The sequence below is a fragment of the Micromys minutus genome (assembly GCF_963924665.1).
Source record: "Micromys minutus genome assembly, chromosome: 5".
NCBI classification, from domain to species: domain Eukaryota; kingdom Metazoa; phylum Chordata; class Mammalia; order Rodentia; family Muridae; genus Micromys; species Micromys minutus.
Window position 1 is genome coordinate 64,298,928 of NC_137974.1, and position 144,179 is coordinate 64,443,106.

The following is a 144,179-nucleotide window of genomic DNA, read 5'->3' on the forward strand; positions in this document are numbered from 1 at the left end:
GAGGAGGCATGGGTAAAAAGAGGGTCAGGGCTGACCATTTGGTATTAAATAACAAACTGACATCCTCTTCTCAGGGAAGACCACATCTCCAGCCTTCAGCATTCCTTAGTTGCCTACAGAGGAGAGACCTCATGAGTGTAGCTCTGCTCACTTAACATGACTCTTGGAGGTGTTCTTGATTGGCGCCTGAAAGCACATACATAGAAGCAATATTATATAGACTGAGCAGGTTATACTTATGTATTTCAGAATCAACATACATAATGCATGTTACAATGATTAATGAAATAAGAAACCAGGAATTTCAAAATAAGAGAGGTGCAGTGCATGGGAGGAATTGGTGGATTGAAAGAAAAGGGTGAAATGATATAATTTTACTTAAAATATTTTTAAAATACTCAAGAAGATAAATGGAATTTATATTTTATTAAAAATCAGAGAAATATACTATGCACATATTATATAATTGCGTGAAATGGCTTATGAAACCTGTATATATTTTAAAAATATGAAGAAGTAAAAAAACTGGATGCTGTCATTTACATTTTTAATTCCAGCCCTCATGTCTGTAAAGTGCTTCAATGGATTTTGGTCAGGATTATATTGCATTGATTTTGATTTTTTACCTCCCCCTCCTCCTGTTGTTACCAACTCCTTCCTTACTTTCTCTGACTTCAATTCTCCACTTACTCTGTAATTCATTTGGATAGTTTCTATGTTGGTGTCTTTGATTTCACTAATCCTTCCTTCCTTCCATCCTTCCTTCCTTCTTTTTTTCCTTTTTTCCTTCCTTCCTTCCTTCCTTCCTTCCTTCCTTCCTTTCTTTCTTTCTTTCCTCCTTTCTTCCTTCATTTTTTTTTTACTTTTCTTTTATCTGCATTTATTTTATGTTGAATTTATTCTCTTACCACGAGTTTTTGTTTCTTCAGATTTTTCTGGGACATCTTCTTCTTCTGTGCACCCTCCTCTTCTGCCTTTGGGACAATCTGTTCTTTCTCAGTGAGGATCCTCTTAGTGTGGTAGGGGGAGCTTATGAGTGGATTAATCCGGGCATGAGTTCTGTAGGTTGCTTGGTGCATTTTAAGTGCTTTATTCACCTGGATATATTCATTGGATATATTCAGTGACTAAAGAATCTCCACTAAACCCTTAAGTTTAGCACTAATATCTGCATTTATAAGCATGTAAAGCAAAACCTCAGCATTCTTTCTTGGCCACTGTCCCTATGTCCAGCCCCACTGTTTGGCCTGGGAGCATCTACAAAGTCCACCATTAAACCACTTTCCAGCGGTTTACATTGCTTCTTTAAATGATATCCTTCAGAGATGTGGTGGCTTTGTGGACATGCATATTCTTGATGGCCTGGGCAGTTTCTCAGTTGTTCTTAAAGTGAAAGCAAAAGTTTGAGCCTCTCAATTTGCATAATTTTGTGCGGTTTCTTGGGTTGAGAGAGTAGGGAACCATCTCCACAGGTCACCTCTGCTGCTTACAGGAAACACACTAATTCTTCCTCCTACAGTCTCTAAACACACATTAGTTCCAACAAGTATAATTTTCTTTTAACTCAGCATAGATTGCATCGCCATTATTTATTATATATGTGTACAATACAGGCATATATGTATATATTGCATATATTATGTAATATATTATGTAATATGCATATTCACCTCAAGTCTTTAAAAGACATAAACCATATATTTTTATAAAGATGTAGATTATAGAGATGTAATGCAATATATTTTGATATTCACCTTTAAAAGAACTTTTTTCCTACTTTTCTTTTCAAGTCTTTTTTTTTTTTTGTGTTGAAAACAGAAAGCAGGTCTTTATGTACTCTACAACTGAGCTACATCCCAAACAGCTTTTAACCTTTTGTTTTTTGTTTTGTTTTGTTTTTGTTTTTGTTTTTTAATTCTTTTACTTTTGATAAGACAGGGTATTGTTAGGTTAACCAGGCTGGCCTTGATCTTGTGATCCTGCCTCAGCCCGGGGCATCGCTGGGATCACAGATCTATGCTACTAGGCCTGCACGTGCATCAGTCTTGTCTGAGTTCTCATGTTACATTTTTTCTTAATTTTGTATCTATATATTTATTTACTGTGTGTGTCTGCAGGAATGCTTTTTTGTGTGGATTTATGTATGTGCATATGGTTGCTATGGTGCACATGTGGAGATCAGTGAGTTTTGGCTCCTCCTGTGCAGGTTCCAGAGTTGGCATTCAGGGTATTAGCATTGCGGCTGTCAGCCAGGGCAGCAGGCACCTTTACTTTCTGGTCCACCTCTCCATCTCTTTGCATTGGGATTTGCATTATCGTCCTCCTGTCAGTGGGTTGAGAACAGGGCAGACAGCAAATCTTGCATCGCTGGTTACTGGGTAGCTTTCTATTTTTACAAATATTCCTGAGGGTTTTAAGGGTTCAGCTAAGTTCCTGGAAAGGCTTTTGGTCATTTCATGCCTTGCTTTAGCCATTTCCTGAATGAGATTGAAGGAGCGCTTACTTCAAGGTTAATCATTCTCTGCTCCAGCATACTTGAATGCCCTGGAATCCCAAGCCTTGTGAGGTAACCTTCTTACCCTTCCACGGGTCTCAATCCTGCTTCCTCTTAGCACGTTTTGAGTTTCCTGTGCTCCTCTCTGCTAGTTGAATCTTGGAGAGACTCCTCTGCAGCCCTGGATTCTCTATGTACAATTTTCTTTCTTTTAAAGACCCTGTTGTGCGTATTCAGCGTGCTTCCGTGCTCTCCTTCTCTCTGCTCAGCCTGACTTGGGAAAATGCACACAGCTCTCCCTGGACTGCTCTCTGGAACTGGAATCTAGACCCCCAAGGAAGGGAGGATGATTGTTCTTAGTCATTTGTTTCTTGCTTTCTTTGGATTTTTGTTAATCATTGGTAGATGCTTATGGCTTTGAAAACCTTCCTCCGTATGTCTTGAAACCCTTATTTTCCTGATTTTCTGTGTTTTAGGAATTTCAGGCAGGAGAGTGGATATTTCTCCCACTCCTTCACGAAGGCTATCAGCAGAATCTTAAGTGCAAGTTCAAATGTGCTTTTGTTTCTCTTTTTTGGTATAGTTGCTATGCTGTCTAGGATGGCCTTGAACACTCCACCTCCCTGTTTAGACCTCTGATGTGCTGAAATTATAGACCTGAACCTTCACAGCCAGACAGCCACTATTATTTTGAATTTCTCAGATGGATAGGAATGATGAGGCCTTTGGAGCTGCTAGAACCTAATTGCATAATCAGCAAAATAGGAAGATGACACAAAAGTGAGGTAACATTAGTGGTGTATCTAGGATGGTGTTGGGCAGGTAGATGTTGTATAATATATGTTCCTTTGGTTATCTTTCACTTTCTTCCTTGTTCATCAGAGATGTATATAAATTATTTATAGATTGGTTCTCCATTCAACAGGCTTTAAATGTAATTAACTGTGATTTCCACAGTGGAAGATTAGATGTCCGTACTGTTGTTAAAAGCTACCAAACCTCTTCTAATTGTCCTAGGTAAATTACTTTGTCTACTACTATTGGTAAAACTCATCTGGATGGGTCCAGGAACTGCTGAGCTTCCCGCTGTCAATGTGATCAACAGAGCAAGAGTAAAAGCTCATTGATCAGTATCTGTTCTCCCCTTTCTTTCTATGCAGAGAGATAGTTTGCAAGTATTTGAGAATCATTTCATCCCACGTGACTTAAACACCATGTGCAAAAATTGATGTTCTGTAAAAACTCAGGTCTAGTTCATCTATACCATTTCACTTAAATACCACTGTATTTCTCTTTGAAGAGAGACATGTAGGCAAAATTAGCATTCAAGCATAATCCTTGCATGCACCATAAGGCTCTGAATCTAAATTTATACAAACACACAGCTGCGTGTTTAATTTTTAATTATATTGTATGATTTTTTTGAAAATTTGTTATTTAGCAATGTAATATTGGATAAATAGGATGTATGGTATAAGGTCAGTTTTAACTACAGACTAATAAATCTTACTTTTGGTTAGGTACCGTGGCTGCTGGATTTTCTTCTGAGTATTATTGAAAGTCAATTTTAGATACCATAATTGAATCTGTTATCTTCACTCTCCCAATTTATCCTGGATAACTTTAGCATATTAATATTTCTTAATCATTAACTTTGTGATATTATTATTCTTCTAAAAAACTGGAGTTCTGAGTTAAAGAAGGAATGATCTAAGGTAAAGACAGAGAATACCTTAATATTTGTTGATTAATTTGTGCTCTACCTACAAATTTGCTTATTAATATCACTCTGAAAGATTAATCAATGCTTGAAAGGGAATATTTTAACCCTGTCTAAATGCATGTTTTTATTATTGTGAATAAATGAAAATTTGAGATTAACTATGCAAATAAAGCTTCATATTTTACTTTAACAACCTTGTAATCTGTCATCTGTAGCTTGATAGGCTACATGAATTCTCTGTTGCATTTTGCTAGTGCAGAGCTGCAGCTTAAACCACTTGACCTTCACTGGTCATTCAGGTTTTGTCACAAAATCAGGCAAAAATATAGAAAACTTGGATGATAGAGCCAAAGCACATTCTTTGATACTCTCTAAAGAACTTGATTTATATTTGTAACATATTCTAGGGTTGTTGATTGAAATCTGTGCACTCTGATGTATGTAACAGCTTCTTCCTATCTAGATCCATGCTTAGATGCTCACACATGTGTTAACATATCCAATTAAAAGGATGTTGTATTGTGTTCAGTCATGAGTGTATATGGAAAAATAGATGTCCATTTGAATCTCAGGGGAGAATTTTTATCAAAAATTATCACACACTTCCAAAATCTAGAGTTAGTCAAAGGAAACAATCCTGTAAAATATATTTGGGCAGTTATATAATTCTACATCACAACCCGATACTGATGAAAGGTCTACCCTAGTGAGACAGGTGCAAAGCTTCATGTTAATCACAGAACATTCTTCTTATCTGCCCTACTTCAATCCAGAGTCAGATAAAATGAATCTAAGTATAGGATTAATTCTTAAGACTCTTTCAAATGGCCACAGTGCCTGTCGCAGTTATCCTTGGGAAAGGCTGCTCATGCACACTAGTAAGAAGTTCCATTATGTCTGTGGGCCTTCTTCTCTCAGGGGGGTGGAAGACACTTCTTGAAGTGAAGTAGAAACAAAGACCAGGCTTTTTGAATGGAGTCTAAAACAGTTAAGTTTCAAAATTGTTAACAGAGTCTGATATTCAGCCTAAATTTTGCACCTTTACCTGAATTTGTAGTAAAAATTGTATAAAGGCTTGTGACTCTTTTATGTTTGGGGAAAATGAAGGGAGATGGGCCCCTTAAGTTTTCCCATTGTTTACTTTGCATAATTATTAAGGCTGCATGTTTATCATTAACATAGCCACTTAGGACTACTCCATTTCAATCTTTATCTATTAGAAATGAAGACAGAACAGTTTTTAACCCCCTGATGTAAATGAGAAATGATAGCATTAATGTCCTCTAGCACAATAACTGCTTGTTGTGATGATTTAGTTGAACTCACTGGGACAGATATAATGGCTAAGTGGAGCTGTGTCTACTGAATGGCAGATGCAGATCATTTGGAGAAAAAGCTATAATAGTGCCCAGCACAGCTCTCTTGATTTTTATTATCCACAATAAAATATGTCATTAAAGAGGTCCACGACTTGCTTTTTTATGAAGTTACCCAATCAACTGGACCAAGATTTGTAGAATACAGATGTGCTCTCTCTCTCTCTCTCTCTCTCTCTCTCTCTCTCTCTCTCTCTCTCTCTCTCTCTCCCTCTCTCTCTCCCTTCCTCCTTCCCTCCCTGCCTCTATCCCTCCCCTTCTCTCTTTCTTTCCCTCTCCCTCTCCCTCCCTCCCTCCCTCTCTCTCTCTCTCTCTCTCTCTCTCTCTCTCTCTCTCTCTCTCTCTCATCTTTCTGTATCTCCTCCCTTTTTCTTCCTTTGTTCTTTATCTCTTCCTCCTTTTCCCACTCGAATACTTCCATTTCTGGTTCTTGGGAAACTATTGGATTCACAACATAATATAAAATATCTAAACAGTGTCCAATTAGGAAGGAGCTATGAAAGGTAGAAGAGAATGTAGGAGAGGCTAATCAGAGCATTAGATATATTTAATCATAATCAGTAATGGTAATTTACTTCAATGAGGTCTAAGTACTTGGCACAGATCAAGAAAGCATAATGCAGAACAAAGATAGACTTCAAACAAGTTTAAAAGGGATAGACAAGGAATCACATTTCTTCTGTGAAAAAATAAATTAAAATCGGATATTTTACTTGTGCTCTACCTAAACATGGTCGGAGTTTTTTATGTAAATATCCATGGCACCCACTCATGGCTGTTTCTGTGCCATCTGGACACAGACATGTGGTGGTGCATAAGGGCTCAGAGACAAAGAATGAACTTCTGGTTTATAATAAGTATGTGCATTGACCTCTTAGCTGTGCTGTGATTATTTCTGCTGCCATTGTACACTTAGTATATATGTATGTATGCATGGCATACATGATGCATGCATGCATGAATGTACATATGCATGCATTTATTTGAGTTTGATAGCAATTGCATGCTGCATGCTGTGTGTAGGTCAAAGGATATCTTGTAGGAGTCAGTTCTCACACCCTACCCTGTAGGCTCCAGAAATTGAGCAAAAGTTTCTAGGTCTGACACTGAATGCCTTTACCTGCTGACTAATCTTTCAGGATCTACTGCTACACATTTTAAGTTTCATTTTTATTTGTGTATATGTGTGTCAGTGTAGGTAGGTGCATGTAAGTAAGGTGCCCACCCTGAAGCTAAGCTTACTTGTGGTTGTGAGCTGTCTGTTATGAGTGCTAGGAACTGATCTTTGGTCCTCTGAAATAGCAGCCAGTGCTCACACCTGCTGAGCCATCTCTTTAGCCCTCTGCTGCTAACATACCTTGATAGAATTTACAGTCGGTAGGGGTAGGAACAACTAGAGAGAAGATTTTAACAATGTATGAAAAGTACTTTATAATAATAATAAGTATATATAATATATCTTCAGAGTTATAATTTGTTACAACATTGTGAGTATATGTATTTGTGTATATGAATATATGTGCATGTGTGTATATTCATGCCTGTGTATGTGCATATATGTTTGTATATGTATGTGTCTATATGTTTGTGTGTGCATGTAAGTGTATGTGTATATGTGTATGTGACTGTATATGCATCCATGAGACTGCATATGTGTGTGTGAGAGACATTTACTTATTTTCATTGCTCAGTAGTGTTCCACTGAATCTGCATTTCATTTGATGCATCAGTTCCTAACTTCAGGGTATAAAAATTGTTTTGTTTGTTTACATGGTCTAAATAAAGCTGTGATATACATGCAAAATCATAAATAGTTGATAAGCTACAGAGAAAGGTCATATAGAAGGTCAGATTAAAAATGTAACATTCACACAACAACCTCAAAGAATTTGGAGAGATGCACCGAGTCAAGAACTGAGTCCAGTTCCTTGAAAATACAGAGTTGTGTTTACTAGGTAAGTGGCTAGAAGAACTTGACTTCCGGCAAGTCATGAGAAAAACAGATTGGAGAAGGCGTGCTTACTTTCATCAACTGAACTGATAAACTCAAGCCTGGTTAGAGTGATGTAGCCACTCCAAAGGATTGTTGGTTCATACAAGTTTTAAAAAAGAGAATGATACCTTTTTATTTAAAATCCTTCTATATACAAGCAATTTCTGAGACCATGCTGATGGATTTTTCAAAAAGGGCATCCAGCAAAAGCATACCATGTGTCATACAGGAAAAAAGTGGGGGGGGGCATGACATGCCCAGGTACTTTAAGTGACAGTGTTACATCTTGTCATCAGAAGCTCGTTGCTCTGGCAACTGAGCAAGGGCAGATGTGTGAGAATTTGCCAGTACAAGACTTTGCAAATATGTATCATTTACATAATTTTCTCACTGTACCAGGTGTGGTAGCTCAGCTCAGTTACAGCAGCACTTAGAAAGTAGAAGCAGAAGGATCAGGAGTCAGCATGATAAAGCTGGCTGGAGGCCAGACTGGACTACATGAGACCCTGTCTCAAAACAAGTCAAGAAAATAGCACTCTCTACTGTCTGAGTGTTTTGACACATATGAAACTTGCTATGTTTTAGGTAGGTTTAGGGAGATGCTCACGGTAAACTGACACTAACAATCTAGGCATCAAAAGATTTTTAGGATTATTGCACATGTAAAGATAGAATTATTTTTATCTTGTCTGGGGACGTACTTCGGTAGTTGAACACTTGCCTGGTATTTGATTAATTTTGCAGGTTTTTCCTATTTAAGAATTTCCTTTAAGACAGAAGGAATATCTTAGGAAAATGTGTTGTTACTACAGAAATTTCATACTTACATTTGTGAGCTGTACTGTAAAATATGTATTCTTTACAAATGCAGAAGTACACACAACATTTACATTTCCTATCTCACAGAACGAAACTAAAAAAAGCATGTAACTTTGCCTGTATTCTTAGTCAATATCAGTCTAAATAAGATGGAAACTTCTACAAAAAATACATTTTATTTATTAACGTGGTACAGTGCTGTCATGGGAATAGCATTATATACAATAAATGGGTAATATTTCTGATGTTCTGAAAAACTTTATTCTCCAGATGAATTTTTTTCTATATCATTTTGATATGACATGATTAGCTATTTTTATTCCTTCAAGCAATGTGGATGGCTTCACTAAGTCACTAAGTATCCTGGCTATCCTGGGGGTTACTATGCAGACCAGGCTGGCCTCTAAATCACAGAGATCTACCCACCTTCCTTTGCCTCTTGAGTGCTGAGAGTAAAGGCATGCCTTCGTAAATTTATGTCAACCAGTTGTTGCCAGGATTTTAAGTTGGGATTACCATGTAGCGGTCTCATGGAGAGACTCCAGAAGGTCTATACCCAAGATATTGTAGAATATATTTCTGTGTATGCATGTGCACATTTATTCATTTCTATAGAAACAAGGCTAACTCTCATCATTTCACAGGTATCTGGCTTGAAGGAGTCACTAGCAATGAGCAGAAAGCTTGACTCAGTGCTGGGTATCAAAGTCATATACTGGGAAAGTTGTGGTTGGCATGTCTCATTCATACCAGCAATCTTGAGATCTTTTAAAGATTAACCACTTTAAGGATATCATATATAGTAGAACATTTTCAAAGGAAAATTGTGATGTGACATTTTCTTCGGACTAGTGAAGTCACTTACGGACCCAATTCAAAGCTAAAGGTGGCTGGAAGATGAGGCAGCCTGTCTCCATTGAGCGTTCTACCAACCTGAATGTAGGCATTGTCTGGAGGCTTGGTGTGTAAACCTTTTAAAACCTTTTCTAAGACACCAACCTTCACTGGGGTATAAAGAGGTGCATCTAGTCAGCAGAAGACACAGAACATTCTGTTGCAAATGACAGTGAGCCCAGAATAGCTGTTGTGCAAAGGACACAGGGAAAGGCTTTACTTTTAGAGCTTTAAAGTTTCCCAAGGAGGGCTGGGGAGGAGGTTCAGCTGTTAAGAGCATTGGTTGCTCTTTCAGAGATCCTAAGTTCAAGTCCCAGCAACCAAACAAAACATCAAAAAACCTCTTTTGATGTGTTTGAAGACAGCAACAGTGTACTCATATTCATTTAAAAAAATTCCCAAGGAGGTCTATATAAGAGATTTGATGAGATGGAAGGGAGCAGGGAATCGATGTGGCTACATTAGAACCTCAAAATATAAAGGAAATATATTTTTTACATTATTTTATTGGATATTCTCTCCATTTACATTTCAAATGTTAACCCCTGCACCATGCTCCTATTCCCTACCTGCCCCCTACCAAGGTGCACCCTCTTTGAATCACCCTCTCCACCTCTGTGCCTTGGCATTCCCTACACTGAAAAAAATGTGCCTTCACTGGACTGAAGTTCGCTTCTCCCATTGTTTCTAGACAAAGTTATCCTCTGACACATATGCAAGGAACCATAGGTCTCTCCATGTATGCCCAATGGTTGGTGTTTTAGACCATAGGAGTTCTGGAGGGTTTGGTTGGTTGATAATGTTGTTTGTCCTATCAGGTTGCAATTTTTTTCAGCTTCTTCAGTCCTTTCTCTAGCACCTTTATTGCAGTCCCCGTGTTCAGTCTGATGGTTAGCTGCAAGCATCCTCAGCTGTATCTGTATGATTCTGGCAGAGTCACTGAGGAGGCATCCATATCTGGTTCCTGCCAGTAAGCACTTCTTGGCATTAGCAATGGTGCTTGAGTTTGGTGGCTGCATATGGGGTGTATCCACACGTGAGGCAGTCTCTGACTGATCTTCTCTTAAATCCCTGCTCCTCTATTTGTCCTTGTATTTCCTCCCATGAGTGATTTGTTCTACTTCTAAGAAGGACTGAGGCATCCACATTCTGGCCTTCCTTCTTTTTGAGCTTCATAACGTCTGTGAATTCTTTCTTGGGTATATCAATCTATTCTTATCTCCTTGTACAAAGCTCGAGTGCAAGTGGATCAAAGACCTCCACATAAAAACAGGTACACTGAAACTATAGAAGAGAAAGTTGGGAAGAGCTTAGAACATAAAGGAAATATTTTAAAACATTTATTTTACTTTCGTGATAAACTGGTAGACATCAGAATAAAATATAGAAAGAAAGACTAAAAATTTAACAATAATAAAAAAACCAGGGAGAGTATTAAATGACAGGGCAAAGAAAGGTGTAGAAAGAATTTTCAATCTTGATAAACCTGTATAAAAGACATACCATCCAGATATTTTATTTACAAGCCATATGCCTAGATTGGGCAAATCTAGGGATATACTAACTTATTCCCCAGCTATACATCTCTTGTTGCTTGCTGTTTCTCCTGGCCATATGGTTCAGGCCCAAGACAGCTTTCTTCTCTTTTGTCTTCCTTCTCTTACTCTCTCTTTATCTGCAACCCTCCTATCAAACCTCCAGTCCCACCTTTTATTCTGCACTGCCCAATCATATAGGCTTAGCCTTTAAAAAGTTCTAATTCAATTTCATTATCTTTACTTATTCACTTTACATCCCACTCACTGCCCCATACTGACCCCCCCAATCCTTCCCTAATTTCCCCTTCTCCTCTGTTCAGGCAGGGAGCCCTGTGTTATCCCCTCACCCTGGCACTTCAAGTCTCTGCAGGGCTAGGCACTTCCTCTCCCACTGAGGCTAGACAATGCATCTCAGCTAGAAGAACATGTTCCACATACAGGCAACAGCTTTTGGGAAAGCTCCAGTTTCAGTTGTTCTGGACCCATATGAAGGCCAAGCTGCACATCTGCTAGATATGGGCAAGGAGGTCTAGGTCCCGCCCATGTATGTTCTTTAATTGGTAGTTCAGACTCTGAGAGTGCCAAAGGTCTAGTTGACTCTGTTGGTCTTCTTAGGCCTTTTATTGACCAGTTAAACTGGGGGATAGGGTCACGTGACATCACTTGATTATGTGAAGACCTGCTTGTTAGGGGCAACTACATCTTGGAGAACTAGTTTTTAGCATTAAAATACAAGTAGCATCAGACAAAGGTACTACAGGAAGATACTGTCACTGATGCCTGGAGAAAATGAAGCAGCATTTTCTTATCTTTCTTCTTTGGAAGGAGATGTGGAATGCAAATGTGGGAATCCCTTTAGAGGCTAATTGAATATCTTTGGCGGATTTATGGCTTTCAGCAAGGGCTCACCCTTTATATTGCTGCCCAGATGTAAGTGTGGGGAGGAAACAGTAACAGCTGGCTTAAACCACATGCCATAATGAAAATATTTTATAACCTGTTCATAAAGATTATGTAAAAGCAATTAGAAGCTTGACCAGCAATAGCTACAAAGAAAGAGTTTCTCTTCATGAAAACATTCTGGGGCTGAGTAGATGCTAAAGATGATAGGTTCTCTAAAATAAACCCAATAATTGGAGGGAAAGAAAAATCTACAAAAGGAGGAAGTATAGAGAGAAGTGTTTTTGAGTCAGGGTTTTATTGTGTTGCTTTAGCTGCTCTAGAAATAGCTTTGTAGAGCAGGTAGGTCTCCAACTCACAGAAATCTTCCTGCTTCTGCCTAAGGAGTGTTGGACCACAAGACACATCATATGTAAAAACAATTACTTTAATATTTTTAACATAATTCAACAAAGATGTATCAGCTATCAAGAAGTTTCTGTATCTGTGTCTTCATAATATAGCCATGGCACTGAGAACAAATATTCCAATGGTATAAGTTGCAGTGTGTTACAGAGCAATGTACTGGAAACTTTGCTTAGGATTGTAGGAGACAAGGTGATGAAGCTTTAGTCTAAAGAATATAGGCGATTCCAAAGAAGGAAATCAAGGAATGTGTACAATTAGTGTTCCCATATACAAGGATATATCAATTGACACAAGGGACAATCAGCAGTCAAAAAAGGAATTCCTATCTGCCCAAAGGGAGTGAGGCAATGCATTATAGACACGAGGTGTGGTTTAATTAAGAAGAAAAAGAAAGAACCCCCTCATGCTTGCTTATCTTGGTGATTATCATTCTGCTTGCATTTATGGTTTACTCTTCTCTCTCCAATCTGAACAAGCTATGGATTCTAATGTTCTCTTCTTATCTGAGCTTGTGTGGTGCAGGGATCAAACCTGGGTCTCATGTATGGAAGGGGAGTGCTGTATCACTGGGAAATATCTGCAGCTCAATATTACTCATTTCTCAGATGGAAATTAAAATGAAGCAAACCACCAGAAACAAAAGAGCAGACTCATGCTCAGAAGAACCACAACCTTGTTTCAGGTTCATATATTTCTTAAGTAGGAAGGATGTTCTGACTTCTAAGATTTTCTTCACTATTTCTCCTAACTCTTTTTTTTACAGTTTTTATTGGTTATTTTACTTATTTACATTTTAAATGTTATCATGCTTTTTGGTTTTCCCTCTAAAACTCCATATCCCACCTTTACCCTCTGTTTTATGAAGGTTCTCCCCTACCCACTCACCCACTCCTGTCTCATGGCTCTAATATTCTCCTATGGTGGGTCATCAGGCCTTCACAGGACCATGTGCTTCCCATTGATGCCACACAAGGCCATCCTCTGCTACATATATAGCTAGAGCCATGGGTTCTTCCATGTATATTTCACCAAACTCTTTTATTGTCTTTTTTACTTAAAACATAAAGTTGAGACTATTGGTTATATCAAAGCTCCTGTTTTCCAATAGCCAAACTCACAATGGCTAATGTAAGTGAGGAAGTAATCCCAAAGTGATAGACTATAAAATGTTACACAGCTAAATTCAAATTGACATGAAATGGGAGCATGTCTGTAAAGTCCGTTACTAATAAACAAATTAAGCTTGCAATCAAAACACCAGAATAAAATAATTGACATCCTTAGTGCATATCTTAAGAGTCAGGAGTTCATATTTAAACACTGTCTTAGTTTGGGTTTTCCTACTGCGAGGAGGCATCATGACCAAGGCAAGTTCTATAAAGGACAACGTTTAATTGGAGGTGGCTCACAGTTTCAGAGGTTTAGTCCATTATCATCATGGCGGGAAACATAGCAGTGGTCAGGGATACATATAGTGCCAGGGCTGGGTGTTCTTCATGTTAACCCCTGGGCAGCAGAAGGAGACTGTGTGCCATCATGGGAGTAGCATGAGAACATTAGAACTCAGAACCTGTGTCTAGAGGGACACACTTTCCTGAACAAGGCCACACCTCTTCCAAAAGGCCACACCTCCTAATTGTGCCACTCCCTATGAGCCAAGCATTCAACACATGAGTCTATGGGGCTATACTTATGTAGGCCAATACAAACAGTGTCCATCCAGGCAGAGTATGAATCCCTGTCATTGTGCTCATTCAGTAGACACACCACGCTAGCCACCTGTCTGCACAGCTTTGCACACGATGCTACTGACACTGACACAATGATCCTGAGGAGCTTGTCCTCTCCTGCTCTGAATCCTCATTATCTTGGTGCCGTTATGGTCAGAATGAGCTCCACGTGCGATTTTTCCTTTTATCTCTCTGTCTTCTGAACCGAAGATACGATGGGTGTGTCTGGAGGCAAGGTGGTGAATCATGTACCATGACAAATTATGACAAGGAATCAGGAAGAGCAAAGGTTTGGTTTCTACCCTGGTGGGAGATTCAAAAGTGGAGAAATGTCTCCTGTCTGGAGGATAGCCAAAAGTTCTTACATAGGTAAGTTATCCGTGCACATTCCTGCTCCCCTTAACTAGACTCTGATATCATAAAATATTCTTTATCTGTGCAATCTCCCAAATGCCCTTTGCCTCCTTGTTTTGGGAAGGTGACCTTCTTACTATCTCGGTTTGAACGTTTTGCCACCAGTGACCCAGCTAGTACAAATATATTACTAAATTAATTTAGTGGAAACACTAAAACATTCATGGTCTTAAAATTTTAACAGAAGCCTGCATTTTCTCCATTAAAAATTTTAATCGGGTAGGATGTCTTTAATCAAAAGACAAGTCAAGTAGGTCACACAAAAGACGGAATAATGGCATTGTAACTGTATAAATCTGACTTTTGGCTGTACTTTATAGGCCTGAAAAAAATCAAAAGCAGTAAAAACTTATATTATTTTTGTCAGTAGTCCTTTTTATAAAATGTGAAAACAATCTCTCTAACTAAGAAGGAAGCAACATACTGAGCTTCAAGCCTCAGTCACAGGAAGTTCATTTTTTTCCCCTTGGCTTACAGCCCAATGCCATCAGAGCTAATTAAAAACAGAGCCACGCTGGTATGGGGTTCAGTGTTCGGGTTTTACAATAACAGAGTCACAAAGCAGGGGGATGTCTAATGAGAATAGTTTCTGAGTTTGTTTTGTAGCATTGGGCAACTATGTCAATTACTGGAACTGCAGCTCAGGGCCAGCACCCATGCTGGGATGCGAGAGTGTCTTATTGCCTTACAGATTGCTTCCACTTTGATGCATGTGACATGCATGTCACTTGTGCTACTCCTGTGTCTGGCTGCAGATGATATCAGAGGAGGCTGATGATACCTTGTTCCTCGTGTCTAAGGCCAGATCAAATGTTCCCAGGCCCAGATTTCAACAGAATCATTAGCTATGATCCAGTTAAAAAAATTGGAGCATATGTTCTGATTAGGAAAGGATTGGAGATGAAGGCACTGACTTTTGTAGTCATAGGTATGAGCTGTGGTGGGTAAAGGAGAGATATGAGAGAAGAAAGTCAAACGTTCACTAAGGGAAAGAGTATGGTTACATATTCCTTTGCATTTACTGTTGTATCATTAATGAAAACAAGATTATTTTTGTGGTCTATTTCTTCGTTTGCCCCTGCTTAAAGGTGAGAAAAAAAAATTTCACACCTCTTATGGTAAAAGAATCTCAACTTTGTATTTGTATAGTTAATGATCATTGTACTTGTTACTTAATACAATGTCTTGGCAGAGCTGATAGAATATAAATACTGGAAGGGTTTCACCTCTGTAAGATCTTTTCAAGGTTACCAGTTTGATTTTGCATTGGGATGAAGCTTTTCTTCTAATTTATGCAAAGCACACTGGAGCAACATTACAGTGCCAGGCATGAGTATTATTAAATACACTGCAATTGTGAAGGTGTCACAAAGTTATGCTTAGTTACATTTCAGTTTCACACATATGCCTCCTATTATAGGGACATAAATGCCAGTGAGTAGAGAAGTTATAGCGGCAGATATATGGAGACATTAGTTAATTATCTCATATCTCACATATCATATATTAAGCAGTAGTGTATCCCATCTATTAGTGGCTTAGGAAGCATACATCTAGATATATGTATTATTCCTTTGTGTTTCTTAAAAGTCCTTAACAGAAGATCCTACAGCAGCTTACCTCTTCCAGGTTGACAATATTTACAAACATAATTTGAAATAGCCAATGTTATAAATATTAATCATTAATCCCTAGAGTGGCATAAAATATGAAGAATTTTAAAGAAAACCTATTATAATGTGAAGCATAAAATACACATTTGTAAATTTTTTTCACTTTGTTCATTTTATGGATTTTGATCAATGCTAGTATTGGATTTTCTATGTTACTCTGGGTATGTGAACATTTTGTCCACCACAGAGATAATTTACCAGGAGGGTTATATGCATTAAAACCTGACCATCTTCAATTATTGAAGGTGTCCAACCCCAGCAGCAAGTTCCAACTTGCAAACAGTGGCAGAGCTCATAATCTGATGACTTTGAGCAGTAGATCAAGAAAGCTACTATGTATCTGTGCTCCCATGTGCCCTCATTTCCAGAGGCTCAGAAAGTAAAACAGGACAGAAGACCACAGGAGTCTGCCTGGAGTACGACAGCATCAGCACCCAGGGGATGTCAGGCAGAACACTTGGTAAAGCTATGGCTGAGAGAGTGATACATATTAAAAAGGGGGCTTGGATCAGAGAAAGGAGCAGACAGAGCAGAAGGGAAGGAGGAAACTTTGGCAAGCAGTGATTTCATGAAGTTGAACTCTCACTCTGAGACTAGAATGACTATGACAGATCCGTGTCCTCCGAGATTCTGTTTCAATAGATGCCCCAAATCTGTTTGCAGATTAGTAATGAAAAGAGGGAACTGTTTGCAATATAGGTCCCAAACAAGTGAGGCATGAGAAGATGCTGGTCATGTGGTAAAGTTGTCTCCTTAAGCCTCCCACCAATATTACTTCAAAAAACAACCAGAGAACAGTATGTGTACTAGAAAATATGTGTAGATGTGAACTCAAGGCTTCACATCTATAGACTTGACCAAGCAGGATGAGATTTATGAAACAGTGCAGAGATAGCTTCTGATGTGTGTCAGGAGAATGAATGTGTTGGTTTTGGTGACCCCTTTCCACTGACCACAGATCTCTGTGAATACTAGGGAGTTGCTTAATGCGGTGCTTCATGCTAAAAGGACATTTATAACTTTTTGTTTCCTTTTTCAAAATTTTGAAGTGTTGGGGAATCACACCTAGAGATTGATCATTCTTGACAAACACTCTAACATGGAGTCATATCTCCAGCTTTTCATACAATGAGATGGGGCCTTACTGTGTTACTATGACTTGCCTAAAAGGTACTATGAAGGCCAGGCTTGTTTCCTACTTTTGAGATGCTTCCCTTTGACTTCTGAGTGTTGACATTACAGCTATATGCTATTATACTTGGAGTGCACATCATTAAAAAAAACTCCAACTTACATAAGTAATAAATTTCTTTACAGGTAGGAATGGTGTTTTGATATTCTTGTCTATTAAACATTCCCAGTTGGGCAGTGGTATTGCCCTTGGTGCCAAATCAAAAGATTCTGTGTTTTAAGTATGTGGGGATCCTCTTGAGTTTACTGATTATTTTGTTTAGGGACATTTACGAAGTTCTCACTTTATACGTATCATTCAGTACCTAGTTGTCACAAAAAGAGAAGACAAAATTTTCTACCCAAGGAACTTCAGTGTGGTAGAGGAGTTAAGGCATGTGAGGAAGATGTACAGCGAGAAAGCAACTGAGAGAAGTTGTATGGAGTTTATAAAATGATGATATTGAACATTTAACTTTATTCTAAACCAGGCAGTCCCCATGGCTCTGAGATAGTTGGACAAAGCATATATGAATAAGACATTGATTTTTTTCTAAAATAGGAGATTTTTTTTGCTATAAAAGACTTTGTTGGAGTTTTTTTATAATTTGTTCATATATTATTTCCATGAAAACTTGCTAATGTTGGCACATGGGCATGGGAGGTGTGAATAATTTTGCAACTAGATGGACAAAGTAAAGTGCTGCGGTCACCATGGCAGTTCTGTTCTCCTAAAACAGAAACACAGAAGTGAGCACATCAAGGTAGCTGTTCTGTGAAATTTGAGGTCTAGTTCTTGATACAACCATTCCAGCACCAGCTCCACAAATCCTTTCCTTGAATATGAAGCCTAAAATTATGTAAGGTAGTTGACTGTGATCCTGTAAACTATCTGACTGACCTTTCTATATTCTCTATATGTTTATTTTAAAGGCCGAATCTAATAAATGAATCTCCCTGTCCTGACTTGAACTGTTGTGTAAGGGGTTTTAATTGTATCTAGTATTATGATAATAAGGACCACCAAATTCCTCTTCATATTATTTAGGATAAACACAGCTTAAATAGGTGGACAGTGTGAAGTGTAGTAACTATAGTAGTGAGGCCCTAGGTTCCATCCCTGGATCACCTACCTCCCATAAAATACTAATACTTAAAAGACCTGAAAGTTAAATACATTATACCAGAAGAGTTGTGCTCATGAGTGCTCATGACCTGAATAGCTCAGAATAAAACACACATAGGCACAATAAAAAGAACAGAGGCACTAGCTGATTTACTGGGGTTCAGCTGGGATTCCTTTCAGTTCCTGGATAGTCAGGCTTAGTAAGAAAGTTATGGAGCTGAAGAAATGGCTCAACAGTTAAGAACACTTTGATGATTCTACCAAATATCTGAGTTTGTTTTCCAGCAACCAAATGGCTGACCCTAGTTCCAGAGGATCTGAATCATTCATTCTTTGATCTCGGTGGGCTTCAGAAACTCATATCATGCACATATGTACACACAGTCAAAACACTCACACACACACACACACACACACACACACACACACACATATGAATCTAGAAAAAAATTAAAAAGATGTTTCTTGTGTGTGTCATGAGAAGCAGCATAGCTGTTTGAGAATAGAGTCTTCCAATTTCTCAAAAGGTTAAGCACAGAATTAGCTTATGACTCAGCAGGTTTATTCATAGGCACATATATCCAAGAGAAATAAAATACACATCTAACACAAGACTTTAACGTTCATGATAGTACCCATAAGAGCTCTGAAATAGAAATAGCACAGATTCCTACTGAACAATGAATGGATAAGCAAAATACAGAATGCCCATAAAATGGAACATCCTTTGGTAATTTACAAGGATGTCCCACAAACGCAAGCTATGTACCTTAGAAACATTAGGCTGAGCTAAAGGAAGTGTACTGAAAAGTTTCAAAGTACTGAATGTTGCATGATTCTGTTTTTATGATGTTTGCAGCTAGAGAGATTTATAAATACAAAAAGTAGAACAATAACATTCTAGAGTTGGTGGAGGGCTCTGTATGGAGAAATTAGAAGGTGAGAGCTGTCGGATACCATCTTTTTCCTGACCACAAAATCTATCTTAAAATTCATTGTGGTGATGGCTGTAAAATTGTGATTATTTTAAATGCAACTGAATTGTGTAATTTGAATGGATTAAAAGTATAGTTTGTAAATTATATCTTAGGCTATTTTATTTAAATAAAGAAATGTTGCCTGGATCCACAGCCGTAGTATATAAAATCAAATGACTTTATATTATCAGCTTTAAAACCCTCAGTTGTGTCATGCTAACTGATCTTTGCTTTTTTTCTAAAATAAAGATTTAGTGTGTCTTATATTTCATTTTATAAGACAGGATATAGGAGCTAGGGGAGCAATCTGATTATCATGTATAACACACCAGGGACGGTTTGGGTCACTATTATGTCAAAGAGCCCCTCCCCCTTTTCCAGTGGGGTTGAAAACTGAATAAAGTCAATCATAAGAGAACCATATTCATTTTTAGAAAGATTTGTAAAAGCAAAGGTTATTGGCAATAATATATATAGGACTTGTAAATGTTATATATACTTCATGAATTAGGTCTGAAAGTTCTGGGCTCTTGTCGTGTGGTACTTCACTTAAACACTGTTCTTACAGCACGAGGCCTCTCAAATTTTTAAAGAAACATTTAAATGTTGGTTTCAGCAGTGAAGACTGTACTTAGAACATGAGATGTGGTTGGCCAGGCACTCTGCTTCATTGAATACAAAACTAGAGAACTCAACCCTGGTCTTCTGCTCTCATTATTTTAAAGTTCTACTTGGCTGATTTGAACAAATAAGTAATCTTTCCTTTCCTGTGCCCATTTTATTAACTACAGAGTAAAATGTCTGTAATGGGAAAAGACCATAAAATTCCTCATATTTTAAAACGCTTGTATCCAATTTCAATGTTTATAAAACCAAAACTTTTATATACCAATACTACTAATTAGAAATATGCTCCTTAGCTTATATGCACCCAATAATGTGTATTTAAATATTAAGGCTATATTTTCTTTTCGGAAATATGCATGTTTGAAATCATCAAGTGGCTCTCATGAAAGATGCTTAACAACCAGCTTACCTGAAAAAGGAATTTGAGCTGTTATTCTGATTATACTTGATTTTGAGCTATTTCAGAGATGGATCAAGTGTCAATATGTAACGTGGCTTTGGAGAGCATGCAGGAATCAGTTACACACCAGTGCTACTGCCCACGGTGGGGCTGCACACACATGGCTGTAGGCACACACTCACACAAACCCTCTCTTACAACTTATGTAACTCTGCAGGGGAAATGATACATTCAACTTATTTTCCTTCATACAGGGAGATACTTAACAATTTGAATAAATTGGAGGCTTGCCTTTCTAAAATATTGTATCAAGTCTCTTCTTATGAAGAGAAGTATACCTTAGGAAATGTAATTTTCTTGATTATTAAAAATAATTTGCCAGAATCGTACAGTAGGACTAAGATTTTTCTTCCAGTTCAATCATTAAGAAGGTGTGTGTGTGTGTGTGTGTGTGTGTGTGTGTGTGTGTGTATGTGTGTGTGTGTGTGTGGTGTTAATTGAGACCTTAATTATTCATTATTATTTTAATATTATTTATCGTCATCATTTCTCAGTTCACTTTACTACCAATTACCGAGTTGCATATGAAAAATCCTAGAGCTCCTTCTGTTTGTAACCAGGTGCATTTTAGGGAAGAGCTGACCTATATTAACCTTCTAGTTTCTGTTGAACATGGGTCTTGCTTTTTTTAGCTCTATTTTCCTTAGCTGTTTGTGATGCTACACTATTTTTTCTCTAATTCTGGAATTATTTCAGGTGCCTTGTTTTATTTGAGATTATATAACCTAGTCTGATTCTCCTGCCTTATTTCAATGGTCATTAAGATGATGGGTATGTGTTATATGCCTCATCATAATTTTGTTCTTGGTAATCAAATTTCTGTTCCCTATCTTGAGTTTTCCACTTCGAATATTCCATAGACTTAGGGCACTCAAGGTGTAGGAATGGTACATAAGCCAAGAGCATGGACACTGTTGTCTGTGGGGCTGGCTGTCCAAGGAACAAAATATTGTGTCAGTTCATGTCATGAAATGTTCCTTGCACTAACAAGGCTTGTAAAATGATTAAGGTGAACCCTGTAAAAGAGGGGGAGGGAAGACTGTAGGAGACAATATGGTCATGGGTACCACAAGAAAACAGGTCAAGTGACCTGAGCTCATAGGGGCTCACAGAGACTGAATTGACAATCAAGGAACCTGCGTGAGTCTGACCTCGGACCCTCTGCACATATGTTATCGGCGCACAGTGGGAGCAGGGATTGATGCTTTTGCTTGATTTTGGAACCCTTGTTCTTCTATTGGGATGCCTCATTCTGCCTTAATATGAGGGGATGGGTCTAGTCTTATTGTAAGTTGGCATGCAACTTTTGGTTGATATCCATGGGAAGCCTGTCATTTTCTGAAGGCAAATGGAAAAAGAGTGGAAGTTGTGGGTGTATGAGTGGGGAAAGTGTAGTGTATTGCAGTGCGTGCCACAGCATGCCCCTCTGTCCACATATCTTCAGTTGCAAATGTTCATTGCAATGAGTCATTGGTCTGGCTTGAGGCCTATGGCTTCTGCCACATCATCAATATTAGATCCTCATTGGGACTCTTCCTTGTTATTCTGTAGCTTCAGTTCTGTAGGACCAGCTCTTTTATGAGCTCCAAGAGTTCACAGATGATGTACATTTTGTACATGGCTAACTCAAAAGTCATGGATCTAGGCCTGGGTGAGAGTCAGTCTGCCAGCTTTCTCTTACACGCACCACCAGGGCGATCTATCCAGCACTGCTCTGGTTAGGTCACCCAATGCTACCAGTAGCAGGAAGCACAGTAGTCATCTCTTCTGCCCTCATGTCCTCAGGGCCAGCTCACCGGCACTTATGACTCCAGAACCAGCCTTTGGATCCACTGTGCTGCTCAGTGGAGGCGCAGGGTCCGTTCTTCTAAGTGCTGTAGCCTGTGAGGGGGTAGGCCATCTCTCTGGCTCTCACACTCTTGGGGCTGTCTCATTTGTACCTTTGTCATCACTGCCACCTTTACTGTGTTGCCTTCCTAAGAGCAGAGATTTAAGGCTGTTACATAGAAAAAAAATGTGATCGAAATTTTCTTTTCAAATTGTTCCATATTTAAAGCACAAGGATGATTGAAAATCAGACTTCCTGTCTTTTAGGTGCATTTAAAGATTTGCAATCTGTTGCTATCTAAAAGTTTACTAAATGGCTCTTAGTGCCTATGGTGAAGAAAGTTCATTCCCAAGGTCTTTACAATAAACGCAAAAACTACAAAATGTTACATACCATTCTTTATGAAATAAATTTGTCTTTATATTCTTTGTGAATTTCACATCATGCACCCCAATCCCACTCACCCCCCTGTCCCTCCCTATTGACCTGCAATCCCCCTAAAGAAAACAGAAAATTCAAAGCAAAGAAAGTAACACACAAATCATCTCAGTGTGGAAGCTGCAGTGTGTCCCACAGGTTACTCCTTTTCCTAAACAGCTTTACTGGCAAATGTACACTGCAGTGCGTCATTGGTCTAGTTCTGGCTTCTGCTACACCATCAGTACTTGATCCTCACTAGGACTTCTCTTGGATATCCTGTTGTTGTCCTGTGTCACGGAGATCCTGCAGCTTTGGTTCTGCAGGACTGGCCCCTTCACATGCTCCAGCAGTTCATATATGGGGTAGATGCTGGGTGAGCTAACTCAAATCCCTGAATCTGGGCCTGGGCAATAGCTGTCTTGGTCAGCCTGCAAGCTCTCTTAATGCTTACGCCACCAGGGCAAGCTCTCCAGCACTGCCTAGGTGAGGGGCATGGCCAGCTCTTTCATATTCATGTTGCTGAGGCTAGCTCTCCCACACCCATACCACCAGAGCAAGCTTTCCAGCACTGCGCAGGAGAGGGGTGGGGGCTGCTCACCCTAGTGAACAACCCTCGTACATCAACATGGTCACAGGCAGCTGCCCAGACTGGGAATATCCACATGACCTTTGGTGGCAACACAGGCCACAGAACTAGACACTTGATGCTGCCGAGTGTGGCAGTACAGGCTTAGACATCACCACAGCTTCAGATGGCTACACAGCCCTCTTTGGACAGGATGTTTCTCACATGCAGCATGTTTATGGTTCTGACTCTCTTCACAGAGCATTCATGCACACACCAATCAGCTTCTCTTTCTCATCTCCTCAGCTCGTACTTGTTCATCAGTGGGGCACCTGCTCACTTGAATCTCGTGGGAAGGCCAAATGATTTCATTATAATCATCTTTCAAGGTGCGGAATTTCAATGTGGTCTTTTCTGTACCCACTTCCCCTTTCTGTGTATGATGGTTTGTATATGCTTGGCCCAGGGTGTGGGCCATAGAAGACCTAATACCAATACTCTCCAACCTATTCCACAGAATAGAAACAGGGGGAATACTAACCACCTCACCCTGTTTCTATGAAGGTGCTTCCGCACCTCACCACCTTAGCATCTCCCTACACTGGGGCATCGAACCTCTGCAGGATCAAGGACCTCCCCTCCCAATGATGCCAGATAAGATAATCCTCTGCTAGATATGCAGCCGGAGCCATGGGTTCATCCATGTGTACTCTTGGTTGGTGGTTTAGTCCCTGGGAGCTCTGGGGGGTCTGGTTGATTGATGTTGTTCTTTCTATGGGGTTGCAATCCCCTTCAACTCCTCCAGTTCCTGACTCCTCCATTGGGGTCCCCATGCTCAGTCTGATGGTTGGCTGCAAACACCTGCATCTATATTGGTCAGGCTCTGGCAGAGCCAATTTGCAATATTATGGTGTTCTAATATAGCTTCCATAGAAATTCCTGAATATTATTATAACTCTAGAAGCTAATCATAGTTATAGTCACAATAATCAGAAAATTAGTTGTAATTCAATCCAATGCGTTTAGGTTAGTTATACATCTTTTCCTATGTGTCATGATCTTACTATTAATGGCCTTTTCCACAATCTAAGTCTCTGTCCAGGTCCTCAAGCAGATTTTGTTGTTATGGGTCTTTTGATCTGTGGTGGTTTTCAAGTCATCCCTTGTCTCTTATGACTTAGAAATAGCTAGTTATTTATTAGAGTGTCTTTTAGTGTAGGTTGCTTGACATCATAGTTATACTGAATTTTACCTACTTTTGGAATGAGTACCAGACAGATGATGTAGTATCCTCATCCACTAACTGCAGGAATGGTATGAAGTCTCTGTATATCCTGAGGCTGTCCTTTATTCCCTTTTTAGGCCATTGTCTCCCAGGGTTACCCACTAAAAAGTTACTAAGTTTCCTTTAATCATCATCTGGTATCTTTGCTGGAGCTATTTTGAGTTTACCATGAGCTTTAGCAAAATGGCTCAGGAAAAATAAACAATAGATAGACAGACAGACAGACAGACAGACAGATAGATAGATAGGGAGATGATCTATTTAGGAGTCTCAAAACTGCGTGTCCTAGAGCTGAAGGGATGTATACATTTCAGCCCGAGTCCTTTTGAACATGCATTAACTTTTCCAAGGCAGTGTAGAGACTATGAGTTGAACTGTGTTCTGTGGAATTCTGAACTAGCTAACAGCTACAGTCACATTTGTAAGACCCAAGTGCAGCTTTCAGGGCCTCTTGCCCCACCTCTAGAATAGTCCATAACCCACAATGTGAGGATATGGACACTGTGTGCCTCCGGTGGTTATTTCCCAGTTTGTGGAGGAGAAGCCACACTGTGCCTACCCTGGGCTCCTACTCTAATAACAGTTTCAGCTACCTCCACAGATGCCCGTGTAAATCATCTTTAGTAGAACAATAAGAATCTAGGGAAAACCCCTCCTAGGGAAAAAAGTGCCATTTCATTAAGAGAAGAAGAAAAAACAATTCTTCAAATCTGGTTCATCTCACAGTCTAAATGCAAGTTCTTAATTAACAGCCAACAGAGATTTCTAAAGTTGGAGAAAAACTGGAGCAACAACTTTTAAAATTATCCCCTGGGCTTTTTGTTCCCCTTCTTCATCTCTTAAAGGGGGAAAAAAAGAGCTAATAACCATTCAGTGGCAAATTGCTGTTCCTTCAGAACAAGGAAGTGGATGAGAATGAAAAAGTGGCATCCCAGGGGAACCAGAGTCATCGTAATTAGACGGGACGCCACAGCGAGAGGCAGCAAAAATTACTGAAATGGATGAATGAGGAATTGTCCTACTAGAAGATACTCTGTTACAATTTCTGTGTTTCTGGAGGAAGAAAGAATGATCAGGCCTTAGACTTTTGTGTCTTCCTTCCTTCCTTCCTTTCTTATTAATCATTTCATTTGTTTGTATTTCAAATGATATCCCTTTTCTCAGTGGTTTCCTCTCCACAACCCCCTGATCTCACTCTCCCTTTCCTCCCTTTTTGCCTCTATGAGGGTGCTCCTCCACTCATTCACCCACTCCTGCCTCACAGCTCTAGTTGTTCCTAAGCTGGGGCATCAAGCTTCCTTCCCGTCCCATTGATGTCAGATAAGACCATCCTCTGTAAGATACCTATCTGGAGTCATGGCTCCCTCCATGTGTACTCTTTGGTTGGTGGTTTAGTCCCTGGGAGCTCTGGGTGGTTCAGTTAGTTAATGTCGTTCTTCTTAGGGGGTTACAATCGACTTCAGCTCCCCCAGTGTTTTTCACAGCTTCCAAACCAGTGCTGAACTTGAATGAGAAGTGGGTGTGTGTTAGGTTATCAGGCTGAGAGGTCCACAGCTTAGCCCTAATGTCTGGAAAAAGATGGTTTGAACCCATTGGTACTGAATGGTAGTAGCTGTCTAGAGGCTCTCTACATCACCACCATTGAGATTCAGGTCTGGTTACATACTGGGTACAGGGCTTGTGTACATTGTGTTATAGTACCCTTGGCCTCTCTGTCAGAAAAATAATAACCCCACACTCCTGACCATTTAATATGTCTCCAGATGTTCAATGTTCCATGGAAGACAAAATCAATTCCAGTTAAGTGCTGTTCTTTATCTTAAGGTTATAGTAAATAAGGCTGCAGAGTTTAGAAAATGATCCAGAAGATACAAGCCCTGGTTTCGAATAATGTTAAAGATAGAATGCTCTCATTTGCATTGTTGACTATAGGGACAATAATAAAATGTAAAGACAAGTGAGACTCATGGGGACTAAGGTTTTAATGGCTTCTTTGCAGTAGCTAAGCAACTTAGAGACAGCCATCACCTTTAACAATGAGAAGACTGTTCTAGAAGAACTGCTCAGGGATGAAGCAGTAGGAAAAGGGGAGATTAGGTTTCAACTCTTTCTGAGAAGTATCAGCAGAAGTCTGGGGCAGTACTGAATTGGAAATCTTTTTCCCTAATTTACATATTGCTTTTATTTTAGCAATACAGAAGGGAAATGAATAAAAACAATTATTCTCAAAGACATTCAGTCTGGTCTTGACTTGTTAAGAACGATAAAAGTCAGCAGTTAGAAGCATTTAATACAGCCGAACAAAGCATAGAGTCTCAAACGGCTTCATCTGGTGTATTTTCTCTCAGTGGCACATAAAAGGGAACACTATAATTAGGACATGATTCTGCTCAAGCTGGCCAATAAAAACTCTAAAAAAAATGATTGCCCCTTTAGATAGCAACGCAGAGAACAAAAGAGTCATACAGACGTTATTATCTGAGTATTAATATTACTATATAAGATTCTCTACTTCTTTTCTACATTATAAACCAAAGGGAAACATTGAACTAGTCACACAATTTCCTAGGGATATTTTACCACTCATTCAAAGTTCACTGGCCTATTTATTTGGAAATTCAAAACTCAGATTTTCAATTAATCAATACATATTTATTAACCCTCAAGCAGTTTTGGCAGTCCTTCTAGATTGCACAGATCTTGTTGACAGACATTAGTTTCCTCTATTAGTTCAAGAACATCAAAGTAGATTGAGCATAAAGGTCCTTTGACTCTTGGTGTACATTATAATTTTGTAAGATCCTATATGCACAAGCTGCCCTGAAAGAGATATGAAACTTTGCACTTCTTAGTTACAAGGTACTGCTGAGGTTGCTAGTCCAAGGGCCATAATTTGTGTATCCGGAATCTAAATGACAGGCTGCAGATACCTGACATGAAATAAGCTGAGCTCATCATGTTAAGTGGAAGAAGCCAGACTCACAAAGACAAAAAGCCTCATGCTTCCAATCATATGTGGAATCTTGGTGTGGTGGTGAAGAGGACATGCAAAAAGAGGGGGACCATCACAGATGCACAACATGAAAGGAAGATGATGGGTAAGAAAGATAATAGAGTGGAGAATAGGATCACAAGTTATTTGCAGATTATGGAAGTGTCATTTTTAAAACTCAGCTTTACAAAGAACATACATGAATTGTCATTAAGCCAAACTCTAATTACTGAGTTCACCCTGTGCTCTCTTATGATCCTCTCTTCTCTTTGGTATAGCTGTCACTGAAGATGCTTATCCACTTTGTGCTTAAACACATCAAACATGATGTGTTATCCCCTTACAAGTACACAGGTGTCTATCTGCATTGCTACACAGATACATTGAAAAGTACCCACTATGTGTCCCTGAGCTGGTTATGATTTTTTAAAACAACTTAACACAAGTGGGAGTCATTTTGGAAGAGGGAACTTTAGTTGAAAGAACGCTTCCATCAGCTTAACCTGCAGGCAAATGTGTGGAAGCATGTTCTTTATAAATGATTGATTTAGTGTGGCCAGTATCAGTTCCTTGGGCAGTGGGTCCTGGGTTTTACTGAGCAATCCATGGAGAGCAAGCCAAATAAGCAGTATTCTTCCATGATATCTGCTTCATTCACTTCTTGCAGATTCCTGCCTTGAATTTCTGCCCTGATTGACTTCACGGTGGATTATAAACTGCAAAGTGAAATATGTAATTTCCTTCACTAATTTATTTTTTGACATGGTGTTTATTATATAAATGGAAATGCTAACTAAAACAGCTCCCATGAAAACTGTTTTGAAAACCACTTGAAACACGGTATCTGCTGATTGCCTAGGTTTTTGATAGTATCTCTGCCCCTTTCCCCTTTCTATTTAGTTCTTATGAGTATTAAAGACTTCTCAGATTGGGTTCTTGGGTGCAACCCTGCACCATCCACTTAATCCCTCAAAGACACTCCTCAGTAACTGGAAGCAGCATCAGAAAGCAAATATTAGGAGACTAGTGTCCTATTTCAGGTAAATGTGTAGAGGTTTTTGTTCAGATTTTCTGGTGCTGATTGTATAAATGGGCTCAACTAAAAGCTAAGTGTTTAGAAGTAGGGTAGGCTAGTAAATCTATTCTGCTGTGATAGATGGTCAATGGTCCAGTTGGTTACCACTAGTAACATATCCATTTTGGGAACTTGGAATACAGCATTAAGACCAAAGACCAAAGACCTTATCTCTCTCTTCTCTCTTTGACTGTCTATCTGTTTCTGTCACTTTGTCCCTATCTTCTTTCTCCTTCTCTCTATCTTTTCTCCTTGATCTCACTGTGTAATCCAGGCTGGCATCAAACTCACAGTCTAGCTACTACAGTGTTTTGGAATTAACTTTTGAATGTTGATTATATTTGAATAAAATTTAAAATTGAATGTCACATGTAGTTACTGGTCATCTTATTTCAAAGATACAGAAACAGAAAGGGAAGTTGATGTATTCAGTCCATACAAGACTGTGTTTAACATTGTATTTGCATCCAAAAGGGATCTAAGTTGAGCAAGGGGGGATGCTTTTTTTTACTCCATTCAGGTTTTTACTTGTTATAAATTAAAAGCCTATCTAATATACAGATTTATATTTCTTTTAGGGATAAGAAGATAGGTCAGTGGTTAAAGCTGTTGACATAATAGTCTAAAAACTAGCATTTGACCCATATTACCCACATAAATGTCAGGTAGGTTGGCAGCAATACTAGAATGTAAGCCTTGAAAGGAGGAGAAAAAGGATCCCCAGAGCCAGATGGTTGATAAAACTCACCATATCAATAATCTCTGGGTTTTACTGAGAGAGCCTTAAATAATAAGATGGAAAACTGACAGAGGATGATTCCTGATATAAACCTTAGGACTCCACACGCACACATACACAGGTGCATAGACAATTTGCATATGTATGCAGAAAACTACACACAAACAGAGGCACACACATGGAGGCACATGTACATGCACATACAGGTGTACATACTTAGATGCATGTACCCATGTGCATACCACAAATATAAACACAGAACAAAATTTATTTATTATCTTTCATAAAAAATTAATGACAATTATGGAAAAATATAGAAAATACTGCTATATAAGATAGAGAACAAAGATACATGCACCACAGTGTTCATTGCAGCTCTATTTATAATAGCCAGAAGCTGGAAAGAACCCAGATGTCCTTCAGTAGATGAATGGATACAAAAATTGTGGTATATTTACACAATGGAGTACTACTCAGCTATCAGAAACAATGACTTAACCAAATTCTTAAGAAAATGGTTGCATCTAGAGAATATCAACCTGAGTGAGATAATCCAGTCACAAAAGAACAGACATAATATGCAGTCACTGAAAATGGGATACTAACCCCAGAGGCTCGGACTGCCCCAGAAACAACTCACAGACTGTGTGAAGTTCAAGGAAAAAAAAAAACATTAGGCTCAATCCTTACACACTAAGAAAACGTTGACTAATTCCGGGTTACATCCTGTTTTGCATGTACTTTTTGCTCATTGTAACTAGTAAGATCTTAATGCAGAGTATCAAACCTTAAAAAAATGCCTAAGAAAAAAGAGGCTGTATTGCTATTCTGTTGGGCAATAGTATGGGTACAAAAATAATATAAAGTTAGAAATTGGAAAAAAAATAGAGGAAATTGCTTATAGTGTTTTAAAATTAATTTTATGTTTGTATGTATATAGTGTGTGTTTCCATGCGTGTGCATTCATTTGTCTGTTTAAATGCAGGTCTATACTCTTGATTTTCATCTTGCTTGAGACAGGGTATCTTTGTTGTTTTTCTGATGCACATACCAGTCTAGCTAGAGCATTAGTTTTCACAGTGCTTGCTCTGTGCATCCATTACTTTGCTTGGACTCTAGAAATTGGAATTATTTTCTTCTTACACTTGCAAAGCAAATACATTTACCTGCTGATGTAAAATAACCTTATTATATAAGCATAACCACAATAGATACCTATTGAGAATTTAGGTGAATAGCACTTTCAATTTCTGTATGTATGCATGAATGCATACTTGTGATGGTTATCTACAAATGTACACACAGATCAACAAATCAACATTATGTAAAAGATGCATTTAATTTACACACCAGGCTCACGGGGAGGAGTCATGGCAATTTTGTGTTGGAAGATATGAAAATATGCAGTGAGAGGATGAGAAACACTTGCTTTGCTAAGTGACCAAACTATGAAACTTGTTTGTAGGCATCAAAGAAATGAAGACTGAATGACTGATCTAAACTCATGGGTTAACAGACGGACCCTGATATAGGAGCGCTGGATGAGCACTTATCCATCTGAGTTGCTGTCAGTATCACAGCCAAATAACAGATGGAAATGGTGGGAGAAAGTAGACCCAGAGAACTCCAAGATGAAGTTTGTCTTCATCATGTAGCGTTAAGTACTAAACAAGATGTTCCCTAGTAAGCAGAGCTGTTTTCCTAAACACACTTATGTTACTGCGTAAGCAACCCCTGCCTTTGTTAGGGCTCACAAAAGGAAAAAAAAATAGTGCTCCCTCAGCAATCAAGATGACAACATGGGGGAGGTTGGATGGAGAGGAAAAGTTTGCAAACTGTGCTAAGAGCTGAAATTGAATCTTGCAGATGTGATGAAATGTAAGTCATCTTAAACTGCAAGACGACTTTCTATTGGGTGTCAGCAGGAGGAAGCAAAAAAGCCTCGAGAGGTCACAAGATAATCTAGAGTCCCTCAGAAAAGGTCTGACAACGGAAGCCCCTAACTGTAGCTCTGTTTCCACTGTGCTGAGGGCTTAATCAGTCTCAAAGCACTATCATAATAACACCAAGAAATACTGCTTTTATTCTTTTCTGGCAGCATCTCAGAGTCACTTTGAATGACAAGTGCAAAGTTTATGAACTTGTGCAAGACAAACTCAGGCTTCTCTTGTGTTTCTTGAAAGCTTTTGATTGTCCTGCTTGCCATCCGAGGCTGAAGTGCAAACATGGAAACAAGGAGCCACTGATCCATTCATGAATTACCAACAGATTCTTCCTTCTTGAGATATTTGCCCTTCTCTTGACTAGTTCCCTGCTTATTTAAACTTCTGACTCCTGTGGCATTCTCTGTATAGTATTTTTCTGGTGTTTGGTCATTTCTTGTGGACCAGCAGACTTGCTATACACTGAGGCTCTAGGGTCATTCTTCTGAGTCACTTACCAAATCCTTTATTTCATTCAGTGATTTCTAAGGGGTTCTTTGTAAGTCTAAGTAGTTCTGTGTAACCTCTTGTCTGTGATAATTGTTATCTATTAAGAGGTTAGTTACCATGCTAGCTTCAACCTCTTAGGCATTGTGAGCCTGAATGGAACTGAAATAATCCTTGCAAAGTACTTTTTCACAGTGATCAGCACAGAAGTTCTCCCAAAGTATCTTAGCAAAGACAATGCTTAAGACTCTCAAGTATGAACTGTACATGACAGCACTTCATGGTAGGGTTAGCTTCTTGAGGGAAATGTGTTCTACTCAAGGATGAGGACTTCATCCTTAAGGTTTTGGTATACAACTAGGGGCTAGGCAACATGTAGGTATTCAGAGTTAAGATTCAGGGGCTGGTGAGATGTCTCAGTAGGAAAGAGTACTTGCCATATAAGCTTGATCAACTGAATTCAATTGTGAGTTATATTTCTTGAACCCTCAATGAAAGAAGAGAACTAACACTGTCTTAGGGTTTTCACTGTTGTGAGGAGACACCATGAGCGTGTCAACTCACAAAAGGACACATATGGTATGTACTCACTGATGAGGAGATATTAGTCAGAGATCTTGGAGTATCCAAGAAACAATTTGCAGAACTTATGAAGCTAAAAATGTAAGAAGACCAAAATGTGGATGCTTTAGCCTGTTTTAGAAAAGAAAATAAATACTAAAGGAAGGAAATACAGGGACGAATAGTGGAGCAGGAACTGAAGAAAAGATCTTCCAGACACTGCCTCACCTGTGAATCCATCATATATGCAGCCACTAAACCCAGGTACTACTGCCGATGCCTGATATGGATGCCTCCTCAGAGTCTGTGCCAGAGCCATACTGATACATATGAGGATGATTGCAGCTAACTATTGGAATGAGCATAGGGACTCCAATGGAGAAAAGACTTAAGGAGCTTAAGAGGTTTGCAGCCCCATGGGAAGAACAGCAGTATCAAGCAACCAAACACCCCAGAGCTTCCAGGGACCAAAGCACCAACCAATGAGTACACATGGAGAGACCTAGGGCTCCAGCTACATATGTAGCAGAGGATGGCATTGTCTGGCATCAATGGGAGGAGAGGCCTTTGGCTCAGTGAAGGCTTGTTTTTCCAGTGTAGGGGAATGCCAAGGCACTAGGTGGGAGCAGTTGGTTGGCAGTGGGAGCATCTTCATGGAAGCAAGGAGAATGGGTAAGGGGGATTGTAGAGAGGGAGGGAAAGGGGATAACATTGGAAATGAAAATATAGAGAATTGCCTATGAAATGACACAAATAAGAGATTAATTTTGGCCAAAGCCTGGGGCATGTCTATTATATCCATATACATGTACACAGTTACATTCACGTATATGTATACATACATGTACACATGCACATATACATATACATGTAGGCTCGACTACAACTCAGCAAAAAACACTTAAAGCTAAGTACTTCAGTGAGTGTTTATTCTTCACCTGTGCATGACTTAACTGGGGTGTCATGTATCTAAGGTCGGCTTGCTCTTTGCTGTGGGAATGTAGAAATAGCTATGTCTAAAATGATTGACAGCAGCCTGCAAGAGGCAGCTTATGCTCTAATGACAGTGATGTGGACCTCAGATTTGCTCTTTCTCACTGGGTGGATTAGGGAGAGAATTCAGATCAGCAATAAAGGCACGCAGTTCTGCATGAGGTACTTTTGGCTCACTTCTGAGGCCACAGTTCCAATGATCTTCTTAGCTTGCCTCATGCTATTTTAAAAATGAACTTTTTGCCGGCTTCATGGGATTTTGCTGCTCAAGAAAACCTTTTTACTAATTCATTTCATGGCTCGGCCTCATCAGTGGGCAGTGGTTTATTTAACAGCTTAGCTTCCAAGGTGCAGTGGTCTTACTTCAAATTCCTTTTACATTAACTTCCTAGAAATTGTTGCTTTGGTTAAGTGAGAGTTTTCTTCTTAGAAGTTCACTAGAAGCAGAGCTTAGGTGGAAATATAAATAGCCAGATAATACATTCAAAGAAAGCTCAAAGGTTGAAGCAGAATTTTCTTAAATAATATCACCGTGTTAGATTTGACTCCATAAGTATTTGAAAATGCATTGCACAAGAGGAATTGGAGAATGGAAGTCATTTTCACACATCCTTATAGAGGTTTATGCCTTTGAAGTATCTCTCATAGGACTTGGATGTATTATAAAATAATATTTATTTGTGTATACTACAAATAAACATCTTAGTGTTCTTCAATTTACCAATGCAATCACATTTTTCACATATTCTCTGTTTTAGTTTTGATTCATTTCACTTTAATTTATTAACAAATCTGCAGGTCACTGTTCTAAACGTAGGCAGGAGAGTTCTGTATTTGTAGACTCCCTGTGATCCTTTTTTTTTTCCTTTCTAGAACCTTCTTTTCAGTAAGATAGCACAAACATGTCTCTTTTTGCAAGTAGTCTGACCTCATTCTATGGTTTTGATGAGTTAAATCAAATTGGATACCATATGTTATGTAATTTTATGACTTTATAGGGTCTTGCAGTTAAGACATTGCCTAGAGTCTCAGATAGATTTTGGACTTTTGACAGTATTGAGTCTTTTTTTTTTTTTTTTTTAAACAACATTATTTTACAAAACAAAGATAAATGTACAGAGCTTAAACATTTTTTTTGCTTAAAATTATACATTTTTGTCAGTACGTATTTTTCAGATTTTAACATAATTTTTACATAAAACTATATGAATATATTTTTTAGTCAGTACTTGATTTTTTTCAAAGTTTGATAGTATGCCTTGAAAACTTAATAGTTACAATGAGCATAAAGTACATGTAAAATAATGTGTAATATGGAAATAGTTAAAGTTTTCTTGTTTTGTAAATATTTTTTTTTGTTTTGTTTTTTTTATTTCTTGGACTTCATACAGTCTGTGAGTTGTTTCTGAGGGAGTGCAAGCCGCTGGGGTTAGCATCCCACTATCAGTGACTGCATATTATGTCTGTTCTTTTGTGACTGGGTTATCTCACTCAGGATGATATTCTCTAGATGCAACCATTTTCTTAAGAATTTGGTTAAGTCATTGTTTCTGATGGCTGAGTAGTATTCCATTGTGTATATGTACCACAATTTTTGTATCCATTCATCTTCTAAAGGACATCTGGGTTCTTTCCAGCTTCTGGGTATTATAAATAGAGCTGCTATGAACATTGTGGTGCATATATCTTTGTTGTGTACTAAGGTGTCTCTGGGGTATATGCCCAGAAGTGGAATAGCTGGGTCTTCAGGTAGTACTATATCCAATTTTCTGAGGTATCGCCAAACAGATTTCCAGAGTGGTTGTATTAGCTTGCATCCCCACCAACAGAGGAGAAGTGTTCCTCTTTCTCCGCAGCCTCGCCAGCATCTGCTGTCATCTGAGTTTTGGATCTTGGCCAATCTGACTGGTGTGAGGTGGAATCTCAGGGTTGTTTTGATTTGCATTTCCCTGATGGCTAAGGATGTGGAGCACTTCCTCAGATGTTTCACGGCCATTCCGTGTTCCTCAACTGAAAACATTTTGTTTAGCTCTGTACCCCATTTTTTAATAGGGTTATTTGATTCTCTGGTGTCTAGCTTTTTGAGTTCCTTGTATACCTTGGATATTAGGCCTCTATCTGATGTGGTGTTGGTAAAGATCTTTTCCCATTCTGTTGGTTGCCGTTTTGTTTTCTTGACAATGTCCTTAGCCTTACAGAAACTTTGCAATCTCATTAAGTCCCATTTGTTAATCTTTGACCTGAGAGCTTGAGCCATTGGTGTTTTGTTCAGGAAATTTTCTCCTGTGCCTATGTGTTCTAAGGTTTTCCCTACTTTCTCATCTAATAGTTTCAGTGTATCTGGTTTAATGTGGAGATCTTTGATCCACTTGCACTTGAGCTTTGTACAAGGAGATAAGAAAGGGTCTATTTTCTTTCTTTTGCATGCTGAGTGCCAGTTGGACCAGCACCATTTGTTTAATGGGCTGTCCTTTTTCCATTGAATGTTTACTGCTCCTTTGTCAAAAATCAGGTGACCATATACATGAGGGCTCATTTCTGGATCTTCTATTCTATTCCATTGCTCCACATGCCTATTTCTGTACCAGTACCATGCAGTTTTCAGCACAATTGCCTTGTAATATAGCTTGAGGTCAGGGATAGTAATTCCCGCAGATGTTTTTTTGTTGTTGAGGATGGATTTTGCTATTTTAGGTCTTTTGTTATTCCATATGAAATTGCACATTGATCTTTCCAATTCCATGAAAAGCTGGGTTGGAATTTTGATGGGGATTGCATTGAATCTGTAGATTGCTTTTGGTAGGATGGCCATTTTTAAGATGTTGATTTTTCCAATCCATGAGCATGGGAGATCTTTCCATTTTCTGAGATCCTTCTCAATTTTTTTCTTTAGAGGTTTGAAGTTCTTGTCATACAGGTCCTTCACTTGCTTAGTTAGAGTTACACCAAGGTATTTCATAGTTTTTGTGACGATTGTGAAGGGTACCTTGTCCCTAATTTCTTTCTCCACATGTTTGTCCTTTGAGTACAGGAAGGCTACTGATTTGTTTGAGTTAATTTTGTATCCAGCCACTTTGCTGAACTTGTTTATAAGCTGTAGGAGTTCTCTGGTGGAATTTTTGTGGTCACTCAAGTACACTATAATGTCATCGGCAAAGAGTGATGTTTTTATCTCTTCCTTTCCGATTTGTATCCCCTTGATCTCCTTTTGCTGTCTAATTGCTCCAGCCAGGACTTCCAGTACTATGTTGAATAGGTAGGGGGAGAGTGGGCAGCCTTGTCGAGTCCCTGATTTTAGTGGGATTGCTTCAAGTTTCCTGCCATTAAGTTTGATGTCAGCTGTTGGTTTGCTGTATATTGCTTTTATTATGTTTAAGTATGGACCTTGGATTCCTGTTCTTTCCAGGACTTTTAACATGAAGGAGTGTTGGATTTTGTCAAATGCTTTCTCAGCGCCTAGTGAGATGACCATGTGATTTTGATCTTTGAGTTTGTTTATATGGTGGATTACGTTGATGGATTTCCTTATGTTAAATCATCCCTGCATCCCAGGGATGAAGCCTACTTGGTCATGATGAATGATGGTTTTGATGTGTTCTTGGATTCGGTTTGCAAGGATTTTGTTGAGTATTTTTGCATCAATGTTCATAATTGAGATTGGTCTGAAGTTCTCTTTCCTTGTAGGGTCTTTGTGTGGTTTAGGTACGAGGGTTATTGTAGCCTCAAAAAATGAGTTGGGTAATATTCCATTTGCTTCTATCTTTTGGAATAGTTTGGAGAGTATTGGTGTTATATCCCCAATAAATATCTGATAAAATTCTGCACTGAACCCGTCTGGACCTGGGCTTTTTTTGGTAGGGAGGCTTTTGATGACTTCTTCTATTTCTTTAGGTGTTATAGGGTTATTTAGATGGTTTACTTGGTCCTGGTTTAACTTTGGGATCTAGTATCTGTCTAGGAATTCATCCATTTCCTCCAGATTTTTCAATTTTGTGGAGTATAAGTTTTGGAGGAGGATCTGATGATTTCTCAAATTTCCTCAGTTACAGTTGTTATGTTGCCACTTTCCTTTCTGATTTTGTTAATTTTGATACTCTCTTTTTGCCCTCTAGTTAGTCTGGCTAGGGGTTTATCAATCTTGTTGATTTTCTCAAAGAACCGACTCTTGGTTTTGTTGATTTTTCCAATGGTTCTTTTTGTTTCTATTTGGTCTATTTCTGCCCTAATTTTGATTATTTCTTGCCATCTACTCTTTTTGGGTATATTTTGCTTCCTTTTTTTCTAGGGCTTTTAGCTGTGCTGTCAGGTTGCTGATGTAGGCTCTCTCCAGTTTCTTTTTGGAAGCACTTAGGGCTATGAGTTTTCCTCTCAATACTGCTTTCATTGCATCCCATAGGTTTGGGTATGTTGTGTTTTCGTTTTCATTAAATTCTAGATAATCCTTAATTTCTTTCTTTATTTCTTCTTTGACCCTGCTATCATTTAACAGAGCGTTGTTTAGTTTCCATGTGTATGTGGGTTTTTTGTTGTCTTTGTTGTTGTTAAAGACCAATCGTAGACCATGGTGATCTGAGAGGATGCATGGGAGTATTTCCATCTTCTTATATCGATGAAGGCTCGTTCTGTGTCCAATTATCTGGTCAATTTTCGAGAAGGTACCATGGGGTGGTGAGAAGAAGGTGTATTCTTTTACTTTGGGATAATATGTTCTGTATATATCTATTAATTTTATTTGGTTCAAAGTCTCTGCTAGTTTTGCCGTGTCCTTGTTCACTTTCTGTTTCCATGATCTGTTCATTGGTGAGAGTGGGGTATTAAAGTCTCCCACTATTATTGTGTGGGGTGAGATGTATTTTTTGAGCTTTAGTAGGGTTTCTTTTATGAATGTGGGTGCTTTTTTATTTGGAGCATATATGTTAAGGATTGAGAGTTCCTACTGACAGATTTCTCCGGTAATGAATAAAAAGTGTCCTTCCTTATATTTTTTGATAATTTTTGGTTGGAAATTTACTTTATTCGATATTAGAATAGCCACTCCAGCTTGCTTCTTGGAGCTGTTTGCTTGGAAGTTTTTTTCCCACCCTTTTACTCTGAGATAGTGTCTGTCTCTGTCTCTGAGATGAGTTTCCTGTATGCAGCAAAAGTCTGGATTTTGTTTATGTATCCAGTCTGATAGTCTATGTCTCTTTATTGGGGAGTTGAGACCATTTATGTTAATAGATATCAAGGAATAGTTGTTTCTGTTTCCTGCCATTATTGCTTTTTTGGGTTGAGTTGTGTCTGTGTTTTTTTCTTCTTTTAGTTTTCTTGTTTAGGAGTTTTCTTGTTTGTACTAGGCTGTATTTTCCCTCATTGTATTGGGTTTTTCACCTATAATTCATTGTAGTGCTGGGTTTGTGGTCAGATATTGTGTGAATTTTGATTTGTCTTGAAATATCTTCGTCTCTCTATCGATTGTGATTGATAGTTTTGCTGGGTATAGCAGCTTGGGCTGGCACTTGTGCTCTCTTAAGGAGTGCATGATGTCTGTCCAGGCTCTTCTAGCTTTCATAGTCTCTGTTGAGAAATCGGGTGTGATTCTGATTGGTCTGCCTTTATATGTTACCTGACCTTTTTTCCTTACTGCTTTTAGTATTCTTTTTTTGCTTTGGGCTCTTGATGTTTTTCCTATTATGTGTTGGGAGGTATTTCTTTTCTGGTCCAACCTATTTGGAGTTCTGAAGGCTTCTTTTATGCTCGTGGTCATCTCATTCTTGAGGGTAGGGAAGTTTTCTTCTATGATTTTGTTGAAGATATTTACTGTGCCTCTTAGTTGATACTCTTCTCCCTCTTCTATTCCTATTATCCTTAGGTTCGGTCTTCTCATTATGTCTTGGATTTCCTGGACATTTTGGGTTAGGAGCTTTTTGTTTTTTGCATCTTCTCTGGCTGTTTTGTCTATGTTTGCAATGTTGTCTTCTGCCCCCGAGATTCTCTCTTCGATCTCTTGTAATCTATTGGAAATGCTTGCTTCTGTGACTCCTGATTTCTTTTTTTGGTGTTCTGACTCTAAGGTTATCTCTTTTAGTGTTTTCTTTATTGTGTCAATTTCTATTTTAATTTCCCTCTTCCATTCTTTTATTTCTTTGGTTGTTTTCCTCTAGTTCTTTGAGTGTTTTTCTTGTTTCTTCTTTAAAAGCTTCTGAATCTTTTTGCTTTTCCTCCCTTTCTTGTTTAAGTATCTCTATCAGCATCTTGAGGTATGATTTCACGTCTGTGTTTTCTTTTTTTGGAGTGTTTGGAATTCTGATGTTTGCAGTTATGGGAGAGCTGGGTTCTGGTGTTGCTAGATTGTCTTGGTTTCCTTGGGATATACTCTTTCTCTTTCCTCTTGCCATTTTGTTGTCCGTGATATGTTCTTGCCTTTTCCTTGTATCTGGTCTGTGTCCCTGGATCTCTACTGGTCCAGGTGTCAGATGGGCCGAGCCCTGTTCTATGCCTCAGAGTCGTCGGGTGGGAACAGAATTTTTAAAGTTCTGTTTCTGGTCGCTGGATCGGGCAAGGCAGGGCAGGTCAAGGCAAGGGGTGAACTTTCCGTGTGCACTCTGCAGAGATCTCTCTGCTCCCCTGCAGCCTATGTCTCCCACTCACCAGTTGTTCTGACAGTATTGATTCTTAAAGCCTATGTAGTCTTTGGAAGTTGAACTGAGTGCATTTTGAGTCATGAGATGGTTTTGAGCCCATGGAAGCCAGGGTGGGCATGTGGTTTGAATGTAATATATTCTCCGAGGTGCATAAGTTTGAATCCTGTGTCTCCAGTTGATAATAGTTTAGAAGGTTGTGGAAACATTAAGATATATCACTGTGATCAAGAACATAATCACTGGGGCATTGTGGGAAGACTTGACATTTTCTAACATGTTCTTACTACTACTTACTCTCTGTTTCTTAACTTTTTGTTCAGTGTGACCAGGAAGCATCCTGTCTCTTTCACTATACCTTTACCTGATGAGCCACCCAATGCTACACTCCTCTGTTTTCTTTAAAGCCCACAAAAGAACAGATACCTGGTGAGTGAGCCTTAGTTCTCTGCCTGTCCCAACCACCCCAATACTGAGCTCATATCATAGAGCCTGGCTTTTTACACGGATGCTGGGAATTGAACTCAGGTCCCCCTGCTTGCTATTCAAGCACTTGAACTATCTCCTCGCCAGCATCTGCTGTCACCTGAGTTTTTGATCTTGGCCAATCTGACTGGTGTGAGGTGGAATCTCAGGGTTGTTTTGATTTGCATTTCCCTGCTGTTCTCCCTTCTAAGAAGAAATGAGGCATCCGTATTTTGGCCCTCCTTCTTTTTGAGCTTCATAATACTTGTGAATTGTTTATTGGGTATTCACAGCTTTCTGGGGGTACTGTCTGCTTATCAGTGAGTGCATACCCTGTGTTCTTTTGTGACTGGGTTACCTCACTCAGGATGATAGTCTAAAGTTCCATCCATCTGCCTATGAATTTCATAAAGTCATTGTTTTTCGCAGCTGTGTAGTACTCCATTGTGTAAATGTTCCACAGCTTCTGTATCCATTCCTCTGTTGAAAAACATCTGGGTTTTTTTCCAGCTTCTGGCTATTATAAATAAGGCTGCTATAAACATGATGGAGCATGTTTCCTTGTTTATGTTAGAGCATCTTTGGGGTGTATGCCCAGGAGTGAAATAGCTGGGTTTTCAGGTAGTACTATGTCCAATTTTCTGAGGAACCACCAGACTGATTTCCAGAGTGGTTGTACCAGCTTACAACTCCACCAACAGTGGAGAAGTGTTCCTCTTTCTCCACATCTTTGCCAGCATCTGCTATCACCTGAGTTTTTGATCTTAGACATTCTGACAGGTGTGAGGTGGAATCTCAGGGTTGTCTTGATTTACATTTCCCTGATGACTAGGGATGTTGAGTGTTTCTTTAGGTGCTTCTCAGTTATTTGATATTCCTCAGCTGACAATTTTTTTTTAGCTCTGTATCCCATTTTTAATAGGATTATTTGATTCTCTAGAACTCTAGTTCCCTGAGTTCTTTGTATATATTGGATACTAGCCCTCTATCAAATGTAGGATTGGTAAAGATCCTTTCCCCATCTGTTGGCTGCCATTTTGTCTTCTTAACAGTGTCCTTATCCTTACAGAAGCTTTGCAATTTCATGAGTTTCCCTTTGTTGATTTTTCATCCTAGAGCATAAGCCATTGGTGGAGAAAAGAATTTCCAGTTTGCCCCTAAACCAACACTCACATAACTTTAGTATCATCCACATGACAGCACAGAGTGGCATTTTTTTTGAATGATGCATTTTTATTGACAGTCTCAACTCTCCTATATTTTTTCTTTTTATGAACTTATTTCCCTTCTTTATCTTTATACAGATCTTTACATTCAGCTTCCACATTGCTATTCAAAAGAAAAAAAAGAAACAAAAGGATGTTCTTCTTGCTGTCATGATCAGAGCTGTGAATATTGGGTGTCCTTTGTTCTCCCCTTTTTGGGAGGATCCCCGATTCCTGGCTACATGCGTACTGTTCCTATTATTAGCTCTAATATTTTTGGTTTTTTGACAGTATGGGAAATACATGTCCTTGAAATTCATTGAGTCCAACAGATATTTGTTAATTTCCTCACTGGGCTCTAGACTCCAGGCTGTTTTTTTCAGCTACCTCTTGCCATGACACAGACTTGCACAGGTAATACCATAATTTTTTTTTTTTTTACTGTCTAAGTTGCTATGGGCACTTGGTCCACATATTTAAATGCTTGTCTGACTGCACATTGACAGTGCTTTAGTGCCATAGGTCCCATAGTAGGGATCACTTAGGACAAACTACACCAAGGTACCTCAGGAACCACTGTAGTGGGGATAAGAAGGACATGCACAGGACCCTTGCCCTGCCTCCAATGTGTGTTTCTCACACAGCACAAGATGCACTGACAGGACTGGTTTTAAAGGATTATTTTTTATGATTTTTTAAAATTTTTATTACTGATGATATGAGTTTCAAAGGAGTTGACATTGTGAGGAAGCCTTGGCTAGGAAGCCTCTGTGTTCTATGCCTTCCTATTGGCTGTCTTGCCTATGCTTATCTGTAAGATTAAAAATGTCCTAAGCAATTCATTCAGGAGAGTGATGTAAGATAGAGTAATAAAACATAGAAAACCGAGAAGAATGAACAAACATCTCTGTACCTGAACATGTGTGGGCAAAAACATTAGCCATCACAAACTCAAAGGGCAGGGTAGTGTGACAGTGTTAGTGTTGACTTAAAACAAATGCACACTGATTTCTGGTGGTGAATCAGCAATGGATATGAAGCTAATGGATCTTAAATAGACAGGTAATTGTTTTAAAACAAGCAAGACAAACATTTGCAATCATCATACTTGCCATTCTATTTTGTGTTTCAAAGTAATTTCAAGGCACACTGTGTCTCCCATATATGTAGAGTGCCATTTAAGTGTGTTAATAGAGGTTTGTCAAGTGATTCTGTGAGCCCATAAAATTTTCTATTCCCCACTAGAAAGTCTAAGGGAAAGAAAAAGGTATCTAAATTGTGGCTGGTTTTGACTTGTGTGGTTCACTTATGAGTATATTTAAGATACCTCAGATAGCCTCTTTTTGACAAGTTGTTTCATAAATGTATAGGAAAAGTAGAGAAAGCAGAGCTCAGTGGTACCCAACTCATCCTGCTTTTAACACTGTCTTTGCTTTCTTCTGAGTTCTCAGAAGAAAGTTTCTGCTCAGAAACTATTTCTGAAATGAATTATTCTTTTAATGCCAATTTAGAACACTTGACCACTGTGTTCCATTCTGAGATGAAGGTTCTGTAAATCAATCTTTAGAAACATTTTTTGGCCAACGTTCTAATCAGAGACTCATCTGCTCCTACTGATACTGTGGCCATATTCTTCTATGTGTGTGTCCCCTTCATGAATGTGCAACTGGCCATTGCCACGTTCCCTTTTCTACTCTCTTCAGTCTGCATTAGCAAGGAAAATAGAATGTTTGCCTCATCTTTGCTCTCTAAATCTTCCCAGTAAAATGTTTTTTTATAATGTGTGTCTGTATGAGTATGTGTGGGCATTAGGAAAAAAGAGTGAGGGGAAGATGGAGAGGGAGAGGAAGGGAAGGATAGAGGACAGAACGACAGAAGTCCGAGGGAGAGAAAGGCAGGGAGGAAGGTAGAGGGAGGGAGGAAGGGAGAAAGAGAAAGAAAGGGAGAGAGAGGGAGGGAGGAAGGTAGAGGGATGGAGGAAGGAAGAAAGAGAAAGAAAGGGAGAGAGAGGGAGGGAGGAAGGGAAGGAGGGAGAAAAGGAAAGAGAGGGAGGGATGTTGGGAAGGTGGGATGGAGGGAGGGAGGGAGGGAGAGAGAATGTGGAGGCCAGAGGATATCTGCTTCCATTACTTTTGGCTTTTCTGCCATGAGACAGGGTCTCTCTTTTGAACTGGGAGTTCACCATTTCACCATATTGTCTGTCCAGCCAGTGTGTTCCCAGGATTTAGTTGTCTTTCTGACATGTGTCTTGGATATACTCAGTTGTATCCAAGTCGTCCTTTTATCTTTATTTTCAGACAGGGTCTAGCCAAGTTGACCAGGCTGGCCTTAGACTTATAATTCTCCTGCCTTAACTTTTCTGAGTAGATAGGATTATTTCCGACTCTTACCACCAGTTTGGGTAAACTCAATAACTTTCTATTTATCATGCAATTTATTTCCAAGAACACAAGGGCAGTATCGAATCTGAATACGTTTCTTAAGATTGCATAGCTAGTATATTTCAGATTCAAAAAAAAAAAAAAAAAAAAAAAAGAAAAGAAAAAAACCTCTACTCATATAATCTCATGCTTTCTATGTGCTGATTTGGAGTTTGGAATATATATATCATACAGAGTGATCAGGGCAGTGAAGCCCTCTGAGACTGACAGATCGTCAGATATTTATTCAGGTATGTAGTAGTCTTTTTACAATTCAACAACCCATTAATTCTGCAACGTGAGAACAAACCTGCTCCGTGTGCTGCCTGACAATTACTCTTTCCGCTTGTGATCACTGGACAATGAAGGGACCTTGCTCTGGTGGGCTCTTCATCCTTGTTCCTGCCCACTTTCCCCTAAGAATGGATTGTTTCTCATGTACTCCAGGCTGCTCAGTCAACCAGGTCACTATCCTGAGTACTAAGGACACTGGGAGGAGGAGTCGGGTTTGCACGGATAGAGTGACAGGCAGATGCTAAGCTGATGTGACACAGCTGCTTCTGCTGAGCCAGGAAAAGCAGGTCAAGGTTGTTAGGAGAAAGTGTGGAACTTGTCTGTTGCTGGAAGCAAAAATATCCCCATGTATGCCTCGCTTTCCTGGCATCTCCTTTCAGATACCTTCTAATCCTCTTTTATGTCCTTGTTTTCTTACCTTTTAGATTTCTAAACAAAAAGACACAAGCACAATACCCAGACTTCTCTAATTGAAGGACATCTACACTTGATGCTTTTGTTTCTCTAACAGTTAACTTATGACTTAAGCTTCAGAGGGGCCTCACGCTTTGAAGAGCAGACTGCAAGAAGAACAATGTCCGGTTGTCATTTATTTCATTGATTTTTTTCTTATTTATTTCTAAGACACGATTTTGCTTCTGAAATATGCCAAATATTTTGCACTAATGCATCAGATATTCTTGGCACATTAGCATACATGCCACATAACCAGGGCGTCTGGTTTCTGGTTTCCATTTTTCATTGAATTGAGTTTATTGGTAGCTAAATTTGATTTTTCATCCAGAAGAACCTGTTTACCCCGAGGTCTTTTTTAAAGCTATTTCTATATAATCTCAAGCTTAGAATGATTTAATTAGGTGAGACTGACATGTAAAATAAAACAACCTTAAAGACAAAGGCATTTTAAAATAGTCATCTGTAGACCAAGAACACATAAAATCCACCAGGAGATCACAAAGGCATCCTGCAGAACACCCGCTGGTAAATGTTGCCGTGTTTCTGTCTTCTCTGATTGGTTCAAGTACTGCCCATAAAGACCATCATCTTTCCATCATTTCTCATGTCTTCCCCACCCCTTGACCCAGTTTCACATTTTGCCTAGAAATCTTCAGGTTCAACAAAAAACTTGGAGATTTTTGGGCACATATTTTTTTTTTTTTTAAATACAGAGACTGCCCCACCTAGGGATCCAGCCCACATACAATCACCAAATCCAGACAATATTGAAGATGCCAAGAAGTGCATGACGAGAGGAGCCTGATATAACTGTCTCCTGAGAGGCTCTGCCAGAGCCTGGCAAATACAGAGGCAAACACTCTCAACCAACCGTTAGACTGAAAACGGGGTCCCCAATAAAGAAGTTAGAAAAAGGACTGAAGGAGCTGAAGGGGTTTTCAACTCCATAGGAAGAATCATTATCAACCAATCAGACTCCCCAGAGCTCTTAGAGACTAAGCTACCAATCAAAGCGTACACACCCATGGCTCCAGCCACATATGTTGCAAAGGATGGCTTTATCAGGCATCAGTGAGAGGAGACACCCTTGGTCCTGTGAAGTCCCAGTGTAGAGGACTGCCGGGACAGGGAGGCAGGAGGAAATTGGTGAGTGCGTGGAGGAGCACTCTTATGGAGGTAGCAGGAAGGGGGATAGGATAGGGTGAATCCAGAGGGGAAACTGGGAAAGAGGATAATGTAAGTAAAGAAAATGTCTAATAATAATGATAATGATAATGATAATGATAATGATGATGATAATAATAATAATAATAATAATAATAATAATGATAATAATAAACAAAATAAAAACACCCCTTTTCTTTACAGTTCTCCAGACAGGTCATGTGAAATATGCCAAGACCACTAAGCTTAGTTCATATTGATCTATGTCCCTGAGATATGTAATTTATGACAATTGCTCACTTCCCTGAGGTTCAGTTCATTGACTGAGTAGGAGGCAGGAATGAGATGGAAACCCAGTAGGCCCCTAGCACAGTGTCCCTGCAAACTATAAAGTGTGTCTTATATGATTGTTTCCATTTCACCAAGCCAGCTGGTTTCCCACTATGGACGTCAGATGTCAGAACATGGGAATGTTTGGGGGGAGGTATTGTTTCACTGTAAAAATTCATAAGAAGGCTGGAGTTCAATGCACCCATTGGTGTTATTTATTCAGAGTCAGGCACTGTGTCTGGAAAGGAAACTATGTGCTTCCTTTTGTCTTAATCTCAGCCTTACACTGTGCATGCGCCTGTGCGTTGGAGCACAGGTGCGGTGCCTGTCACAGCTGTGGCACATACCTAGAGGTCAGAAAACAACTCTAGGTCTAAGTCCTAACCACGCCTCCTATCACCCACATATTTTTGAGAAAGGGTTTCTCTTTCGTTTGCCATTTAGACTTCAAACTCTAAGGGGTTCTGCTGTCTCAGGGAAGGAGTCCCAGAATCACATATGGAAACTAGCATCTCCAGGGGTTAACTTGTGTTCTGATGATTCAAATTTAGGTCTCTACTTTTGCCATTCAAGTGCTTTATTGGCAAACTGTCTTCTCTCCTCCCATAATTTTTTTAAACTTTCTGTGAAACTGCATTCCAGAGGCTTCAAGTACCTGTAGTAGATCTTCCAGATGCCTCCGTATTCTTTCTTCTCTATCCCAGGTCTTAAGTGTAGTAATTAAGTGTCCAAGCAACCTAGAGAAGTGTGGAAAAGTGGCTTTCTTTCCTGACCCTTCCACCAAGTCAGATTAAGGATCATTGCTTGTGCCTTGCTTCTTGGGGACACCCTTTTCTTCCAGGCTGTCCTAATGTTCTTGGCTCTCCCCATATAAAGCTCTGTATGGAGGATAGAGTCAGTTTCCCCCTGCAGCTCTAACTTCTACCTTCCCGGGGTCAAATGGGGTAGCACTGGCTTCCGTTGGTCCAACTGGCTCCAACACTTTTCTGGGTTACATTTGTCATGGGAACACACTCTCTAGTGAGATATCTAATGTACTATTACCAGTCTTGACCAGATGTAGCAGGAGACTAGTTTTTCCCAGGATATTTTAGTGCCTCCAGTTCTGGTCCTGACTGGAATTGAGCTGGGAAATACCCTCCAAATAAGCACTGAGAATCTGGCTTAGGAAAAAAAAAAAGGCAACTTTAGTGTTAAATACATCACAAGATAAATGTGATGGAAAGTGAACTCATGTGTCTATAGTTGAGAATTAATATTTTCATCCCCCAAACTATCACCTTGGAGAGAAGGATGGTGTTGAATAGATGGATCAACTCAATGTCTGATGCCCCATTTCTCAGAGATGTGGGGGAGGCAGGGCAAGCTCAGCTGTATTGTAGCTGTACTAATGTTGTAGCTCAGCAATTTGGAGTTAATTGTTAATCAAGCCAGACATTATCTGCAATGCAATTCTGAGAGGTGGAAAAACAACCACAACAAAAATAACCCAGGATCTTATTACTCTTGTCAGCTAAACACTTTAAAAGATTCTTGGAAAACTAGTCACAAGGACGGCGGAGACAGGGCTGTTGTAAGAAGCCAGAATGCCTCTATGTTTGTTTCTAATTTTACATCATTTTTTTTTTTTAAATCTATGAACCAAAATCAGTTGGAAAGGATCTGCTATCCAAGGAAAATTGCAGAGGCTGGCTTCCAGCAGCACCCTCTCTGTGACACTCATTTTGCTATTAAGAGAAGCCACTTAACAAACCAATTGTCAACAGGGGGAGATGAAAATACAATAGTTAATCAGGTTTTACAAGGTCACACATCTAATTCAAATTGTAAAAGGACCCCATTAGTGCCTCTCTCCCTTGTTCTTGACTTAGCCTTTCTGCAAATAGAGGGCTCACTACTTTGGAGCCCCCCTACAAGATAGCAACCAGTTAATAAAGACTGAAAGTACTGTTTCTCCTTACTAGGGCCCCCCTTTGAAGCCTATTAACACCCTTTTTTAATAGTGAGCAAAGCAAGTAGCCAACTCCCGGCATGTGTTGGCACTTTCGAAAGGTCATTAATGCTCCATATTTCAAAGCATAACAAACCCAGGAAGGCCCAGGAGGAGCTCAGTGGGGTAACAGCAGAGTGAGCAGTCGATAGAGTTTCTTGCTTCTCCTTCTTGTTGCATGATAGCTCTGTGTGGGAAGGGAAATCTAGGGCATTTTTCTTTATGGTTTTGCACAGATTTTTAGGGTTCGAATAATTTCCAAGTAAAACTTAAAAATTTAGCTTAAAAATTGTTTGATAGCATATTTGTGCCAGAGGAGTGCAGGATTATATGGTTCTGACCCTTTATCTGTCCCCACTCATCAGAATAGATTATGTACATATGCATGTATATACATATACATACACACATACATACATATGCACATACACATACACACATACATACACACATATACATATACACACATATACATATACACACATATATATACACATACATATATACATATACACACATATATGTACACACATTACATATTTGCACGCATATATACACATACACATACACAAATATAAACATATAAATCATATACATATGTATATATCATGTATATACATGTACACACAACCATGTACCTTCATTTTTCTTTTGGGATTTCTTTCTACAGAAACAATTTTGTTATCTATAAGTGATGTTTTATTTCTTCCTTATTTTCATCACAATAAAAATACATAATATTTTGATTCATTTATCCCCTGACTCCTGCCTCTACTTCTACTCTGTGCCTGCATGTGAATGGGTGCAGGATCACCTATTAGAGCATGGGTAGCAACCTAAGTAAACTAACTTTCCCTCCCCCAGCAACCATTAATTGTCAATAAGTCCTCAGCTAGGAATGGGACTTCATAAACCAACCCAGTGCTGAGATCTTGGTGGCTTTGTCCTGTTCTTGTAGTCATCTACTCTCTCTGGCTCTTATACTATTTCTATTCATTTTTCTCATTGATCTCTGAGCCTTTAGAGGAGGCCTGTGATATACATTTCCAAGTCAGAGCTGAGTACTGCATGATTCTTCTCTGTACATTGGTCAGTTGTGGGTCTCTGTATTAATCTTCATCCATTGAAAAAACAAAACAAAACAAAACAACAAAAATATGAATGAATAAACCCCTAAATGTCTCTGATTATGTCTGAAAGATGCATGAATCTATGGGATAAAGATAAGAGCTGTGGGGGTAGTTTAATAACCATGGTAGACACTGAAGAGGTGGCTCATGGTTAATAGCACTGACTGCTCTTCCAGAGGTTCTGAGTTCAATTCCCGCAACCACATGGTGGCTCACAGCCATCTGTAATGGGATTTGATACCCTTTTCTGGTGTATCTGAAGAGAGTAACAGCGTACTCACCTACATTAAATAAAGAAATAACAAAGATTTTGAGAGAGAGAGAGAGAGAGAGAGAGAGAGAGAGAGAGAGAGAGAGAGAGAGAGAGAGAGAGAGAGAATAACAGTATTAGGATTTCCCATGGGGAACACAAACATTTTTGTTACTACTAATGCTCTGTTGTTAATTATTGTTAATTATTTCACAAAATACCACATTTTAATAGGAACAAGTGACAGACAAAGCAGAGGACTCATTTTATGTTAACTTTTCAAACTCAGAGCCTTTATGTTCGCATGAGTGATTATGCATGTAAGTTCATGTATGTATAGGCATGTTTGTGTGCATGTGGATGCCAAACATAAGCATAAAAAATATTTCTCAATTGTGCTCCATTTTATTTTTTGAGACAAGGTCTCACAGAACCTTGACCTTGCTGAGTCAGCTTAACCAGTTAGTCCCTACGCTCCAGGCATCCTCCTGTCTTTGCCTCTCCAACACTGCATTTAGAGGTTTGCAGTACTGTCCTGGGCTATTGTGGGGGTGATGAGATTGAACTCAGGCTCTCACAGTTCCACAGCTAAGACCGTTCCCCCTGACTCATCTCCTTAGCTCCTCTTGTTTAAAAAACTAAGTGACCTAATAAATTGTTTCCGGAGAGTTATCGCTGTGTCACAACTTGCACTGGGAAATCTATTGGTTATATTTTCTTAAATTATTTGCCACCATTCATCACAAGAATAAAACTGAAAACTTGGCTTTTTCATTTCAGAGAAACTTTAATCCAGCAACAAGGCTGCTCTGGCAAGGGATCACATCTGAAGACTTTCTAGGTGTGCACAATCTGGCTGAAATGACACACCTTGAATATTGGTGGCTGGGATATAACTTGATCCCAAACAAAGAAGGTAAAATTAGTGTGTAGAAGGAAGCAGCTATGTTTGAAAGTGCTGTCTAATTGAGGAAGGGCAGGGCAGTTGTGTTCAGGTAAGGGAGTGTAGTTTAGTTGAGTTGGAAGTCAGTATAGAGAATGCAGTTTATTCCTGAGTTCATGCGGTTCAGTACAGGTCAGCAGAAGCAATTGAAGCCAGAGAATAAGGAGACACAGTATTAGAAAGACTAGCCCAAGTCAATTTGAGGCCACAGAGATCAATTCAGTGAGAAGCCGAGAGAAGGCAGACTGAGTCAGTCAGCTTGGAGAAGAGTTTGAGTTAGACCAGGTGAGTCAAACCAGACACACAGACTCTAGAAAGAACTAGAAAAGTTGAGTTAATTCAGCAGCAATTCTCTGATAATATAATTGCATCAGTTGGATAAAAGCTACTTTTACACTCCATACTTAAATTTGATTTACATGAGTCTGCAGAGATGGGAAGATAATTAGCTTCTTGAATTGTTAAAGATAGGTGGCACACCTTTCTTTTTAAAAACCAGTTTGCATTAATGGTACAAAATAATGGGGTTCATTGTGAAACTATGTATTTATATCAGGAGGTTGACCATATTCAATTCCTACTCCTACTTCTTGTCCCCCCTCTACTCTCACATGTCCCCTTCCACTTCTCTAACATTCTCTGTCCTATTTGGATGACTTGTAAATCTTGGAGATTCTGGGGCTGGTGAAATATCGTAGTGGGTGCAGGTGCTTGCTACTGAGTGTGAGGATTGGTCTCTGGTCTGGAACCCCTATGCTGAAGGAGAGAGCTGACTCCTACAAGACGTCCACAAGTGCTGTGATTGTGCCTGTTCAGCATTCACAAGTCCCTAAAGACCACCGAGGAGCTGATTCCGATGCGATCACACTAGGGTCTCTTTGTTACTACCAAGAGTGAGGGCCACACTGCCATCTCTGTTGCAGCAGAACTGGAGGGTGAATCCCTGAGCTCTCAGTGGGACAAAATTTTATAGAAAATGTCCAGCAAGCAAGCGAGGTTTCTAGCCTAACACACATATGTTTGGGGGGAGCGGACTATTAAGGAATGTTGTTGCCCTTTAATATAATTGGCTGGTGCTGGAAGCCAAACCATAAAGTTAACTTCTGTTTTTTTTTCTGATTGGTGGTTGTTAGGAAGTGAAGTGGCAGGGGTGGGCTTGTAACCTAGAGGCACAGTTTTTTGGGGGCAGTAACCTGGGAACTGGCGCTAGGTGCCAGCTTGTTAGTTAACTCGAGTTCATCCTTAAGCCAGATTCTCTAAGATGGAGTCTGAACCCAAGGTCTGTGAAGTGCATGACTTAGAAACATAGACACATGAAAAATTGAATGCAAGAATGCATCTGTGTATGAGTCACACACACACACACACACACACACACACACACACACACACATACACACACACACACACACACTCACACACACTGCTCTATTATCTGGGATATGTCAGCAGTGCCTTCTATGTTCTCATATTTGAGTTTTTTATCCCAATTCAACCATGGGAGTAAAAATTATAATGTACGGTTCTTACCATATATAATTGTTGACAGTTATAGGAATACACTGATCCCCCTTCTATAATATGATCTTGCCAGAGAACTAGAGAAGCAAATAAAGAAATCTACCTGTGTGGTGTTGAATGAATGTAGACGAGTGAGGGTGAGTCTTACTTCAATATGTCTACTGAAGTTAGAGGAGATCCTTAGCAATCAGCCCTCATGTCCCTTCTTGCATAGAGACAGAGTCTTTGGTTACTGTTCATGTTGTATGTGGCTGACTAGCTTGAGGAGGTTCTGTGAGGTCACTGTGATTAAAGATGTATGACCCCACACAGGGCACCAAGAGCCTTTTGAGGAACTGCATTCAGATCTCATGCTTACCAGTCAAGCATCTGTTACTTACTGAGCCACGTTCCCAACTCCAGGCAACATTCCCTGGGATAAGCAGGCTACATGGTCGAGGTTTTGTGGTTGTTGCTTGAGTCTTTGCAGCACTGAAGACTGGACCCAGGACTCATGCAAAGGTTAGTGACCTATTACTGAGGTGGCTACAGCCCTAATGCATTTCACTTCTTTTCAATTCTGTTTTGAAAATATGACTTTATGACGTACTATTATGGGTTCTGAGGAAACAATAGTGAAACAAGTAGGCAAAATCTATTTTTGTCATCATATCTTTGTAAGTGTGGGCTGTGTGTATTAGGGAGGGGGAGGGGATGTCAATGATTTTGTAGTTAATGCTATGTTATCATATTTTTATGAAGCATTGGAGTTGAACATGAAATGAGGAGTGAGGTAGGCCTTTTTATTGAATTAAATCTAAATGCCAAATGTGGATCAGCGTTCCGAGCACTGCTTATGAATAAACCTCAGCTCTCTAACACTCACAGGTACCTATTTTAAGAGATTCTTTATATGCTTCTGTTCACTTTTTCAATTTCTATTCACCATGATGTCTCTATTGTTTCTGTAGCAGCAGTCCACTATCTTAGTCAAAGCAGCATTTTGTCTGTGGGTGCAGCTCAGTGGTAGAGCAGACTGTTCACAGGCATGCATTCTTGCCTTGTGTCTGTGGGTGCAGGTCAGTGGTAGAGCAGACTGTTCACAGGCATGCATTCTTGCCTTGTGCTGTTTAACACGGCATGCATGTTCTGAAGCTGCAGTGTCTAAATGGTCTTGGTATGAAGGAAATCATGTATAGCTTTGCTTGGTGTCTGTAAGTACACATCAGTGTTCCTCTTGAGTTCAAGCTGATAGCTTTATTCTCAAACAGGCTTCCTTTCTTTACTTGGCTTTTTTGTCTTTCTAATGTGACTGAGAAGCAACCTGAGATCTTATCATGGGTAAAATGAGGAGCTACAGTTCCAGACACGAGAGCAGTCAGAGCTTCTGGAAGATATACTAGACAGCAAAGCACAAACTGCTGATCTAAAACTCATGAGTAAGAGAAAGATGAGAGGGCTGACCAGGGTATACATGACTTTTATCTGAGTGTTTCTTGGCTCAAGTACAATGAAAGCACAAAGGGAGCCTCAATTTTAGTATATATATATATATATATATATATATATATATATATATATATATATATGTTTTTATATTTTATATATGATATTTATGTGAGATATATTAAAAATTATATATATATATATATGTAAAGCACACACACACACATATATGCATACTTAAAGGGAGTGGCAAGTCAGAGTTGATAAACTGAAAAGTGTATCTCTGCATAAGACAGTTAATTAGTTCAGGGGCAAGGCACGGAAGACCAGGTATCTAAGCATATGTGTGTCAGGTGCATACGTTTAGGAGACCTTCACACAGACTATAGAGCAAATGTACAGACTTTATCCCTATTATTGGTCTTTCTGCCATATCCCAAGGGAACTGAAATGGTTTAAAGTGTGATGGCTACAGTGGGACCTGACATGGGCTCACAGGTTATGGTCAGTGAGGCACATAGCCTGAGAAAGTCCAATGGCCAGGATTAGAATCCTGGGCTAAGGGAACATTGAAAAGTGTAGGTGACAATGCAAAGGCTTTGTGAGGAAAGATTATTTATTGAAAGGCAGTGGAAAAATGGCCCCGAAAAACACAATTTTATATTGACCTCCGTAGTCTTTGTCTTAGTCAGGGTTTCTATTCCTGCACAAAACATTATGACCAAGAAGCAAGTTGGCAGAGGAAAGGGTTTATTCAGCTTACACTTCCACATTGCTGTTTATCACCAGAGGAAGTCAGGACTGGAACTCAAGCAGGTCAGGAAGCAGGATCTGGTGCAGAGGCCATGGAGGGATGTCACTTACTGGCTTGCTTCCCATGGCTTGTTCTACTTGCTTTCTTATAAAACCCAGGTTTACCAGCCCAGGGATGGCACCGCCCACAATGTGCTGAGCCCTCCCGCCTTGATCAATAGTTGAGAAAATGCCTTACAGCTGGATCTCATGGAGATATTTACCCAACAGAGGCTCCTTTCTGTGTAATAACTCCAGATTGTGTCAAGTTGACCCAAATCTAGCCAGTACAGTATTTCGGGTGAGCTGACCTTCAGATCTTTTGGACCACCTACAGACAAATATGGCTTTCACAAGTTGGAGTCTCAGCTTCATGCATTTCATGACTGAGACCTATTTGTTCTTTTTGGATTAAGATCCCTTCCTTGTTAGTGGAAGAGTGCGTTGCTTTGCTATTACACGCCCCCTAGTATCCTGCTGTCTGGCCATGAAAGAGTAATCAGCCAACTGGACAGGGAGGGGCTGCCATGGTGTGCTCTTACTGAACCTTGTCCCTGGCACAAAAAGTGAAGTGAAGCGACATTAAATGGACCGGTGATCTGAACTCGCCTGATAAGCCACCAGGAAATAATTCTTGGCCATGACATTTAAAGAAAAAGAGGGTGAAAAAGATGATTCTTCAAGAGAGCTTCAATAAAGAGAACATATTCAGAAGTTTGTCAAAACATGTAATTATACTGGGGCATAACTATTTGAAAAACCTTTGTAAGGAACATATTCAAATCAGAATTTCTAAGTCCACAGAGAAGTCAGTGTCTGAAAGGGTTAATGGTTCCAGACCTTCATGGACATTGATGAAGTATGACCTTTGAGACAATTAGTTGCAGAGGAGAGTGGAGAGGGTTAGTTCCTTGGTAGAGGGGAAGAGCTGACTCAGGTCAAGGCTTCCACTCAATTTCACTCTCCAATAGCTCAGCTACAGGGTACCTCATAGCCCTGCATGGCACTTAGTAGGTGCCCAACCTTCCAAACTTTTTCTAATGCCCTGGCTCAACCACAGTAGATTATTTTCTTTCTGTGACTTTCTCACAATGTTAAATATAGTATAAATTCTAGTGTCCTGAGGAAACAGAGAAAACCATTCACATGATGTACTCACACTGTTCCCTAGCCCATTCTTTTCTCTCATGTTTCCCTTCCGCCCCATTGCATCCCAGATGTGATGGTTATCTTTTGTATCTGGAGTCACCTAGGAGATGAACCTCTGGACACACTTTTGAGGGACTGTCTAGTTTATGTTAATTGAGGTGGTGTGGTAGTTTGAATATGGTTGGCTCAGGGAGTGGCACTATTAGGAGGTGTGGCCTTGTTTAAGTAGGTGAGATCTTGTTGGAGAAAGTGTGTCACTTTAGGGGTGGGCTTTGAGATCCTGCCCTGAAGACATTCTTCTCCTGGTTGCCCTCAGAACAGAATGTAGACTTAGTTCTTCCAGTGCCATGCCTGCCTGTATGCTGCCGTACTTTTTGCCATGATGATAATGGACTGAATCTCAGAATCTGTAAGCCAGCCCCAATTAAAAGTCTTTATAAGAGTTGGTTATAGTGTCTCTTCACAGCAACTAAGACAGTTGGGAAGACATAGCCTATTGTAAGTGAGTTCATTCCATTGGCTGAGGTCCCAGACTGAATGAAAGGAAGGAAGAGAGCTAGTACAAGTGTTCATCACCTTCTGCTTACTAACAACAAATGAAACTTGATGTGTTGTCTGAAGCTCCTGCCTCCTGAACTTCCTGGCCACCATGAATTGTACTCTGAAACAGAGTCAAAGAAAACTGTTCCTTATGTAGTAGATTTTGCTGCATTATTTTATGCCAGCAACAAGACTAGTGACTAAGAAACCTAACAATTATCCTTTCTCTTATCATATTTTATAGGTTTTGTCACCCCCTCTCTTAAAGCCTCTTTGTTCCTGTATCATGGTTTCTGCCAACACACACACACACACACACACACACACACACACACATATATATATATATATATATATATATATATAGACACACATATATATACATATACATATGTGTGTGTGTGTGTGTGTGTGTGTGTGTATAAACTTATGATCTAGAAATCCACATATGAAAGTTGTCTTTGGAGCCTAGGATAATTTACCTAATGTAATATTTAGTTTAAATTGGGAGGGGATTGTGAGATACCTAATTAAATAAAAAATGAAGTAGCTACATTGTTCCCACTTATGCACCCAGTGTAGTTGTCCTGTCAGGAGGGCTTATTGGCTTAAGAGTGATGCATGAGACATTTTAAAGAAGAAAGGCCACTAGCCTAGGAGGGGACTTCCCATGTTAGAAACCTTGAGATATTGTTTAAGCTTTGGACATTATCATTTCCCATTGTATAAAAAAGAAGGTGAGGCTGAGAATTCTTGTGTAACTGCCTAAGCCACACACTAAGTAAGGGGCAGAACCAGGGTTGACATGAGTTAACTGATGTGAACACACACTGCTACTGTTCTCCTGCCTTCCCTCCAACCCTGAATTCTCATGTGCTCACATATGTAGGTGGCATCCTCCGTATATGTATTGGCAAACAGCATACTCATTTCTAGGTCATGAAGTTAGAGCAGAATTGCTGCTTCCTCCAATGGTCCCAGGAGGGGACTGCTAGCTCTATTCTTGATGGCCTCTCTGAACTTGCTACAATTTCTCAATAAGTTGTTGAGATTGGGAGTGTTCTGTTGAATGAGTATTTTGAACTTTGCTAGCAAAATAAAAGCTAATTTTAAATTTCCAAGACAAAATAGAATAAATAAATGACTATTCTAGAAATATACCAGACTCACCCAGTCTGGATAATGACGGCATCGTTATTATCCTTGCAATCAGCAGAGGGAAGAAGGCGTTTTTTCCCTAGCAGCCTATGGCATGTTCTAGGGATGTGCAAGAATTGTATGAGTGTTATTTCAGTAGCTGTTGGGGACAGGGAAAATGTGACTTCATTTCTGGCAGCAGGACCCAAGAGGCTTGTCTATAATCACATTAATTGAGAGCTTAGTCTACAACATCAGGGCATTTTTAGTGGGAAAACTGAAGTGCTGGTGTTTTATGGAGCCACAGGGTCAGCTACTTGCACTACTGGAGGTATCTGTTCATAAGTAACTTTCTCAACTTACTTAATAGTGACATCAAAAAGCATTTGTATCCAAATCACAACTTATAACTGTATTCCAACAGTGACATCACCACATACCTGTTACTTCTTGCTTGTTATTTAAGGTCTAAATATGGGAACAAATTCAGAAAAATGTCTGGTGATGGATGAAATTATTTTAAAGAAAAATTCTATACAGTCAATAACTGTATTCATCTCCAAAGTTAAATTTATATCAGTTTGTGAATATTGCTCATTGTAGATATTAAAAGATGGTCCTATCTTTTGTTTCCTGGTGCTTCTTGATAAATCAGGGTCCTGAAAGTTATTTATTGTTATTATTTTGAAGTTATGCCTCTGAACGTGTGTATGTGTGTGCACATGTGAAGTGTGAATGTTTGTATGCAAGCTGTGTGTGTGTGTGTAGTGTGTGTGTTTGTATTCATGTGTGGGTGTGTGTACAAGAGAGCAAGTGCCCAAGGAAGCCTGAAGTGTTTCCTATCCTAGGAGTTAGAGTTAAGGTGGTCATGAGTTGCCCTATGTGGGTGCTAGGAACCTCTAGTCTCTGAAAGAACAGGGTGTTCTTTTAAGCACTGAACTTTTCTCTAGCCCTGCATCAGGGTCTTATTTGAGGCACCTACAGTCTTTCCAGTACATTAACCATGCCACACATCAGCTGTCAGCATCATTTTTCCCCCTTTTCCTCACACTTTTAGTTACTGGGTGTGGAATGAAGCCTTCTGTTCTGTGTTAGCATTTTGCAGCATCTTGCACACCCGTTGAATGGTATCAGTTCCTTTATTCTGCTGGAAAAAGTTGCTGTTGTAATTCAGAAGCTTTGCTTTATGGGATGTCTTCACTGCTGTCAACCTCTGATTTATTTTTATTGGACTTTGAGACTTTCCCAGAGATTGTTAATAGCTCCAGGCTCTTTCTTGGATTTCACACTTTGTTGGAGTGTATCTTCAAATTACTTCCTCGAAAAAGGTATGCAGGAGGTAAACTTTCTGTGCACTTTTGTATAAACGATGTCTTTATTTTCTTACAATATTTGATTGATGCTTTGAAGAAATTTAGAAGTGTAAAAACTTCCTAAAACACTGAAAAGCTTCTCTCTGCATACCTTCTAGCCTATGACACATCTTTTTTTTTCCCTACGAAGTTTTGCAAATAACATTCATCCATGAGATATGTATGAAAGTCAATTTAGAAAATAAAATATTCATTCGTCTTCATGACTAATTTCATTTAAACTTTTTTTTGGGGGGTCAGCATTTAAGTCTTGTGAATGAATGAAGGGGAATGAAACTTACATTCTCTACTTCTCTGAAGCAAACAAACAAACAACAAAAAAACAACCTTAAAGACCATTGCTTTTATCTACTGAAATGTGCATATGTGGAAGTGTAAAAGTAATTATACCATGTGCATGCTGCATTTGTAAGAATAGTTATAAATCAGAGCTGTACAGGTATAAATAACCAAGGCCTCAGGAATATTTCTGAAGAATGGCAATGGGCAATCACTTGGTTAGAACTGAGGAGATGACAGTTGTAGTCACCTACATTTCATCCTAGCAGTTTGATAGCACACGGGCACGCATTTTCTCTGCTATCTATGGATTGGTTACCTCTCTATTGTTGCGATAAAACACCATGACCAAGGCAACTTACAGAGGAGTTTATTTTGGCTTATGGTTTCTGAAGGATAAGAATGGGTTGGGAGGCAAGACAGATTGCCACAGACATTGTGGTAGCAGCAGGAAGCTAAGAACCTTTCTCTACAAACACAAGCAGAAAGCAGAGAGATCAAACTGAACCTGACTCAAGGACTCAAACTCTCAAATTTTGCCTCCAAAGAAGCATTCACTCCAACAAGGCCACGTCTCCTCCATCTCCCCAAACAGATTGCCACCAGCTTGATACTAACTATTCAAATAATGGAGCCTGTGGGAACTCTTCACATTCTAACTACTACAATACATAGACACATGTTTCTAAGTTTGAGCCTCCATATTTGTCCTTTCAGACCTATTTTTCTATTTCTTAAATCTCAGGACAGGATGCTTGGATTATAGGGTAATGCAAATTTGGAGAGTTGCCTCTTATGGTCAAAGTTGGGGATGATGGGGCAACCAGGCTTTCTAAGTCATTTTAGTAGTAGAAACAACTGAACTTTTTTTCAAGCAGATTGTAGGCTTTTATTTTTTTTCTTCCCTTTTTTTTCTTAATCCATAGTTTCTCAGGAAAAAGAAATTCTTTAAAACTTTGGTTTTATTCTGTAGTCATTAAAGATGGCCATGCAAATATTTGAAACCAGCATTCCGTTAACTAGATGCTCCATTCCTTTTAACTTTTTTTCTTTGAAGTAGTTTGGCTGTGAGACCATGTAGGTGTGTGACCTGGGCTTGGACTTAGATTACCATGGGAAAAAGACTGTTTTCTCAGGATAACTTACGAGTTATTTAGTTTTTTGTTGTTGTTTTTTCACTTTGTCTCACAACCATAAAGGTCCCTATTTTGATTAAGATAACTTGTTATCCTATTTAAATTGCCTGAGATATCTAAATTCTCCACTATGATCTATCTATGAAGTGCTAAGAAATGAGGCTTTGGGTATGGGTAAGAGATGCACATTGAGAAAAGAGACTTGGGCATGCATAGAGAGATTTGAGAAGTATGAAACTCAAAAAAGGTTGTAAGGTAACATTGCCCTCTCCCCAGGCTAGGCACCGGGACAGAAGCTGTTGTACTTTCAAAAGCTGCAGAATGCTTATGTCCCTGGGATTGGTTTATGAATGCTTCTAATTCTACAGTGAAAGAGCAACAACAAACTTTCCTCAGAATTTACTCCCATTGGATTTGAGGGCCTATAAGCTCAGAATACCCTAGTCTCCTAGGTCAGTACAATTTAACTATGCCCATGCCGAGATTTCTCTCCATAGCTTCTTTGTAGCTGAAGCCATATTCACTGACCTGTGCATTCCAATTTCCCTGTGAGAAAGATAATGTGAAAAGGAAGTGCCTGGGGGTGGGGGGGTGGGAGAATGGTGCTTTTGGATTTTTTAGGTATCAGTTTGAGTTAGAGACTATGTCTTAGGAATACTTGCTGTAGGATTTTTAAAAATTAAAACTAAAGATGAGGATTTTGAATGTATTTATATCATTAGAAAGAGTATATTTGGAATTTAGACCACTTAATTTTATCTGATAGAATAGAAAAATGTGTTGTCACATATAACCAAAGAAATAATTAAATTGTATGCTTCTTCTGTGGTCAGGTATTATTTTCTATTAGATTAATAATTTGTATCTTACTGTGAGAAAATAGAAATATCCAAATTTTATTTGTCAAAAATAGTTTAGGGCTTTTACATATGGAGAGACAAGTTTAGATAAATTAAGATTGAAAACAGAAATGGAATTTGCTGGATGTGTTTTGACGGAGTAGTCATTGGTGAACTTCAATGCACTTTCTCACCTTATTTTTTATTGTAAGCAAAGTGACAGCAAGACAATTTTAAATATTCTGCTCTGTAATGGTCACGAAAATGGACTTTCAGTGAGCTGAAGTAATTTGGTCATGTCACTGAGCTTCTAGATGGTTATGCAGAACTCAACCTCATCTTTCTATTTTTAAAAAATTTTATTTTAAAAAACAAAGATAAAAAATTAAACATTTTTGCATAAATGTATACAAATACATTTTTGTCAGTGCTTGTTTTTTTTTTTTCTTTTTTTTTTTTTAAGGTTTGATACTCTGCATTAAGGTCTTACTAGTTACAATGAGCAAAAAGTATATGTAAAACAGGGTGTAACCTGGAATTAGTCAATGTTTTCTTGGTGTGTAAGAATTGAGCATAATGCTTTTTGTTTCTTTGTTTGTTTTGTTTTGTTTTCTTTTTTTCTTGAGCTTCACACAGTCTGTGAGTTGTTTCTGGGGCAGTCCGAGCCTCTGGGGTTAGCATCCCACTATCAGTGACTGCATATTATGTCTGTTCTTTTGTGACTGGGTTATCTCACTCAGGATGATATTCTCTAGATGCAACCATTTTCTTAAGAATTTGGTTAAGTCATTGTTTCTGATGGCTGAGTAGTACTCCATTGTGTAAATGTACCACAATTTTTGTATCCATTCATCTACTGAAGGACATGTGGGTTCTTTCCAGCTTCTGGCTATTATAAATAGAGCTGTTATGAACATTGTGGTGCATGTATCTTTGTTGTATATTGGAGTGTCTCTGGGGTATGCCCAGAAGTACAATAACTGAATCTTCAGGTAGTACTATGTCCAGTTTTCTGAGGAATCGCCAGACTGATTTCCAGAGTGGTGGTATCAGTTTACAAACCCACCAACAGTGGAGAAGTGTTCCTCTTTCTCTACAACCTCGCCAGCATCTGCTGTCATCTGAGTTTTGGATCTTGGCCAATCTGACTGGTGTGAGGTGGAATCTCAGGATTGTTTTGATTTGCCTTTCCCTGATGGCTAAGGATGTCGAGCACTTCCTTAGATGTTTCTCAGCCATTCCATATTGCTCAATTGAGAACATTTTGTTTAGCTCTGTACCCCATTTTTTAATAGGGTTGTTTGATTCTCTGGTGTCTAGCTTTTTGAGTTCTTTGTATACCTTTGATATTAGGCCTCTATCTGATGTGGTGTTGGTAAAGATCTTTTCCCATTCTGTTGGTTGCTGTTTTGTTTTCTTGACAATGTCCTTAGCCTTGCAGAAACTTTGCAATCTCATTAAGTCCCATTTGTTAATCTTTGACCTGAGAGCTTGAGCCATTGGTGTTTTGTTCAGAAAATTTTCTCCTGTGCCTATGTGTTTTAAGGTTTTCCCTACTTTCTCATTTAATAGTTTCAGTGTATATGGTTTAATGTGGAGATCTTTGATTCACTTACACCTGTGCTTTGTACAAGGAGATAAGAAAGGGTCTATTTTCCTTCTTCTGCATGCTGAGTGCCAGTTGGACCAACACCATTTGTTGAATAGGCTGTTCTTTTTCCATTGAATGTTTACAGCTCCTTTGTCAAAAATCAGGTGACCATATACCTGAGGGCTCATTTCTGGATCTTCTATTCTATTCCATTGATCCACGTGCCTATTTCTGTACCAGTACCATGCAGTTTTCAGCACAATTGCCTTGTAATCAACCTCAGCTTTCTATGACATCAGATTGCAGTTCTTTCTATCATCTGATGATGTTTCAGAAAGTGAGACAGAAGTGTAAATGACTTTATTTGTCACTGATCACTGATTTGCCACCATGCCTGAGACTGCCTTTAGTGAAACCATGGAAAGACATCATTTCTAGATGTTATATGCAACAATGCGATTGCACAATTCAAGACAGCCTGAGATTTGATTAAGTGTTTGCCAACTTCTGTAGTTCACAGATAGAGTCAACATTAGTGCACAAAGGGGTTTTGGAAGCATTTATCTCAATCTCTTCTCTTAAAAAAATGATCAAGTTGATAGATGAAATGAAGCTGAGGAGACACATCAGATTTGCATAACTTGTGTGGTAACTTTTATCACAAATCAAGGCCCCTAGGAGATCACACAGTTGGAATCTCATTTAGTGATCTAGGAGGAGGGAAGACAAATCCAATGTTCTGGGTGGTTCTAATGGGAAGTATTATGGTAAATAGAATGTTGGGAAATGGTAACTCTCTTAAATGCATTGGTCTGGGCTTATGCCTTAGATAGCACCCTCAACCTAAGTAAATATGCGTCCCAGAAAGTTGGGCATTTGCAGTTTTCTTTAAAAGCCCGTGTTAGCTTAAAGAATGAGTCACTGGACATACCTGTGCTGTGAGCAATACTTGCCACTGTTGTCTCTTTCTTGAAACCTTCCACAGTCCCTCTCATCTATTCTTCTGTCAGACTTGATTAAAAGATTCAAACAATCAGTACTCTTTGGGCAAAGTTGATATACCATTTATTGGTCAGTACTCCAAAGAACCTGACATCAGTAAATATTCAAAAAGCAAGATGCTTGAAATAAAAAGTGTTACACATTTAAAGAGGGTAGAAAAATCCTGTCCTTGTGGTTGCCAGGCATTTGAAAGTTTGAGCCAGGAAGGCTTCAAATTCAAGCTAGAGAGCTCCAGAGTCAGTTCAAGGCTAGTGTGGGTATTCCCAGCAGTAGACAAAACAAAAGCTAGAACAAAGGAATTTGGTCGTATTGTTTTATTAAAGGTTTGGCTACAAATAATACTATTTAAGGACATAGAAGTAAGTGTTTAGCCCGATTTAACTATTCTACAATATGCTAAATCATCACATTTTCCCATTAATACAATTTTTATATATAGTTATAAATTTATAAAAGAAGATTAAAAAATTTTTGTTTTCTTAATCTCAGAAACGCTGGGGAAAGATAGTACAAGATATTGAATTGTAACCCCATCAAGTGTTAGCATGCCCATGCCCTCAGTGGAGCATCCATCCTCCCTTCCTGCCTCTGATAGATAAGACTCTGAGAAAAGCATCAAGTTCTGAAATGTGACAACATTCTGGCTAGAGGGGTAACTGGCACTGTTTTAATTGTAGGAAAGACATTTTGACCTCAAGCTTAGAAAGAAAAGGAGCAATTCTAGTCCCTAGAAGAGGGCCATGTTACCCTGCCTGCCTCAGCCTAGGAACTAACACCAATAGCAGCCTTGGCAGCGCTTCTAAGGAGTGCTGCATGGCTGGCTCTTTAGGCTAGAAGTGTAATGGTAATTGCATAATGATGCCTGAGAAAAATCAAAGACCAAAGGAGCAATTATGCCTTGGTAGGAACAAGTATACAACCCAGCCCATCTCCAGTAATTGTTGAAAGGATGCCCTGAGGTCTTGGGGAGATGTTCTGGCTATACATTCTGGGAAAAACCTCAATCAAGAGAGGGTACCCCAAAGGAACTGATAACCTCCCTGTGGTAATGACTGCATGTGTAACTGTGATTAGCTGGTCAAGGAATAACACTAGTGATCAGATCGAATAGCCTGTTATTCTTGAGTACAGTCTCAGAATTGCTCTTGTACTTAGTTGGAGATTTAAGAAAGAAAAGACCTCTTCTACCATCCACTGGATGCTCATGTTTGGAAATTATCCTGCCCTCCATTGACTTCAGCTTTATCTAGAAGGATGATCTTTGTAAGGCTATGTTAGAAGGTCTTCTGGTCACTACAAGATTTATTGACAAACTTTGCATCCCTTTGGAATCATTACAAATATACATTTATTTCATATTGTTTTCACCCTTCCCATATAGTTAAATGCCTCATAGAGGCAAACTGATTATAGGATGCTTGTAGAGGGTAATGCTTGATTTTGGCCTTTCAAAGATTAACGACTCAATGTAGTAGTGTACTGTAATAGGTGTGATATAATGCAATACACATTCAGGTGTTGTTCAAGTGAGAGAGACAAAGGTGTATTAGGTACTTCATGGCTGCAGGAGTTTGAGTTTGTAGCTAAATAATTAGAGGACATGTGGGCACTGACTAGAATAGCAAATGGGATCCATGGTGTGGTCTCAGAGGTCAGAACAAGCACACCGGGGAAGGAGGGACTTGGCAGAACCTTGGAGGAGTAATAGGGTTTGAATAAGCAGGGAGAAGTGACAGGGAAGGCCAGCTTGAGGAGAGTCGTAAAATAATTAATAAAGAAAAAAATTCATAGATTTTTCTCGGAAACACCGAGAGTTTCAGCTGTCCTCAGCCAAATGTTAGCCCAGATGGTGTATCCAAATTTCATAATTAGCAGTTCATTCCGTCACCACAGGTGCTTCTGTACAAGTATCAGGTTCTTTATTTGTGAGGCCACAGCAGAAGGAGAGAGAGAGAGAGAGAGAGAGAGAGAGAGAGAGAGAGAGAGAGAGAGAGAGAGAGAGAGAGAGAGAGAGAGAGAGAAAACAAGAGGGATGACACTCAAGGCAATTTTCCAAGGTGAGTCTGCTTATGTGTTCAGAAGCTTCTTCTAAAGATGTGTCTCTGTATGGTTACCAGCTATCTCTTACTAGGGAGCCACAGAGTGAACAAGCCAGCAGATGCATGTGTATGACAACACCTTGCCCACCCCCAAGCTCTTCCTTGTTTCCCTGGCTGAATAATACTTATGCAAAATAGGGTGAGTAACCAATCAGCAGAAACTAGTCATCATCTCAACTAAACAAAATAATTCTTGCATGAATGATGGCAGTGACTAAAGGAAGTGTAATTAGCAGAGTTCTGAGATACAAGGTTGGAGCTCTTGTGGGTGACTCTTAGCTGCCTGTTCCCTGGGGCAACTTCATTCAGAAGTACACAGGTGAATTTTGCATGAAGGGCTTTAAGTAAACTAAAGTGAGGACAGCTGATCTTTTATTTTTATTTTTATTTTGTCTGTTTCTTTTTCTTTATGGCCTTCCCAAACAGGATGAACTTGTGATGTATGTGGAGCGTTAAAACCCATGGAATTCCATGACCAGTTAAGGTCCCTAAGAGAGACAATGTACTAGTTTATTTTTGTCAACGTGATGCCAACTAGAGTTATCTGGGAAGAAGGAACCTCAGTTGAGGCATTGTCTTCATCAGATTTTCCTGGAACAAGCTCATGGGAGCATTTTTTAAGGAATGAGAATAATGTAGGCCGGCTCACCCCATGGTGTGGGGCCGTGCCACCCTTGGTCAGGTGTTCTTGGGCTGTTTAAAGCAGCAGGATGAGCAAGGCATGGGAAACAAGGTAGAAAGCAACATCTGCCATGGCTTCTGTTTCAGGTTCTGCTCTGACTTCCCTTCAAGAATGAATGTAACCAGTAAGATAAAAGAAAAATGCTTTCTGTCTCATTCTGCTTTTATTCATGGTCTTTAAGAAAAATGACAACAGTAGAAACCTAACTTAGATAGAGAGAAAGCCAGCAAGCAGTGGTCCTCAGTGGCATCTGATCTAGTTTCTCTCTCTGTGTTTCTTTGAGTTTTTGCCTCAGGTTACCTCTATGTTATACAATGACGTGCCAGTTCAAGAACTTCTCCCTTTCCAGACACATCACTTTTGCTCATTGCTTTATTGCAGCAACTGAGAAGCAAGCTAGGATAGAGAAGAAAGGATTCAGGATGTTTCTCAGGTTCATGATCTGAGCAAATAAATGGGTGAATAGTTACACTAGAGACCGAGAAAGAGCCTAGAAAAAGGTGTTAAGTGTTGGAAGGGAGAACAAATAGTGAAGGTTTTATTTCATACACCATCCAGATATACAGATATCATCTAGACATTTAATAGCACAGGAAAACAGAAAGGATGTTATCTGTGAAGACTTTACAAGACATGGAAGGATGGGACAAACAATGGTAATGAGACAAATTCGATCAAAGTGCATGATAAAAGCGTACAAAATATCATAACGAAACCCATTATTTAGCATTGTGAACATTTGCTAGTAAATCAAATCAATAATGACTAATGTACAGAAGAGGTTACTAGGTGCAAACTCCCTTAGCAATGCTATTAATATATGTAAACCCAAGAACAGTACATTTGCATTTGGGGCGAGGAAAGAGATGTAGATTTGCAGGGTCTGCGCTGTGCATTTGAGAGGGCTTGGCAGCATCTGTGTGCCCTGCTCATCCAGTCATTAAAATGAGACCCATCTGCTGATATTCCCAAGGGTTGCAGTAACAGTGCTGTGTCTGAGAACCCCTCTGAAAACCCATGCCATTTTCATACAGGTCTTGAAGTGCAAACTACTGTTGTTCTTACCTCATGTGGAGGAAAAAGAACAACATGTGATTAAGTATATGAAAGAAACATACACAAAAAAACTCAAGCCAATAAATAGTAGAGTTGGCAATGTTCTGTCCCTAGAAACCCTTGTTACTCATGGATTCATGTGCAATTGAAGAGCCAAACAAGAGCTTGAAAACAAAATTCTGAAAGCGTAAGAATGAGTCAAAAGCCAGGAGTCACGTGGGAAGCTGGTTCATACCTTTACCTCCCCCACCAGCATATCATTTTGGCAGAAGGTGAAAAGTGAGACTGTAGCACCAGAGAAAAACCTCACAAGAATGTGAACAAAAGCTTAAAATGGAGACATGTGAGTGACTATGTGAATGACAGAGACCAATGTCCAGTATCTTGCTATACAGCCACCAACACCACCACCACTTCCACCACTACCATCACCACTGTAAACATCCTCCTCCTCCTCCTCCTCCTCCTCCTCATCATCATCATCATGAGTGTGTCTCTCACTGAACCAGGACCTCACAATTGGACAGACTGGATGGGTAAGTGAACAGCTGGGAATCCTACCTGTGTACCCTAAGGCTAGAATTATAGGCCTATATTTGTAGGTTGAACTGAAGTCCTAATGCTCACACAGCCAGCATTTAATCCCACGGTGAAATCTCCCCTACCCCAAGCACAGAGTAATAACAAGAAAGAGCAAAATAGTAGAAAGAGAAGGCTGATAAGCAACTCTTCGATTTTAGAACAAGGAGTTGCCAGTGTTAGAGAGCTCCCTAGGGTTAGTTTCAGTGTGGGGTTGGAAATAAAAAGCAGATTGAAAAGCTTGGGGGGGGGGGGCTGCAGAATCCAGGACTGGAGTCTTCATTTCAGCAAGCCTCGTGCTGATTGACAGCTCAGACCAGCCGTCACCTGCCATATCCTGAGTGGAAGCAGTTCTTCAGCAGAAAGGCAAGCAGGTGGCAGAGGTTAACTGTGCACCCAGTAAGTAGATCCTTCCATTTCCTCCCACTGTAGAGGTGCAGTTTGTGATGATCCATGTATTCAGAGAAAGGGATGCACCTTAATCCCACCCATCCCTCTGTGTTTTCATTTCCTTAGCTTCTGCCTTGTCAAGGATTGCAGGGTGCTTTGTTCTGGAATGTGAGGGGGACTTACCTGTCCTGCCTACCCCTGTGTACTTAGCAGAAATCAAACTGCCTTAAGCAGTAGCTGTTCAAGACAACAAAATCTATGTGCTAGCCATGGCTTCCAAACCCAGCATGTGGATGATCTGCTGGGACTAAAACAGAGATTCCCAGGCTTCACTTTGAGAAATCAAACTTAGTAGGTCTTGTATGCATGCATGCATGCATGTATGAAGGTGTGATAATGAAAGTGAGAATCAGTTCCCATAGTTGAAATATGCTAATAGAAAGAAATTGATCTATTCAAATATTGCCATAAATATTTGGTTTGCATATATACATATTACGTTCCATTGAATAATTAATTGTAGCCATTTCAGGATAATAAAAACTGATATAAGATCATTAAGATATATTTAGTTGCTTTAAGAAAATACCTTGGATGCCTCTTAAAATACCCGATTAAAGCTTCCATTCCTAATAGCAATTTCTGTAGAATTTCTGAAAAGGATGTAGTAGGTATTTTAAGCCTGTGGAGATACCTTGTCTGTTCTGCAACTGCCCCATTACCACAGGGTCAAAGTCAAGGCTGGAATATGAATTGGATGAACAAAGCTGAGTTGTCATGGAAGATGCCACAATCAAACTTCTCTTGTCACAAATCAGACTTTTTCTTTTTTTCCAAACCACTTAAATATATAAAGGCCATTCTTATACAGGCGAAACAAAAATATTTGGCCATTCCTTGATCTGAACCACTTGAAGAAAATACTGACCAAATGGTGATAAAACAGCCCAGTCGGAGACTGTCTCAGAGGAGTGAAGTGAAGAGAGAGAGAGAAAGAGAGAGAGAGAGAGAGAGAGAGAGAGAGAGAGAGAGATTGAGCAGAACAACAGACACGCTCTCCTCTGCCTCCTGCTCGTGGAGGGGGCATGTGCACCACATACACATACAAATATACACATATAATATGTAAAAAAGAAAGCATTCTCACATTTTGCCACACACACACACACACACACACACACACACACACACACACATGCACGTAGGAGGAACAGAAAGGTACCAGTGCCAGGGAAGTGACTACTTCTGCATAAGCAAACTGGGACTGCTAAGAGGCGACTTCCTCATGAGGGCCAAACTGAAACATGCTTGAGAGCTAGGAGACTGGTGGTACAGATGAAGACAACCAATCAAGAATTGCTACTTGAGGATCAGCTTGAGGCTACATAGGGTGCTCCCCAAGAATTAATAAATGAGCTTGCTGCTGCATTCTCAATTGCTCCCAGAGTCTGAGCCATTGATTCTGTACCTTCTCACCCACTGCCCCCAAGGAGGATGCAGGGCAGGATGGAGGACTCAGGTAACATATGCAAACACATAAACACACACATGCATATATGTGTGTATATATGCATGTATACATATAAACATTTCTTGTTTTCCTTAACTTCTCTAGTGCCTTCTGAGCATTCTGTGAGTTGTAACACATGATCAACACCGAACAGAAGAGAGATTTACAGTCTATAACATTACTGATAGTTCAGGGGCTTATGGGAAACTACTTATTGCATTGTAGTAAGGTATTCTGAAGGAAGAGGAGTGGATCCATGTGGTGGACTAATCTCTGAACTGAATCACCCTGTCTGCACTATGGATACCCCTCATTATGTTTCTTTTGTTTTTTAAATGTTAATGGAAATAAATTATATTCATATATAAAATGGCATCTGTGAGCCGTTTGTGGCCTCTTTGGGATAGTTGTCATTGCTGTGGATTAGACTATTTTCCAGAAGTACTCATTTGCTTGTACCTCAGAGAAAGGACAGTTTCTTCGGCTAATCAGGTTGACCTTGACACAAGGCATGTTCCCACCAATAGCAGCATGTAAATAAATCCAATTCATAGAAAGCGTTTGTTTTTATACATCCTTTTAGTGGCATTTCAAATGTCAATACTAATAGGCATCCAGTATCATGCTTTGGTTATCCACTAGTTCAATCCATTTGAAATACTAAATGAGACCCATGGAGGACCAAAGTTTTCCCAGCATTCCTCTATTCTGCACATAAAAACAGCCACTGCAACAAACTGTAGAGCAGTAATTGGACAATAAGTAATTGTGTTTGTCACTGATGTTGCCACTGGTTTTTAAGTAAATAGTTATAGTTGGATATTGCACTTCTCCAAGACAGGAACTTTCCTATAAATCTAGGAATTCATGTTCCTCATCTAATGAGGTCACTTTAATAAATGATTTCATTGAGTTAAACATTTGGAGCAGCTTTCTATGCATATAGACTAAAGAGAAACATTTATAAAATTGTAAAATGAATTAGAGGTCATTGAGCTTAGAACCTTTGTTTTGCAGATAAACTGATGTTCATGTATGCCCTAGCTCTTTTTTTCCTCTTTTTTAAAATTAGATACTCTGTATTTACATTAGAGATGTTATCCGTTTACCCTGCCCTGCTCCCATCCCAGCAACCCCTCCAGTTGCCTTCTCAAAGGTGCACACTCCTTTCTGATCCCCCTCTCTACCCCACTAGAGGTATAGTATATACCTTTATATATATATATATATATATATATATATATATATATATATATATATATATATATATATATATACAAAGAACTCAGAAAGCTAGACCATAGAGAATTAAATAATCCTATTAAAAAATGGGCTACAGAGCTAAACAAAGAATTCTCAGCTGAGGAACATCGAATGACTGAGAAGCACCTAGCTCTTCTTATAACTAATTCATCCTTGAAAAACAAACAAAACTCACAGCTCCTGAACAAGATGGACAGGCCCTGATGAGGAGATCCTCATGATAAGAAGACTAGATTAAGTGTGAAATGAGCTTATTTTATTAATTTTTTTGAAATATGCAGAAAGTAAGTATTGTATGTTTTAAAATCTCCTGTAGTGAGAACTGCTCCTGTGTCTACCAGCTGCTGATATTCAGGGGCATGAGCTTAGGGCAGACTGCTGCTCTGAATGGACACACTCGTGTTTGATCGCAGCTAACCAACTCAACATATCCTTACTGAGTAATTTGAACATTGTTTTTTAAAACTTTAGAATAGTTGTACAGAACAATTGACCAATGTAGTATAAAAGTATCTAGTAATTTGTATACTCAGATTACTATTTTGGTATTTTACATTAGCATGACACATTTATCACAACTAATGAGCCAGCATTGGTGGTTACTACTTAAAAATTTATTCATTGATTTTTAATTGCATGTGTATGAATGTTTTTATTACACATGTACATGTGGGTACTGTATGTGCCTCCTGTCAACAGAAGTTAGAAAAGAATATTAGAGTCTCTGTAACCAGAGAAATATACAGTTGTGAGCTGCCATGTGAGTGAAAAAAAATCTAACTTAGGTCTGCTCAAAGAACACTGAGTTCTTCAAAAGAACCAATGAGTTCTCTTTCTATCACTTTGATATGTTCTCACTAACAAGAATATTATTTATTCAACTTCCACATTTTATCTAATAGACACTGTCTGTTCCTGGATCCTATTCAGAACACCTTGTGACATTTGGTCATATATCTCAGTATGTGTGATACAGTTTCTTCTGGTACTTGCCTCTCTTGTTGCCCATATTTTCCTTTTCTTGATAAACTGGACCCTAAGAGACAACATATGACAGCCCAGCAAAACTTTATTCACCATAGATGGAGAAAAAGTAAAATGTAAACATTATCTATTTACAAATCCAGTACTACAGAAGGTAGTGAAGGAAACCTCCAATGCAAGAAGGTTAACTACACCCATGAAAATATGGGAGATAAATAGTCTAAAACCAACAAAACCAAAAGAAGTGAAATACACTACTACTACTACTACTACTACTACTACTACTACTACTACTACTACTACTATTACTACTACTACTATCATTACCACAAAACTACTAACAAAACACCCTCACCAACAAAATAACAGAAATTAACAATCATTGTTCATTAATATCTCATGTAAATGAACTCAATTCTCCAATGAAAAGACACATGCTAATAGAATGGATTTAAAAAGAGCATTCATTATTCTGTTGTATACACAAAACATATATCAACATCAAAGATAGGCATTATAGAAAAGATTTACCACATAGTAAAGTGTTGGAAAATGATTTGTCAATCAAATAAACCAATGAAACAAGCTGATATAGTTATTCTAATATCTAACAAAACAGAATTGTAATAAAAATTATTCAAAAGTGATGAGGAAAGATACTTAGTACTCCTCAAAGGAAAAATCTACCATGATGACTTCTCAATTTATGCCCCAAATTACAAGGGGAATTTGTAAAAGCAATATGACTAAAGCTTAAACCACATATAAAACCTAACACATTAATAATAGGAAAACTCAATACACCACTCTCACCAACAGATTTATCATCCAGACAAAAACTAAACAAAAATAAAGGAGTTAACAGACATTATGAATCAAATGGACTTATCTACAGAGCATTTCACAGAAACACAAAAGAATGCACCATCTTCTCAGCAACTCATACCATTCTCTAAAATTTGCCACATGTTTTGTTATAAAGCAAGTCTCAACAGATAAAATAAAATTAACTCCTTGTATCCTATCAGACTACCATGGATTAAAGCTGGGCTTCAACAACAACAGAAACAATAGAAAACCTACAAAATTATAGAAACTGAATTTTTTTTCAAACCAGAGAGAGAGAGAGAGAGAGAGAGAGAGAGAGAGAGAGAGAGAGAGAGAATCAGTAGTCCCTGTCATATAGAAATGACAGACAGAATGATAATGAAATCAGGACAACAACACCCTTCACAATAGTCTAATATAGTATGAAATATCTTGCAGTAACTCTAAGCAAGCAACTGAAAAACTTGTATGACAAGAACTTCAAGTCTGGTAAAATCTTCCACACTTATGGATAGACTCCCATTCTCACTAAGATTACCATAATGAAAATGACCATTTTAATAAAAGCAATCTACAGCTTCAATGTTATCCTCATCAAATTTCCAACTCAATTCTTTGCAGACCTTGAAAGAACAATACTCAACTTCATATGAAAAACAAAACGCTCAGGATAGCTAAAACAGTACTATACAATAAAAGAACTTCTGGATGTGTCACCATTTTGACTTCAAGGTGTACTGTAGAGAAATAGTAATAAAAATTGCATGGTTTGGGCATGAAAACAGACAGGTATATCAGTAGAATTGAATCAAATACCACACACCTATGGACAACTGAGTTTAAATAAAGAAGCCAGAAATGTACTATGGGAAAAAGAAAGCATTTGTAACAAATAGTGGTGGTCTTTTTGGTATGTAGAAGATTGCAAATAGATCCGTCAAATCTAATTGGATCAAAGACCTCATCATAAACTGAAACAATGAATCTGATATAAGAAAACGAAGGTAATAACCTTGAACACATTGCCATAGGAGATAACTTCTGAAACAAAACATCAATAGCACTGACACTAAAATCCACAATTAACAAATAGGACCTCATGAATCTGAAAAGCTTCTATAAGGCAAAGGACACTGTTAATAGAATAAACTTGCAAGCCTTTACAATAGAAAAAAAGATTTTCACTAACTTCACATTTGTCAGAGGACTAATATCCAAAATATATAAAGAAACCAAGAAACAAGATATGGACAAACCAATTAATCCAATTAAAATAGTATACAGGTATAAACAGAGAATTAACAACAAAAGAATCTCAAATGGCAAGGAAACACTTTACGAAATATTCAGTATATTTAGGGAAATGCAAATTAAAACAACTATGAGATTCCACCTTACAGTGAGAGTGACTACATTCAAAGACACATGTGACAGCTCACACTGGTGAGAATATGAAGTAATGGGAACACTCTTCCACTGCTAGTATGAGTGCAAGCTTGTATAGCCACTGGGAAAGCAATATGGTGGTTTACAGAAAATTGGGAATTGACTTACCTCAAGACCCAGCTATAGTGCTCTTGAGCTTATATCCACAGGATGCTTCATCATACCACAATGACAATGGCTCAGTTATGTTGATAGCAGCTTTATTTGTAATAGCCAGGAATTGGGACAACTTAGATGTCCTTCAAGTGAAGATTGAATAAAGAAAATGTGGTACATTTACACGACAGAGTATTAGTCAATGATTGAGAAGGTAACATCATGAAATTTGCAGGAAAATGGATGGAACTTAGAAAACATCATCTTGGGTGAGACAATGCAGACCCAGAAAGACAACCATTAATATATACTCACTTATAAGAGGATATTAACTCTATATTATAACCATGCTACAATCTACAGACTAAGAAAATCCTAGGAGGGGATGCATGGGTCCCCTGGAACTGGAAAATAGAATAGATTTTGAGGGTGGACCGAGGGTAGGCGAGGATGGGAATAGGGGAGTACAAGTGGGTTAGGGATGGAGGGAGGGAGTACCAGGAGAGATGACTGGAATTGGGAAGCATTTCAGGGGTAAGGTAAAAACCTAGTGGAATGGAATCTTTCAGGATCCTATGAGAGTGACTCTAGTGAAAACCCCTAGTAATGGGGTATTTAGCCTGAACCAGCTACCATTTGTAACCAGAGGAAGGATTGAGATACCAACGCAGCTATAAAACCTTGGTTTTGCATTGTCCTAGCTGCAAGGTGTGCTGGGGTAAAGGTGGTGTGGAACTTGTTGGAATGGATACCCAATGACTTGTTGAACTTGATGCCCATGCTATGAGCAAAAAAAACCTCTCTCTCTGCCTGTAGGGTCAAGAACCAAATGCTCAATAGCCCAGAAACTTAGGATAGAACTAAACATGACTGGCAATATAAAAGAAGTCAATGAAATAATTTTGAAAGAAAAAAAAGATACTGCCATACTTGTAGACAGGAGCCTAGCATAATCATGATCAGAGAGTGTTTATCCAGTATCTGATGGTTGACCACAGTCAAACATTAGGTGGAGCTCATAGAATATGAGAGTTCAGCAGAAGACAGAGGGCAAGAATTGTAAAAACCAGAAGGATTAAAGGCACCATAAGAAAATGTCTCAGAGAATCATCTATCCAGGCTCATAGGGGCTCATAGAGACTTTACTGACAATTACGGAGCCTTTATCAGTTTGACCTATGTCCTCTGCATGGATTTTATAATTCTGTAGCTTGGTGAGTTTTTTTTTTTTGGGGGGGTGGGGGAGGATGGAGACACTTTTCAGGGTCTGTTTCTGACTCTTTTGCCTGTTTTTGGAACCTGTTTTCTCCTACTGGGTTGTCTTGTCCAGCCTAGTGGGGGTTTGTGCCTAGTCTTATTTTAACCTGACATGCCATGTTTGTTTAGTAGATCTGGGAAGGCTACCCTTCCTGAAGGAAAACAGACTGGGGATAGACCTGGGAGATAAGGGGGATGTGTGTGTGTGTGTGTGTGTGTGTGTGTGTGTGTGTGTGTGTGTTGGTGGTGGTGGTGGTGGTGGGGAAGGCTGGGAGGACAGGAGCAAGTGGAAACTGCAGTTGGGATGTAATATATGTGAGAAAGTAAAAAAAAATTTAGAAAAAGGAAGTCACCAGGTACAGCTCATAGTTAAGTCATGAGCAATCCAGCCCACTTTCCTGGGAGAAAAAATAGCTTACTGAAATCATTTAGGCTGCTGCTCTGTCCTTTCTTCTTCATTTATTTATGCTTTTTAAGTGTTCACTTACTCCTATAGAGATTGGTGGCTATTTTTCTGTTTTGGGTTATGATCCAGTACAGCACTATTTATTTGGTTGCTCCAATTGTTCTGGTTTGGGCAGTAAGGATTGTTTTGGTTGGCTTCTATGTTCGTTCCTGTGATGGCTGCCAATCCTTTGTTACTTAAGCCTTTCTTTACTTTCTGACAGTACCAGGGACTCTGGCTTCATTTGTGTATCTCCTCCCAGCCTTCCAATCAGGCGCTTCTCCAAAAATCCCTCTTTTTATTTTGTAGGGTGGAGTTAGCATCCCTGAATGCAGGGTGTACTTGTTGCTACTGAGGAATCACCTTCTCCCAGACCCTTAGCCCACACAGAAACAGAGGATCTATGAAATCCATTTTACATGCACTGCTTTAGTCAATTCTAAATTTATCTTGGCATATGAAGATCTAGCTTTTCCTCCAAAAGGTTAAATGTTTTAGTGACTGTCATTCAAAGGAAGAACTTTATTGATTTGAAATGCTTTTGTAGAACCACTCTTTTTTCTTTTTTCTTTTCTTTTTTTTTAAAACCTGTACTTAAAAATTAGCTACTTTGTGTTGGGAGGACAGTAGAAGGAGAAAATGAGGGTGTACATATTATATTTTATTATATACATATGAGAAATTTTCAACACTGAAGAAAAACTAAACCAAACATTTTTATGTCCACAATGTGTCTTTGTTTTTAGAGGTGCAATTGTTTTTTTGTATTAGCTTTCTAACTATGTGGACCTGGCTGGCTTAATACTACCTGCATAGCCCAGGGTGACTTTGGAACTCAGCACAATCCTCCTACCTCAGCTTCTGAATGCCAGGATTATAGCTGTGTGCTACCACACAGAGCTAATTTTTGTTATTTAATTTTAATGTTTTTATCAAAACGTTAAGGATATTATAGTTTCATTAGATCATTTGTGATTCAAAAGATCCCTCTTAATATTTTCTTGTAAAGATTCTTGTCAAAGTATGATACATCTTTTATGGCCCAGTTTTCTTTACTTGGAGCTTGTATATTATTACTTTTATTTCTAGGTTTTTAAATTTGAGAAAGATTGAGAAGATTTAAGATTGAGAACTTTTGAACTATGTAGTGAATTCCTCATTCCCGTAAGTGTATTATTACAATTACTGTTGTTGCTGTTTTGTAGTAGTGTAAGACCTAATGCAGGCTAGGTAAGGCTGTCTCACTTGCAGCACACTGAAATTTAAATGTTGAGTGAACACAGCACCGTATTCTAACTCTGAATCCATGTTTCCTCTGTGAGTTATTTTTGCACCAACTACCACATTGTAGTTGCAGAATGATACATTGGCTCCTTCTTTTTGAATGTTATTCCTCTTCTCTTCCATAGTTGAAACGATTGGATGCATCTTTTAGAGTGGTAGAGTTCATAAACTATCTTTCTAGCTCTAATGAAAATGCCTGCTGTACTTCACAAAGTGATATATTTAAGATATTACAGAATCTCACTCTCCAAAGACACTTAAAGAGTACACTGGATTCTTTTTTGCAAATGAAATAACTCACAATTTATCATAGAAGAGAAATTGAATCTCTCTACTTAGTAAGTTTACTTTAGAAAAAGCTTACCAGTATCTTTTTCCTCATGTCTTTTATTCATTCCATTAATTTATACATAGAACATCTTTTCTTTCCAGCCCAGATAGTATTGCAATTCAACAATAGCCAAATTTACACATCATTTTAATTTCTTGATTGCCTTTAAGTCTGTTCTCTACAATTGATATGTTGCAAATATTTTGGAAGAATTCTCTCTGAATTCATATATACTAACAGACATGTATACCATTGTAGCTAGGTGTGGGCTGGCCTTAAATGGTTTGCCCTTTCTTATTTACTAGGTGGTTCTCATTTTGAACAAATTGTGGTCCATTGATTACATTCTTGTAAGCAGTGTTATACAAGAACAGGGCGACACTCACCATTTACATGTTTCTTTACTTTCTATCCCTCCCTCTAAAACTTGTACATCTATAACCTCAGATCTTCATGGCTGATACACAGACCTGACATGCCCTTGAAGCTTACAATATTTACTATCTGGCCTACTACAATACCCACCAGCCCCCCACACACAAAAAACTACATGACTCAGTCTTCTTTGGCTAAATGTTCTTATTGATTCACCATCTGTGAAATTTGTAAGTATATTTATATCATTATTGGCTTTTACTATTAGAAGCATCACTGATAGAAGCATAAGACTTTCTGTCTCAAGAACAAAAGTCACAGCCTGTCTGCAGTAACATCCCGGCATCTTACCTGTGTTTAGTGGAATATGAGAATCAACTTCTGATTTGTTTTTTAATTACCAGAGGGAGCTATTGATTTATATTCTAAAAGTTAAAATATGCTCTTAGTATATTAATCAATATTCCTTGAGTGTTTAGTATAAGCCAGGACTTTGAGAAGCGTGACAAGAAAATTATCAGTGCTATATAGACATCCTGGTGAGCATGTTTTTAGTCCAGGGTTCAGGACAATGAAAAGACCCATTCTAAGGTTTGCAACATCTTTTATATAAGAGCTGTATCTGTCCTTCTGCCTTTCTCAACACAGTGACTCCTTTTTATCAGAGAAATGTCTCTTCCAACATGGAGGACTGGCCACTCAGGTTACCTTGTCTTTGCAGTTGTTTACATTGGTGATGGTTTAGAAGATCACTCAGGTTCAGCGATTGACCAATCATTACTGATTGCACAATGTAATTAAAAAACACAGGCATTGATTATCAATGAGCTAAACCTGAGACCCAAAAGTGCGAGCCCTAGACTAGCTGGCGAAACTCCTCATTGTATCTTTCTGAAATGGAAGATGTTTGCCCCTGCAGGCATGGCGCAAGGCCCATTGTGCATTTCCATTAGGAGCAGTATTGAGGCTGAGCATGCCGTTAATGGTGGCCTAGTTATGAAAGGCTGTTGAAAGAGGCTTCAGAGCTAATTGAAAGGAGATGTGCCTGAGCTCTAGTCACGTTAAACAACTTGGGTCCAGAATTGGTCTCAACCGTTTGGAAATTGGTGTGTTTTCATAATTTGTGCATGAAGTTAAACAAATGATTTGCAAGGAATCCTTCATTGGCATTTAGTAATATTTGGTTCTTTACAAAATATCAACTTCAGAGTTGGCTGAGCTCAGCCTAACAGTCGTTGGCCCACATCTATCTGTGCTTTCATTATGTTGTCTGTCTGTGTTTTCAGCTGTCAACTGCAGTTGGCTAAATCTCCCTTGTCTACTGAGATGGCATCTAGGTTGTCAACTTCTCTTCAATTATGTGTATTTCTTTTTATTTCCAAGAAATAAGAAGTTTCCCAAACTCTGCTGTGCAAAAACCAAAACTGGATAATGAGAACAACATTCTATACATACTTGACACTCTCAAGATAGAATTTAAAAATAACAAAACAATAGCAAAAACTTGAGGTCAAGCGATAGTTCACAATGCTGAAAATTGAGTGAATTTATGTGAACAGAATGCAAGCATAATTATTTAAAAATGTTCTTCCCCAGGCAGTTTGCAATCAAGATCTGAAAGCATCAGCCAACATTGATTTCTTTCCTAGCACATGTACTTACTATTGGACCTGACTCTTTATTTTGTTGTTTATTTTTAAGGCAGAAATTAAGATAGGATAACTAAATCTGATGTGTCAAAGTTTATAAGGTACCTACATAGTGGTGAACTCAGGGCTGACTTATAGCTGTTCCTTAAAACAGGGGGAGAATCAGGTGTTTCACTGTTATCTTAATTATCATAATGACTGCACCCTTAATGTCTTAACAACATGTTATTATTTATTATTATTTTAAATTAGAAAGAATAATGCCAAGAAGTTTACCTAGTTAGGTTTGTAGTTGGTGCTGAACCAGGAATAAGACTTAATTTATCACTGGCTCACATTCTATTATAGTTTACAGCAAACAATTAGGCTTTAGAAATTTAACCATTGGGAACACTGAGTCCTGGTTTCTATAACTGATTGAAAAGGATGCTTAAGGCTTAGCTGTCACAATACCAATTAGATTTCACCATAACTAACCTAATTTGATTGTTTCATTGAAGTAACTATATTGCAATTGGTAGGTGCAGTTACTTGGCTGTTTCTGACTACTGTTTTAGCCTGAGGACTAAACCAGTGCCTGGTGCCAACTTGGTTTGAAAAAGGTGTCCTCCAATGTTTCCTCACACTGTCTTAAGAACTTAGTATCCCATGTACTTTGTGATTATTGTAACTAGGAAGATTTCAATGCATACTATCAAACCTTTAAAAAAGTGCATCTCTACTGCTTCAAGGAAAAAAAAAGAACTTACTATCCATCTCATAATTACCCTTGTTTTTTTTATTTTATTTTTCAGGGCCCAAATGATGTTGAGGGATGTTAGGACATTGGGAAGGGTTGGCACAGATGATAGAAAGGTAGGAAAGCAGACACAAGGAAGTCTTGAAAAAAATTACTGACTTAGTAGTAGAAAGTTAGCACTGATATAAAAACTTAAGACAATAGAATTCTACCTTCTCCGTGCAGACATCCCAAAATTCCCCATAACTCTTCCTAGTGTGTGATCTTGAGCTACCATGGTGATGGTATAGCATCTCTAACTTTACCTAGAACCATATATCAAACATAACCTGGGTGCTTTTGTTACTGTGATCCCTGATAAAAGAACACTCTTAGGTGACCCCAAACTTCTTTTTGAGACGGGTCCTAAGTAGGTTTTTTAGGGACACAAGAAATTCAGAATGTCAAGCGAGGTGAAATACACAGAAAAATCAATGATGAGTAGTGAAAGGCTTAAAAAATAAATACAATCTAATAAAAAGAGTTCACCACACTCATTACTTAAAATTATGAGAAGCAGCAGTTGTACTCACTAATAGGTCCCAATTCTGGGTATTTTATTACCAATTATGAGTTCCTGGGTGAAGGTCAAATGTACAGAGTAGGTCAAGTGCTACTTATTTATTTACTTACCTTTATTTTGTGTGCATTGATGTTTTGTCTGCACATATGTCTATGTGAGAGCATCTAATTTTGGAGTTGAAGTCAGTTGTGAGTTGTCATGTAGATGCTGGAATTTGAACCTGGGTCCTCTGAAAGAGAAATCAGTATCCCACAACTGTTGAGTCATCTCTTCAGCCCCTCAGGTGCTTCTTAGATGCTAGCATCTCAGTAATCTTCATCTACATGAATTTTATAACTCTCTTCTGAAACTCACACTGCTTTTAGTCCAATATCAGATTATGTAAACTCTTCTCAAGCTATTCAAATAATCATATTGAAACCCAAGGTCACAATCGTGTAATTGATTTCAAATTCCACTTATACATTAGAGATTCGATGTATGTCAGAATAAAGCTACAAGATAGGACAGAAGAGGGGGAAAAAGCAAGTGAGTTCACATACTACAAAGAAAGAACTGGAGGTAAATATTTTCAAATGATTTCCCTGAGATCTTCTGGGCTTTTGTGTGAGAGTTTAGTTTATGGAGAAGAAGGGTTGGTCACTCGACAAAGCTGAAGTCAACCTCACACTGTTGTTGAAAGCTTGCCAAAGGGCTGCAATAACCAAGAAGCAAAGAGGGATAAAGAATACAATGTTCCTTTTTTTATTGTACATACATTCTGAGAGTTAAGTGATCCCTGAGAATTTCCACAAATGAATTTTTCAGTGAGAATATCTAGGCATAGTAGAGTAAAAGACTAATAGTTTAAAGAGAAAAGCAATGCCAATAAAGGAAGGAGAGAAAACAGCACAGTCAACCAAAGAAATAAAATCTTCTCCACCAAATTAAATCTTTTTCAAAAGCAAATGGTATTTTGAATTTCCCTATGGAATTTATTTATTTATTTATTTATTTATTTATTTATTTATTTATTATTCTTTAGCAATCGCACCTACTTTTAATCAAGTATTACATTCATGTGTACTAATAAAAAGTGTTATGGTTAAGTATGCATTACCTGGAGATCAAATTTTGTTCTCTCTACTTGCCTCAATTATCATTTACATTAGAATCTTGCATATACTTCTTATATATAAAAGTAAGCACAAAAACATATTCTATGATATTCTTCATCATTATCTCATTTTTCTCCTAACAACACATCCTGGATAGTTGGCATTCTTTTGTAAAAAAATTTTATTGGCTATTTTACGTATTTACATGTCAAATGTTATTTTCTTTCCCTCTCTCCCATGCCTCCTCCTCCTCCGCCCTGCTTCTTATGAAGATGCTCATACTCTGAACTACCCACTCCAACTTCATCTTCCTAACATTCTCCTACACTGGAAAAACAAGCCTTCACAAGACTAAAGGCTTCTCCTCCTATTGAGGCCAGACACTGCCATCCTCTGCTACATATGCAGCTGGAGCCATGGGTCCATCCAGGTGTACTCACTGGTTGGTGTTTTAGTCCCTGGGAGCTCTGGCAGTTTGCTTGTTTGATCTTGTTGTTCTCCTATGGGGTTGTAAACCCCTTCAGCTCCTTCAGTCCTTTTTCTAGTTGGGGTCCCAATGCTCAGTCCAATAGTTAGCTGCAAGTATCCTCATCTGAATCAGTATGGCTCTGGCAGAGTCTCTCAGGAGACATCCCTATCAGGCTCCTGTCAGAAAGCACTTCTTGGCTTCATCAATAGTGACTGAGTTTAGTGGCTGCATATGGATGAATCCCCAGGTGAGGCAGTCTACGGGTGGTCTTTCCTTCAGTCTCAGCTCCACTCTTTGTCCCTGTATTTGCTCCTGTGAATATTTTGTTCTCCCTTCTAAAAAAGACTGAAGTATCCATATTTTGATCTTCCTTCTTCCTGAGCTTAATATGGACTGTGAATTGTTTCTGGGGTATTCAGAGCTTTTGGGCTAATATCCACCTATCAGTGAGTGCATACGGTGTCTGTTCCTTTGTGACTGGGTTTCCTCACTCAGGATAATACTTTCTAGTTCCATTCATTTATTTGCTTAAGAATTTCATGAAGTCATTGTTTTTTTAATAGCTGAGTAGTACTCAATTTTGTAAATGTATCACATTTTCTAAATCCATTCCCCTGTTGAAGGACATCTTGGATCTTTCCAGCTTCTGGCTATTATAAATAAGGCTGCTATGAACATAGTGGAACAAGTATCCTTTTTATATGTTGGATCATCTCTTGGGTATATGCCTAGGAGTGGTATAGCTGTATCCTCAGATAGTACTATGTTCAATTTTCTGAGAAACTGCCCTGCCAGACTGATTTCCAAAGTGGTTTTACCAGTTTATAGTCCCACCAACAGTGGACGTGTGTTCTTCTTTGTCTACATCCTCGCCAGCATCTGCTGTCACCTGAATTTTTCATCTTAGTCATTCTGACTGGTGAGAGATAGAATCTCAGGGTTGTTTTGATTTGCATTTCCTGATGACTAAGGATGTTGAACGTTTTGTTAGCTGCTTCTCAGCCATTCGATATTCCTGTTGAGAACTGTTTGTTTAGCTCTGTACCGATTTTTAATAGGATTATTTGAATCTCTGGAGTCTAACTAACATCTTGAGTTCTTTGTATATGTTGTATATTAGCACTCTATTGGATGTAGAATTGATAAAAATCTTTTCCCAATCTGTTGGTTGATGTTTTGTCCTATTGACAGTGTCCTTTGCCTTGCAGAAGCTTTGCAATTTTATGAGGCCCAATTCGTAGATTCTTTCTCTTATATTTGGTGTTTTGTTCAGGAAATTTTCCCTGTGCCTATGGGTGGCTTTTCTTTTAAATTGAACAACTTTATTTTTTTAAAAAAGATAATTGTACAGATTTTAAACATTTTTTATAAAAGTATATGAATACATTTTTGTCAGTATTTGATTTTTTTAAAGGTTTGATGGTATGACTTAAAATCTTACCAGTTACAATGAGCATAACGTACACAGAAAACAAGATGTAAACTGGAATTAGTCAAAGTTTTCTTGGTGTGTAAAGATTAAGCATAATGGTTTTTCATTTTCTTTTTTTTCTTGAACTTCATATAGTATGTGAGTTGTTTCTGGGGTGCTCAGAGCTTTCTGGGGTTAGTATCCAATTATCAGTGACTGCATATTATGTTTGTTCTTTTGTGACTGGGTTATCTCACTCAGGATGATATTCTCTAGATGCATTCATTTTCTTAAGAATTTCATAAAGTCATTGTTTCTGATGGCTGAGTAGTGCTCCATTGTGTAAATTACCACAATTTTTGTATCCATTCATCTACTGAAGGACATCTGGGTTCTTTCCAGCTTCTGGCTATTATAAATAGACCTGCTATGAACATTGTGGTGCATGTATCTTTGTTGTATATTGGAGCTTCTCTGGGTTATATGCCCAGAAGTGCAATAACTGGGTCTTCAGGTAGTACTATGTCCAATTTTCTGAGGAATTGCCAGCCTTTAATTTTATGTGGACATTTATCCTTTTTTAAATATGTCTTTCTCTTTTGTCTTTTTATTTCTTATTTTTTGCCACGAGGCATTCTATTTCACTGTGTAGAATGCTGTAGTTTACTCCACTAGCTTGTTGTTAGTGGGTTTCTGGATTGTTTTTCAATTTTTCAATCAAATAACCTTATACAGATTCCTCCTTGGTCATGAACAAGGGTTGCTATAAGTACATGAGTGAAAAAGAAATTTACATGATACTGAATTGTCTTTTCCATGGGATATACTAATAGAACTAAGACTTTGTTTTTTTCCCTCTCCCTCTCCCTCTCTCTCTGCTCCCCCTTTCTTTCCTCTTTCCTTTCTTTTCCTGTTTTATCTTTTGTGACAGGGTTTCCCTTTGTACCTCTGCCTTCCCCGGAACTCGCTCTGTAGAATGGGTTGGCCTTAAACTCACAGAGCTCTGCCGCTGCCTTTTGAGTGCTGAGACTAAAGGCATGCACCACCACCACTGTTCAGCTACGTTTCTAGTTATAAATAGTGACCAAATATTTGATAGGAGATGGTTTTTAGATAAGGGAAAATGCTTTAACCTTGAAAATTATTCCCATTATTCATGGGGAATTAATTATGCTAGGTGATTCATTCCCCAAATCCATAATGATTGGGAGTAGGGCATAATGGGATTTTATTCTCAAACTCCTTGAATAAAAAGATATTATATTTCCTATAATTAACCATAATGTGTACATCCTGTTTAATATTACCACAATTCTATGACCCACTCCAGTATTCAAAGCAACATAAATTATCTCAAAAGTTTTTGTAAAGTTTTTCGCTAAGATGAAGAAGGGCTCGGAAGTAGCTAGAGAACAGTTAGACTGGGAGGTGATTTGGACCACCTGCACTGTCACATTTCACCTTTGCTATGATGTAAACTAGAGATTTACAGTTCATGTAGCAGCCAGACCGGCCATCATCAGGGGGATAGCTATGGGACTGGAATTCCATTTATTTCAAGGACCTTCTCCATGCAGTTTTAATGCCTAGACATTGCCAGTCAGCTTGTCTTCCGTACCAAGGGTCTACAGTAAAGATGCTAATAAACAAGAATAGAATTGCTGACCAATTAGGATTAGATGGAATTGCCCTACGTGTTCTGGTTAGATGTTGGGGCAAGTAGGCACTAAGCTTCCAAAGTCAGCAACAAAACTAGGTCTTTATGGCTCCCTGAATTTTCTGTTGTGTTATTGTAAAACCATAATTATCTGGTAGCTTGTCAGGAGGTGGATGTTGATTCAAAACTTATTGATTGTGGCTATCCCATTAAATGCATACTACAGTCTCTTGCACACTGGCTCTGGAAATAAAGCAATAAAGAAGGAAAAGGAAATGTCTGTAAATGGTAGAGAAAGACAAGGGACAACCAAAACCAGAATTTTTATTTGTCGAATGTCTCTTCTCTGTTAAACTGTAAGGTGAACTTTACGATTAAGCAATGGCAGAAGCTAGGGTATTGTTTCTCAGTGGGGATAGGCAAGCTTTTCTTTTGAAGTTCTTGACAACCTCTGAGACAGAGGATGAAGATATGAAATTGAATGCTGCAATAAGTACATGCCATATTATGAGGAGAGGATGGCTTTTGAGGAGTTGATCATGTTTTAGAAGTGTTTAGAACACCATCAAGGCAAAAAGCAGAAAAAAGTTAATTGTTTCTGTGTAGATAACCTTCCTACAACATTGGAGTTATCAGGAATCCATCTGTTTAAATACCGTACCTATATTGTTCCTTATCGGGGGAAAGAAACACCACTGATAAGAGTCTCCTATGAAGTCAAACTATCTTCTGATGTTTTGCCTTTACACCCTACAGGTCTGGGGAAAAAAAGGCTATTACACAAAGAAAACTCTTGTTAGCTGGCAGCAACCATTCTAATTTCTATAGTCTGATGTTCTTTAAGGTAAACACGCTGTATGCGTTCACTGCAATAAACTTGTCATATTTACATTTTGATTGTAGAACACTGCACAAATTACACATAATTACCTTCTCTACGGCTGTGCTTCTGCTATTTGAAACTTTTGGAAATCTCTCTCATCTGGAATTCAGTAACAGATTAATCTTCCCATCCAATAAGGGGACAGGAAATTGTCTTCTGCAGTTGCATCCTGTGAGGACACTACTAATTAGAAGCCATTTCCTGCTCTCTGACCACCTTCCAACAGTACTCCCAGGAGGTCCACAAGATGCCACTTGATACTATTTGAGCAGAAGTCCAGAGTGTTCTAGGAGTTCTCTATGTGTTGTGTTTGGAGGTGGTAAACTCCAAATTCTTTCCAGATATAGCCTGTCTATAGGGAAGTTTCTCATCTTTGACCTTATCAATATTTTGAACCAGAATATTCTTTTTATTTAAGGGTTTTCTTACACATAGCAGGATGCTTAGCAACTGTTCTGACTAATGTCTAGCAGGTCACAATAGGACCAGCCACAATTTAAAAACCAAATCTGTTAGTTCATATTGCTGAAAATTCACTGGAGTTTGAATTACCCTTGTATGAGAACTGTGGCCATAGAGACATTGGATTATATTAAATGTTCAAATGAGGCCAAGAAGTATGCCAATGTCAATAATATAGTTTGTTGGATGAATTTTGTCTTTCTGCTCACCAAAATGTCAGGATCCTAGATGGGTCTACACATCAACTTCCTTTCCACAGTTGCTTTTTTGAATAAGAACAGAGTCTGGACTCTCTTGACTCGGTTTCCCTGCTTAAGGAATAGTGCCTTTATTTATATTCTAGCTTTATGTAAAACCTGAAGTCTATTTTGGGTTCTTTTCCATGTAATTTGTAGCCTAACAATAACAGATATACTCTATAGAGTTGGCTATACCATTTATATCTGGGTTTGTTAAGAATGAAAGCTAACATATACATAGTTTTTTGGGGGGCACTGTAATAAAATATGATACATGAGATAGATTTTAAATAAACAGAAATGTACCAGGTTATTCTGAACACTGGGAAGCCCAAGATGAACACTGACATATGAGATACATAGTGAAGAGACTTTGTGTTCTCAAATGGCAACAGTGTCAAGCAAGCTCTGTCAGTCCCTCTCACAAAGTCAACACTCTGGTTTATGGGGCTTCTATCCCTTCTTACCATCACTGAGGGGGCTTCAGCATGTCAACATTTGAATTTTAGAGGGATGCAAACATGCATCCTGCAGTAGCTCCCATGTTCAGGCTTGAATGTGCTAATTAATGTATGTTTGTTATTATGATGAAATTGCTGGCTTGAGTGATTCTTTTCTAGACGATAAGTGATAATTGTTAAACTCTTTCAGTAACTTTCTTTATTTGGTGCATATACTCCCATCAAAGTGAATGACAGTGCTGCCTGTCTGTCTGTCTGTCCATCCATCTGTCTGTCTTTCTGTCACTTTTATAAAAGTATTTTAATAGCTATGCTTATTTATTATTTGTGTGTGTGTATGTGTGTGTGTTTATGTGTGTGCATGTGCACACATGTGTGTTTGCATACCATGATGCCAATGTGGAGGTCAGACAACAGTTTGCAGCAGCCTTTAGTCCATATGGGTCTCAGACTAAACTTGGTTGTCACCTTTGGTGACAAGGGCACTTTACCAACTTAGCCATTTTGCTTGCCTCAAAATGTGAGTTTGTTAAGTCAGAAACTATATTTATCTTATATATGTGACTTGAGTAACTGACTCTTTTCTAGTTAGAGGATAAGTGATAATTGTGCTGAAGCTCTACCTATAACTTTCTCTATTTAGTTCACATAGTCCAATCAAAGTGGATAATAGTGTTGCTCTGTGTCTCCACATTTTCAGGCACAGTGGCTGAAACGTACTGGGCCAATACATCAGAAAAGAAAAGAGTAATACTTAATTTTCATCATCCCGTTTCACAGGACTAGCATATGCCTGGCACAGAATAAACACCTAGTATATTTGGGGTGCAAGAGATTGAGAACCTTCCTGAAAAAGTGATGTGAATGTTGAGATTGGCTAAATAAATGACTTTCACTCTCTGTGGTCCAAATGACAATATACTAACTTAATTCAATTTGTTTCATCTAGAATGTAGATGGAATTTTTTGTCTGCTTTTTCTATTTATCTTGTTTATAGGTAACACATAGATAATACACTGCCTTCTCAAAGTCTTGGGGAGTCCATTTAAGTATCCACTGAATCTTTTGTTTTTTTTTTTTAAATAGGTCTATGCAAACGGGCAGGAGAATAGTTTCTCCTGATGAGGTTTCAATATTCAATTCATTGGAGAGGAACGATCACCTTTCTTTATGTGACTCTTCCTCCCCAAAGTTTGCTTTGAAAAGCAGTTTTAGCATCTTGGCTAAGAGTCAAGGTCTGTATTTAGACAATCTGAGCTCATAACCTGATTCTACAAGAATAACCTTCCAATAATTTCGTAAGCCATTGTGCCTCAACATTCTTGTCATACAGGCATCTTACAAAAGCACCCACCTGATAAAGATACCAAAAATACTAAGTTTGTGAGGTTCCCTTCAAACTTTTAAATAGTATATACCTTTTAGACAAGGCTTTCTTTGTTCAGGTTTCCTGTGTAGAAGAATACAATTAATTTCAATACCACTCCAATTTAAATGTATTTGAATACATGATGAAAGTAAAATTGCACTTGGTTAAAAAATAATATCGGAGAAAGAATATCCAAATTATTAACTTCAGAAGGCAGGCAAGCCTCTTGCCATTTCAGAGATGTAGCTGGCCTCCTGGCTTCAGCAAAAATGAGATGCTAATGAAGGACTCAGAGGGAAGAGCTTTAGGGGAAACAAAGGTATAATGTAGCAAAAATTGCATACTTCAGACCTTTCATTTTGTAAATATTTGGATTGGTGGAAATTTGTTAATTGAGGCAATTGATTTTCACCTGAAAATGGTAGCAATATCTAATTCATTAAAGCCTGAAATAACATCCTTTGGGCCAAATGGGGTCATTCCATTCTTAACCTCTTAGTGACATATTAACAGAAGGAAAGCATTTGGACGCATATTTTAAAAAGTGCCCTATTAACAGGAAAATGCAACGGCAAAAAAAAAGAAAAATTAATTCTGCACCCACACTCGCACAGGGAAGGGGAAATGGGGAAACGCCTCCCTGGCCTGCAGCCTCTGTCCTCATCCTCGGTAGTATTTTAAGGTCTGTGTTTAATATTGCCAAGCCTACTTGAGTGATAAATGTAACTGTATAAAAATTACTTATTACAAGCTGTCAGGTTGCTTCGCTCAGATCGGCTGGGCTGCAGGCATTGTACATAAAACTCGAATCTCTACCTTGACAGCGTCAGCCGCGCGGGCTTTAAAGTAAAATGCTTTCAGTCATGAATACAAAACATAATTTACCTTTTCATAATACTTCAGTTTGAAACAAGTTAGAAAGCTCATGTTACCGTCAGCCCTGTGCCGGAGTTGAGTAGAGGAGCCGCGAATTCCTACCTGTCACCTGTAACAAACTATCGCTTTTCCCACAGTCCTTTGAAGCCAACTTAAGCTGTTAAACTGTGGAGACCTCTAATTTTTAAGGTTGTGTTTATGTGTAATTCTTTTTCTCCCCCCTTTGCAACTCTGCAGCAACAATACATTGTCAAGGTGGATTAGCTCATTTTCTTAATTGGTACTTGTAGTGAAATTCCTGACTGAGTGAGGTTTTTCTCTTCTTGAAGATTTCAGGCCTCTTCTGGTGACCGTTCAAAAGGTCAGAAGGCATTCCCAGATAGACACATTCTTTAAAAATGAAACCTTTACGGGTCTGCAAAGAATGTCCCATTTACCTCGAGCCCCCTTAGATAAGCAAAAGCTTTCAGTCCCATGGATCATCCAGCAAGTGAGTCGGTGCAGGTTGGGGACTTGTGGAATTTTGAAACTCTGCTTCATTGAGCCACTGTCTACAACCTGCAAATGTCAGCCAGATGGAAATTGAATGTGAAGGCTCCAAGGAGCCTCTCTGCGGCACAGCTGATTTATTTTGACTGTTTTTATGGTTAGTCGTGATGCATACAGTGTGTGAGGACCCATCTGCGGGGGTGTCTGCCCACCAGCCTCCCTGCCACATTGCCAACGTGGCCCAGACCAAATGCGATGGAAACAGAGCTGCAGATGCCTCCCGTTAGCCCAATTCCTTTTGACAATGTTCACTTTCATTTAGGGCCCAAAGTGCTTGTACGTGTTTGCTGCGATCAGCAATGAAGAAAATAGTTCTCCCCGTGGAAAGCGAAACAGGGCAGCCAAAGGAAGGTCTTTACTCTCACTCCTGAGCACCCTTCCTTGTAAAACAACTCCCGCTTTTAATGGCTTCCTCTCTGCTTTGCTAGATGAGACACTTTGAGAAGAGACAGTCGGTCTGTCGTCATTATTGGGGGCTGTTATGTTCTGGGTATTTTAAGGCAAGGGATACTGATTCTGCAGAGAGATGAGTAAGGCAGAGAAGGGCTTGCTGCTTAGACAAAGACAGATCCCCAGGATATGTCGGATGTAGATTTTATCGTGTGTCGATTTGGGTCTACATAACATCAGGCTCTTAGAATAGCTTATGGTGCTTTTCATCAGGGACTGTAATATTCTCTTCACCGGTCTGTCAAGTCTGCCAGGCTGCAGCTTCCACGCCTTCTGACAGAATCTTTCCCCCAGTGGCATTATCCTCTCTTCCTAGCAGGATCTCCATGCACCCTCTTCGACCTCTCCAGAGCAGTCATGGCTCCCTGCTTTGCAGATGAGCCCCCATGTTTCTCCTTTTCAGTGCTGCCTTTTCTGAGTGACATAGTCAGATTTTTCTTGGAAAGAACTAATTGCATAAAGCATGTCCAATGTCTCTTGTTCTTCATCCCCTTGCCGTTCTAGGACCCTTGGAACAGACACCTGAAGCAAAGCATTATGTCGCACTGTGCCATGTCCCATCTTGTCATGAAACCATCTCAACAAATATGTACTGACTGGTAGCTATCTTGCCACTGAACTTTTTAATCCTGTCACATTATTTTCTGCTACTTACTCATATAGTCTGTCGAGGGTAGCACATTCTAATTGTACAGAACTTCTACTTAGTTCCTATTGGTCTTAATCACATTTAAATTACTGCAAGAATTTCACAATGTGTTGTGTTTGTGTTCTGGCTGGGACCTAGAAGCATGTGTATAAGTGCTGAGATATTTTAATGTGCTTAAGGGTTGAAATTGATTTTTTTCTTGGATCTTGAATAAAACCTTAGCACAAGATAGTTATATCTGATTAATGCCTTTCTGATATTAATGTCACATATATGTATATATATTTGTGTTTCATGGAACTTATGTAACAGTATTCTTATTTATTCTCATGTTTGTAATTGTTTCCTTATGCTTTTCTTTTAATTTATAATGACAGTTCAATTTATACAGTAGCTTCAACAATAAATTCTGATTGTCCTCGCCAAAAGCATGTCTTTAGATTAAAATTATTGGCATCTGCTATCTTTATAAATTCACCAGAGCATGAAGCTCCATGCAATGCAAATTGTGTCCATCTCTATGTATAAGATGACTTGTTAATAATTAAAATTAACCCTCAATCTGCCAAAGATAAAGCATGTATCTTACTACGTACCAGGGAGGATGAGGCACTGTAGACAGTGCTAAACTAAGCATCTATTTTTATTGTAAATCACAATGAGTTGAGAAGTACTATACAGTCTCAGGCTGTGTGAGATGGGTCTGCTAGACAGCATGCTATAAAAGAATAGCAGAGAGGGAAGGAACAGGGGAAGGCTCTGGTACAGTATTTGCTTTTGAGGCTAAGGACACTATGTTTAGAAGTTTCAGATATCAGCTTGATGAAATAGAAAGCCTGGGCCAGGTAAAACATGAGCCAGCCCCTCAAATATGATTTGAAGATTCATGCCTGCAGAGAAATTATTTGGCTTTCCATCATGATGAGGGAACAAGCTGAGAAAAAGGTTGTTTTGCTTTTGTTTTTGTTTTTTTATTTTTCTTATTTTGGAGTTCTCATCTCAGATTCCTTGACATCATTGTTTTGGCCTATGGGAAGAGCAGCTTACCATGGTAAGAGCAGATAGCAGAGCAAATCTACTTACTGCACCAGCCAGGAAGGAAGCAAGAAATGCACTTTCATAATTCCCTTTGAAGACACGTCTCCAGTTATGTTTCCCCAATAGGACTTCCCACTACACCTACCTCTTAAAGTCATTGTGAACTCTCAGTAGTACCTCTCTGGGGATTAGGACTTTAATCCACAAGCCCTGGGAGGTGGGCATTCAAGATCCAGGCTAGAAAAAAAAAGACTCCAAAGAAGCTGAATTTATCCTGGAATAATTGAGAATAATCATAATTTTCTCTTGTGTGGTACCTATGCATGTATGTATGTGTGTGTGGAGGGGTTATGGAAAGTAATGTATGTTGATTGCCAGTACATGCTAATTATAGTTCTAAGCAGTTTAAATGTATTATTTTATTAATCTTCTAATGAAAAGGAAGAGAGAAGAATATTATTTCAAGTGGCAGCAATTTTTCTAAGATGTCTATGAATGCTAAGGAAGAATTTAAAAACATTCCTTTTCTAAAGTAATTCAACAAATTGAGTTTAGGTCCAGAATCTGAATACTGGAAGACAGACGCAGTGTCCAGGTGTTTAAGAAACCTCATGGACTACATGTGTCACTTGTATTATGGCTCACTCATTTATACACAGTTACATGTCCATGAGTAGTAATGTCCTAAGCAGACATGACATATTACGTAACCTAGTGTAGGCTCTTAGCATCTGCTAGCCAACCGTTATATAGCAATGACCAATTAAAGTGGCAGATCAGGGGAAAAAAACATAGTCATAGAGATGATTGCAAGTTACATCAGGCCTTCAATTATGGACTTCATTCATTTTTAGTGATTTGGAGGCAGTTAAGACACACAGATAGATATTTATATATGATACGGATAAAACCCCGTATAGCAGAATTGTGCGCCGTATTATATTAGTTACTTTAGTCTTAGGGATAAAATGTTTGATGAGAAAAATTAAAGGGAGAAAAGTATTAGTGTAGCTGAGAGTTGGAGTGGAAAAAGCCCATCCTGACAGGAGGGCATAGTGCCTAGCACCTTGAGGCAGCTCAAGAGCAACTGATTATATTGTATCTAATAACAAGAAAACAGAGGGAAGGCCTGAAGAGTACTTGGGCTTTTCCTTAAGGCATTCCCTTGGCAGCTTCTTTTCTCTAGCTACATCATACACCAAGACCAACTCAGAATTGCAAACATATGAACAGCTTCCACATTAGAAGCATAGCAGATACCATCATGTTCTGGCAGATAGGCATGGCGGATCTTAATTAGCAGTAGATGATTGGCAACCATGATTGCCCTGCCAAGTACCCAGAAGACTCTAGGACTTCTTTATCAATCCTTTGTCAAAGGATTTTCCAGGGTTTTGTCTCACCTTTCGGAGATGATGACACAGTCAAGGTCTCTTTCAAATAATCATGGGGTTACTTTGCTTTTTTAAACTATCTGTTGGCTTATGAAAATTTCCCATTTATTCTTCTATTCCCTTTCATGCAGGCCTTTTTATTAATAAAACACTTACCTGTTCAGTTTAATTTTGCAGTCAGCTTCTGGAAGGACCTAGACTATCAAAGTTATATTAGTGACCCATATCATAGAGAAACAGAGATAGACATATTGACCAATGCCTTAAATGTGAGAAATACATATAATGCCTAATAATATAATGCCTAATACATATAATGCAAAGAAACGATAGAAGACGAAAGGACCTTCACACAGTTACATTAGATGGTAGCTAAGAGCCAACCTTAAAGTTATCCCTTTAGTTTCAGTATGATTGCTTGTCAAAAATAAGCACAAAGTGTGTTTTGCGAGATAAAGAAAAGCGTCTATGACTATAAATATAAAAGTTTTTCTTGTGTTTGAATATGACTTACCGATGTATCTTGTAGAATTGTAGTTACCTTTATCTAACCCCTCATTGTTTGATTTGCTTTTTTACTTAGTAAGCATTTTTTACATATTCAGAGATGTTGACCATTTCTAAGGGTTATATGTTATAATACCACTACTTTTTACCATAAAAATTTCCCAAATAATTTAACATTACTTTGAATATTTACTATTTATAATTCTTATACATATTACACTATTGTCTCTCTGAGGGATTTTGGTTGCATTGAAAGTTATCTGGAGCATAAATTCTTCACAGAGGGTTTATATAGCAGAAGGAGCTGATCATCTTTAACACTTGTTTTATTGGTCATGTTAGCTTTCCTGTTGCTATGTTAGGATGCCTGGCTTATGCATTGGTAAAAGGTGGAAGTTGTTTTATTGGTCATGTTAGCTTTCCTGTTGCTATGTTAGGATGCCTGGCTTATGCATTGGTAAAAGGTGGAAGTTTTATTGCAACAGCGTGGTAAGGGCTTGATGGAATGACTGACATCATAGTGGAAAGAAAGAGGAGAGAGACAAAGTTACCAAGGACCACGTATGACCTTCAGCTAGGCCCCTGTTGCTTGTGGCCTCCACGTCCTCTCCAAAAAAAAAAAAAAAAAAAAAAAAAAAAAATGCTATGATTTGGTGAGCAGTGTTTGAGTGTTCAATGTAGAGGGACATTTCCGATTTGCTTGTCATTCTTGCCTTTATGTCTTTTGCAAAGATGTCATCACTTCTTCATCAGGAAGAAAGCATTCCAAATATGGCATTGCTTTACCAGCACAGTGCAAGGGACCTTATGTAATGTGTCCCACGTGTTAAATGCAACTGTTTATGTTCTTTAACTTGCATATTTTTGATTATTTACAAGAATAAGCTATATGTGCTGCTGCATGCCTGCAGGCCCAGTTCCTGGAAAGGATGTGTAACAAGCCAGTCTGGGAAACACAGAGAGATCCAGAGTCAAAACTAAAAAGAAATAAATTTAAAAATTCCCAAGGTAAACATTCTTTAAATGAACATGTATCTGAAAGTTCAAATATTATTATTAATTGAAACAATACACTCAATGGAGATTAAATGCTGCTATTGATTGCTTTGTTACACAAGCAGTAAATATGTACATTTCATTTGGGTTGTAAGAATATCGGCTCTGTTTTGGTGCACTGCATAGGTCCTCTGCTTCCGGATCCACAACACCAAGATAAGGGTTCACATCAGGATACCCACCTCATTTTGTACTGTTGGGCGAAATATCTGAAATGGTAGATAACTTTATTTAGTACCATTTATTTATCATCTTTTTATATCAGGAAAATAACAAAACACATCAGAACCCGACTTAAAGGTTACACAAATGGTATCTCTTTTTTCTCATGCATATTTTACACTTCCAGGATAAAAACACATCTAAGGCAGTGCAGGCAACATAGGATTGTGCTTCCGAGCCTTCCTTCACTCTGGTATGGTTCCTGTTGCTACAGCTGATGGTTTATCAGTTCAGGGACCTGGGGAATAATTCTCTCCATCTTTATGATTTGGAGCAGAATAAAGGAAAGGGCTACTTTGAAATAATCTTGGGGAAAATACTACAAGGAATAAAGCTGAGTATTTTTTTGTTAATTACTAAACTTAGTCCTACTGTGCAAATTGCTTTTAGTGGGGCTGGAGACAGGGTTAAGTGGTTCAGAGCACTTGTTGCTCTTGCAGAGAACCTCAGTTCAATTTCCAGCACTCATATGGTAGCTAGAAACTGTTCACAACTCCAGTTCCAGGGACCCCAACACCCTCTTTTAACTTTTCCAGGCACTAGGCACACATGTGGTGCCCATACAAACACACATACATACACACATACATAGGCAAAAGACTTATATACATGACAAGTTCATATACCTTCAGAAACTTGCTTCAAAAGTAAATGTACTTAAACTATTATATTAAAGAAGCAATTGAAATATTTCTTCCCCAAACCAAGAAATCATGAGGTTGCTGATTAATTCAGAAGTGATGTGCACAAACTTTTATTATTGTATTCTGTTACATTTTGCCTAGATTTCTGTGTTGTATACCTTGTCCTTTCCATCTGGATGAATGCTGTTGATAGAAATATATTTATTGTTTTCTTGGTGTTTGAACGTCCCAATGAGCTAATGTTCAGAGAATGTATTCTGTAGGACAGGAGCGCCACTGTATATACCTCAGATCATTTAATCCTCATAATTCCAGGAAACAGATTTTGGTGTTATCTTCATTTTACTGATGATGTAGTAGAGACCTGGAGATGATAAGAAACATTCCCAGGAATCTACAGTTATGCAGTATAAAGCTAGAAATAAAAGAAGACGTATCTCACTTTAGTGCTAAAATTCTTTATTACAAAAAAGTAGGAACAGAACACAGTTTTTACCTTTAATTAATTTCTGAAACTAGGGGTGGGAAGGTCCTTTAATCTATATGTTTGGAATCATTCTTGATCTCAGAGTTAGCATGGTCTATGAAAAAGTGGTGTTTCTGCTTTTACTACTTCACATACTCTTAAGTCATTCATATATGAACACCAATTCTAGAGGTCAATATTTCAGGTTCAATCTACTAAGATGGAGTCACATTGTAGAAAGAAAATGACCTTAAATTCAGTCTAACTCAGGATTTAATACACATATTATATCTTTTATAGCAACACCAATTTCACTAGATTAAATGATTTAATGGTGCCTCAGTTTTTCATTTGAAAGATAAAGACTTGGGACCTTTTATGAAGATAAAATGACATAACTTTGGATTGCAAAGTTCAAAGACAAGACAGTGGTTTTGTTTTTATGTGTGTCTAGGCAAAGCATCAAGCAGAGAGCATCAGGCACAGAGCATCACATCCAGAGCATCATGCATAGAGCATCAGACACAGGGCATCTGGCCCAGAGCATCAGGAACAGAACATCATGCACAGAGCTTCAGAATCAGAGCATCAGGCACAGGGCATCCTACACAGAGGCTTCAGTAAATGTTGGCTACATGCATGCATGAATGAACATCACAGCATCTGACATACAGAAGGTACCTAACTTATGCTAGGGTTCTTCCTCCTAAGCTGCTTTATCTGCGTTCCTCGGTGCTTAATATTACCTTCTGAGAACTGGTTTCTTTTCTGCCAGGAGTACCATAATACTTTGGTTAGCTGCTGGTTTACTAAGTGTTGGTGTTGTCATGAATGTTATCCGTACTTTGGAATTTACGTTTTCGCACTTGAACGTATTATCTTGAGAAGAGCTACATTATCAGCTAAATGTGAGTGGTCAAGAAGGATCCTTGCATTTCAGGACCTCTGTCTGATCATATGGGTACCATGGTCACTTTCACGAAAGGAAACCGGCCATCCACTGGGGAGGCATTGTATAGATATTAATGCTGACTAGAAGTGATGAAAACAGCTTAGACAAAAGGGCTTTAGTGTTAAAAAGACAAGGGTAGTAGAGACGAATCATTAGGTTATGAGCTGCAATATGAAGAAACTCCAGTTTCTATGAGGCTGAACTAGAAAATTAGAGCTATATCAACAGAAACATGAATGAGAAGTTCCCCAGTTTAGTAAAATCTTGATAAAACTCTCTTATGAATATACTAGAAAAACAATCGATTATATAAAACTATCATGATATGGGGTAGCAAAAGAATTATTTATCCATGCATACTGAGATGTTTCATTTAATAAAAGTTTCTTAGTTTTTTTTAAGTTTTAAAAATTATACTAGGTTTTATGATTAAAAAATATCCTGGCTTTTACTACCAGTATTAGTCAATTAAAGGAGATCTGAAAAAATTACATACTGAGCACTTATTATCCACTCAGAAACTATACAGTGTCTATAGAATAATTTAAAGTGTTAGCCATGACCTCAACTCTATTTATTTCCTCATTGTGAAATCTCATTTATTATTTACTTTCCTGTTAAAACAAAATCACACTTTCATTACCAAAATAAATCTTAGTTCTCAAGAGGTTTAAGCTGGGAAGTGGTGGTTCACACCACAAACACTCAGAGGGCTGGGGCAGGTGGATCTCTGTGAGTTCTAGGCCAGTCTACTTTACACAGCTGGTTTTGGGACAGCCTGGGCTACACAATGAAACCTTATCTGAAAATAAAAGGCTGCTCAGTGATTTAATGGCGGGAAAGCACTACATAGATGTTTATGATTAGCAGACATGCAGTAGTAGCTTTGCTGGATGATCTGTCAGAAGGCTGCAGTAAAATTATGGGTCAGGAAGGAAGCGATCTCAAGCCCAATGGGAAGGAAACACTTCCAAACCCATTCAGTTGGATTTTGTCAGGCTTCATGTTCTGGTTGCCTATAATTGACAAGTTAGCCTTTTGTCACATTAATTTCAGGTAATTCCTCACAGTATGGACAGTTGGCTTTTCCTCCAAATGAGGATTCTGATGGCAAAAGAACATAACAGTGGGCCTTCAAATGGAGGCTGTAACCCATCTTCAGTGGTGACACCCCTCTGCTTCAACCCACAAAAGCATAAAAAGCAACAGGGCAGTTTGGGAATGTTGTGATGAGCACTAAACTGAGAAATATGGACCTGGTGGGGAGCATCTGTGGCTGAGGAATAGTAAGGGTGGGTCTGATTCCAGAGTCTCAGCTTCTAGTGATAGTGATTACTATGCTATGTGATGACCATAAGGACAACAGCTCCTTTGTTGGAAAACTACAAAGGTACTAGTCATAGCTTCTGTTGAAGACTTATTTTCTGGATATTAAAAAAATACACCATTGAGATTTTTTTATACTTACTTTTGGCCTTTCAGTCTTTCCTAGACTCATCTTCTTTTCTGGCCTGTCCATTTTTTTTTTACATAATTTTTTTAATGCATCAGATCTGATTTGTACTGCTCCTACATTGATGAGTATGTGACTTTCTATTGGAGTAAGGTTGACATACTAGTGGCAAGACTCTTAAAATTGACTCTCTTTCCTAGTAGCTATCAATTAGTAATCAGTTAACTAGATAGGGGTCTGACTTTATGTCTACCACCCCTCTTCATGCTGAGATTTGACCTGGTCTGAACTTTCACTTTGTTTGCACCTAGTTGTGCATGCTGCTACAACTACTGGGAGTTCACATGTCTTACAATGTGTAGACATTATTTTCTTGTGTTGTCTTGAGACATCTAGCTCTGACTCTTCTTCTGTTCCCTCATTTGCAATAACCCATGAACCTTTGGAAGAAGGATGCAGTAGAGATGTTTCAATTAGAACTGAACATTCCATAATCTCTTATTCTTTGAACCTTCGCTTATTGTGACCCTCATGTTAATCACCATCTACTGCAAATAGTAGCTTCTCTGATGAAGACCAGGAGAGGCATTAATTTATGGACATAACAATACTCCATCAAAATCCAGTCTAGTGCCATGTCCATTTCACACAATAATAGTGATATTATTCTCCCATGAGACCTATGACCTGTCTAGTTATGAGTTCTTGTCCTGTGGTGACAGGTATGAATTTTATCTTGTAGAGCAGGATAATCTAATCAGAAAGTGGTTGAGTATGCCTATGGTGTTTGAAAAAAGTGGGGATGTATTTCCATGCAAGTTCTTATTCCAGTGACTAGCATTTATAGCTAGATAAAATGGATGATTATTTTTCTCCTCTATTAGCATTCATATCACTTTCTAGCACTATGAAAGCTAACCAGCAAGGGTAAAACCTCCGGCAGCAGTGGCTCAACATCTCCAGGTTCTGTGACCTCACTATGTGGTGTCTCCAAGAACAGAGGGACTTCTTTCATAGTCAATGTAATTGTAGAAGATTTGAGAATGGTTTTGTTGTTGTTTATTTTCGGTAATCGTTATTACTTATTTTTCAGATATTGAACTTCAGGAGAATTGTGCCATCCCTGTAGGAAAAAAACGATATAAGAACTAAAATATGTTAAATTTTCCTATTCATGATTAAGATTCCAAGCACAAAGGGAAGAAGGATATAGTTTCATAAAATTGTCCCAGAAAGGATGGAAGCAAAACAGTCACCAATCAACTAACCATTCACTACAGATATCAGTATGGAATCTTAACTGAATTTTAACTGTTGAGTAATATGTATGAGATACAAGAAAAAAGAGTGAAACTTATTGTATTCAAAGGCTTGTCTTTTATTTTCAATTACAGACATATCTTGTGATAACAGATAGCATATATTTGACAAAATTAAAAAAAACTAATTCCTTTAGAAAACTGCTTACTGTTAACATACCAGCAGTTTGATTATGTTTCTGAGGAAGGACTTGGTCAGCTTTCATGTTGAGAAACTTATTTGATACAATTTAGTTAGGAGGACGTGAACAAGTACTAATTAACAAATACTACATCACGGTGTCCCTGGAGTTCTGCCGTATAAAACAAATGATGTTCTTCCCAGGGGATGCTGAGCTGCACATCTGCAATTTGCTCATGTGTAACAGATCTTTGCATGTGTTTAGATTTAAGGAGCCTCACGTGGGTTAAAACCATTTCGACCTTTCAGTATTTATACTCTGTAATTTTAATCAATGTTTTCCTTATCTAACCTGGTTAATAGGTTAGAAAACATTGTAGAATATGTTTGAGGAAAGAGTGATCTATGTTACCCAAGGTCACAAGCTAAGGAAAGTAAGAGTCAGGGGCTAGGAAGATGGCTTAGCAGATCAAAATGTGAGTTTGATGCCTAGATCTCATGGTGGAAGAAAAGAACCAAGTTGTCCTCTGTTCTCCATACATAAGCCATGACATGCAGGTGCTTGCAGACATTAGCATATTACATATGCATGTTTACACATACACAGAAACACACACATAAGTAAAATCATACTATACTATATTATACTGCACTATACTATATTATATGATTCTACTTCATACTATAATATTCTATACTATGCTATACTGTCCCATACTATACTATACTATATGATACTATTCTATGCTGTTCTGTACTGTACTACACTATACTATACTATACTGTACTGTACTACACTATACTATACTGTACTATACTACACTATACTATACTATACTGTACTATACTATACTATATTACACTACACTACACGGTACTGTACTATACTATACTGTACTGTACTATATTATACTACACTATACTATACTATACTGTACTGTACTACACTATACTATACTATACTGTACTGTACTATACTATACTACACTATACTATACTGTACTGTTGTATACTGTACTATACTGTACTGTTGTATACTGCACTATACTGTACTGTACTATATTATACTAAACTATACTATATTATACTACACTATACTATACAATACTGTACTGTACTGTACTATACTAAAAACATGGGTTTCCAGGGAAGGGTCCATGGAGTGTAAATGTATTCTACCCTTCTTGGAGGACTGAGCTCTATTCTGTCAACAAATGCTCATTATGTACTTACTATACGACAGGTATATGTGCCTGGGGTAAATCTATAAATGAAAGAGCTTGAAGATCCTTAACCTAGTACAGTTCAGCAGGAGGAAACAGACGATAGATATAAATAGAAGACAATCTGAGCTTTTTCTTATGCCCCACTGTTTCTGTTTACTCCATTGTTTTTGCAATATGGAGTTATTGTTAAGAAAATATTCTTTGTCCAGGGAAAGAAAGAAAGTCATTCCAACTCCTTTCTTATTGTTTTATTTTGATACTGATTATTAGGACTTAGTGGGCTTTATTCCTGCCTAATTTGCTTTAATGGAAAAATTGAAAATATATGCATACATGATTGAGATCTATAAAGAAAGAAATGTTAGAATGGCATCAATGTTATGTACCCACATATATAATCCTAACAGAACACACAAAAGTACCATGTGGGAGCATGAACAAGTCTGTTTCTTTGTCTCCTTCACGTCTAGTCCTCAATTCATTTTTGGGCTTTGTATTTACAAGTAGAAGCAAATTCTGCTGCAAAGGAAGCTTTTTTCCCCTCTCTCAAGTTTTCTGAGATACCAGGAGGAAGCAAGGTTCTTTTCTATTTCCCCATGTTTCTACTATGTCACATAATTGTGTGCATTCGAATGCATTTTTTTAAAAAATAAGGACAACATTTAATTGGGACTGGCTTACAGGTTCAGAGGTTCAGTCCTTTATCATCAAGGTGGGAACATGGCAGCATCCAGGCAGGCATGGTGCAGGAGGAGCTGAGAGTTCTACATCTTCATCTGAAGGTTGTAGTAGAACACTCTCTACCAGGCAGTTAGAATGAGAGTCCTTTTTTCTTAATTTGAACAACTTTAAAAAAATAAAGATAAATGTACAGATTTTAAAAGCATTTTGCATAACAGTATATGAATACATTTTTGTCAGTACTTTAATTTTTTGAAAGGTTTGAGAGTATGCCTTAAAATCTTACTAGTTACAATGAACATAAAGTACGTGTAAAACAAGATGTAACCTGGAAATAGTCAAAGTTTTCTTGGTGTGTAAAGATTAAGCATAATGATTTTTCAATTTTTTTGCCTTTGTTTTTCATGAAATTCATATAGTCTATAAGTTGTTTCTGGGGTATTCAGAGCTTTCTGGGGTTACTATCCCATTATCAGTGACTGCATATTATATCAGTTTTTTGTGACTTGGTTACCTCACTCAGGATGATATTCTCTAGATGTATCCATATTCTTAAGAATTTCATAAAGTCATTGTTTCTGATAGCTGAGTAGTACTCCATTGTGTAAATATACCACAATTTTTGTATCCATTCATCTACTGAAGGACATCTGTGTTTTTTCCAGCTTCTGGCCATTACTCAGCTTCTATTTCTTTATGCCTTTCCCCCCGTTCTTGTTTAAGGATCTCCATCATCATCTTGAGTTATGATTTTGGTTCTGAGTCTTCTTTTTCTGGAGTGTTTGGCATTCTGCTGTTTGCTGTGATGGGAGAGCTGGGTTCCGGTTTTGCCAGGTTGTCTTTGTTTCTATTGGGTAATTTCTTTTACTTTCCTCTTGCCATCTTGTTGTCTGTAATTATATATGGTCTTGACAGTGATTCTTTCCCTTCTCTCCCATGTACCTTGACTCTGTCCCTAGATCTCCGCTGTTCCCTTTGGCAGATGGTGTGTTTGGTCTGCATGAAAGGGCCCTCTGGGTGGAAACAGAGTCCCCAAAGCAGAGTTTCTGTTCCCCTGAACCAATGGGCGAGGGCACTTTCCGTGTGCTCAGCCCAGACCTCTCTGTGCCTAGGCTACTTGCAGAGCAGTCTCACCAGGCCTGCTTCCCTTGATTTCCACTTTTCCCAGTGGCAGATAGCCTGAGCGTTTGGTCTGCATGCACTGGCCCTTCGGGTGGAAACTGAATCCCTATGGCAGAGTTTCTGCTCCCCTGAACCAATCAGGGCTGGGGGGGGGAGGCTCTTTCCACGTGCTTGGCTACTCACAGAACAGTCTCAACAGGCTTTCTTCCCTGGATCTTTGCTGTTCCTGGAGGCAGATGGCCTCTTGAATACATTCTTTACCATCTGTGGTAGTTTGAATATGCTTGGCCTAGGGAGTGACACTATTAAGAGGTTTGGTCTTGTTGGAGGAAATGTGTCACTCTAGGGGTGGGCTTTGAGACCCTCTTCCTAGCTGCCTGTAAAACAGTCTGCTCCTGGCTTCCTTTGTGTGGAGATGTAAAATTCTCAGCTCCTTGAGTGCAATGCTTACCTAGATGCTTCCATGCTTCCACCTTAAGGATAATGGACTGACTTCTGAACCTGTAAGCCAGCTTCAAGTAAATGTTGTCCTTTCTAAGAGTTGGGAATGACCAGGTTCCCAAAGTGGTTTGCCTTGGAGAACTTGCACGGTCTGCATGCTTTCTGTTCTCTGTTGTAAATAGGGCTTTCAATACATTCTCCTCAGTTCCTCTTTCTCAGCATGCTATCTCCTTCCTGCTGAGTCTTCTAAGGGAATAAAGGAAAGAATGCATCACCAGAGCAAAACAACTCACCTCTCAGAGCTCATCTAGACTGGATGGGTTCCTGGGCAGACAGGACTATCTATAGTTGAGCTTATTTCTGAGTGGAATTTGGATGTTTTTTTAGAAAGGCATAGTGCAGTCTTACACTTGTTGAACATCCAACTTCTTTTCCATGCCTTTATTTCAACAAGTAGTAATGATAACTCAAAACAAAATGAATCAACTGAAGAACTGAAGAACTGCCAAATTTAGCAAAAAAAAAAAAAAAAAAAAAAAAAAAAAAAAAAAAAAAGGAAACAAGAAACCAGGATGATCTATTTTATTTGAATTTCAGATGAAAGAAAACTGAATATGAACCATATCTACACTATGTTTCAGCTGACAGTGTTACCTGCAAGTAATATATTTCACATAGTAAAAATTTGCTACATGCGTATTCATTGGTGGGTTTAGGTGTCACAGAAAATGGAAGTTCCTGAAAAAAAATCAGCCACTGACAAAAGATTGTTAGAGACAGAATGTGTCAAAAATTACCAAATCACCAAATTACCGTGTCCCTGAAGAGGTTACATACTTGGTCTGTGTCCTCCTTTGGGGACTGACATTGTCATTGAAATACATCTATGCATGTGTGGGTTAGCTCCTTGAGGCTGTGTCTGCCAAAGGATCTGAGAAGGGAACAGTGAAAAATGTTTGGTTAGGACACAAGGAAGTTCATATTCTAATTTTGCAAGGGTAGGGACAGTCATGGCTCCTTTGGCCCTTGCTTAGGCTCCCCCCCAATCCTAAAATCCCTTAGCTGCACCCCACTAATGAATAATGATTAACCATCATGTAGGCTTGTTAGGATTAGAGTTGAGTGTGTTAAGTGCTTTGCACAATGACTGGAATGCACAAACTCTAAAAGGGGGTAGGACTATAATTAGAAGTTTATGTATGACTCAGAGAAATGATTTGTCAGTCATGTAGGATGCTTGTGCCTAGAACCTAAGCAAATGTGGAAAACTTCAGGTTAGCTCTGGAAATAGGAAAAATTATACTAATAAAGTCTTCATTCCTTTCTTTTTGATACCACTCACTATTTTGCTCTCATAGGCAGTGCTGTTCTTTAACTGAGCAGTCCTTTTTTGTGGTATAAATATTCACATAAAGGAATAGAAATTGGCTCTTTTGATGACTCCTAGAATATCATGACTCTGCCATTAGAAAAGCTTATTGTAACATTTACACCATTCTGACATCATTGACCATGAACAAAGCATTTTGAATCATGGATTCTGGTCTGTATTGAGGTAAAAGAACTCTTAATTTTTATGATTATATTGCTTGAAGCTTTTCTTTAAGTTTGATGTCTTTAAGTATCCCTGTGAGAGCTTCTCCTACTACATACATTAAAAATATCCATTCATTTTATGTGACAATCTTACTAAAGATCCAGCATTTTTTCCCTTTTTTGATCATTTTATTGAACATTCTCTGCATTTACATTTCAAATGTTATCCCCTCTCCCCTCTCTGCAATTCCCCCTTCCCCTCCCCTTGGATCCATGCAGATGCTCCCACTCCAAACCACCCACTCCCACCTCAGCGCCTTGGCATTCCCCTACACTGTGAAAGCAAGTCTTCACTGGACCAAAGGCCTCTCCTCCCATTGATGCCAGACAATGCCATCCTCTGCTACACATACAACTGGAGCCATGGGTCTCTCTGTGTGAATTCACTGGTTGGTGTTTATGTCCCAGAGAGTTCTGGAGGGTTTGGTTGGTTGATACTGTTGTTCTTTGCATGGTGTTGCAAACCCTTCCAGCCCCCTTAGTCCTTTCTCTAGCATTTTCATTGGGCTCTGATGGTTAGCTGCAAACATCCTCAACTGTATCTGTATGACTCAGGCAGAGCCTCTGTAGGGGTATCCATATAAGCACTTCTAAGCATCATCAATAGTGATTAGGCTTGGTGGCTGCATATGGGATGGATTCCAAGGTGAGGCAGTCTCTAACTGATCTTTTCTTCAGTCCCTGCTCCTCCGTTTGTCCCTGTATTTCCTCTGTTTTCCCTTTTAAAAGAACTGAAGCATCCACATTTTGATCTTCTTTCCTTTTGAGCTTCATAAGGTCTGTGAATTGTTTCTTGGGTCTTCCGAACTTCTGGACTAGTATCTATTATAAGTGAATACATACAATGTGTGTTCTTTTGTGACTGGGTTTCCTTACTCAGGATGATAGTTTCTAGTTCCATTCATTTGAATAAAAATTTCATAATGTGATTTTTTAATAGCTGAGCAGTGATTCTCCAGAAGTTCGTTTATTTTTCAGGATAGTTTTTGCTATCCTGGGTTTTTTTTTTTTTTCCAAATGAATTTGCAACTTGCTCTTTCTAACTCTATGAAAAATTGAGTTGGAATTTTGTTGGGAATTGCTTTGAATCTGTGGATTGCTTTGGGCAAGTTGGCCATTTTTACTATATGAATCCTGCCAATCATGAGCCTGGAAGTTCATTCCAACTTCTGAGATCTTCTTCCTTTCTTCAGAGACTTGAAGTTCTTATTATTCAGATCTTTCACTTGCTTGGTTAGGGTCACAGGAAGGTATTTTGTATTATTTGTCTCTGACTAGAGCTTGTCCTTCTTGTTTGCCTGTGAGCCTGCGGTCTTAGGGGTGAGAGCACTCCTAGGTGATCAGCTCTTTGTGGAAGGTTTTGGGTCCCTATGGAATTGGGAGGGCCCAAGATATGGACATAGATGGAAACTGAAAAGGTCCAATCCCAAGCACCCCTGCGATTCTTGTGCCCTGTGAGCTCCTGATAGGTTTCTCTTTGGACAGTCAGTGGAAAGAAAGTGGGGTTTCACCTGTGGGCTTACAAGTTAGAGCACTCCTGAGTGCTCAGCTGTCCATGGGCTAGTTGTGTGTATAGATCACAGTGGGCTGGCCCTCCCATAATTTTTCTAAATTGCTGCAATATTTTTGTATGCAGAAAGAAATTTTACTCCATTTCTAATTTGAAATATTACTAAATTATTAAAGGAAAATAGTGAGTTATTACAAAAATTTGTTAAGCTTTCAATTACTGTATTACTGAATTTCACAGAACAAGATATACACATTCCTTTGATATATCTGCCTATTGATGAAGCATTTATGTTGTACAGATAATAGATAAATGAAAGACAGCTCAAGATGTTTTAAAATACTATAAAAACAATTTTGAGAATCCAGTTCATACCCTGCCACTAGGTTTGGCACAAAAATTTTATCTAGTTCAGATTGTATTTTAGAAGACTTCACCTCCTCTAGAGATGTACCAAAATGTCTTACTCACATAAACTCCTTCTAGGAAAACACAAGAGACATATAACCGACAAACTAGGTTTGGCTTTGACAGCTCCCATCTATAACTAAACATTTTACTTGTCATTTTTCATCTACAATACAAGATGTTGGACTGAAAATTATTTTATGTTATCTCCATTTTAAAATCACATTTAATTATTTATTTATTTTCTGTGGCAGAATTGAATCCACAGCCCTCTTATATGGTAGGCAAGCACTCTTTCCCTGAGTTACATCCTTGTCTCTTTCTGTGTCTGTCTTGAACAAAGTCTGGCTTAACTGCAGTGAACAGAGTTCTTGAAAGATGAAGCTGAGAGGGAGCAATGGTGAGAAGGTCTAGTCCCCAAAGATTATCTCTCTCTTTGCTCTTTGGTAGTGCTGCTGTTTCTTCAAGTTAGACGTTTCAAGTTAATTCTGTTTAACGACACATGCTCTTGTTAATATAGTGTTGGAGGGGGTCTCAGAATTATGCAATTATAATTTTATTTTAGGTCAGAGGGTGAAGACTAGAAATAAACAAGTTATTACAAAAGTATAGAGTGGTCAACTGCACAGCTCTTGATAAAGCCAAGTAAAAGCCAGTTTGCAAATCACTAGGTTTGCAATGGGAGCACGCTCTTCTATTTCCATATGCATTCATACACAGACTTGGAATTTTTGTAGAAACAGTGTGCTGAACAAAATTCAAAAGGATCACTTTTTGAGGAATTTCATGAAGCCTGAACAGTCATTTAAATCAAAAAGTATGTAATTTTCTATGAAAGACGTGAGCTGCAGAAATATGTTTTTCCACTGGTTCTATCTTCCTGAATTCTAGATAGTTTTATTGATGCATGATAGCCACAACCCAAATGTTTGGACGCTAAAGGAAGTTATCAAGGATTCAATTTTTATTATCCCAAACCAAAATTTCTATAAAAGCAGTTTGGGCTAGCAAGCATGATTTTTTGGTTCATATCACTGGAAAGCAAACAAAGTTTGAAGAATGTGTTTTGCAAGAGAATTATCTCTATTTCCACATATTACCATACAAAGCATAGCTGTTCAAAATGCATCATGGTAGCAAATTACTTACAGGAAGATCCATGCAGATGAAACAAATGATCACAACCAAAGAGAACCTAGATACCGGAATCTATCTGCCTCTTTGTTTTGGTTTGATGCCATGAAACAAGAAGATTTCCTTAAGACAAACAATAATCAACCAATCAATCATACAAACAAATAAAATACAAACCATGCTCCCATTTATTAAAAAAACAAATGTTAGTCTTTGGATTTGCAAGGAAACCTCTTGAAATGGAAACATGGAAAGAAAATAATTTGAATGAAGCTTAGTAGGTATTTGTTTATGTGTCAAATCAACACAGGGTCATTTGTTCTAGTTGGGGTTTAGGTGGATTGCTTTGTTTGTTTGTCTGTGTTTATCCACACAGAAGCTAGAGTTTTCTGGGAAAAGAAACCTCGGCCGAGAAAATGTCTATAGGCAAGTCTGTGGGGCATTTCGTTATGTGTGTGTGTGTGTGGGGGGGGGGTTAGCTCACTGTGGGTGGAGTTATATAAGAAAACCACAAAGAGCAAATCAGTTAGCAAAATTAGGGCCTCTGTTTGGTTCCAGTAACTAACTTCTGTCTTGAGTTTCTGCCTTGAGTTCCTGCCCTAACTTCCCTCAGTTACAGTGTCACCTGAGAGCTGTAAGATGAAATAACTCCCCTCCCCCCAAAGTCAAAGTACAGTGATGGCGGACAGTGGATGAGACTACTTTTGAATGTAACTCACTCTTGCTGAGCTGTTTTTGATGAAGCGAATGATTCCGGTCAAGTAGGACTTGTCCGAGTAGGTTATAAAAGGACCATGGTATTTATACCGTGTGTTTTCTCATTTGTCTTGTCCCAAGGCCGGCTCAAGGGCCCCACTATGTTGGTAGCGTGGTTTGATAACCCTACAATTATGCTCAGTTACAGAACATTCCTTTGATTAGCAAGTTAAACTTTCAGATAAGATAGAAACTCTGGCTGATAGTATAGATTCAGTACTTGAGATGCTTTGAGCTAGGGGTGTCCCAGTAGGCCATGCCTCACTGTTCACATTACAGAAACAGTGAGGTACTATGCTACATATCAAAGCAAGCCTGGCTTACAAGTTCACCCAGCATCTTTCAGTTCCCATTTGGCATACCCGTCCCCTAACTCTGAACTTTCTAGGCTAACTCTGGGCTGCCCTTCCCCTAGAGTCTCTTTGCTATGTAATCCAGACATTTTTGTTTCTTCTCTTCTCCCGCAAAAACCTTTTTCTTCTCTCTGGTAGCATTCATTCTCTTTCTCTTTCCCCTTCACTTCTTTCTTCCTTAGGGCCAGTGAACTTGCCATCTGAGAGCAGCTTCCCAATAAACCTGCATATAAATATAGCTTGAATTGACTCATTTTACCAGCAGTGAAATAACTTATCAAATACTATTTTATTGTGTTCAACCACTATGTTTTGTGGCGATAATTTCTAAGTGTAAAACATGTCATGAATATACTTAGACCTCTGCTTTGTTTGCCTGCTTCTCCTCATTGATATTAGTTATAATACAGTGATTACATCTTATAGAAGTTCAAAAATTACTGCAATGAATGAATAAATGATGCAGGAATGACATGATTTCTATTCTCAGAAAGCCCCCCGATCTTTCTACAATAAATCATATAGATTTTGACATCTGAGACGATGTTTTGGAAAGACCATATTGCCTATGGCGATGTCATATACATATAAGGAAGTAAGTACCCTTGATGGAATTTTATGCGCACAATTTTTAATGCATGAAACCGGTGAAGCTACTACTGTGTGAATTATAATGTGGAGTCAAGCCCATTTGGAAACTCTTCAAGTTGGAGTGAATAACTATAATGAAGACCAGTGTATTGATTTCAAGCCAACATATAACCTCATCATGTTTATTTCATTATTTCTTCCTTTTTGATGTTCATTACATCAGTCACATCTTTTATCACTTGTTTAATTAAAGAATAGGCATGGGAAGAAGTAGAAGATTTTGTGACTCTCCTACCTGTAATTAGAACTATTAGTTGGAAAGAACGTTCTACCTCAGTAACTGTTTTAATTCCAAATATGTGGGCTCATAATACTGGAAATAGTATGAGTATAGAGTTTAAGAGACTTGAGTAGTTGCCTCGGTTCTAGTAGTTGGTCACACACGTGTGAAAATTCAAACCCTCATTCTCTCTGTCTTAACATTTTTATGCATAAAATTGGTATGTTGGGCTAAGGCTTTCTAAGTTTCATTCTAGAAAAATAATACATTATACCAGTGTTTGGCTAGAATGTCAAAAGTAGACTGTCACCACCTGCAAATGATGCCCCCCCCAGATTATCAGTTTTTCAAGGCTTTGACAGCTGCATTATTTGAATTACAATAAACTTATTATAATATGTAGGTTGTATTTAAACTGTGACAGAAAAAGAAAGTTCAGGAACTCAGAATGTGCCTGAAAAACAGGGTTCTCAAAGCAAAATTAAAACCTTTGGGATTACAGGTCCCCAGCAATGTGGTATTATCAACTGTAGTGCTGAAGTCATTCTGGGAAATTGACCAACAGGATTATATTATAGTACTCCAGCAACTGATTAATATTTATACTTTATTAAACATAGCATTTATAAAAAGGAGGGGCTCTCCTTTACTTGGTAAAAGGCAAATAAATAATAAATATTTTGGAATAAGAGAATTTTTAAAAATTCTTTTCCTTGTGTTCCTAGTAACTGTTTCAGGATAAAACAAGTGTAACTTTCCAGCTATCTTGCTGAAGAAAGCCCAATGCCTTTTCTCTTTAGAATAACAGAGTGGTTAATTAGGGACTCTTCAGGTAGTCTTAGTGCGGGATTCTGCTTGTAAGGGGACATGTATTGGAGTTTCTGTGGGCCTCTAGTTTCTCCACATATTATTCTCTAACCACAGGGGATGAGTGTAAGGACACTTGTGTGTAAATGGTTATAATCAAGCACAGTCCATGACCCAGAATATACATCCAATGGTTTTAGTTGTGGTTTTGTTTCCCTTTGCTTCCTTTCCAACCTTGGCCACCTTTTCTCTATTATTCTCTATCTGTAAAGCAAAGTAAGATGAAATGAAGTAATACTGAGAACATCAAAGCCTAAAGTATAATTGGAAGTCTACAGATGTGTGAATCATCCATGAGTTCCATTACCTGATAACATCTGGATGTGTTATACATGAGTACATTGGATTTTTCTTAGGCTCCAAATTTTAAGAATTAAAAGCCTGTCTTTAGTTTGTGCTAATTTTGTAGCCTAAATTGTCATCTGTTTGAAAATGATTCATTAATGGTGATGTAAGTTATTTTAGCATTATAAAATATCATGACATCACTGAAGCCCATGTAGAAAAGTGTGTTTGTTTTATGATTTAATTTGACTCTTCTCAGAGTTGTTCATTGATCAAATTCTTTTCATGATATGGATTACAGAGTGAGAAGCAGAGAAAGGGGTTGAAATTTGGAAACCAGTGATATTGGCTAAGTATACAGAAATTAAGTGCCTTCAGGTGAGTAAAATTTACCATTTCTTACAACCCCCAAAACGTACAAACTTATTAAATCCTCCATGAAGAAAAAGTGTTGTAAAATAAGTGGTTCATAAGCAAATGGCACATTGTCAAAGAACTTAATAACAGTCACAAATTCACATAAAATATGAAGTACTTCCTATCTTTGTACTTTTAAACTGATCATTTTTCAAAGTGATATTTTTATTAATCCTTTGAGAACTTCATACAATGAATTTTGATCTTATTCATCTTTCTTTCCCAATTCCAACAGATAACTTTATGTGTTTGTGTTTTCCCTCTCACTCTTTCCTTCCACACCCCCTCTGTCATTGAAAAGTCCCATTATCTCCAGTTTGTATTGGCCCACTCCTACGAATTTCTGGGAATGAGGCTTGCTCTATAATGTGCTTGATGTACCATTGTCATACCATTATAGAATCAGTTCTCCCCAATTTTCCATCTTGAGCTAGGCTACTGAGTAGCTATGTCTCTGGCCTTTTAAATGACTACTGATTCCCAGTCATATGCATTACGTTCCTAGGTCTAGGCCCATCACGCTGTAATTGTGTTAATAGTTCCACAAGACTTTGACTGTTGATTAAAGTAGGGAGAACTAAGAATAAGCAGCTGTTTATTTATTTTCTTTTACAAAGTTCTTTTTATTTCTTTATGTGTATAGTTTGTATGTTCTTTATTCATTAATTATTTTATACTTCATATGGCTGTATTCTTGTTTATCTTTTACTTAACACATACAGTAATGATTTTCATCTTGAACTTTTATGCTAATTTGTGTTAATCTTTCTTCCCCATTTGTCTTCCCAGTCTCGATTCTCTCGTTTATCTGCTTCTACGTTTTTGGTTTCATGTTCTTTGTATAGTACTGCATCCGCATCCTCAGCATATGCTTCTCCTTCTATGAACCTACCTCTTTCTACTTTCATGGCGTATATCTAGACTCACATCCACCACACACACATGTATAAAAATTAAATAATCATACAGATTTCTACAATAGTTGAACCAGTTGTAAGGATGATTCTTCTTTCATCAAATCTTCGCCAGCATTTATTGACATTTATTTTTGTCTTATGGTGATTATTCTGATTAAGATAGAATCTCAAATTAACATTTTATTGATACATAAAGATACTGAATATCTGTGAAAATCTTTTGTGGGCACTTGTGTTTCTTCTTTGCATAAGTGTTCAGTTATTAGTCAAATTGTTAATTGGTGATTTTGGCCTTTATTTTTTAACTTTAGTAGTTCTTAATATAGTCTAGATGTTAAATCCTCATTTAAAATGTAACCGGTGAAATCTTCTCCCTAAAATGAAGCCTATCTGTTTATTCTGCTAATACAAAATTAATTTCTTAATTATATGCAGTTTTATTTGCAAAGTCTTGAGTTTTTCTATGATGCAAAAGTATTATTTAGAGAATTGTTAATGTGCCTAAGTCTAGAAGTATTTTGAGGTTGTTTTTCTCCAGTAATTTTAACATTTTAGATTTTAAATTAGGTCTTTGATCCATTTTGAATTGGAGTTTTGTGCAGGTCAAGAGATATGGGTTAATTTCCTTCTGAAGGTGGATATATAGTTTGTCTACCACCACGTGTAGTAGACTGTTTTATTTCCCCACTGTATGACTCTGACATCTTTGTCAAATACTATGTGGCCCTAGATGTATAAATTTAAGTCTCGATCCTTTCCTTTGGTGCACTTGTCTACATTGTTTTGCTTGTTTGTTTGTTTTGCTATTGTGCACGCCAGCGTTCTGTTGTCTTTGCCACTGTCTTTGTAGTTTAACTTGAGGTCAAGTGTGATACTTCCAGCAGTGATCTTTCTGCTTAGAATTGCTTGGGCTTGACAGTGTGCATTGAAATCTTACTATTTACAATGATCATAAAGTTTATGTAAAACAAAATGTAACATGGAAATAGTCAAAGTTTTCTTCATGTGTAAAACTTAAATATAATGACTTTTAACTACCAAAAATTGCCACAAAATACTATCAATCTTTTAAAAAAATCAAGTAATGACAAAAATATATTGATATATTTTTATGCTAAAATGCCTTTAATAATTTGTACATGTATATCCGTTTTTTTTTAAACATAAAGTTGTAAGAAAAAATAGAGAATTGCTTGGGCTATCTATGTGATCCTTTGTTTTTTATATTAGTCTTTTGATTTTTCTGCTGGATTCCTGGAGAAGGGTACTTGAAATTCTGATGGGAATTTCACTGAGTGTGTAGGTGAGTTCTGGTGTTTTAATGTATTTCACGTATTGGTTCTGTCAGTGCGGAAGCCTGGGCGGTTCTTCTGTCATTTAGCTGTTTCACTGATTTACTTCTCAGCATCTAAATCTTTTTCACTGCTGTGGTTCAAAATTGCAGTAAATGGGATAGTTTTATATTTCTTTTTACTTAAGAAATTTGTCATCGATACTTAATAATGATAACTGATTTTTATGTGTTGATTTGTATCTGCAATTTTATGTAAAAAATTTGTCAGATCTAATAGTTTTCTGGTAGTGTCTATAGGGCCTTTTAAAACATACAATTGTATTGTCTACAAGTAGGAATAATTTGGTTTCTTCTTTTCTTATTTGAATCGTATCTATTATATCTGTTTTTGGTATCATTGTTCCAACTAAGTCTTCAAAGTACTACAATGAATAAAAGTGGAGTGGACCAACCTTATCTCATTCCCTATCCTTAAGGAATTGTTTTTGGTTTTTCCCCACTTAAGTATAATGTTTCCTCAGGTTTGTTTTATTTGGTTTTCAATATAGTACACCATTTTTTATCTTTCACTAATTTCTTTAGGACTTATGAAGGAATATAGGATTTACTCAATTACTTTTTCTGGAGCTAATAAAATGATCTATGTCTTTTGCCTGACTGCCTTTCTATCTATCTTTCTATCATTTTCCTACATAGCATCTAGTAAAGATGTATTAATATGGGCTTAAGCATATGAGTTGAGAAAAATGTAGCCTTAAGGCCAGGTCCTATGCTCAGCATTAGATGACCAATACCAAACAAACTCAGTGGCATTTTTGGAAGTTCTTATCTCATACTTTGTTTGTTTTTGTTTTATTTTTTCAGTTGTTGTTTTGAGTATAAAGTATGGATTCTGGTTTTGTGTTTTTAATGGGATTTATGTCTTTGCATGTCTATGTGTTTCTTGTGCCATTTTTCTTCCTTTTTCTTTTGGCTCATTGTATTTTGTTTTATTACATTCTTATTTAATCTTACATTATTAGTATTTTTAGATGTCTGTTTGTACTCTAGTATGTGTATGTGTATGGGGGGGGGAGAGAAGGTACGGTAAGGTAAGGGAAGAGAAGGGAAGAGGAGTGTAGATTTTGGTAGGTGGGTAAATGGGGATGATCTGGGAAGTGTTGAGCGAAGGGAAACCATGATCAAAATATTAAAAAAGAGTATATTTTTTCAATAAAGTAAAAATAAGAGAATAAGAGAAAGAGTAGTGTCTAGAGAGTGTAAGGTTAACCTAAAATCATGTGTGTCAGTGTCTCAAAGAGTCACCCTTATGCCTAGTTATAGAGCATATTATATTGATTAATTCCTTTATGTTTTCCAACAGTCCATACTTGGAAAGAAACCAACTTAGTCATAATGTGTGATCTTACCAGTGTGTGTCTGACTTTAATTTGCAGTAATTTATTATGAATTTTTACACCTAATGCTTATCAGAAAAATTGTTCTGCTGTTTCCTTCTTTGTTATGTTTTCTCTAGTTTTTTTTTTTTTTTTCTGAGATCATTCTGTCCTCTAGAATGAGTTTGGTAGTATTCTTCCCTTTCAGGTTTGTTGGAGGAGTTTGAGGAGTACTGATGCTTGATCTTTCTCAAAGATTCAGGAGACTCAGTTATGAATCCATCTAGTCTTTGGCTTTGTGTGTGTGGTGGGAGGGGTGTGGGAATCCTTTTAATGATTGTTTCAATCACATTGGTTTTTATGTATCTGTTTACATTGCTTATATCATCTGGGTTTGATTTTCTTAGCTAATATGAGTTTAGAAATGTATCCATGTCCTCCATATTTTTCAGGGTTTTTAGAATTTTTCAAAGCATTCCCTAACAAGCCTCCAGAATGTATTAGAGTCAGTTGTAACAACTTCTCTTTTATCTTTAATTTCATTATTTTGTGTCTTCATTCTGTTAGTTTGGCTAGAGATTGTTCAATTTTATTAATACTTTCAAAGAACTACTTGTTTTTTGATTGCATGTATTGCCTCTCAGTCCTAATCTCTACTAGTTCTTGCTGTCCCCACCATTTGCCTATTGTTTCTTCAAATTTTTTCTGTCTTGAAGCACATCATTAGCTTTTTATCTGCATTTTTTTTTCTGATTTTTTTATTGGACATTTTCTTTACTTACATTTCAATTGTTATCCCCTTCCCAGGTTTGATTCCAGAATACCCCATCCTATCCACTCTCTATGAGAGTGCTTCGCCACTCACACACTCCCAACTGCCTGCCCACCTTGGCACTCCCTTACACTGAGGCATCAAGTCTTCACAGGACCAAGGGCCTCTCCTCCCACTGATGCCTGATAAGGTCATCCTCTTCTACACATGAAGCTGGAGCCTTGGGTCCTTCCATGTATACTCTTTGGTTGGTGGTTTAGTCTCTGGGAGCTCTGGTTGGTTGATATTGTTGTTTTTCCTATGGGGTTGAAAACCCCTTCTGCTCCTTCAACCTAGTTTTTCTACTGGAACCCCATTTGTAGTCCAGTGGTTGGCTAAGAGCATCTGCCTCTGTATCTGTCAGGTTCTGGCAGAACCTCTCAAGAGACAGCTATGTCAGGCTCCTGTCAGCATGTACTTCTTGGCATCTGCAATATTGTCTGGATTTGGGGACCATATGTGGGATGTATCCCCAGGTGGGGCCATCTCTGGATGGCCTTTCCTTCGGTCTCTGTATCACACTTTGTCTCTGTATTTTCTCCTGTGAGTATCTTGTCTCTTCTTCTAAGAAGGACTGAAGCATCCACACTTTGGTCTTCAATGTGAACTCTTATTGCTATAAACTTTCCTTTTAGAACTGCCTTGGGTATAGGTTATAGATATTTGCTTTCAGTGTTTGAAATATATTAGCTTATGCTTTTCTGGCTTTTAGGATAGCAGAGAAAAGATCTGATAATATTTTGATGTCTTTGCCATTATATTTGAGTTGATAATTTCCCTTTGCAGATATTAGGTTTGTTTCCTTTCTCATTATTTTGGCGTCTGCTTCATGTTGGGTTTCTTGTGCTGTACTAAAATACCATGACCAAAAGCATCCTGTGGACAAAAGGGCTTATTTTTGCTCCTAACTGTAGTCTATAATTAAGGGAACATAGAGCAGGCTCTCAAAGTAGGAATCTGGAGGCAGGAACCAAAGCAAACACAGTGGAGGAACACTTCTTTCAGGTTTATTCCCATGGCTTGCACAGTCTGTTTGTTTGTTTGTTTTTATAATACCCAGGACCTTTTTCCCTTAGGTGATTCCACTCACAATAGGCTAGGCCTTCCAATAATTAATCAAGGATTAATCAAGAGAATGCCCCATAGGCTCTCCAATAGGATAAGTTTGTGGAGGCATTTTTTTCATCTGAGATTCCCTTTTCTCAAATGACTCTAATTTATGTGAACTTGGCAAAATACTAGTCACGACAGCATCTTATTTGTGCTTTGCCGTGGGGAGGCTGTTCTCTAGTCATATCTATTTAGAGGTTAACTCTTGTGCTTCATTGTTGATTTCTTTCTTTAGGTTTGTGTAATTTTCTAGCATAGTTTCTAAATAAACTGTGTATGCCACTAGATTCTTTTACCTCATGGAGTCTTAGACTTGATCTCTTTAACGTATCCCAGACTTATGGGAAGTTTGCGTGTGCAATTCTTTTTTTTTTTTTTTTTTTTTTTAATGTTTGGGTATATTGTTCTCTCAACTTTGCTGTCTCCTTGAACTTAACTGTTGAGGATGCTTTATGGCGTTTTCGTTTGTTTGTTTGGTTTGGTTTTGGTTTTGTAACACACACAAATAAATATATATGTATGTTTCAATATTCTTGTAGAAAGTAATTTACCATGTTATTCCTTCATTTAGTTTGATAACTTTCTTATGTAGAACCTGAACTGACCCCCAATATTATATTTTCTTAATTCTTATTTACTCTATAATCATTGATCTTCTTTAAAAATACTACAAGTTATGTCTCAGGCATTTTAACTAGTTTCTGTCCTTTTCAATACTGAGGAGTTTGTAACGTTATGGATGTAACATCGTGAGTTTTCATAAAATATGCTTTGTGTTATTTTGATGTGTTTTGGTGACATCTAAGGATGGAAAAATTACAGTTGCAATTTTTCCTTCTCCCCAATATTTTGATTTATTGTATTATGTAACTCTTTCTGGAGGGTTGTCTTCACTTGGAATTATATTTCCTGCTGCATTTTATAGAAGGGAGATTGATGTAGTCCCCACTAAAGGTTAACCAGCAGTTCCAGTGTTGACTTGTAGTAGAATATACTTGTGCACATCACTTGTGTCTATAATGGGGTTTAGAGACAGAAGCCTTAGAACTAAAAATTGTCATTTTTTAGATTATATTAAGGCAAGAGATGCAATATTTTGTAGAGAAATAGAGGAATAAAAATAAAAGAAGGAAAGAAATTATTGACAAATAAGTACATGGTTTGGAGTTAGGAGAGGTGATAGAAACCTGTATACTTAGAAATGTAAAAATCAAGATGGTTTCCATAGGTTTGAAAGGGAACAAACCAGAATAAGTGACCTTCTTTATGAGATAGAATTTGTAACAGCAACTTATCAATTACATATATTATTATGAATAATATTTTAAAATGTAAAGATTAAAAGGTTGAATAAAAAGCAGTGATATGGTGCAGGCAACATTTCAATTTTCAAATATTATGCCAGTATCTTCTTATCATTTAAGATTTTAAGATTTCTTCTACCTAATATTTTGGTCCAGTCTCTGCAGGTGGGGTGAGAACTACTACTCTCAGCAATTAAAGCAAATTAAGTCACCGAGTCCTTCTAGATGAGTATTTCTGAGTATAGACAACTTTCTCCCAGAATTTTATGTCCAGAGTCTTCCCTCTCTCCTAGAAAGTTACATTCTTGCCTCTGTAGAATTAATGATTCAACATTCCATAGTCATTAATGTCTGGGATGCAGGCTCCTAAGGTCTATGGAAGGTCAGCCCACCGCAATGTCTACTCATCTGAATTCCCTAGACTTGATTAGAATACTACACTGGATTATGGTGGTCTTTGCCATTTGGTGTGGGGAGTAGAACTCTTGCCTCTTGTAATCTAATCTGCCTCTCATTCAGATTCCTTGACTATTCCTCCTTTCCTCATGGATTATCATTACCTGGCTCCAGTTCAATCTCAGTATTGCTTTTTAATAGCTAAGACCACCTCTCTTTGAAGCTTTTCTGGGAGAAACTCAGGTGGTGACAGTTAATGCTCATCAAGGAAACTGCTGCTCACTGCTGCATCTGAAGTGAACGTAGCAGTAGCAACAGCAGCAGCAGCAGCAGCAGCAGCAGCAGCGTTCCTTAAGGAGCCAGCTCTCATCATGGAGAAGTAATGCTGTCCACTGAGTCAGGACTCATGAGAGTAGCTTCACATGGAGGCAGAGCAATTGAGTCACTTCTTCTCGTCAAAAGTCATTAACACACTTAGATGCAGTTTTAAGTACACCCCCCCCCAAGAAATCGGGGAGCTAATTATTATGATTGAGGCGATTACTTTGATTTCTTAGGATTTCGTTACCTTGTAAATAGACTCTGGGTGTGAAATTAATGTGTAACTGAACAAGGCCGCACAGTCAAGACTAATTGCCCTGGCTTACATAAGAAGTCTTAGCCAATGTTGGCCTCTTCTGTTATGGTTTTGGTGGGGAATCTTTGAAGGGGCATTAGACTGAGAAGAAAATACTACGATAGGGATGGGGGAACTACCACAGAGGTGGCACTAGTTTTTCTTGACTGCTAGGAGATGAATGGCTTTGTGCACTGAAACCCATCTGTTTGTCAATACTGCATCATCTGTAATCAACTTTTTAGTGGATTGTGGGGAAAAACGTACATAAGACCTCAAAAGTATTCTAGTGGCTAAAATATTTAAATTAAAATCATTTCTTTGTTCCAAAATTAAGAAATTTTTCTGTGTTTTAATTGGGAAAGATTTTTTTTTGTGAACTAATCACACATAATTGTAAAAATCAGTCTTAACTGTCATGAACTGGAAAAACAGAACCCAAATCTTGACATATTTAGAATATTATAGTCTGTAAAACATTTATGTAAAAAATGAAGGAAAGGCCATCTGCTGAGTTTTAAAACTTATAATTGCATACCCATTCCCTGTGTTGTCCTCAGTGAAATCTTTGTGCTCTGACTTATGTGCAACATGGGATTTGCCCCTGAGCAGAGGGAAGATTCATCTCAACAGCTCCTGAAATGACTCTTCTAGAGATGCTCAGACTTCTGGAAACACTGTTTTAGAAGCACCCATTTAATGCAAGTTAAACATTCACACTTGTGATATCTTATGGAGGCACTTTGTGGCAAGGATTGTTTTGTGCATTGTAGGCTGATCAGTATCTGATTTATTTACATAATAGGTGTCAGCAACACCCACTACTTAAAATTGTGAGAAAATGAATGTTTACATTTGGGTATACTCTTATGGGGCAAATTTATCCCTAGTTGAGACTCTCTAGTGTTGAAAACAGACTGACACACAAAGAAAAACTGGGAAGAGACAGACTGTGGAGTATGGAACTTTATTTTATTTTACTTATTAAGTCTGAAATGCTCTGTTTAAACTGAGCTTTAGCCTGGAGGAAAATGAAGGTCACATCTGAAGTGCAAAGAGAAACAGAAGGAAAAGATGCTCACTTTCCGATCTCTCAAGGACCAGATCCTTGATTAAACAATGAACTTGGAAGACTGCTAGCTATCCTGTTTTACCTGGCATGGGATGTGAACCCCAAACCCTCTAGGCTGGAAGAGATATGCTTGAGATTTTAAAAAGGAAGCAGGGGTATTAGTAAAGGTGTGAGAAGCCTATGTGTGGGGTGAGGGAGCAAGACAAAATATTCTTTAAGTGAAGAGCCCTCTGGGTCCAGAGGGGCTTCCCAGTTACTTCTCAGCCAGGTCTGGCATAGAAGGAGGGATCTGTCCACAGATCAAACAATGCATGGTAGGGAGGTGTGATTTCATTATAGGAAAGAAACTGATAGATACTTAATATCACCCTTTTAGGAGAGGGGTGAAGTTAAAAGAAGAAACATGAAAGCAACTGAATTCACTTCAATGTTATTAACTTATACTTCCTTCACTATGCAAAATGGAGCTTAGACGGAAACCTATTTCATTTTATCTCCACTGTCTTAATTAGAGTTTTCTATGGCTGTGATGTAACTCCACAACTAAAAAGCAAGGAGGGGAGGAAAGGATTTTCATATCATTTTTTAGCATTGAAGGACGTCGGGACAGGAATTCAACAGGGCTGGAACCTGGAGGTAGGAGCAGAGGCCATAGAGGGGTGTTGCTTACTGGACTTGTCCCCATGTCTTGCTCAGCCTCCCTACTTACAAAACCCAGAGATGGCAACACCTTTAATGGGCTGGTCCTGAGACCCTTCCCAGTTACTTCTCAGCCAGATCTGGCATAGATGGGGGATCTGTCCGTGGTGTGTGTGTGGGGAGGTGTGATTTCGTCATAGGAGAGAAACTGATAGAGACTTAATATGACTAAGTGGGGACCTCAATCACTAACCAAGAAAATTCCCTGCAGGCTTTACTACAGTCTTATCATATGGAGGTATTTTCTTAATTGGGGTTCCCTTCTCTCCGATGACTTTATCTTCTGTCAAATTGACATAAAATTATCTACTATACCCACCTTTATATGTTCCAAGTTCCTGACAGTGAAATGATCTAATAAATAAAATATCTTCATCCAATAAGACTAAATGCTTAAAATATATAACCTTGGCATAAAGCTGTATTCACAAGTGTTAGTGTTTAGTGAATGAAATGGCATCAAGATAAAGTGAAATAAAAACCATTCTGATTTAGAAGTCTCTAGAATATTTTTGAATGCTTCTGTATATAAGATGGATGGATGCCTAGCAACCCATACAGATGAGCATATATGTGAAAAGAGAAATACAGTAAAGTATTGATTATAGATTCTGTATGGTACTTTAGACATTTACCTTCAGCCCTCAGGTTTTTTTATGTGTAATACTCTTCTCAACAAAACAAAAATGGATTAAATCAGTCTTCTTGATAATCGCACTTTGGAATTTGGGTTGAGTTAATTATGTAGCAATAGACATATTTAAAACGTTGTTTTATACACACAATCTGTACATGACTGTCAACAAGAGAAAGTCAAGTGTCCATTCTGATCCCTTCCACATGGCTCCCAGCTGTGGCACACAACTTAGGAGAGCATTATCTATTCCCACTTACCCCTGTTTCTCACATTTCACAGTTCTCTCTGGAATTTTCCAATAATTGTACAGTAGTGTGCTGTGGTTCATCATCCTGACTTGACACTCTTTGTGGTGAGAATGTAAATAAAAATACTTCTCATTCCCACCGAGGCCTTTGAAACATAAATTAGGATTCCTTATCCTAATTTGCTGCTGACAAGTCTTAAAGGCAGAGTTAAAACAAAATTCTTGAACCAGCAAACTTGCTTCTACAAGTACAAAGGAATTTCAATAGTAGCCTCAGGAAGGAATGGATGAAACTGTCAGTCACAGAAAAGAATTTAAGATGCAGGAGTGGTGGGGGAAAATCTGTTGCTTCATCAAATGGGAGAATTCAAATGTTTAAGCATGTCACTGACCCCGGTACTGAATCTCACGTTCTCCAAATCTCTAAAGACAAAAGAGGATGGTGAGGAGCCTCCTTTAGCACCTAGGAGAAAGCATTTCTGACCCCCATGTCCATTACAAAGCATATTTATCACATGTAACAATACTGAGCTTCAAGAACTATTGCTGTGTTGCCATTCTGGACACTAATAAGACTTTAAAAAAACCCAAGATTATATGTAGTGTATAATAGAATCCAAAGATACTAAATATTCAATTTGGTCATGCTTAGGCTTTCAAGTATTATCCATAAATACACATGGTGGACTTAAGTTAGGTCAACATTTTTTAATAGGTCTGGGAATGTAGACCATTAATAATGTACTTACCTAGTATGTGTTGGAACTTGAGATTGATTCATAGAATCAAAAAAAAAAAAAAAAAAAAAAAAAAAAACTAGATGTTTTTAGGTATCTTGTTATGAACAGTGGTATGAAATGAACACCAGGCACTTTGAATGATTATCTTGAAATGGCATGTGCTAGTGAATCTTTCTTGGGCTAATATATTCTCAGAAGTAGAATAAGATTAATTGACAATAAATATTTTGAATTTACCTTCTTTGAAAATCTTGAAACTGGGGAGTCTTGACCGTCACAAAAAATTAAGCATCATTGTTACCGGAAAAATTTAACTGCTCAATATTTTATGTTTAATGTTTTCAGAATTTCTAAGATCAAAACTTCTACTTCTCAAAGAATGAAATTAATGGATATCATGGCTAGTGGTACCATATGCCTAGAGGACTTCTTCCTCCTAGCATTTCCCCTGTGTGTCTGCTACCTGGGAATCTCTTCTCAGGCATGGTACAGGGTTAGCCACTTTCCTAGACTGTCTTGAGTGTTCAGTGCCAGATCCTTATATTGTGTCTAATGGCTCATCACTTCAAATAAAACATCACATACACAAACGTTCTGTGGATTTTATTGGAAGGGCATCCTACATCTCTTATTTTCTATATCCTTCTTATTGAATTAGTCTTGAATTTCAACCTTCAGGTCTATATGGTGTGTAAAAAGAACCAGTTCCCCAATGTTCTCTGACTTATGCATAAACAACCTGCAAGCATGTATGCACATAGACAAATGGAATAAAATAGAATACTTTCTAATTAAAAGGAATATCTGCTGAGGTAGAAAGAGCAGATGGTAGGCTTGGAAATCTGAAAAATAAATATTGCCTACTGTATTGCTCATGTACACTCTGTGTTTTCTCTAGAATTTTATGTATAGCTTCTGAGAAAGTCACATAGCCTAAGGAAAAGCTAAACATGGACTTTGGTATGAGACAATGTAAAATTCCTTGATAAACTTGCTCATCTCTAATATCAATGGTAGTAATTGCAATAGTATCTTTCCAATAAGATTTAATTTGAGATAATACTTTTAAAGTACTTGGGCTAGTTTCAGCTCAATAAATAGCAGCCCTAACTACAAAGCTAGCAGTAGAGGACAGGCTATTATTTCAGGATGAATTACCATGATCTTTTCTGGTCATTTGATCAGTATTTTTTATTTCCCTTGCTTTTTGAAAATTCAGTTGTGGAACTTAACCTGGGGAGATTTTCCCTGCAGGACATCTTGAATTATTCTGATTTTTCACTTACTTTCAGAGGTGTCTAATTCCAGGGGAGATAACCCAGACGCAGATTATAAACTTGCAAAATGGACCTGCTCATGTGGAGAAAGCCTGTGGTTTCCTGGCAGTGAACTTGGTTACACCAAGACAAGAATGGCCCTTGAGCAGGGCTGGAACGGAATCACTTTTCTCAATATGATCACTGCACAAACCAATGGACGACCACAGCACAGGTGGAGGTTTGTGTTTGAGGGCCATTGAGTCTCACCCATTTCCCTAATGCACCATAATTAAACACCTGTGCTAAATAACTTCTCACCGCTCCACCATGGAGATTTGCTTGATGCTCCGCACTTCCTGATGTTTTCCATCTTATACTTGGGAGGGTGGTCTCAAGGCTATGCTTTGGTTCCCGTAGGGACAAAAAAAAAAAAAAAAAAAAAAAAAACCAGCATGTTTCTGCCATGGAAAATTTTCTCAGTGAGTTGTAGATTTCAAGGCTTTTCAAGGACACTTAGGGAAGAAAAAGCCTTTTGTGAATGTGGAAGGCATACCTGTTTACTCAACATTAGCAATGATTAGACTATCTTGTCCAACACTGAAATTGCATGAAATTAGTAGGTGTTTGTTTATTTTTGGAGACAACTTGTCTCCATGTAGACCTAGATGTCCTGGAACTCACTCTGTAGACCAGGCTGGACTGGAAATTTAAGATCTGCCAGCCTCTCCATGGGAGTACATGAATTAAAGCATGCACCACTACCACCAGGCCATGAAAAAAGTAATTTGTACTTTGCTTGTTTTATAAATCATTGGTGCAGAAGAAAGAATGGGGTGCCTTTTCAATGAAGTTAGCTGTCCAAGTAAAATCTATGCATTCCCCCAGTGAACCACTGTTGCTGTGCCTCATATAGTTTAGCAAGGTGAGTCTTTTGGTTGTCACACCCACAGTTGCAATTTACATCAGGATTGCCCTGAATATTTTTCTTTCATCTTCAACAACAGACAGCAAACTGGTTTGGCCTTAGGCTAAACCAGTGGTTTGAGTGATGTCTATCTTTAAGTTGTATCTCTTCCTTTTCTAGGTGGTAACCTCACATGCTGGATGTGTCTCTTGGCTCTTTAAGTCATTCTCTATGACAAAGTGTAAAATAGTTCCAACTAATGTACGGTGTTTGTTGAATTTCTCTGTCTCTTTCTGTCCCCCTTTCTCTCTCTTCCATTCTCTCCCTCTCCCTCATTCTCCCTCATCTTTCTATTGTCTATACAAACTGACCAAGGTACCAGAGTTCTGTGAGGCAGATGAAGGAATTCATACCAGGAAGGTGAGATTGCTTTTATAATGCCCCAATAGACATAATGCCGCAGTATAATGTATATACATGTCTCAAGCATATTGCTCTCACAATATGTGAGAGCAATATGCTTGAGATGAAACTTCATGCACTTTTCACTTAAAGAAAATCTCTAGGCTAAAGACATCGTCAAGAAAACAAAACGGCAACCAACAGAATGGGAAAAGATCTTTACCAACACCACATCAGATAGAGGCCTAATATCCAAGGTGTACAAGGAACTCAAAAAGCTAGACAACAGAGAATCAAATAACCCTATTAAAAAATGGGGTACAGAGCTAAACAAAACGTTTTCAGTTGAAGAACACCGAATGGCCAAGAAACACCTGAAGAAGTGCTCGACAGCCTTAGCCATCAGGGAAATGCAAATCAAAACAACCCTGAGATTCCACCTCACACCAGTCAGATTGGCCAAGATCCAAAACTCAGATGACAGCAGATGCTGGCGAGGCTGCGGAGAAAGAGGAACACTTCTCCACTGTTGGTGGGGTTGCAAGCTAAAACAACCACTCTGGAAATCTGTCTGGCGATACCTCAGAAAATTGGATATAGTACTACCTGAAGACCCAGCTATTCCACTTCTGGGCATATACCCCAGAGACACTTTAATACACAACAAAGATATATGCACCACAATGTTCATAGCGGCTCTATTTATAATAGCCAGAAGCTGGAAGGAACCCAGATGTCCTTCAGAAGATGAATGGATACAAAAATTGTGGTACATATACACAATGGAATACTACTCAGCCACCAGAAACAATGACTTAACCAAATTCTTAAGAAAATGGCTGCATCTAGAGAAGATCATCCTGAGTGAGATAACCCAGTCACAAAAGAACAGACATAATATGCAGTCACTGATAGTGGGATGCTAACCCCAGAGGCTTGCACTCCCCCAGAAACAACTCACAGACTGTATGAAGTCCAAGAAATAAAGAAAACAAAAAAATATACATATATTCACAAAACAAGAAGACTTTGACTATTTCCATGTTGCGTTTTGTTTTGCATGTACTCTACGCTTATTGTAACTATTAGGTTTTCAATGCATACTGTCAAGCCCTTGAAAAAAATCAAGTACTGACTAAAAAAATATATTCACATGGTTTTATGTAAAAATTATTTCAATGTCTGAAAAAACAGTACTGACAAAAATGTATAATTTTAAGCAAAAAAATGTTTAAAATTTGTACATTTATCTTTGTTTTGTAAAATAAAGTCGTTTAAAAAAAATAGAAAATCTCTATCAAAAAAAAAATAAGAAAGAGAAAATCTCTACCTATGGTTTGTACTTAGTCATATTCTTAGCCGCTACTTTTTAAAAAATGGGTTCTCTAAACTTTGATTTTGATCTTTAACATTTAACAGGCCAATAAAATTCGTGGTAATAGGGATTTCCTATTCAAAAATATGGAATAATTGGGAGATCCCATCAGGGACATCCTATATGAAGGAAATGATCACAGTAAGTAATAAACTATAGGGAGATTTCTGTACTCAGAATATTCTTCTTGTAAACTTCTCCTTCACTATATTTCAAAAAAGTCTTTCAGTTCTCCATTGCAGAATAAGCTAGAGAAAAATCTATGACGGTGAGCTTCCTAATGCAATGCTAAAATTATCTTTTTGGAAGCAAATCTTCTAGTTTCATTCAGAGACTTAATGTTTGAAATCATTGTGAAGAATAGCTACTTACATTCTCACTTTTTTTTTTCAGTATCTAATGACCTTTCCTTAACTTCATAGAGACAGTTGGGTTCTTAGCAGGGTTTTGTCTGTTCTTTGAGATTCAAACTAATTTTAAAATATCACATCCATCTTTGAATAAAAGGCAGGTTTGCACTTGTGTGTAGAGTTAATTTTGCTCATGTTACAGATCCTTTTAAATTTTCTACTTCTCTTTCCTTTTATTTCTTTTTCCAATAAAAAACAGTTTTTCCCCAATTTTGTGTCCTATTTAGTACACAAATGCCATTTCTCTTATCCATGTGGAAAGATGCTTTGGGGGGGGGGATGTTTGTTTTCTATTTTTCTCTCACATCTCAACTATTGTATTCCCTTCATTCCTTCCTCCTGGTCTTTCTCCCCTACCTCCTCCACTTCCCTTCTTCCCCAGATTCATACCCCCCAACTTCACTTCACTTAGAAAGGAGCAGGCTTCCCAGCGACATGAATCAAACATGGTATAACAAGCTACAATAAGACCATGCACATACAATCATATCAAGGCTGAACTAGGCAACCCAGCTGGAGAAAAAGTGTCCCAAGTTGGCAAAAGAGTCAGGCACAGCCTCTATTTCCACTGTTAGGGGTCCTAAAGAACACCAAGCTACTTAGCCATAAAACATACTTGAAGAAACGTGGTCAGACCCATAAGGCTCCAGGACTTCTGCAAGTTCCCATGAGTCCAAGCCAGTTGATTTTCATGGCCTATGACTAACCCCTCTGGTTCCTCGAATCTTTCTTTCCCCTCAGCTTCAGAACTCCCTGAGCTCTGCCTAATGTTTGGCCGCAGCATTTTGCATCTGCTCCCATCAGTTTCTGGATGAAGTTTCCCTGGTCTTTTTTATGACAGCTCTGCTAGGCTTTGGTCTACAAACAGTCTACAGAGAGGAAAATCTGTAGGAGAAATGTTTTGTGTCTGGGTTGGTGTCTCAATCGCTCCATTTGAGGCCGTGTCTGGTTACAGAGGATGGCTGGTTCAGGCTCTGCTTTCCCTATTACTTGGAGTCTTTGTTAGGGGTACTCTCATAGACTCCATGGAGTTTCCAGTATACTAGGTTCCCTCTCACCTTAAAATGCCCTCCAATTACAGTCATTCCTCCCAGTAGAAAAATAGGTGTTTTTTTTTTTTTTTAATAGTTAGACTTTTCTTATTCTTGAATCTCTTTCCTTCTTTTTATCTTGAAGCTTTGTTGGTGTTTTCTCCTGACCACATACTGTATTTGCTTCCTCACTACTTACAGTCTGTTTAATTCCTTACAATTTATCTTCTGATTTCTCCATACCATGAAGGCTTGATGGACTGTGAACCACTCTGGCACATAGAGACAGGCGGTTGGCCTGTGTAATTGATTGAATATTCTTATGTGATTCCCGGAGTTTTTCCAGTTAACCCTGTGAGCTCATCTTACCTACATATGGCATAGTACTCTTTATTTCTGGTTGTTTTTTTTCCCACTTTACATTTGACCTCAGCCAAGCCCATTTAGGATAATGCCTTTACTTACATTCTGATGACGAGCAGTTGTCTATCAGTGTCTTTATCTCAGATCTAGTTGAGTACTAAAACAACATAGCCAAGTACTTATTACTATTTTAAAGATTAAAGGACAGCATTATTAGGAAAATGAAGATAACCCACAGTCTTGAGTCACTAAATTACAGAAGGATCAGAAATATCCTGAAATCTTTGAAGACTTTGATGCCATCGACATACACCTTATTATTTCCTCAAATCTCCCTTTACCCTTGATTTCAGTAAAGAGATGCCTTGATTTTCCTGATCTGGTCCGGTGGCTCTAGGCATGACACTGAATCTCTGAAAAGAGTGTTTTACTGCTAACAAGTGCTGGTAAAGAGTAAAATGATGAGGAAATGGGTAGATATATGAATATGTCCCATCATCTCTCCTGTAGCTTCTTGGATGTTCATGGGTTTTCATTAGACAGTCCTAGTGAACTGCTTTAACTCATCCCAGAAAGCACAGGATTACTGATATTATCTTCTCAATGTGTCATGAGAGCTCCAAACTCACCATGTTTCTGTTAGATTCCCTGTGCTTCATCCTTTATCACATTCCCAGTTCTCATCAAGAACACGCTGTGCATCTAGATTTTAAATTGGACTTGGAGAAGCCTTTGTCTAGTCTTCCAATTCTCTCTTCTCTTGCTGCATGCAGTTTGCCACCAATCTTTCTTCCTAATTATCACTTAAAAAATGTTTAGCCCTATTGAACTATGGCTGACAACATTAGAATACATATATATTTAGTGTATAAAATAAGATGTTTTGGTATGTAGTGTGATGTGACTGCAGTTACTTATCACATCTACCATACTACCTTTCCAAGCACGTGGATGGTGAGACTATGTTAGATGGATTCTCTTAGAACACTGAAATGTGTTTTATTTTCATGTTGTCTTATTAATAATATTTCCATTCAAAATTTTAGACTGTTGTCTTTCTCACTTCAACAGCATGCTGACTGGAATGATTATAATAGTTAGAGGCAGGAAAGTCAGTTTAAAAGCTTCATAGCAGCTTGGGCTCCAGAGGAAGTTACTCACAACCAAGACAATGACTGAAAGAATATGAGAAGAAACAATGGCAGGGTAGCCAGTTGAAGAGATAAAAGCAGTATATGAAATCATTGTAAAAAATTGGAAAGAAAATTAACCAGAGAATTTTTTGGAAGTAGCAGCCATAGATTTACCCAAAGCACACTTATACCCCATTCTGTACTTAATTACAGAATTAGCTGAAGTGGATTGAGAATTTTTGCATGTTGTGATAGGAGTGAAGGTATTTTTCATGAGAAGGTATGTGAATTCTTGGGGTGTAGAGTTCTAGTTAGGTATCCCTGGTTCTATTCTCTATAACCTTGAAGGCTATCCTTGTATTCTGAAATAATCTCAGCAACTGAGGTTAAGAATCTTGAGATGAGAGTTTTCTGATTGCTGTAGTGTTTCATAACTGTTACTCAACACATTCTTGTCGGAGAGAGGCAGAAAACAATAAGGAGACGTGATAAATAGGGTTTGGAATGAGCTGTTTTGAAGATGAAAGTAGGGGATCTAGCACAAAGAACACCAAAAACATAAGAAGTTAGAAAAGTCATGAATATGGATTTTCCAACCAAAATTTATTCCAGAGAAAGTAACTCTTCAGAGATTATGATTTTAGTTCTGCAACTGTGATTTTAGACTTCTAGCTTTTAGGCTAGGAAGTGGATAAACTCAGTCTGTTTTAAAAGCACTTAAATCAGGGATTTGTTGTAGGAGTAGAAGAAAAATGAATAGAGTTCTGACAGAAGAATATGCATGAGGAAACTCAAACTAGGTTACAGAGAATGCCTGAACAGAGAAGGCTTTAAGATAGCCAAGTCTTCAGCAATCATGGCTCAAGTAAAGATCTACAGAGACAGGAGAAAGCAGATTTGGAAAGGCCCAGTATAGGATGAGAAAATGCATACTTTAATTAACTGGTTGGGTATTTTATCAGTGAGAGAATAAATCCAAGCAATTATAAAACTATGGAAATTCTGATTTAAATAGTAATAGTGTAAAGACCACCAAGGAAGGAGAGGATTTGCTCATACAATCAATAATAAATAAATAAATAAATGCAATATTTAAATGCACGTGTGCAGTAAAATAGGAGCTGAATACTTTCCTGGTTATTGTGGTACCAGAGATTGCCCCACACATCCCTAAATATGGATCCATCCAGTTCTTGGCAAAGAATTACAAATACATGCTTCAGAAAAAAATTAATTCACACTACCCAATCTAAATTGGGGTAGAGGTGGTATATAGTTGAAAAGTAAATAGCTATCTAAGGCTTTATAGATAGAAAATTTGTATGATGAAAGTCAATGATATACCTGTTCAAGTATTTTTTTCAAACAGTGTGGGAAATTTTCACTGAAAGAATATACACACAGAAACAAAATAATGATAGATTCAGGGATTTATCAATTTGGACACTGACTTACAAAAGACTCCATTGTACAGAAACATTAACAAATACACCGTAATGGTTGTTATCTCAAATATCCTTATCTGCTTTGAAGATAATATCCCAGTCTTATTTGAAGGCTGTGAAACTTTGGGAAGGCCTAGCTGATGGAAGTCCTCAGAAGTAGGCTTTTAGAGATTACACTCATCCTAGCTCTGGTGTAACTCTTTGCCTTCTATTTTACTCCATGCTAACAAAACACTAGTGCACCCTTGAGACATAGCTCATCCAGTCTCCAAGCCTTCCCTAGCATGACAGACATGCCATGAAACAGTGAGCCAGAGTGAACATCTTCCTGACGTTGCTTTTGATAGTTTGTCATAGCAGGAATAAAAACGACTAGTACAATACATTTGGTTTTCTGTACACCAAGAGAAGAGGAAACCAGGGTAATCTGGAAACTGTTCAAAAGGATAACCCTTCCAGAGATATCTTAACACGAAGTGTCTATGTATACTCTGAACTTTCAGAGTCACCTGTGAAATCCCATTTTCCTATTACAATTGATGGCTTATTTATAGAGAAACTTGTTACCTGTCTCTGCATCGCTTCTCCTCTCCTGTGAGTGATTATATCCCATTTCTGTGAACCTCGCATTGGCAGATGATAAACCCATCCAAAGGGAAACTTAAACAGATTCATCATTAGTTTGCCTCAATGTTTTTATTCTGTATGCAATAAAACTATATGTCCCTGGCTAAATGTAAATAGATAAGGTTTAGTATTATCTTTCTGGAGATAAACTCTAATGGTTGAGTTTTCCACTTTGAATCATTTAATGGATTTTTTCCACTTGGTGGTTTTTTATACACCAATGAAACATGTAAAGTGTGACATTAAATTGCATAAGGGTATAAGTAGCATTAACATGGTAAGATAGAAAAATTCTTTTTAAAGTTCTTTCTTCTGATGCATTTTGAAGTCAGCAAACCAAGTTGTCTTGAACAATAATAATGTCTTTCAACTCATACCAACTATTCTAACATCATAAGAATGATAATGCTGACTTATTGCATCAAAATATATTAGAATGGAGGCTAAAAAAGCATTGTCCATAGGGCAGACCTGGTCAATGATCTATTACGGTGACTACAGTTTAGTGGAAACTCAGCTAGCTTTTGGACCTTAAGTAATGACTGTGTCTTCTTAAGGGCTATGAGATCAAATTTTAATAGTTATTTCAGAAACCCCATGCTTGACAGACCCTCAACATTTATCAGGCCCTTTAAAACATAAACCTCAGCAATGACTATATTAGAAAGGAAATGTACATGTAATATTTAGATAGTGTCTTACTTTGCTAAGACCATATTTTGAAATAAATTTTCTTTTAAAATTTTACTTTTATAAGTTATTTACTAATAATTACAAATTAGTTATCATCTTTATATTCCCAGTTTTATTGTTCAGAAGTCCCTTTGATAATCTATTATTGTTCATGAGTTTAAGAAACAAGAAACCCGTATCCAGTGGTCTACTGCTTTAATTTTAGAAAGGGCTTCATAAGATGTTACTATTATTCTCATCTCAGTATTTGTGTCGTGATGCAGTTTTGTCCTTTGTGTGGTTGACAAACTAAGTGTAAATTTTTTTTCCCAGTGATGATGTCTCCAACACTGTTTTTATAAACTTTTTGGCTTTGAATAATCACTTAATTACAATGTAATCTAACTTGCCCTCTCTGCAACATAGGACTAAAACCCATTGCTTATGCTCAGGTAACAAAGCTCTTCTCGCTCTCAGCCACTGCACAGTCCTATGTGTTCATTTGAAGGCACCATTTATCTGTAAGCTACAGCTTATACATGTGTTTGTTTGCTTCAGCATTTACCATCCCACCCTTTCCCCTTCCATTTCCTCTTGCATTTTCCCTCTCCCTGAAATTTATGGGCACTTTTTAAACTTAATGATACACACACATATAAAACCTGCTGACTCCATTTGTCTTTATTATATGTATGTGTGTTTAAGGCTAACCACTTGGCATTGGATATCCTATCTGGTGGCCTGTCCCCAGAGAAGATTTACTTGGCCTCTTTTGGTAGTCATCCATTGCCTGTAGCTCTTCATCTATAGTGGGGGCCTTGTAAGATTTACCCCATTCATGTTGGGATGTCAATTGGTATTATTATTGTATAGGTCTTATTTAGGCAACAATGTTGTTGAAATTCCACAGACGCATCTCCCTGTCTTATCTAAAACACACTATCTTACAGCAAATAGCATGGCCCTAGTTATTTTACACTCTCTCTGCCCCCTCTTCTATGATTTTTCCAGAGCCTTAAGTGTAAGGGTTGTGTTGTAGATGTATATGTTGGGAACATGAGCCCCACTGTTAAATATTCTCTGAATTTGGAACAAATGTGTTCTTTATGTTAATCTATCAGCTGTAAAAACACTTCTTTGTAGAGAACTGAGTACTGTGCTTACATAGGAATATAAGTTTAGGTATTTAGAATACAGATGGCAACTACACTGGTTTAGAAAAGGGGTTGTAGTTGCTTCTGTTCGAATGTCTATGATTTCACTAGGTATAGGTAGTTGACTAATCTGACTCCTTCCTATTCAGTTAGCCTTTTGTCCAATTAGATATATACTGATTATTCCTCATATAAAAATGTCACTATTGCACTTAGGTATATTTTATCATGCTGGTCTGGTCATGGTTTACGTTTGTAGACTGTACAGATAAGTACAACTATTACTTGGAGTGCCCCAATTAAATAAATTATTGTCAATCACTTATTTGTCCCAGTAAACAAATATTTAATAAAATGCAGTTCATTTTGCATTGGTGTTGTTTAGACTGTAGATTCTCATTACCTGTGTTAGAAAGCATGTTAGGAACACTACTGTTCATTGGCCATATGCTTCAAACAATAGCCTTACTAGAGGGAAATACCAGCTATCCTATATCCTATTGTAAAAAGTCTGCCTTTATCCTTCTACAAAAAAACATCCTCTGCCAACTCCTTGCCCAGATATATGAAGAGGTACCACACTGAAGATAAATTAAAAAAACTATATTCTTATGATTGGTTGAAATCTATTATTCTTGAAGGGAAGCATGGTATTTTGTAGGTTATATATAATAAACAGTTCTTTTAGTATGGACTCACTGGGTTCTTTGTATACATATGAATGTGTTTTGAAGTCTCTCTTTTCTTAGAACACAGCTATGAGCAAGTTTGGTGAGATAAAGATAACAGTAAGTGAAATGTAATCAAATCTTCAGATGTCTTCATTCCATTGAGTTTTGAAATTTACACACAGACAGAAGGCAAACACATTGGGGAGGGATATAAAAAAGAATAAATAGAAAAATTTTGTAAGAGTTAGGATACCTAGTGACATTTAGAAAAGAAACAGTTTAATTGGGTCTATAATGAAATAAAGCTTCTCACTTTACTGTTTGTTTGTTTGATTGATTGTTTTCTGAGGGCTGAATGTGCAATATCCAAATAGAGCCTATGCCTCTTCTCCTAGGGTATTTTGAGCAGCTCATAGACTGGATTTGTGATGTTTGCTTCTCTTTTTACATTTTTGTGGTGAAGCATTATCATTATTGAGTTTTCCATCTTGTCCCTGTCTCACTTTCCAGTTATCAACATCACACCAGTTTACTGGAACCTTTACAAAACAGGTTTTAAGAATGTTCATTTCCCCACCCAGTTTCTTCCCTCGCTCTGCATTCCATGGTTATTTTGTTCCCCTTCTAAGTAGGCTGTTTTATGTCTCCTGGAACGTATATCAGAGGACTGTCTTATATGACCTCAGTGGGAGAGGATACTCTTAATCCTGTAGAAACTTGATGCCACAGGAAGAAGGGATGCTGGTGGAGGTGATGGAGGTTAAGGTGGGTAGGCAGTAGGGGAATGAGTACTCTCTCAGTGGCAGGAAGGAATGGGTAGAGATGAAGAACTAGTGTATGGGGGGACCAGAAAGGGGGCAACTTTTGGAATGTGATAAAATAAAATAATTTAATAAATAAAGAAGATTCATTCTTTCTGAAAATGTTCCAAAAGATATGGGTGAATTAGAAATTTTGTGAATAACACATACTTTAGAATATTTTCAGTTATATTTGGAAACACCAATTCTGTTTAAATAGGTAGGTGATATCATCCATGTATGTACAATGTTCTCGGGCACCTCACTGCAGAAAGCTCATGACAAATCAAGGTTTTGAAAGTAGATGGACCATCCAGTGTATCTGCCTTCCTTCCTGGAAGTTTAGACTGCAAGCTGAACACATTTCCGTCTTCCATAGCAGACTCTAGCTCTGCCCCACTCACTTTTAACTTTTACCTCAAGTACCCTAAAAATAGGTTTTAAGAGACAATCAGACAAGGTATTAGTGCATGATCCATTCTTTAATCCAATGCATGCGTTAGAAAATATCCTGCCATTGTGGGCTGGCATGTACTACCTCTATCCTGAAGAGTTAGTACTAGAAAAGAAGATGAAACTGTGCTCTGATATGTGTGAATTAGGAATTATGCAGACAAGGACAATGACATTAATGTTATGGCTGATCATGAGACTGGAGTCACTGAAAATATTTTAAAGTCTCTGTGGTCATATTCTTTCTTTGCTTCTTCCTTCTACTGTTGTTTCCAGCCTTACTTTCTTAGAACCTTCTAGCAGATGATCTTCTAAGACTCTATGGGAGTTCTATTCTTCTTCTATGGTGTTTTTTATTCATGTGTTACTTACTGAGCCCATGGCTTTCTCATTCCCTAGCTGTACCTCAATACCATCAATAATCTTCTTCTGGGCAATTGGGCTCTGGAACTGTTGTTCTTATTGATTTTCCAGAATGTCATATTAATAGGCTCTCTGTGTATGATGAGTTAATTGGCATCATGGGACTCCCTCAGAATATAAGTATGGGAGGACAAGAACATACCTTCAAGCAGTAGATTACTTATGGGATTTGAAATTCCAATTCCTTTTAGATAATATTTTGCTTCCTAAATGAAGATGTAGTCTATCAAGTGGTGTTCTATGAAGATTTTTCATAGAGTGCACAATTCCTCTTCCTGGGATTTATTTCACCCCCTCAAACACATGCATAAACAAAGTTTTAGTCTCGTGTTATTTATGGTCAGGTGTTTCATGTCCTGATTAACCTAAACTGTAGATTCTTACCATCTTGTCTGGGCCCTGCAGCCCAACTTGAAGCTTTTTCATTACCACTTGGAGTTTCTTTGGCTGTATAAAGAAAAATAATTTCAGAGACACAACCAGGACCCCAGGTTGACACATGCATTGCTCTCCAATGCTACAAGTAATTATGATTTTAAATTCCTATGTATTCAGATTTCTTATCCATATTAAAAAATCACAAGCAGTAGTTAATTTTCTCACCATCTCAGAATATTCCCAGAATAATTTTAGTGTCTCCTAAGCTAGCATCATTAGCTCATGCTGGATCCTTTGCTTCTGTAGGCAGAATCAAAAGTTCTAGTTGAATAAATAGCTCAGATGTTCTCTTCTTTAATTGTATTGATAGTTGTCAAGAAGAGAGCACTTGGAAGAAAAATGCACTGGATGCCAAACAATGGCTATTTGCATATGAAGAAAAGTATTTTCTTTAGTAGCATCAATATTAAAGATATTCAGAAAGTTATGAATGACTTTTAGGTATATGTCGTCATTGTTCATATACTGAAAATGGCTACATTTGCATATTATGGACATGTGTTGTAGTACTCTGTCCTCTGGGCATGGCATGGTCATTACCATCTTAAAATCAGAGTATCTATGCTTAGCTATAGGAGACTGTCACAAAATTGGGCACATTTAACATTTCTTCAGGGAAATTGGCTCAGGAGATGATTCATTAGTTGGGTCATAAAGCTTCTTGAAAGGCCAAGTACAAGACCCCATTTCTCACTGAAGATAATCAAGCAATTAACAATAATTGAGGAGGGTAATTCTCTTTTATAATAGTATAACAACCTTTAAGTTGCCCTTGCTTCTGTAAGTAAATAAATAAATAGTAACTCATCAAGCTTGATTTTTCTCTCTTTTTTCTTTTTTTCTTACCATTTATTGTTTTGCTAGCTAAAGACATATTTATGTATTCACATATTTTTTTGGAAACCTTTGATCTACAGTTTCTCCTTCCTGAAAAATATGGTAGAGCAATGTTGGCACCAACTTTGTCTGATTTAACCTAAGATCTACTCCATGAGATGAAGATTATTCTTGACACTGCTGGAGTGACCAAGAACCAGAGGCGAGAGAAGCCAGAGGCCTAGGGTAAAACCAAAAAAAAGAAAAAGTATCGATTGAATGAGTCCCAATATTGAATGAGTGTGAAATTGTTATAGTTCAATGACTAATTCATTCATCATCCAAGAAACTTCTTCATGCACCACACAGGAACAGATACAGAGACCCACAGCCAGACTTGATATGGGGAGAATGTTCTTGGAATATACAGATCTAAATGAGATGTCTCTGTCAAATCCCACCCCTCAAAGCTCAGTCAATGCCACAGAAGAGAAGAGAGAAAAAAGAGATAAGAGACAGAGGGGATAGAGGACATCAGATGAATAGGGCCTTCAAAATCAATCTTACTTGGACTTATAGACATTGAAACAACATGAACAGGACTGACAAGGGTCTGTAACAGGTTAACTTAAGGTATATTATAGGTTTTGGTTTAGCATTTTTATGGGACTCCTGAGTGTGTAAATAAGTGGGTTTCTGATTCCTGTACTTACCTTAGGGACTCTTTTCTTTCTGTCCAACTTTGATGTAATAGTTTTATCTTATATTTTATGTTTTGTTCTTATCTCTTAGAACTCTTTTTAAATAACAGATAGAAAGGGAATAGATCCGGAAGCCGGAGAGTTGTAAAGGAATTGGGAGGAGGACAAGGAGGGGAAAAAGTAAGTAGAATATATGGTATGAGAATAAAATCATTTTTTAATTAAAGGGAAAACAGATCTGTTTTATAAAAGTCGCAGGATAACTTAATGAAGCTTTATTGCTACTCTAGTAGACTGATTTGGCTCAAGCTTAAACATACTAGTTTGGACTATGTTTTTTAAATCAAATAAAAGTATTTTAAGTATTTCTTTCATTTTTGAAAATTTAATGTAATTATATTATTTCTCCTATCCTTTATATCCCTCCAAACCTTCCTTATGCTCTTCCTTGCTACTTTTCAAATTCAAAGCCTTTCTTCATTGATATTACAAATATAATATATAACACAATATATTGTACAATATATACATATATTGTTACATATACACATCTATCTATCTATCTATCTATCTATATATATATATATATGGTGTAATAATTCAATATTGGATAATGAATTGTTGTGCTCTTCCCCAGGAAAGGTTATTTCTCCTAGTCTCAGGATTCTTTAGTTTTTCGTACCCACAGCTAGTGAAGTTATGGACCTTTAAGGACAACCTCCAACCAATGCCTTAGTAAACCTACATGATCACTGACTACACTCTAAATATATGTCCTTACATACACAGATAAGTTTGGTCTTCATTTCTCATAAAGAAAAGTTCAAATTATATAGTAGACTGTCTGAGAAAACAGCCACCTATCTAAATTCAAAGAGTAGGGTCCCAGTCGCAATGGATACATCTACAATACAACTCGAAGTTCTTTCTGTGGCTTAAATATTTCCCAATTTACTGGTCAATTTCTGCCTCATTGTCTTGCCCAATTTTAACGTACAGTTTTCCTCTCTCTTTCTATTGCTAAATTCTTAAGTCACTAATATAGAAAATATCCTAATTTCTTGATAAAAGAGTCTCATTTCCCCTTTGTAGTTGGGGAAATGGAAACCTGATCCTGAATCAGTTCTTTGTGACTGGGAGAACCCAGCTTGCTTACTGTTTGCTTGTATGTCTTTGGTTAAACCAAAGAACCTTTCACCTTAGAGCTGTTTCTAATGGTTGAATGAAGTGAAGATGTGCGCATCCTGTCAACCACAGTTACTGTATCTCTTCAATAGGTCAATTCATTTGACAAAAAAAAAAAAAAAAATCCTCCTCAACTCCTTCAAAATTATTACTCCAATATTCATACCTAGAACTGTTCCTTTTTCAGGAACCTAGTCCAGACCCCATTTAATCCATTTCAGCTTGAGAAATACTTTAACAATTATGGAAAAGTTTGTAGTGGATTTTAGGTTTCTTTATCAGAGTTATATTTGAGTAATGGAAGATTTAAAATTCTTTTAGATGTATTTCTTTTACTTTATATGTATGTATTTATCTGCATGCATGTATGTATGTTTACCACTTGCATGACTAAGGCCCATAGCAATCAGAAGAGAGCATTGGATTCCTGGGAATTGGAGTTACAGACAATGGTGAGCTAGCTCAGGGAGCCTGGGCATCACATCTAAGCTCTCTGCAAAAACAACAAGTGTTTTTGCATTGCTGATCCATCTCTCCAACAAGGTATCCAAATGTTGTTTCTTTGTGAGAAGGGGGCTCTTAATGTAGCCTTAGGCCTCCTGAAATTTGCTATATAGACCAAAACGTTAACCTTGAATTCATAGACACCTGCTTGTCTCTGATTTCAGTGTGCTGTGATTAAAGGTGTGCACCACCACTTCCAGAGAGTAATACTCCTTTTTAAAGAGATGATTAAAACAGATATTGCTTCATTGATCCATTCATTCCTTTGGAATATGGGAAGATAATAGAAAGCAAAGGTTAGTCAATAGGAATTGAATTTTATGGTTAGACACTGTGAGATTCAGTCCTGACCTGATCACTTAATTGGGTATTGGCTGGTCTTCCTTCAGCTTTTGTACAACTTCCTCTTCTTATCTTACAAATTCTGGTAAAAAGAACACTTACTTTATGTGAGCATTAAGTGAATTAATTCATCTAAAATATTTCATATTGGCTCTGGAAAACTGAGTGTTCAAAGTGTTGGATATGATTTTAAAATTAACAAAATATATATCTTACTTTCAATGAGAACATAATCTAATAATAGAAAATTAATTACAGCTCAAAGCATTATTAGATATCAGAATTGGCAAGGCACTGGGCCAAATCCTATCTGCCTGCATTTTTTTTAAGAACAAAGTTTTGCTGGAACACAGCCACACATTCGTTTGCATATTGTGTATGGCTGCTATTTTCACTAAAATGACACAGTTGAGTAGTTGCAACAGAGACCACATGACCTGGAAGGCGTAAAATATTTGTTACAGGCGCTTAATAGAAACAGGTTGCCAAGGCCTATTATAAATCATAATAAGAGTTGGGAAAAGTACTATGTAAAAGTTCAAAGGTCTGGCACTTAATAGAAACAGGTTGCCAAGCCCTATTATAAATAATAAGAGATGGAAAAAGTACTATGTAATAGTTCAAAGATGGCAGATAATTTCTTACTGAGAGATCTGGAAGATGAGAGAAAGAGGTGCGTTATTCCTGTGGCTTGATTTCTATTATGTAACTCCAGGAGAGAAGACGTATTCCTGGGCAGAGTTTTGCCAAAGTTATCTCCCAGAATATAAATCAGAGTCAAGGGGACAGTCTTAGTAAATAATACAGGGAGTCATATTTTATACTGAAAATTATTATTGCTTCACCAGGAAGCAATTTTTAAATATAACAGTCTGTGACTGTACTATAATGCCAAATTAGAAGCTATGAGATATTAGTGGGTGCCTAACTATATGGCCTAGATAGAATATCATCACTATGTTTTTATTAGATTTGTTTAAAATGAAGTTGAAATGGTATAATTATAATTAAATATGCAGCATTTTTAAATCTTTTAATTAATCCTATTTTTTTCTTTTGATTATACTAAGGATTGAACCCCAGGTCATGTACATGCTAGGAAATCTTTCAGAGATCCTCAGTCCTCTTATTAATTGTTTTTTTAAATTAAAGTAGCTTTATTTGACTAAAATATAATAAGTTATTTCCCTCTTCCCTCTTCCTTCCAACCTCTCTCATGTCTGCCTCCAGAACCAGGTTTCTCCTAACTTTATGGTTTCTTCCTCAACCACTGATGTTACATCTATATGTGAACTAATAAATATGTAAGGAATTTGTCCTTGCATTTTCAACATCCTTGACATTAAAGATTTCTTTCCTTTTAAGCATGCTAATGTGTGTCAGTTTTTGCTGTACCTCACTGCTAGGACTTGATATTGGTTGTCATTGACGTCTTTTTCTTCTTGATCATGTCAAATATTTGTTTTGGTTACACCTTTGAAAAAAATCTATTTTTCAATGTGTGTTGAATTTTGTTGGATGTTTTCTATGTATACGTCTTCCATTATTTTCTCTTTTCTTCTCTTTCTCTTCTTATGCAATATCTTGAGAATGTTTTTAATTCACTATTTGCCAGACCTTCTTCCTTTACAACACCCACATGGGCTGTTATAGTTTTCTCTTTCATATTGTCTAGGCTGCAGTTCTCTTGGTTGGATATGTAATAATATCTTTATGTCATTAAAATGTATCCCAATTTACACTGTGAACCCTTCTTTGATGTATGTCTTATGGGGAATGTCCTTTTAACTTTCCAAACCTACATAAGTTCTTACTTGTGTGTATCATTAATTTGTGACTTTATTGGGCAGTAGCTGGAATTTATATACTGTTTGATGTCAATGTGTGTGAGATCATTTTTTATTTTGCTTAATGATCAAATAATAATATTGGACATTCAATATTTCTATTTTTAAAAATATGTAGATAAGAGATCATGTCTTCTCAAGTTTTGTTTGTAGCATTTTATGTACAACTAAATCACACATATTTCCTTTTGAGTCCTGTAATATTTAACTTTAAAAGGAATAGTCAGCTTACTTATAGCTAATTGTATTTATTATTAATATGCTTGAAATTATATTTATAATTTACATATGTTTTATTTTTACTCATTTCTTATAATTTTTTATTCTTGCCTTCATGTGAGATAATCTAGTTTTTCTTCTAGTGTTTTCTTGTTTGTTTGTTTTGTTTCATGTTTCATTGAATTTAAATACCTCCTGATTTAAAGGTTGTACTTCTCTCTCTATGCCCATTCTGGAAATTACAGCATGCTGAATTTAACTTGTTAAAGCTAAAAGTTAATCATTGCTTTGACCTTCTGTGCTAACAACACAAGGGCATTTAACTACTCTTCTGCCTCCCAGAGCTCAGATTGTTAGTTTTGTATCCTTTACTTCTGTGTTTGAGCAATTAAGTTGAAAACCACTGTTGTTTTTATTTTCTTAGTATTTATTTCTAATTATCCTCAGTTGTTCCAGTCTCCTCTGTTGCTTTCTGATCACCTTTTTTTCTTTTCTTTTTTTTTAAGTTGTAAAATCCTCCCTGTCCTTCCTGAGCCCTGCTAGTGGTTAACACTGCATTTTGGGGGAGAAGAGAAAAATGAGATGGCTTTGTCTGTTTGTCTCATCCTTTTGGCATTTTGGTGGTTAGATTTAGTATAATTGTTGATTACCCTTTAAGCATATTGGAAAGAAGTCCTTCCAGTGATATCTGGCAATTTTGTTCTTTCCCAGAAAAATAACTGGTTTCTCCTTTGTTTTAAAGTGATCTCTATGTATTTAATTTTTATTTGTTACTGAATGCTGTTAATGTGTTTCTGTGTATCTCTTTCAGGAACTTTTATTACTTGACTGCCTGTAAATTGTTTTTTTTTTTTTTAATGTAACTTCTGGAATCCTGTGTTTCTAAATCTGTGAATTTTCACCTGTCATTTCTGCAAAATTCTGACCTATGCATCTTCAGAGGTTTTCTCTGCTTCATGTTGTCTGGCTAGTGCATTCTGGAATCCTGGTTAAACTCATGTTGACTATTTTAAAAATCCACTTTTATCCAACTTTTTTTTTTTTTTTTTTTTTTTTTTTTTTTTTTTTTTTTTACAATTTTCAATCCTCTTACCCCCACTCAGGTTTTGGACAACTGCTCTAATTTCTTAATTATCTCTTATGTCTAAGAAAAAGTAAAATTCAACTTTGTATTTTAAATTTTATTTTCTTATTTTACTTTATTTTCCATGTTGTTGTATGCATATATTCACAAATATATGTATATGTAAACATGCACATAAGAAAATACGTGTATATTTTAAGTACTTGTTAGAGCCCAGCACACATATATTTTGTATATTTAAATAAAAAGAACATTTTCAATACTTATTTAAGTCTTTCTTTAAATATTTATAAATACTATTTATAAACCCAGTGTTTCTTTATGGCGATTCTAATGTTTTGGTGGTCCTCTCTATTTTCTCTGGGTGCTCTTCTCATGATTTTTTTTCCTGCATCACATGCTTATATTATGCAGGAAGTTACTTATACAACATAATGCAATGCTAGTTATTGGAT